General features: G+C 35.7%; 1 protein-coding gene across 1 annotated transcript; it reads right to left on the bottom strand.

Moving 5' to 3' along the window:
* Positions 1-42508: 42508 nt before the first annotated feature.
* GLRA3 (glycine receptor alpha 3) lies at positions 42509-124961 on the bottom strand. The gene is made up of 10 exons (XM_014883982.2): positions 124831-124961; positions 105314-105441; positions 100052-100119; positions 82889-83112; positions 79950-80032; positions 69794-69931; positions 57462-57676; positions 55967-56113; positions 51484-51603; positions 42509-47805 (listed from the first exon to the last, which is right to left on the bottom strand). Exons 1-10 carry the CDS (start codon positions 124947-124949, stop codon positions 47536-47538), a joined length of 1512 nt encoding a protein of 503 aa, XP_014739468.2. The 5' UTR covers positions 124950-124961; the 3' UTR covers positions 42509-47535.
* Between the last annotated feature and the right edge of the window lie 13668 nt (positions 124962-138629).

Raw genomic sequence — 138629 nt, 5'->3', positions numbered from 1 at the left:
TAGAATTTTTCTACTTAAAATTCTTTATAGTTCTACCAGATTAAAAGCAAGATATCTTCATATCAGATGTTTTCTTCAAACTGGAAAACTGCAGGTAAAGTCAAGTTAAGTAAGAATTGAGGCTCTCTCAGCTGCATGCCTCATGTATTTGTGTTGCCATGCAGAGCTACATCTGTAAAAGGTTTTCAGCAGTTTTAAAAAAAGTGCTCAGCCACAGCATTCCCAGGATGTTTTTGTTTTTGCAGGAAAACTGTCTCAGTGACTGTTAATGTGTAAAGTGTAAACATTGCGTTAATCTTTGTCTAGTAAAACTTCTCATCCTGATCCTATATGTGTGATATGAGCAGTGGGCACAGATCCTGATTTGAGTTTTGTTTAGTACCATGGCAAGGTCTGTCTCACTAGATTATACTCTGAGGCAACTCTTCCTTTTCAAAATTATTCCATGGAAGAATAATTGCCGAGATTTTGGCTATTTTCTTTTTCCTATCGCGGAGAAGGGAAAGTTCAAATCCAGATTTCTATCTTTCAAGAGATGTCATTTACCTACATAAATTAAAGCTGCTTTAGGGTTTAAGTGCTTCTAGTATTCTTCTGATATAGGGTAACAATGAAATTTCATTTGGCTAGGTACAAAGTGAAATATAAAGGCAAAGACACAATAAATACCTTCCTCTTGTTATTTCCTACTTACTGCCTTTGAAATGATTTAGAAATATGTATAGTGCATTAATTAACAATTTTGTGTTAAGATAGGCCCACTGTTTATAGGGATACTTAATTTCTCTCCTAAATTTTATAATGCACTACCGTTGATGGAGTTAACAAGTCCATAGAATGGAAATAAATACGTAACTATAGGTATACAGGCATTTTTTAAATGGATCTAGTCCTTCCTCAACTTGTGACTGAATTTCATTTATTAGAATGAAGATTGCCAAAACCTTTGCACTATACTATTAAATAATATTTTCAATTTTCTGAAATGACTTGTCAAGTAGGAGAGAAATATTGCCCTATTTGAATTATTTCATGTATGTATTTAATAATAGCATAATGTTTGAGATGCTTAGAATTACTTAGTCTTTTCAAAAGAAAAAAAATCCTGACAAATGAGAAGTTAAAAATCCAAATTAAGGATATGAGATTAATATAAAGACAAACATGAAAATTAACATAGCCTACCAAAAATCTGTGAATGGTCTAAAACCAAAATGAACCCTAATAACAACCTAAGTATTGTTGCTAATGTGAAGTGAATCAGGTTGGATCATTCCAGCTTTCTAGTTCCCTATATCACACCCTATTTCAAGTCACTGTTCTCTGTAATTAGGGATGAAAGTTCAGTGTTTCAATATTAAGAAAGCAGAATCTCTCACAGAACATTTATCTTGACAAATGTCAAATAAAAAATTGTTAGAGCGAGACTGTGCTTATTTCATTAGTAATGTTAATATTTGTTTTGACAAAATTAATTTTATTCTTAATTTTTTCTTATTGTTGATTTTGACTTTTATATTCTATCAGTTGTGTTGTACCATAATACAGTTTTTGTTATATATAATACTTTTAGACGTGTTTCAGTTTTTTAGCAGTTTTTTTTCTGCCAAAACTTCTAATTTCATATTCCATTAATAATTTTCTGATTATGAATTCCTTTGTAGTGAAAATAGTACTTGTGAAATGTGACAATTTACCATACCATACCATACCATACCATACCATACCATACCATACCATACCATACCATACCTTCTAAATCTCAGCCATTCTAGTCAGGGGCTTGTAAGGCTTATTAATTTTAAAGCTTATAAGACAAACACATTTAGACAGACTAGGATAAGGAAATACAAATAAGAAAAATACTACTAGACTGCATTCCCACGAGTGAAACCAGCTATTCAATACCCCCAAAATTCTTATTTCTCCCAATTATTGCCTTTTTTTTTCTTTAAATGATGAAGCTCCCACAAGATACTCAAGTGTATGCTGAACAAAATTTAATTAGATATACCAGGATATGAGAAAACCTTCTCAATTTTAGAGGAAAGATTTGTGTTGGTTTGTGAATTGTAGCCTTAGTTTAAAGAATTATGTAATCCATTTCTAAGCAGCTGAGACAACAAAATTTGTAAGGCAGAAGTATTGCAGCAGAAATCTACTACTCATTTTAATTAAAGTGCTCAGGTGATGTGAAGATATTCACAGTCTAGCACTGAAATTAAAAATGTCCACATCAACAGAACCTTTTCTCAAGCTTACAGCACCAGTTGGCCTTGTTACATATGTCTGTCTATCTATCTATCTATCTATCTATCTATCTATCTATCTATCTATCTATCTATCTATCTATCTATCATCTATAGCTCGTGTATTAATCTACAGTTAATTATCATTGTTCCACCATCTCCAAGTAAGCGAAGCAATGCCAAACTATGAGGCACCTGGTTCCAGCTGGTTGACTCAGATAACTCAGCTGAGGCATTCTATGCAATCTACAATTCTGTACATTCTATGTAAGCTTTTGATACAGTTCATTAAGGGAATGACATGTGTGATCTAAATGGGAAACTTTGCTGAGCTGCTTAGAGCTTGTGCGTACAAATGTTGAACACCACATAGGGCTTATGAATAAGCCTTGTACTTTGGGTATCTGTTCATTTGGCTTCTCAACATCAGTGTAAAACTAAAAAGTAATACTTGACTATTTAAAAGATGATAGTATCAATGGAAGACATACATTATCAATGGAATTTACAGAATCATAGAATAAGCTGAGTTCGTAGGGACCCACTAGGATCATCAAATCCAACTCACAGTCTTGCACAGCATTATTCCTACCAAGAGTCCCTGAGTGCACACACCATGTGCCCGAGTATTGTCCAAACGCTTATTGATCTCTGTCAGGCTTGGTGGTCTGTCCACTTCCCTGAGGAGCCTGTTCCTGTGTCCAACCACCCTCTGGGTGAAGAATCGTTTTCTAATATCAAACTCAACCCTCCCCTGACACAGCTCAAGGCCATTCCCTTGGGTCCTGTCACTGGTCAGCACAGAGCAGAGATCAGTGCCTGCCCCTCCTCTTCCCCTCACAAGGAAGTTGCAGACAGAAATTAGGTCTCCCCTCACTCTCTTTTTCTCCTGGCTGAAACGATGACTGAATTATCTTCCAGGTGTTTTTCCATACCTCTCAGAATAATCCTCTCCATAACTTTACCAGGCACTGAAGTGAGACTGACAGGCCTGTTATTTCTGGGGTCTTTCTTCTAGACCTTCTTAAAAACTGGGAAAATGTTCTGCTCAGCTGGGTCCTCTCTGGATTCCCAAGAATGTTCAAAGTCATCGAGATACATTTTGCAAGGACATCAGCCAGCTGTTTGAATATTCTTGGCTGAATCCCATCAGACCCAATAGATTTGTAGGGATCCAGCCAGAGCAGCAGATCCTGCACAATTTCTGGGTTGACTGGGAGTTGATGTCATGGTCCTCCAGCTCAAGCCACTGAGATCCCTCTGTTCCATTGTCCATGTTGAAGGTAGAGGCACAGAATATGTTAAACACCAGTGCCAAGAAAATCATATGTATGTTCATCTCAAAGAGCATTTTGATGAACTAATCTGGTTCTATATCTTAAAAAATTGGGCTTGTTCAAGTGAGAAAAATATAAATTTCAATGTGTGATATTTTTACACTTATACAGTAAGAGTTTTTGTTCTTTCTCCTCCTGGATTTCATGAGATTAAGGTCAAGCCATAGAGTTTGTCATATGGCTTTAAACAACAGAAAACCAGTATTTTATAGGGAATGAAGGAAAAGAACAGCATTGGTTTTAACAGATGTGTTATTCTCAAAAATTATAGTGGTACAAGACATTAAAAATACATTTAAAAATATTCTGTACCTCTGTAAAGCTGATTAACTTACTCGAATTCTGTAAAAAAATGAGTATTCTTCATAATGAAGAAGAAGAATAGTACCATGACTCTTATTATCATGCCTGTCATTATCAATATATTCCTGAATATATTTATTTATTTTATTTTGGACTTTTTGCTTTTACAAGTAAATACGGTTGTTTATTTAATTAATTCATTTCTTCTATGAGGTAGAAATATGTTCTCTTCAAGTCAGTTATGCAGGGGCTTCCCAGGAATAAGACACAAGTAAACTCCATATATGTTGAATCAGAGCTCTTTAGTAAGTACAAAGTCTACTGCTAGGCTGAAACCTTCTGATTTCCTTTTTGCAATTTTTCTACGGTAACTTTTCCACAACATTAAGCATGTAGATGGAGCATTTGTTTACACAAAGTTTTCAGTGTACCTTCTGTGCACGAGAAGTGAGGGTGGATTTTGGCACCACTGTAGGTTTTTTCCCCATATCTGTTTTGGCCTTTTTTTTTTTTTTTTTTTGTAGTTTCTGGGCTCTAGCTCAAAGTTATTAACCACATCTGGCATCTAGAGTAGATAAAGTTCAAGTCAGAATGTCTCAACAACCAGCAAAGATGTCCAAAAAATTTAGAGAGTAACTATGTGCAAATTCAAAATCATACACTAGGAATCTAGGAACCAAGACAAATCAAATATTGCGTGACTAAATATAATCCAATGAAGTTAAGACACACATGAATTATTTTGTGCTGTTTCACTTAGGTCTATGACTAATCAGGCAGAATTGACACAATTAATTAATAAAGTAGCAAACCCAAAAGGGAATGAGATCTGGAGAAATCAGCAAACTTTGCAAAAATATCAGTAACTGGGAAAACACTTTGCTTAACACTTAATTTATTGCACAAATTCATTGCATAGTTTCCTTCTATTGCTCTGAGAACAAATAATCAGCCTAAACAATCAGAGATGTGTCTATACTAGCCTTTTGCCCTACATCTTTCACACATTAGTGTTAGTGAGGAGGCAGTCCTCATGGTAGCTGGTACAGCACTACTAGCACCAATAGCTCCTGGCATGCAGAAAGCTTGGGGGTCAAAGACAGTAATAGCTTTCCCATAGAAAATCACTACAGTTTCTCATAGTATTGTTCTAGTTCAAATCAAGGCTCAGAGGGTTTCAGGCCAACATCCAAAAAAGTATTATAATGCCAGAGTGGATCCATAGGTGGTTTGAGCTTCAAAATCCAAGACTGTGATTCTCAAAAGTCCTGCTGAACCATGTAAGTGGCTGTATTTTTCGTGGCAAAACTCCTCTAATGCAAAAGATTCCATTATTTTCAGTGACTGCCATCTTGGTAGGATTAAGACTGGTAGGATGAAGCTGCTTGAAACTGAAATGCAATCAGTAATCTGAAAAAAATGATTTTTTTGGCCCAAGTAATTATCTCTGCAGCTTTACATTAACTTCAATCAAAATATGTATGTTTTGATCACTTTTTTTAAACTTCAAAAAGAGGTGGTAGAGGTGGTCTGTCTTGTGTTTTGTGGAATACCTGGACAATTAAAGAATTCATATAGAATATGGGGCTAAGGGGTTCAAGGCTTTCCATAAAATGAATGAACTGAAATCGATATCTCCCTAGAAAAAGTTTTAACCATAAGGCTGTGAGGCTGTACAGTGATACTGGTTTTGGTGTGAGGGAATGCCCTTCTTTTGAAATTTAAAGGGCACTTTAATTAGTCCTTCAGTAGTTCCTGGAGTATGCCTGTGTACTTTAAACTAAGTGATCATTTTATGTAGCTGAAGAAACGTCCAGGCTTATGTGAGATATTTTTGTTATTTGTTTACATGCATACCAACATAATTAATATAATTCTGGACAATATAATTTCTTGCAAAGAATCATGTCTCACCCTGTGGGCTTAAAAAAATCCTGCAATTATTAACTTCAAATAGAAATGGAAAATTCCAACAGAAAAGTAATTCTGTTGTGTGGATTAATTTTTGCATCTAGATACTGAAAAATTAGTCTTCAAGAAAAACAAAGAATGAAATAATAGATAGAGCAGTAAGGCAGAAAGATCTGTGAGTCTGTTGAATTCTTAAATGGGATAGTTTCTGGTCATCTAACCTAGAAGTTGTATCAGCAGGAGATGTAATTTATCTTGACATTAACTAGCTGTGGCTAGCATTTAAAAAGGAATATTTCTGCAGAACATGAGGTAAATAAATACAGCTGAGTAACAACCTACTTTGACACAGAGGTTCTCTTTGTTTTTCTGGCATCAGGAAGCATTTTTTGGTTACAGAATCTGAATGAATTTTCAATTCTGTAGTTATGAAAGGCATATGCAGTCAGAATTAAAGTAAAATAAGAAAAAACAGAACTAAAGAGAGAGAGATTGAAAATGAGAAAAGTAAATAAACACAGTATATGGTAACTACAATTAGTGTACCATAAATGTGAAATACAGATGGAGTATCCTGTGGTAGGGAAGTTGCAACTAAACATCTGTTTCTTCCAAATTTCCAAAGAAATAGAGAGTCACAAATTATGTTGAAATGTTTAAGAAACTAGACTATACAAACATGTCAGAAAATGTCAAATTCATATTCAAATTTTAGCTGCTTAGTTTTTGTCTTTATAGACTGTCTTTAGTACAGTCACAGTCAAATAAACAATAGTCAATAAAAATGGAGATTTACACTACACGATTATTTTTTCCTTTAGATCCGTCCCAAGAGAAAGTATGTCACAGACTGTCTATGTGTACTAATAAAGAAGGCAAACATCCCGACTTTTGAGCAGTGGAGCCATTTGAGGTTTGAGCTGCTATGGCCATCTTTTGTTCCCTAAGAATTATTAACAGAAAGCCTCAAAATAGTTATGGCTCAAAGCTAAAGTATTGAACTAAATCTTTTGAGGTGCACTGTATTCTGCAAGACATACTTTACCTCAGTTTAGTGACAATAGTGGGAAGGTTTCTGCAGCTTAAACATTGACATCCACACAATTTATATGCTTTAAGGAGTAGTAGATAGCCACTGGTAGATTTGACATAGAGGATTCATGATACCCAGATTTTCTGGAGCAACAGTGAAAATGTAACCATACACATAACCATGAAACCCAAGTCTGTCCTATGTAACAAGTCGAGATTTCCTGGAAGTAAATTAGTTTATCTGAGACATAAAAACTGTCTCATCCTCTTGATGACCTTTAAAAACCTGAGATCCAAGAATTATGCTGAGGTGACAGAGAATATAGGTGCACATGTACGTGTATTGTACATGTACATAGCTGGAGAGAAAGAGTTAATGAGTTTGTGGTTGCATGAAATGTTTGAGATCAAATAAATGAATATTTCTTAATCCATTGTGAAATGATTTTAAATTAAATGTGGTGCTCTCTCACCTCAGAGCAACTCATTCTAGGCCATCCTAACTGTGGAACAATATAAGGTAATAAATAAAAAAGAATTTAAATATTTTTGTGTCATACCAGGATGTTTACAGCCAACAAGTATGAAATGAATTATTACTTCAGGATGACTCCAGGAAGATGGTATAATTGTATTTGGAAGATGGAAGATTAAAAAAAAAGTGTTGCCTCTAGCACATGAGAGTCTGTTTTTCATTTCGGTTTACTTAATGAATTTATTACTAGTGTTTAATTTAGCTGTAGTGACGATATGCTAATAGCTGCTATATAGATTCTTTGCAGCACAAGTACATTCATGTGATTATTCACTTATGTGTCTTTAGTAGGATTTTAGCTCCTCATCTTGTTCTTAAATGTTAACACCTTTGTATCACCACTGAATAAATAATAGATTTTGCAATCAGTGAAAGAATACTTTGAAGATCAGATCTCTGAGGTTTTATGAATCTATTCTGCACTTTGCAAATAGCTTTCACTAAAGTTGATCCAAATTTTTCATTAATAGCATTTTTTTTCCACAGAAAATACTGGTAAACCAAAGCCACATAATTTGTATTGGCTTCAGAAAAATTTCCAGTAGCATGCTCAAGCTAATTGAAAAATATGTTGCCTATTTGGTATCACTGTGGCTTTACTGTTTCATTCTGATTTGCCTTCAGGAAGTTCTACTTCTCTTGCATGTTATTGCATGTGCCTCTTGACTTTGTGAGTACATACTGATGATACACCTGGTCCCTCCTGTAGAGGAGGAAACAGAGGGATCTTATCAGTGTATATAAGTGTCTGAATAGAGGATGTCAAGAGCCAGTCTCTTCTCGATGGTGCCAGGCAATAGGAATATAGGCCACAAGAAAAACTGAAATACAGCTTTTCACATGAACATGAAGAAGAACTTCTTTGCTCTTTGGGTTACTCGGCACTGAAACAAATTATCCAGTGAAGTTGTGGAGTCTCCCTGGAGATATTCAAAAGCTGTTTGGACACAATTCTGAGTAACATGCTCTAGAGAATCATACTTGAGCAGGGAGACTCCTGGAGAACCCTCAGTGGTTCCTTACCCATTCTGTAATTCTTGAAACTGTAATAACACTTGAACTCTGCCCTTTGCTGTAGTTGTAAGACATTCCAATTGAAAATATGTCTATTTTCAGTGATGAAGGGAAGGAACTGACCAGAGGAGCAGAAGGAGCAGTCTGTGAATGATTCTCTAGAAAAACAGATTGATTGAACATATAAGGTTAGTTTTTGAATGACGAAAAGAAAGATGGGAACTTATTAATTTCCCTATTATCAAGAAAGAAAGGGAACTACCTCTGATAATGCAATATTTCTGCTTAATCTGGCAACTTCACAGTTCCCAAAACCACAAACTGTGTTTATGGTTCTAGGAACAGCAGTACAGGCTGTTCACAGCATTCCTCTGACCTTTACTTCAGACAGAGAAACAGAAAGAAGTCCTCTACTTCTGGAACATTGCTAAGTGGAACAGTTAATCTGGAAGTTTTGCAACACGAATCCCAAGAATCAGTGATTGTGAATTACCTAAGCTAAACTCTGACATAGAGGTACAGCCCTTGTCTTTGAAAATGTTAATGATGTGGAAGAAGACTATCTGCAATTAGCCTAGGATCACATGAGAAAACTTCTTCAAAGTCTCAAAAGTTGCCTGCCTTTTCCCAGAGACTGTCAATTAAATCTGTAATTGTGATAGACTTTCAATTATGGAAAGAATATTTTTGCATTTTTTTCACAGCACCAGGCTAGATGCACTCCCTATTAGGAGTGACATATCAAGTGACAGATCACTTGATAGAGATCATCTCCACTTGTGATTTTTTTAACCCAAAACTATTGAGTGGCCTTTTGATGGCCATGCAGAGATTTTGACTGATCCAAAAAGGCTAGGAACATTAGGCACGATAAAACAAATAAAAACAATCACAGAAAAAAGTATTCCACAGAAGGTTACTTCAGGTGAAAAGGAGTCAAGCACTGTGTCTGCTGGCAATCTCAATATAACATTTAACTGTTGCTTCTCACGATTTCATCAGTTCATTCCAGCAGCATGGCTCAACACACTTTAGCAAGTCTTCTCAGAGGCAGCAAAAATATCATTGCAAACACCCTGGAGCCACGAACTTCACCAGGTAATGCATGTGGATGCTGACCACAGTTATGCTTTCCTTTCGGGAGTAGCAGAGACATTATATGCTTTGTTGCTGCTCCTGACTTCACTGACAGGTTCCCTGTAGTCTTAAAAAGGGCATTTGCCAGGCTCTGTAGTGCCATCAGAAGAGCGCTTCTGTACAGAGGTGATGTTGGCAGGGAGCAACTCATCATCTACCTTGTCCACGGATGTCTGCAGGATGGCCTGGTACATCTGTAGAATGCAAATAAAAACAAATAAAACCAAATAAAAACATATGGTTTCCTTCTAACAGGTGAAGAATAAAATATTCCTAGTCATGTCTGTGGAAAAGCACAGCATCATGGATGAGTGATCTAGAAGCTTCTGCTGAGTTTTTTGAACATGAGATTAAAATTTTACAGGCAGCAAAAAAGATAAGTTTTAGCATGAAAAGTTAAAAGTTCTTAAAATGCATGGAGACCTATTTTCCATGATGTTGTTTTAAACCTCAAAATATTATTTGCTCTTCCTGAAAATTGCATTTCTGTCCATTCAGGAGTCAGAACACTGATTCATGAGTTGTAACTTCCTTTCCTCCATCGGGAAGCAACAATGCAAGCAAAAAAGAAAAACAATGCAAGATTCCAGAAAAACCTGACAGACATCACTGAAATCTATCTTCATTCAAGACAATGCCCTCGTTAGACTGAATCAGCTTTTAAATTTGTCCTCCAAACCCTTATTGAACTTTTTTGGTTGTATCTTGAGTAACATATTCCTCTTCTTAAACTTGTGGATGGAACCATTGAAATGGCCTAAATAGATTTGTTTCTCTAAATCTTTTGACTTAATAGCTCTTTTTCTGACTTTGATAAAATAACATACACTACTGTATGCACTGCATCATATAATTGTGTGCTGTCAAGTCAAAATATATTCATGCACAGCCCCTTAACTGTGAGAAAGAAAATAATATTAATGAAAATAATTCAAATGAAAATTTAGTCACTACTTTGACAGGATAGCATTAATCTGTTGGTGATTCAGAACTAACATGCAATGTATTAGAATTAAAAAAAAAATATATATATACTCCATGTTCTTACAAAAGGCTGAACTGACTTCAGCTTCAGATCCCTAGCTAAATCTACTTACCAAAGCATATTCTCTCAGCTAGAACAAAGGACAGATAACCTTCAAGACCTTGCAGAACTTTACAGAAAATAACAGGAACTAAACTGTCTCAAACTGAAAACAAAGGTCTTGTTGCTTGAGTAAATGTTCATAAAGAACATTTCAAAAAAGAAAGCAGTGACCGCCTTTGAGGAAGTTGGGAGTGTGTTTCTTTGGGGGATGTCTGGTGCCAGAAGATATCTTTTGGATTGAAGGCATCCCAGAACACAAGCAAATAGCCTGAAAGGTGGCATTTGTAAGAAGCAGACGTGTGTTGATGTGACAGTTCTGAACAAAATGGTCATTTTGCACAAAAATCCATACTGAAAACAGAAGGTGTGGTATTGTAAATGCAGATTGTTTCTTCAGTGATGTGAAGAAAATGAAGAAAAGGTCTAGGATTTGATCTATGATACTAAAGTGTAAACTTCTAATGTAAATTGTCAAAAGAACTCATCCTTATGTGATATATATTTTGCCCTTAAATTTGCATGAATGCACAAGCAAACATAGTCTTGTTTTGAAATCGACGTTGTTGCGCAAATTCTAGCTGATTGTCTGTAGTTTTAGAAAGAGCTGAAGTCAGTGCCTGAGGCACAGCTCCATAATAAGTAATTGCATAATAACAAAATTCCATAAAGAATCAGATCAAATGGCCAATATTCCCCAGTGGTAGCAATGAGCATTTTGATGTAAGAAACAGGGCAGAGCAGAATGGTTCTTTCCCTTTTATACACATAATGATCTAAAAAATAAGGGAATGCTTAGTTCAGTTCCCCTTTAAAAAGCATTATGTGTTCCCATGCCTCAGACAGTGTTTCCAAGTAAGAGAGTCATTCCTCGGCCATTAGGCAGATCTGGAAGCATCTGTCAAAGTGTCAAAATATGCAGCTGCAGGACATTGCAATGACTAAGATATGGAAAAGGGAGCAAAAAAATAAGTTCTCTGTTTTGGCTGCTTAACCAGAAAATTAAAAGAAAAACATATTTTCCATTAAATGGATATGTTTTGTTGTTTTCTGTACTGAAATAAGCTTGATCCTTGCTTTCATTCCCCACTTCTTAGCAAAACTCTGTTGAAAAGGAATGTTTTTCAGGTTTTGTCAGAAAAGCAAAAGGAGGGAGTGTATTCACAAATTTGCGAGAGGTCACCTTTTCTTTTTGCCAGGAGGTTGGGATAATCAGACATAGAACATAGAGTCTGGCATTTTCTATGAGAAATTTTTGTGATTTGAAGTCATGTCCTTTACTGCCTGAAAGAGCATTCTAACTTCCTTGGTGTGGATTGGCTCTCAACTATTCGTGTTACAGTCCATCTTATGGAAACTACAGAAAGGAGTGTGACACTAAAAACTGGAAGGAGAAGTGACTCTGTTTGGTCATTGGAACATTCACTATAGAAAAAGGCACCTAGATTCCCATTTCACCAAAATACTATTGCTTGCAAGGGTAGGTAGAGAAAAACTTCCACTACCAAAGGAAGTTCATTTCCAGGAGATGCAAATAGTCAGCAAATTATGAAATGGTTTTTTACAACTTCAGTCTCAAACGGACTTGCACAAGCTGGTGTTTTCTATGTATATGTTCAAATTTTGGGAAGTAAAAATTGTGTTTCTTTTTGCTCTTTCCTTATTTCTGGAGGATGAAAGCATACAGAATTTTTAGTAAGTTCTTTGTGTTCAGTACTTTGTTGTTTAGCAAAAACTTTTCCAAACTTAAAAAAATTTTTACCAGGAAAAAAGAATCTATCCACTGTGTATTGATTTACAATATTTATTTATATTTCTCTGTACTTGGATGATGCCAAGTTTGGCTTTTTTCTCCCTCTAAATGCTTATTATTGTATGAGGAAGCATTAAGCCTAATCCTGTTGCGGTTAAATAAGATGGTTTAGCAATTTCATTCCATGACTTCAGCTGTTCTTAGCCATGCGTGCATGTCTCTTGCTACTGTTTGATCTGCTTAGAAGAGATTTGGTTCAGAATGTCATCTATATTGAGATTAACATAGTTATGAACACATGATTTGGGGGCTGATAACAAAGACATTTGCTGTAAGATTGCATCTTCTTGGTTGTAAGTAGTTAAGAGAACAATACAGCGTTTTTGATGGTCATGTCATGGGTGTAAGTTGCTCAAGGGATGAAGCCATGAAAAAAGGTAAATGACACAGAAATATTCCACACCAGGAGAATTCCAGGGGAGCTGATGAGCAGGATAATGGTGCGGCAGTCATCTGAAATAGTTAAAACTCCAGTCACAGATATGCAAAAAATTAAACTGAAACTAGTTCATTTGCAGAGAAGACTACAAGGGTGACAACAGGAACCTTTCCTAAGCAATGAAAGATAGTGGAAAGGTTTGATTTATTTGATTGCAAAAGAAAGGCCAAGATGGGCTAGGATTGCTCTCCTCAAGGATAAACACCATGAGGGAACAGATCTGTTTAAATTAAAGAACAATGCTGGCGCAAGAACAAATACATATAGACTGACCCTGAAAATATCTTGGATTAGATGTTAGAAGAATGTCACTAACTATTAATAAAGTGTTCTTCAAGTAGTCACAGCCATCCTGAAGGATGACCAGTGCACACCTGCAGGTGAAGCAAAGAGATTTACATCTCTGAGTGAGAATAGTCCAGAGGCTGAAAGCGTAGCTCTGTAGGCATATTTCTCTAGAAGCACCAGTGTTTTTCTCTTTAAATTTGGTTTGCCAAATGAGTCTGACATTTTTATTACCATGGACCCAGGTGTAAAGGCTCTCTTCCAAGCTCTCTTTCCACCATGTATTCCCAGCTCATGCTCACATTAATTAAAATTTAGCTGATAGGAGGTCAGTTCTTCTGTACTGTGATATAATTCAATTCAAGAGCAAGTTACTGACTTAATGCAGCTTTTATTTGTTGATCTGCTCTCCTGTGTGTTTCTGGCTATAACAAATGACCATAATAGTATCTCCTAGGCTTAAAGTCCATTAATCTGTAGATGACTTGACCATGGGTTCACTGGAAATCAGAGTTTCATTGGTTTTTATACATAACAAACATATTTTTTTTTAAACAGCAAAGTATTTTTGCCAACAGGGATTTTGAGGTGTCAGCTATAAAAGCTGCCAGAAGCTTTGTTATGAGATTGCAAAGAGAAAGTAAAGGGGCTTTGAAAATTACATAATTTACAATAGATTATTTACTTTTGGTTGTCAGTAATGAAAGATTTAGAGCCTAGCCCATGATTTACTGCAGAACAATATTAGGGGTATGAACTTAAAGGCACCTGTTTTTTTATGTATTAGAATAATATGACATTTGCTGTCATATGCTGTAATATTTTCCTTGCAGGTAAAGCCTCTGTTCCATTATCAGCATTTTACTGAGGAAAAATAAATCCAGCTATTGAAGACTTTATCTAAAATATCTTCACTGTCATAGAGAACATAGGTATGGGAGCAAACACCTGTCATAAAAAAAATGATAAAGTCTATTGAGAAGAGTATAGTTAGATAAAAGAAAATAAAGTAATTTCCTATAAGAAACTAAAAGTCTTTTAGTTACCAGCTTTTTAAAATTAACATATCAGTGAGGTATTAGAATTTTTTTGTTGTTGTTGAGAGAGTTGGGTAGCATTTTAATGATGAAATGAGAACTGTGCTCCTAAAATGGGACAAGAAAGGATATTTGGGTTAGGAAGGAAATCAAATGAAACGAGTTAAACACAGTCTTAAGAGATCAACTTGTCCAGACGAATTCCTGCTCCTTTCATTGAAGAGTAGATGAAATACCTAGCACATATTTTGGCTCTTGCTATCTTTTATTCTTCAATGTGTCATTGAAAAGTGTGTGAACTGGGTTCCTGGAAATCAATTTTTGGTCTCCGGAAGAAAATTTTCAGTGTATGCAGGCTGACTCATAGATAATATTTTGTCTATCTTTTGTCTGTCTGTGTGAATCCATCCTTTAAAAAACTTAGCAGCAATACGAAAGAAGAGTATTGAATATTTGCAGTTCTGTTGCAGTGTGTGGCCAGTCCTCTGAGGAAGAACTCTGAGGGATTTCATGTGACCTGGCAGCGTTTTTTGAATACAAGACCTTAAAGAAAGTAAGAGAGACCTGCAGTCATATTAGCCTGAGTTTCCCTCCCATGTGCCACTACGCTTCCTCACATGGGAAGTGAAAAATCTTCATAGGAGAACTAAATGTTAGACTTGGTTGACTTGATAAAAAGTAGGCTTCCACTTTAAAGTCATCCCAAGTATCCTGATTCATAAGATAATTTATTCTAGAGGTCATGTTGAAAGGTGTTTACTGGCAGAGGTGAATGAAAAACAAATATAGAACAAGTGTGCTAATAAGGGAAATGTTAGAGAGACAAACTTTTAAGAGCTTCCTGTTCTCCCCTGAGATCTGGAAGAACAAGCTGTACATCCAGCACCTGCCCTATGCTCTGTGTATCATCTTGGCAAACATGCCACCTACTAAGCCTTGACGCAGAGAAAAACCTTCCAGCTAACATTTAAAGGGCTGCTTAGTAGCTCCCTATTTCAAGCAGATATTTAAAGGTCAGATTGAAGCAGAATGCCCTGTTCAGGTTATGCACAAGATATATCAAGCACTTTTTGCTTTCTCAGTAACCTTAGTAGCAGTAATTTTTCAGTTTAGCATAGGTTAGACAGATCAGTGGTGATATTTAGACCAAAAGAAAACTAACCCAGAAGCCTAGAGAGGTCACTGTCAGGTGGATTACCTGCTGATAGAACTTCTCTGAGACTGTGAAATGGCTCTCAGATTGCCAGGCCAACCACTGGATGCTGCGAGAAGGAAAAGGGATGGAACTAACACTAACAAAAAAACCCAAAAAACCAAAAAAACCCAAAGGAACTGCATTCAAGGTAGGAGACACTTTTTGTAACTTTCTTGTTGCCTCCATATGCTTTTGGAGAGTATGCATCCCTGTCAGATGCTGTTTTCCTGGTGAAGGGATGTATATTTGTGTTTGTGTATTATCTGACCAGCGGCCTTCACCCCTTCTCAGCCCCTCTGACACTGGGGCTAAATACGAGGGTGGTTCTCCAGCTCGCCATGATTCCCCTCTTTGGGAGTGTCTTGCCCTTGGCTGTGTGTGCAGAATGTTTCAATGTCTGTGGATCCCACAGGCCACGGCACACAGCCCTGTCCCCCCAAGCCATGAGGGGACAGGTGGTTTCACGTGGCCCAAGGCTGGGCCTCAGGGGCCACTTTGGGCCGGTGCAGGCCACGGCCCAGCCTGAACGATTGTGTCTGCCACTGTGAACACCTGTGGGTGTGGGATTTGGGCTTTTGGGCTGCCTCCCTGCCACCAGGCCCTTCCCCATGCCCAGCTGACAGTCCCTGTTCTGATGGATCCTGAGGGAGATCCTGAGGCTCCCACCTGACACCCAGAAATGGAGTCCGAAGGAGGGAAGGATATCTGCTCTTCACGTGCACAAGCAGAGAGTGTTACTTTCCCGAGTAAATATTTGCCTTTAGTAATCCGTGCATTTTCAAAGTTCAGATCTTTAAAGTTCAGATAGCCACACATTCAGGTAGATCGTGCAAGGTGAAAGGAGGGGATAGGTACTGACACAGAAGTGTGTCTGTGGTCACAGGGAGCACACACCGTGGAAATCAGGGAGGAGGGAGGTTCAAGTGGAAGGGGAAGACAAGATAAAAACATGGGCCAGTGGATTCCAGGAAGGAAAAGCAGCAGGCTGTTGCAGGCTGTTGCAGACCAGAGGCAACAGGAAAAATGCTCTGCTCTAACATTTTACATGTTATATTGAGATTTATGTTTAATCCACATGGCTGCTGAACTGCCCTGGATTCTAGTGGGTAATCTGGAAGTTATAGATGGACACATATGGTAACAGTGTGATCTACCTGTCCCTGCCCTCAATAGCAGGAACCTGGAAAAACTTTTGTTGTGAAAACTGTATCCCTCCCTCACATGCCTTAGGCACTTTCAAACTTAGTGTAAGGGTTTTCCTGTGACTTCAAGATTTCCTGTGATTCCTTATTAGATTATTTGTTGTCTTTGCTGTTATGTTCTGGTACCAAAAGTTCGTAGAGAGCCCTACTCAGCTGGCATACACAGCTAATTTGCTGGGAACACACCCATTTGCTGATAAAATCACCCATATTTGCCCCATCTTCACCTTCCCCCCAAAAAACAAATATTGCCAAGGTAAGGAATATTTCTTTCTTTTGTAGACACACCCAGCATACTGTAACCATGATTCAGTCTTGTGTTCATCCTATGTAGCAAAACTATGAGCTGCATTTTGCAAGGGTTGGAATAAATAATCATATTTTTCCAGCTGAAAGCAAAACAACTATAAATATTGCTTTCCAGAGGAAAACGATATAAAAATAATTTGCCGAATATCCTACTCTTAAAAATTTCTGATTGTGACTAAAATGTGAAGCCAAACTGTACTTTTACTTGCAGCCATTTAAATCTGGAACATATCCATTGACTTCAATAAAGAGATTCCAGATTTATGGTTCTTTAAGCAGAACTTGGCTTGAGTCCTTATGGATGAAAATTTTTCACAGGATTACAACTTTCAAAATTCATGTGATACCATAAATCCTGAAGCAAAACTTTTGCTTTTACGTTAAAGTCTTCTAAAAGACTCATTACATATGTCAAAAGTATTATGAGAATATCAGGGAGATATAGGGCTTCATTGCTTCTTTTATCTCCAAATCTCAAATAACTTTGAAATAATTCTCATTTATAAATTTAAAAACTATGACAGGTCTCAGCTTTTTTTGCCTCAGGGGCAAAACCAAGGGATCTTCTTAATACGCAGTTAGTATACAAAGCTATTCCTCTTCTAAAGATCAGATCTTGCAAATATTTAGACATACTTAAGCTTAAAGTGAGCAGCTTCAATTCAATGGAACCAATTCATATAATGTTTACTTGTAAATGGAAGTATTTTGGAAAAAAAAAATATATCTATATATCTCTATATATATATACACACATAAAGCCACTATTTGCATTCATTTTATCTGATCACCCTTGCCATAAGAGGATGCTGGTCTGTAACTAATTTAGCCTTATGCATAATCATGACGATAATGGAGAAAGGAGCACGATCTAAACATCTACAGAATATGCAATGAGGCATAAACTAGTATGAAGTTAAAACATGGAGATGAACTTGCAGGGAAATGTTTTGGTATACAACATGAGGATAGAAAAGATGTGAAAAAGAGATTAAAAAGGTATGAAAGGTAATAAAATTCCTAGGTTAATTGAGATAAGTAGCTTTCTTTGGAATTTGCAGTTATTCATTGTAAGATAAGATTGAATTTCCGTACTCTTGATACAGCAGAAGTACATGTTGGAATTGTCATGGTCCTCCCAGGAAAGTGACACAAGCACCACTGAAGAAGATATCTGTTGATCTCTGTTTATAATTTCTTGTTAATACAGATTATAGAATTGGCTAAAATACAACTAACCAACTAAATATAACAATCACCTAAATACAAACCAAATCAGCACACTTCACTACTTTTCCTGAATATATTTTTTGAAACCTCACTAAAGCCAATGTGGTGTTTGACAGTTTTACTTCAAAATATAGATTTTAAGTTCACTTCAGTGGTTAAAATATATTTATGTCTTGTGTTGTGATTTATTAAATTTGTGTCACTGAGGGAGAAATTTAGATGTACATATAGTATGCCCTTATTCCTTAGGAATAATACGTGGAAATGGAAAGGAAATAAAACCGTATGTAGGACAATAAAATAATGAGATTATTTATTATTTTAAATAGTTTAAATAAATATATAGCCAAACTATTATTCTAACTTGTTTTTTATTTAGATAATATGTATATTTGTCTTTCAGTATGTTTATTTAATACTGGTATTTCCCATTAGTCTCTTAAAAACAAATAGTCTTGAAGCTCTGTTAATTCTTTAAAGTAACCATACAGTCTCTTGCTTTAAAATAGAACTGTTTTGTTTAGTCTAAGACAGATGTGACAGCATGAAAAAATGAAAACACAGTATAAATATTAGCATTCTACTTTGTCTCTTAGCTTACTGACAGAAAACCATACAAATTTTTATGTTAGGGAGACCATCACATCTCATTTAAGACCCATATTATTTCTGTATAGAATATATTTTAATGAAAATTCTAGCTAATGTTACCATTTTATTTGAGATGGAAAAATTATACTACTGCATTAGGCACATAAATCACAAACATTCTTTCAATGTTAGATAAAAAGTTGATCTCTCAGCATGCAAAATTTCCAGATCTCAATAAGACTAAGAGGAAAACAGCTTGTTTCCTGAGATGTGAAGCAGTGCTTATACCTCTTCTCTTCTTCTCTTTTCTTAAAAAAAGAAAAACGTTAAGGGAATAAAGTACAACTATCTTTTTTTCTCCCCTTTATGAGATCAGTTACAAAGCAGCTATGTCAAATTTGTGTTTCCACAAAATAAACCCCAAATAATCGCAAATTACATATACACAGCAAAGAGATCATATAGGACAATTATCCTTATGTTATTTGTACCACTGTTCTTTCACTGTCAGAAGTAATTGTGAAGGAGGATGCAACAAATATATCACTTTTCTGATCCTAAGTGGCAGTCATACATAGGAACAGCTCTTCATTGTAATGTCACTTTACATATTAGCCTTGGATGAGTATTGCTGTGGATTGCTTTTGATTTACACCTCCTGCTGTTCCAGCTGTCATGACTTGCTCCTTAGTCTGTACTCTGGATTATGTAATTCACCTTCATGGGATTCATCATCACATTAGGATGTGATCCATTGGTTTCTATATTTGCTGGTTTCTCTTCCTAACTGTTGCACCACCAGACATACAGTGAGACCAAGAGCATAGCATTTCAGACAGAACTCTGTGAGCTAATGAGATTTTGGTTGACAATGACTTATGTTGATATACCAGTCTCACAGATTCTGAGCTTCACATAAGAGACCTCTTGCTAGTGGAAGTTTTCTGATAATTATTTGTGACTAATTTGGAAAGATAGTATCACAATACACTCCTTCTGCCACTTCCCATTAAAAATACCTCAGACAAATAACGTCCTCATCATTAGGCCTGAGGCATATTTGTGATAATCTGCTGATAATACCAGTGTAGGTTAAAGATTGCCAACAACTCATCTGAGCTCAGTCTTTATCACCAGCTCAGTCTGGGTGTGGATACTTGCCTGAGACTGTCATGCAGGTCTTTTTATTGTGTGGCCTAAACTATTTGACTGCTTCTTTTGACATAGTATCCTCTTTGTACCTTTGAATATTCTACTGCAAATTTACTGAGACTTTGCAAATCACAGCAGCGTTTCTATGTTACATGGAAAAAGTCATTCTTTGTGTCCTACTTGCAAACAGATTTTCAGAAAAGCAATACATACTTGCGAATTATTCAGTCCTCTCCAAAAACATCTATATTGTGTATCCATCCCAAGAAGCATTGGCTTTTCTCATCTGTGGAATTATTATGATTTTAACATGTTGTACAGTACTCCATTAGATGTGACTCATGGTAATGTAACAACAAAATACCTCTCTGCCTCATCTATTCTATTTCCTGCTGTTGAAGCTTTGTGTGCTGTAGTTCCTGGGAAATATGGCAGTCAGGTTTCCCTTCTCAGTTTCTATAAAATTTCATTCTGCTTCAGAGTTCACCTTATTTGTACTGTAGAAATTTCCCAGCTGTTCTTGCATGCTGAAATGATATTTGCGCTGGAGAGAAAAGTATAGAGTGCCTGAAAAGCCATGAAATGTTTGGAAAGTTGGACAATAAGAGAGTTTATTCAAACTCTCATTAATTCAAAGCTCTTATTAATTCAAACACATGAATTTATGTCCATTTGTTGGACAGCAAGGACTCATATAATAGAATATAATAGTTGCTGTAGAACTCCACCACGTTTCTCCAGCCACTGCCAATTTATCCTGTTGTTTCAGCAAAGCTGTCTTCCCTTGGGTACCCTCTGTGGTTACTCTAATTATCTGCAGAGTCTTTTGTACAGCTTCCTGTACTATAAAATTTTCATTTTCGTTTCTGCTAAAGTCTTCATCTTTGCTGTCATCTGTCTAAATTCCTTTTTCATTTACCATCTTTTAGTCTTCACTTGAATTAAATTAGTATTTTCTAGTTGGATCTTCGCCTTCCCTTTCATCTGTTTCTGATCATGTTCCACCTTGATTGACGTTGTAATTATCATGTCCCAGTTATTACGTGGATGTCTGTAATAACTCCGTATGTTTCACTGTTGCTTTGTTGAAACAATTTCCTCATTGCCCTTGTTCTAAAAGCTAGATGTTATCTATCTTGTAGCTGCCTCAGGAGTTCCATAGTCTAGAGGATTTCTCGTTTAAACAGACTTGCCAATATTGGTCCTTTTTGTGTGTCAAGTAGAGTAAATATGTTTTCACCAAGTAGTCTATGCTGAATATCTGTTCGTGAACAAATGGAATAACGCTTAGCAAAGACATGTTAAAGTGTCTGAGATTAAGATAAATTATGACTTTTTTAGCTGTGACTAAATTATAAACCTTTTTTATAATCTTCATTTTGGCCTTGACTGTGGTTAATGAGATACTTGGCAACAATTTTGAATCTGTTCTCATGCAAAGAGGTATGACAATAGTGACTGACTCATCCATGTACTCTGCTGGCATATTTACACACCTGCAAGGGCTTGAAAAGTACAATCAAGATGTGTGTGTGTGTGTGTGTGTGTGTGTTCTGGTGGATGCCTTGAAATTCAACACTTGTATTAAGATAATATGGTTTCTCTGTCATGAAAGACAAAGAGCTGAAGACTTGACCTTAAATGATGTTCAAGTGACTCACATTAGAATTTCCATGTCTTACAGGTGTAACACCAAAGTAGGTGGTATTTATTACCACCTGGCATCTAACTCAGATATTGAACTGAAGAAAACTTAACTTCAGGCCAAGTATCATTCTTGATTATCAAAATGTGGAAAACACATCTGCTGCATATACTCAACTACTTTTCCTGCTTAGCATTAATCTGTTTTGGGTTTAAGCATAGTAAATTCCATGCATATATTTGAAGTATTACCATAAACTAAACCTAATTCTAGTCTGCACATAGGATCATAACAATTCAATTTTATAAATTTTGCAACATGTTACTCTGAAGGCTGAGCAAAACAGTACTTGGGTGCTGTAGCACACATGCACTGTTGCACTGCATGAGCTATTGATGTCCCTTTTACTCTGGCTATATCTGCCTTAGCTGGTGGCAAGTTGTTGAGGACATCCATGCAACACATTTGCAGTGGGAGAGATTACTTCAGATAAGTTCTTGGCTTGCGTGAAGTGAATGTCTGCTATCAGCTGAAGTGTTATTATGTGGAAATGAAGTCCTGCACTGTAAATCAGTCTGACCCAAAAGTTTACCATTCATGCACTCTGAGACTGCCCTGCAATCCAAATCAGCATGTAGTAATTGGAAGGAACTGAGATACTTCCTTCATGAGGCCGCTTTTGGTCTGAATCAAAAAGCTACTTTAGAGGTAACTGCTGACTCTAAAACGTGAAATTCTCTAGGATCCCTTGAATTGACAGAATTGTACAGATGGGACAAGATTTCTATTTCTGTACCTATGTCTTGGAAGATATTGTCTTTTCTAAAGTCTCCTTTTCCTTTATCCTGCTCCACCCTGACTACTTATCTTTCGATATTTCCAAAGACATAATTCTTGCCTCTCATCTCAGCTATATTACAAAATTCTTTGTGTTTTTTCCTGTATATGTAAAAACTAATAGTCTGTAACTACTTTGAAGACTTTATTAGAATCAAAGCATATTCATAACTGCTAAACACAATGAAGGGCTATTATGAGCTTTGAGAATCCTTGCTTCTGTGAATATTAAAGCAAAGCTTTTATATCACTTAGTACCATATTGCTTCCTGGAGCCTTGAGCTGTATAAAGAGTGGTCCAAAAAACTCTGCTTCTCTGCAAAATTGCCAAGAAGAAATTAGACTGAGAATCACTGACAGTTGTCTAGCGTGTTTTATTAATATTGCTTTTAAGTTTCTTCATGTTTTGTTTTGTCTTGTTTCTTTAATTTTATTTTGTCATCTATCTATCTATCTATCTGTCTATCTATCTATCTATCTATCTAGTTTAAGATAAAATAACCTCTTCTTGCTTTAACCCAAATGGTGTCACTTCTTATACAAGGTTTCTTAGCTGTTGGCTACTCAGGAATTCAAAATGATCCCAAAGGATGATGAAAAATTCTCTTGCCAAACACCATACTTCACCTCTAGTTCTCCAGACTAAGTATCTATTTGTATGGGAGCTGCTTCCAACTTCTAACAGAAACTTAGCTATTAGAAATGAGTCACTGTAATGCATCATCATTACAGTATAACATTTTGTGATAGCTTAAGAGTTTGGGAGTGTACTTATACCTCTATATTTCGTGTAGCTGTGAAAGAATCAGATTGCCTGTTCATACTAGAGCACAGGACATCCTTGAAAAAGATGTAGCACTTCATACATTTAGATAGCTTCACGCTGTTTAGAAGGTGACTGAAATAAGCAAAATACTTAAACACTAAATTATCTAAAGGATCACAATCTTAATGTGGATTAAATTAATTGAGAGTAGAAACATGGGTAACTGCAATCTTTTGGGAAGATTCAGTATAGCTTTACTAAAGGAAAGTCTTGCATTGCAAACCTCTTGAAGATTTTCAAAGGGCTCAACAGACATGTAGCTAAAGGTAATCTGGCTGCCAGTTTATCTCTCCAAAGACTTGTTGGGTATTTGTCCAAAGACTTTTAAGGGGACTACATTATCATGGAATTAGAGAGAAGGTCCCATTGATAAAATGCTGGTTAAAAGATAACCAAAATAGAATTTATATGTTTTCATTGCAAGAGAGAGAGGTTACCACTGTAGATTTCCACAGCATCTTGGATAAGCATCTTGGCTTAGCATCTTGGCTTATCAGCATATTTCTAAATTATTTCGAAAATTATATTCTCAGTGGATGAAACGGTTTTCAGATAATATTGTTTATTAGAGCATTTAAAGACAGCTAAAGGACCTTAGAAATCCATGTGACTATGTAATGAAGAGGCAGCTAACATTCTTTTTAGACATATATGACAAGATGCACAGGAGGAAAGAAAATCCCAGCTTTACATGAGACCTGGCAATCTGCAACTTTGCTCCTGATAAGTGAACCGGTGCTATGATAAATAGCTCTGTCAAAACACTGACCTCACATTCAGCAGTGGACAAAAAGGAATGCTAAGAATTATTACAAAAGGAAGCAAGAGCAAATGGCAGATAAATGTTTATGCCACTTTGTAAATATATATTTCATCTTCTCCTAGAATACTGTGATTTTTTTCTTATCTCACTTCAGCAGAATATAGGCCTACAGCAGAAATCAAAAAAGTTCAAAGAACAACAAGGATGATGAAAGACAAAACAGCTTCAGAATGAATAATGATTAAACTGAATGATGTTCAACTGAGAGATGACTGGATAGGCAAATGGTAAAGCTCTTCAGCTGGAGATAGTTGTGTAAAAGCTAGAGAACTCTTCACTGTCTTTTACAAGACAGGAACTGGGAGCTAGTGAATAAAGCTATAGTTTAAAACATAAAGAGGTGGTTGATCATGCATTGGTGTTTTATATATTTTGAAATTTTTGCTAAATGATATTTTATATTAAAAATAGACATGTGCTCAAGCAAACAACTGGAAAGACTCTTAGAAATGTGATGCAAGTACTTGGGAGGGGTAATTAAATAGATAAATTACATGAGGTTCAAGAATTTTGATAAACTGAAAATGACTGAGACCTGGAAAGTATTAGAGAAAATATAATCTGTGTTTTCTTGCCCTGCACTAGCTTTTTCCTAGTTACCTCCTTTGTCTTTTAGAATCAGGATACTGGGATACTAATTTTACTCACGGTCTCAGTTTTCTGTACTTCAGTTCTGGTTCATTATTTGTTTACATTTTCTATTTATTACTTATTTATATTTATTTTTGTAAATTAAATCAGTCTCTGCATTAGTGAATTTCAGTAGTCACTTCATTGAAGCTGATTCATGTAAACTGGTATTCTTAACAAATTTGTCCAAATTTGGTTCTCTGTTACACACAAGCAGTCTGCCAGCCTCTCCAATAAACACATTCAAAGAATAAAACTGTCAAAGAAAGTTATTCATGTGATTAATGAGGAGTATGAATAAAAACATGTATGTATTTACTGGAAATTACTGGATGAGCTTTGCCCTTTATCTAAGTTAATTAAATTTATATTAATTCAATTTAATAATTATTATATATGAGTTTTTATGTGTAGTTATTTCTTCTAGATTTATACTGACTTTGCTTGCTCTGCTCACAAGCCATGGATACAGGATAAAGTGCAGAGTTGCTTTAAACTTTTATTCAGAGTGTAGCTAGAGAAATTATTTCAGAAAAATTTTATCTGAAAGCTAGACAGGAATAAGCTTGGTTCCATGTTCCATTGTCTTGGAAGAAGGGAGAAGTGAATTTCTTAATATTTAATAAACAGTAATAATTTCAGAGTACTACCAAGGCAGGCATCAGGCTTCACACTCTTACCAACTGCATGCAACCACCTCTCCAAACCCCACAATTATAAAAACCTCACTCTGTCTTTGATTATTAAGTAAGCCTTTACCTCAGGGTAATTACTACAAGCAAAATGCATGCAGTGACAAGAAACCTCAGTTTTTCTACCAGGTAAATAAATATGAAACAAAAAGAGATACCCAAAGGCATACTGCTAACCTAATCTATTTTACCTAAAAGCAAAACTGAAGAATCTTGCATCTGCTAAACTTTTAATTCAGCATAGGTCTGCAACCAGATGTAAAAATGAAGCAAAGCAAACAAGAATAAAAAACAACTCCTCTCAAATTACCATTTTCTAAAGCAATAAAGCAGGTAATTATCTCCACTAAAAAACCCCAAAGCATAACAAACAGAATTCTAGGAACATTACATGTGTATGTTTCATTTGGAAAATCAAGCAAATCACCAGAACCCTGGCTTGGATTTTTAAAAGAATGTTAACCTTATGATTGCTTGCCAAGAAAAAATTATTTTGTTTAAAACCTTTTACATGATTCAGTCTAATTAGCAAATTTTGCCAAGAAGGTCCTTAACAAGAGACCAATATCTGTCCCAACACATAGTCAATTCCCCTCCTCCTTGTGGTCCTTATGAGTTATTTGCATCCTAACAGTTCAAGAAACTTTCTTCTTTTGTAACACTAAGATGAGAAATATCAGCAGACTATTCTCAGCATAATCATTAGACTTCTTTGTTTTCAGATGAGCTGTAGTTTTAGATCTCAAGTAAACAGATGAATTCTCACACATCTTGTTTTCTCAAAAAAAAATTCATTACTCAGTTTAGCTAATACATGATAAATAAGATTACTAGTATGAGGTAAAGTCCTTATGTAGATAAATCGGTTCAGAATTTCAACAGGAATTTAGAGATGAAGCCGGACCTCTGCTGCAGCACAATCTGCTGTGGTGAATCGCTAACGTATTAAAGCCACAAATTGCCTGTCTTCATTAGGAATTTATTAGGCATTTGTTACCTTAGGTGACAACACACCTAGTTTCCTACTGAAGATACATCTCCATGAGAATGGCTTCCATGCTTGGAAAAGATTTTGCTTGCTGCAGGCAGGTAAGTAAGTAAACAGGCAGACACAGGCACACAGAGCTTACAGTCATTTGGACTACTTGTCTGCTTCAAATTAAGTAGCAGTTAAATGTCTTGCGGCTCATAGCCTAAATTTTGGAATTTGAGGCCCTTCCCATTCCCCCATCGGTTTGAGAGAGCCTGTGGTCAAGACCTTTGAAGACAGTCTTATGCTGATCTTTAAAATTTATGCTTAGAGAACTCTATAGAATAGGGTTTTGTTAAATGTTTTTCTTTTCAGCAAGAAGTTCCTTTTTTTTTTTTTTTTTCAGTGTTTTCTTCCTTTTCTGTGTGCTTTTGCTTACTTGTGCTGCGGTAGGAATTTTTTGTATCCTAAAGAGCAAATACTGATGATGCTATAAGGATAAACAGCAGCTAAGATTGATAAGAAAACTGATAATAACAAGTATCTAAGCAAATCCAATGGACTTTTACTTGTTTTCAAGAAAGTTAATGGAAAATAAATTTGGCAAATGGCAAGATTCCAAATGCTGTAACTAGAACACGCTATAATTAATTTCATATTTTTTCTGATGTATGTCAGATAATGATTCATTTTGAAATAACTGTTTAATACCACACATGACTTCTCTCTCTTTGTTTTTGTTATGGAAGACTGAAAACAAAACAATGTAGGAAAACATTGTCTCTCTATGCCAGTTATGGCTACAGAAGAAGGCAGGAGGTACCAGAATGGACTGAAGACGTAGAAAAGTTCTTTTACAGTTAGGGCAGAGAGTCTTTCAGAAATTCTTTCAAGTGAACCTTTTGTATGTCAGTCATATAGTGGTAAATTGCTCTTAGCATCACATATTTTTCCAGTCCCCTAATAATACAGGGTAAAGTTCTTGACTTCTTGCTAAATAATTGCTGTCTTCTGCAGGCTTGTAGGAATAAAAAATATTTCAATTAGCTAATAAACAAGGTACTGTTTACACACATTATATAAGCACACATATATAACCATACATGTCCATAGGTGTATGAATACAATACAATTCAAAATAATCAGGTGATATTCAGCCATAACACATGCTCTTACCTATTTTCACCTAAGTGATCTACCTACTGGGCCTAGTGGAAAACAAATGACACACTCGTGAATGAAAGCTCCAACAGTAATTGTCAGAGACAGAGTTTTGCTGTGATAACTGTACAACTGGTGACACTGGACTTTTGCAGGAAAGTGATGAGTACATTCAAGATCAATTGATCTGATATTGTATCTCACTCAAAGATTTTATTGCCCTACATACCTTTCTTTACGCAAGACACAGTTAGTTGTGCATATCAGTAATTCATCAATTTCATGTGTGTTTTAACTAGAACAAGCTGTGAATTGAAACACATGGTCGCTATCATTATGTGACTGTTCAGGGAAGGCTGTTCTCCTCAATGTTTTTTCCAGGGGAAACAGAATTATCAACAAGCATTTTAATATCCTCTTTTCCAAGGGAATAGCTTGACATTTTTCTAAGTCAACTGGAAATACTCTTGGCAGGTTTACTAAGCATAACTTTAACATGTAACAGTGAACTTCTTGCTTTCATAATGTCCACAAAAATATGTACACAACTGACAGTTCTAAATTTAGGAGATTGCTTTAGGCTTAAAAGATATTTTATTTTAACTGAGCAGAAGACCAAGTCTATTTTGTAGAAAAGATTGTACAACATTTTCCTCCTCCATTGTCTCATCAGGTGAATTTTCAGTGTGAAGAATTCTCCATCCTCTTTTTCCTAGACTATGTGAAATGAGCTATTCATGACAGGTGTGAAGACACTTCAGTGGCACCAAAACCTGCCTTTTATGAGTTAACAGGATTAAGTGAGAGACAGTAGTACATCAACCTTCTCATAACAAGCTGACATTCAAATGAATGCATGAGACTGGTGAGATAATGATAAAACAGAAGGAAACCATTCAGGATAAGGGATCTCACTCTGGTTTGTATTTTATTATTCTTAAACACACCACACCATTCTTTCCCTGCCCCCCCCCCCCCCCCCCGAAGACATGAAGTAAAATCCTTTTACACTAACTTCCGAGACTATGTATTGTCTTAAAAATGCTCTTAAAGGCAACTCATTCAGATTTTTTCAGGGAAAAATGAGAAGTAAACAAAATTTAAAAAAGGAAACAACAAATAATGAAATCTTTTCTATTTTCATGGGAAAATTCTGAATTACTCAACAAGAATCTCTTATTTCTGGCTTCAAAAACCTTCACATTCAGAAGGCATTTAGCCATAAGTTTGATGTCCAATTTTTCTCACTTTTCACTTTCATTTCAGCAATCTCCTTTCCAATACTATTTTTTCTGAAGATCAATTGCCATGATTGTGCAAAAGCAAGGTTTAAAGTTTTGTGCCATGCAAAGGTATGGCTTTCTAAAACTGTTCAGGTACTTTCATTCAGCCCTTTGGTGGAAAGTGAATTTCATCCGTTTCTTTCATCATAAAACACTCAAAAACATCTCCTATCATGTGGATATGAAAAGCGACGGTATTCATGGGATGAAATCACATTTGAGTGTTGCAGCTTGAGGAAGCTACACCAAGTGAAGAGTGTAACTAAAAATATCAGAACAGAAATAAGAACACTTGTCAGTGGCTTTAACAACAGTGACAGAGAAACTTGTGTCTGTAACTTGATTTTTGGACTTTGCATAGTGTGAGATAAAGCTTTCAAAAGTTGCATGACGACATGAAACTTACCACTGACACCGTGGGAAAGAGGAACCAAAAGAAGGTTCTGACTAGACATCATCATTTTTACACAGAAATTTGTTCCCAGATTTTTTCTATAAAATTTCTAAGTGTTAAAATATCATATATTTCTAGTTTAGAGTAGATCCAACAAAGAAAAGAAAACAGAATATTTATAATTTTCAATTGGATGATGGAAGAATTTCAGTCCAGATGTTATGTACTCTTTAAAAGCAGATGTATATCTGTGATTTTGATTATTTTTCGGCCAGTGTTTCTTAAGACCAAGAAATATGTTTTGACGCCATCCAGTCTGACTCATAACAGAGCACAACAATATTTCCTCAGTACAACTGCAGCACTTGTGCTTTTCATGCAATTCCCTTCACAATGGGGAACCTTTTAACAAAAATAACTAAGGAATTGAGAGAGTTTAAGGGAAATGGAAAGGTATGATACTCATAAAAATTTGATTTCAATCTGTTTTCTGCTGAGGCACAAACCCATAGCTTAATCTGTAGTTCATGGGTCTGATAACTAGTTATTTTAGCATTTCAGAAAAAGAACGTATTTCTTTATTTGGCAAAGAGCTCTTACAAATGCAAGAAATACAAAGGTACTAAAAAGGAAAACAGAAGAAGGAAACCATTGAAATTGCTTTTGCATAAAGTCAGAGCTATATAGGCATAATATGTTGTAGGATTTGTTCTATCAGTTAAAGAAAAATCAAATAAATCAGCACAACTTTACCACAATTTATTGAAAAACAATGTTACTCAAATGCACGATAAGTGGATGCTGATTCTTTAGGAAGAGAAGGCAAGGGAAGGTTGTCCCGACTGCCTAGGTTGTTCCTGGGTTTTCCTGTTCGGGGTGGCTGAGAGCATGCTGCACTGCTTTTGCTAATACCACTATCCATCCAGAAGTAATTTAGAGCTAAAGTCTAATACTAAATGTAAATGAATGTACTTTTTGAAAATTAGGTCTCCTTTTTCAATGTTTCGGTAGAATGATTACCTAAAAGAAATTTGTGGAAATAGTGTTATTGCTCTTGGGAAAAAAAGGTTTTTTTCATCCCTTTTGAAGACTGTGAATGGAGTTTCACATGACTCAAATCAATTGAAGAATATTTTATACTAAAAAGAAGAGCCTTGTCTACCTTGGTCCTTACTTTGAGCACCTAGAATTGACTCTTCCTTCTTTGTTTTTATTGATAAAAGAGAAACAGTGAGCATAGTGAGCTGAATTAGATATCTGAAGGGCAGCCACAGAGCTGATATGAGGGAGAGGGCAGGGCTGTGTATCTGGGTATCAGGGAGGAGGCTGGAAGAGATGACATCACCTCTTTCACTGTCAGTGCGTTGCTGGACTGCATTATCACACCTTCTTGAAGACTGTGCTGCACTCAATACAGTGAGTTAGTACTGATTTCAGTAATTCCATCAACACTGTGGTTGAACTAACAATAGTAAAAATAGGTCCCACTTGGCTTTCTTCTGACTAATTGTAAGTCCATGATAGAGCAGGAATTGAACAATCCTCCAAAGCTGGGGCCCAAATGAGTCACTCCAAAATTATACACTGTTTTTCAGGGTATACTAAGGTACACTCGATCCTAACTAGTTCCTGGAAAAATGTATTTGTTCTTGCTTTGTCGTCGTGTTTATCTAAAATAAAGATATTGTATAACAATTTAATGTCAATAAAAACACTGACTCAGGGCTATACACCCAAAGTACATATTTTGCTTTGCAGTGGCAAAAGGTTATGACATTTAATTCCTAGCCAACCTTTCACATATCTTTATTTGGTCTTCACATGCATACAGTCAGATCAAATACTGCCACGGGTAAAAAACACACTACCATGGGTAAAATACATGATACAATAACATGCAGTTTCTACATACTGAAAATTTTATCTACATACACATATATGTGCATGTATGTGCACAAGTACATATTCACACAGTAATGGTAACAATGGACAAGAAGGAAATAAGTCACTGAAAGAAAACCCATTCTGTTGTAGGCAAACACATTATCTTCCTTCAAAGTTCTCTATTTGAAGGCCTTTACTCCTACTGATTTCACTAGAAGTCTATTCCAAATACTGAAAGCTCTACAGGTTAGGTCTCTTTCATCTATAAGAAGAAAGTCTAAAATACTAATGACCTCTTTTTTTTTTTCCTCTGACATTCTTTCTTAGCTTAAGAAGTGTTCTTTTTTTTTTGTTCTTGGTGTTTATCTCTCATCAGGATTACAAGGATATGTTCACTTTTTGCAAATCAGTCATATATGTTTGCTGTTTCTATTACCAAATTTAAAAAATTTAAGCTCTTTAAGCCATCTCATGTGAAAGACGAATTTCATATTCTTTTTATAATCTAAGCAGTCCTCCTCTGGATCTGACGTAGGTGTTTGACTATGTTAATTCAGAACAGTTCCAGGACTGTTAAAGGGATCTTTTCCTAATAAAAGCGTATCTAATTATCCTTGCTGTGATTCTTTTTGCCTTTTTCTCTCCTGCAATGCATGACAGTTTAGTGCTATTCTGTAGTTATCTCTAAACCCTTTTTTCTGGGCATTTCAAGCAGAACAGATTCTAGTTTATGGAATAATTTGAAGACTTTTTGTTTTACACTATTGAATGAAAGTTGGCTCCTTTCTTTAGCATACAGGGCCATTGAGAAGTTTATGGAAACTGTTTTACACATTTTCAAACAGCTGTGTTTGGAAGTTGTGAAACTGAATCTTAAGTCACACACAGTTGGAGAGCTACAGAACTTGCTGTGATGGATCACATGCACTGCAAATGTTGATCTGGCATTGTACCATATGCTTCTAAACAGTCAAATGATTGACCAAGCAGCAGCTATTAAATGTAACTTAATCCACTGTATCTACTTGGAAGGAGTTTTTGAGACCAGGAATATATATGCTAATGATTTCATAATGGTCCTGGTGTGACAGGAGTCCAGAACCACCAGGGAATTTCCATGTTCAACATAATGTGTTTTATTGATGTTTCATACTTATGTGGAAATTCCATCCAGTTCTCCCTTTTTCTCTTTTCATTGTCTCTTTTTATTTATGACTTTAAAGAAAAAAAAAGAGAAAAGAAAAAAGAAAAAGAAAGGAAAGGATATCACTGTAAAGTTACGATTAGTTTTCAGATAGTTATGTTGTTTCCTTAACTGTAGTCACAACCAGCCCTTCTTCTCTATTACCTTGTATTTTTGTAGTAATTTACCCCATTGCAAGCACGGAAAAAAGTCAAGATAATAGAACCTCTTGGATGAGCTATAAGTAAAAAAGAACAATGTCAGGATCCAAGGGAAAACAAACAAACAAATAAAGAAACCAAGCAGAAAAAAGGGATGGGAATTCTTCCTACCATGCTATGTAATGAATTCTGACTTAATTCCTGTTTCAATAGAACCCATTTCTCTGCATCACAGATATAGTACCACTGAAATAACATTCTGTAAAATATGACAACCGTTAAGTATGAACCACAAGATGAGAACCTTATTAGAAAAATAAATTAAGATGAAGAAAAAAAAGACTCTTGGAGTATTGCAATTCTCAGTGTCTTATTACTCCTTGCTACTTACTCTGCTTTTCAGGGGCACATAACTTCATGTTCCCTTTCTCACGTAGAAATCAGGGATGCAGCTGATATGGAAGAGGGAAACAAAAGGACAGTTCACCATCACCAATTAATGGTTAATGTCTTTTCTTTAGAAAGTGCTTAAGAGGACCAGTATTCCACAGTGGATCTGAGACACCTAATATAAAATCAACCTCCAGTTTACATCAAAGAGCTTACTTTTGATAGAGGAAATACTTCACTGCCTTCCCTCTCAATTTTAAAATTAGTGTCTTCTTCTGCACGTTTTGCACAGATAATAACTATATGAGGCAAAATATACTAAGAATCAGGTTTCTTTAATGATTTAAGACAAAATCCTTAGCACTGGGTTACTAATGTTTTTTCAGATGTTTGAAATTACATCAAGGGAAGCATTTGGATTTGCTGACATTTCTAGATTTTGGAAGGGTATCTAGGTCTTTTTTCCCCTATGTACTCTCTGAAATAACTGCCAGTCCCATTTAATAATTCTTGACATGCAGAACAGTTTGGCAGGTACAGAGAAAAATTAAAAATAAGTATTGGTTCTGAACACATTGTCCTTAGCAACGGGAAGGAGGAAATAGAAGTCTGGTGTATTCTTGTAAATACTGGAAACCCAAATGGAAGAATATTACATTGTTTTTCTGCATTTTATTGCAATTTAGACCATGGCAATTATATAAAAACTCAAAAAAATGGAATTACATATTCTCTAGGAGCGAAAGACAACTTTAAAAACAGTTTTCCATACATATACTACAGATTTCTGAATTCATTTTCTTCAAATGCTTTTCTTCTCACTGGAACCAGATGTCTTTCTGTAAATAACACTGCTACAACCTAAATGTGTCTGCGCTTTAATCAGCAAAAAACCCATTTTTCTTTTCTCTCTCTAAAAAAGTATTATCATGCAACCGACACACTTTGAGGAATCACACCTAAGATATTCTTCTAACATTTATCACAAAAATGTTTCATTCAATAACAGAAACTCCTCTTCTTTAGGTGCCATCTGTATGCTGAGAACATTCTAATCGCTCTCTGACTGATAAAATCCTCTGTAAGAAATTAGTTTGTGCTTGTGAGCATATATGTATGAAAAGGGAAGGATGGAAAATCTGTTTTTTTATTTTCTGAAAGCAAGAAATGGTGTGAGATGAGTATTTACTCAAAATTTCATGCTTTTTTCCTTAAAAACACTCTTATTAAATCATGTGAATAGTATGTATCTTGGCTATGACAGAGAAACTTTGTTATTATTGAGTGGTAAGGGACAGTTCTACTGATACAGCCTTAAAACCTTTGAAGAATTTTGAAGATGGGGAAGGAATTTTAAAAAGAAGGTTCACAAGAATTGAGCAAAATATTTTGTTAGAATAAACAAAGTAGGAGGCTTACTAGTATTTGTGAGCAAAAGAAAGTCTATGGGTTAGTATGGCTGAGCATGAATCAGCAGAAGCATGCAGCTGTGAAAAAGAAAATGTATAAATAGAACTCCGTAACCAAAACACGCAAGTAATCCCTCTCCTCTACACCTCACTAGCAAGGCTTTCATTAGAATACTTTGTACAGTTCTGTTTATTCCTCTCCAAAACAGGTGGGAAATTGGCTGAAATGTACTTAGAGCAGAGAAGCAGCAGTGATTTCAGCTCTGGAAACCATGAGCTACAAGGAAAGAATAAGTGTTTTTTGTTTTTTTTTTTCCCTTGAAAAACAAAAGAGAAAAATAAAGGAATATGGTGGAGAAGGAATGTAATAAACAAGCTATTAGCTAAGAGGAAGGGAGTAATGCTTTCCCTGTTTGCTGTAGATAAAATGAGAAATAATAACCTAAATTGCAAAAAGAAGGAGTTATATAAGATATTTAGAGAAAAAAAACTTCTAATAGTAAGAATAATGAGCTGGTGAGAAGCTGTGAAGTTCTTTTAAAAAGGGTTTAACATGTGTCTGTCCACACATGTATCTGATTCTATGTTAACTCAGAAACCTCTTTTACTGTGATTTTATGTTCACTTACAATGCACATTTTAGGTACTCTGAACGTATACACTTGCATCACATAACCTGTATTAGACCTTTTTTTCTTAAACAAAACATTTATTTATGGAATATTTCAAGTGTATCCCTCAGCCTGTGGGATGGACTCATGTTGGAGAAGATGGAGAATTGTCTCCCATGGGAGGGACCCCCCCATAGGAGAAGATGAAGTGTTTGAGGAGTCTTCTTCCTGAGGAGGAAGGAGTGGCAGAGACAATGTGTGATGAACTGATTGCAACTCCCATTCCCCATCCTCCTGTGCCACTGAGGGGGAGGAGGTAGAGAAAATCAGAGTGAAGTTGAGCCTGGGAAGAAGAGTAGTGGGGAAGTGTTTTCAAGATGTAGGTTTGTTTCTCACTATCCTACTTTGATTTGACTGATAATAAGTTCAGTTTATTTCTCCAAGTTAACTCTGAGATTTGCCTGTTATAATAACTGCTGAGTGATCTCTCCCTGTCCTTATATTGAACCATGAACCTTTCCTTATATTTTCTCTCCCCAGTCCAGCTGAGGAGAAGGATGCCAGAGTAGCATTGGTGGGCATCTGGGCCAGACTGGGTCAGCTCACTACAAAATATCTGAAAATAATAATACTATAATCCTGAATTCTACTCAATATATTTTATTTATTTTATTTATCACCTACTTATGTTTCCAATAAAATTGTTGATTTCACATAAAGATGAATTTTATTTTGATTAAAAATAAACAAACATAACAAACATTGAACTGATTTTTTTTCCAAATTTTTATTTTCATAATTATAGGAAAACCATTTATTTAGACAAATCTATTTCATAAGCAATTCTTACTCTCTACAATGCCCAAGGATGATTCATCTGCAGGTAAAATATGGGTAAAATCTGTTTCCTCACGTGTGCAAATTTCTTCCCTGATCAAAGGGAGGTTCTTATCAGCACAGAAACTCCAAGGAGGCAGTTTATATGTTTGGACTTTGAGCAGTGTCAAAAATTCTCTGTTCAATGGTATATCTGTTTGGAGGGTACATGCAGATTCTGAAGTTCACTTCCTTCCACAAAGGATTTGCTTTGTTTTAATAAGATTATTTTCTGGGGAAATACAAGAGTTGTTATCATTTAATGGATTTAAAATGTTGATATAGAAAATTTCAATTAAGATTTTTAAGTGGGAAAGGAACAAAAACATCACCCATTTGGGATAGTTATGAATATATTTTAAAACCTGAAATAATAAGAAAAAAGCAATCTTTTTCTAAATCTCAACTCAAATATGTTGTCTAGAGCTGAGAGATTTAAGTATTTTTTTCCTTGTTCTTACCTCTGCTGACTATTTACTTTCTAGATATAAACAGCACAAACAAAAATATTTAGCATGTTTCCATAGGTTTTATTCCTAGAAATTAAAAAATAAACAACAAACAAAATAAACAACAAAAAATAGATTGGAGGATAAAAGAAATGTCAAAAAGTTGCATGATGAAAACAATATTTTTTTGTATTGTTTCTGGATGTTGCATGATTATTATGTTACCATCTCTAACAATATTTTCCATGTTTATTTTACTATTTAAAATATTATAGTATAATTGAAACCAGCCACTCTTGAGGTCTGTAGAAATATTTTTGCTTAAGGCAGAGCTAGATTTGATGGCAGTAGAATTAAGAGAGGCCCGATGGCAAGCATACTTTACAGATGTTCAAGTTTGGTTCAGATGTTCGAGTTCAATTTAGATTCTGCTGCACTTTATTTTTATGAAGAGAATAAATAGCTCATTAACTTGCAGGCACACAACAATTAAACACTGGAAAGGACTCATTGTTTGCCTAACCCCTCGAGTTCAGAACATCTGCTTATGATCTGAAGTAAACCGAAGTTTTCCAGAAAGATTATGTCAAAGATGATGATTCAATTTCCTTTGAAAAAACAATAATTACAGTTCTAGCTACAATGAGATATATAACCACTGCCTTTTGTAAGCAGGTAGACCATTCTAATCCAATTTCTCAGACATTTTTCCATTGACTTCAGACCCACAAAACAGGGCTATTGGTAGCTACCCAAACAGGCTTGACGGCAAATTCCAATTGAAAATAGATTCCCAGAAACTCCATCCACTAAAATTCTGTCAAAGATGTTAAGCACAGAAAATAGCAACCACAGAATTAACTCAGTCACTCACTGATTGAAACTATTGACTACGCAATTTGAATTACCTTTTTCAATGGAGATGTACATCAGGCAAGAGGGATGGGCATGTGTAATTTGTAACATTCCCAAAGAGGTGACATTACAAGGCTTTTCTCCCAGGTAGACAGCTCAGAGTGGTCTCAGAGCCTGGTTAGATACTGCGGAAAAAAATTGTTTTGGATGGTTTTGCACATGCCCCAAGGGGCGTTCAGGGTATGTTGCTCTGATGGTTGCAAGTAAAATATTCTGCTTTAAGTTAAAAAAGGTTAAGTAACCTTACAAATTTACAGATAAGCTAATGCTGGCTGTACCCCGAAATTACTCTGTAGACTTCTCATAAGAATGGGATATGGTTGGATGAGAGCTAGTACAGGCTCAGGAAAGATTATTAGGGCAGACAGGAAAAGAGGGTGTACAGGATTTTCTGCATGTTTACAGTAATTGTCTTGCTGTCCCTTTGGACATCCCAAAAGAACTGTTCCTCCCAGGTGAAAACAAGGAAGGAATAAAAAAAATTATAAATTTTGATATTATTTAGACATAGATTCGATACTTTGAAAATGTGTAGAGAAAAATATACTTATAGAAGACATAAGACAACTTTCACTTGCTCATACTGAAAACCTTTTTCCAGGATTAGGTAGTAAATGAAGAAAAGAGTTGGGGAAAGGATTGAAGTACCTAAATTTTCTAGTATCTCTTATGACAAGAGAATGCTTGGGGTTTTCATGCTAATCTGAGCCTATACTTTCCCTTGCAAGGAGTGCCAGAGTAGGAACACAAGCATGAGTACTGTAAGTAAGAATAAAGTATTAGTGCTTTAATAATCTGAAAGACAATGTAACTTCTACAACTGGAGCAGCTGTGTGAAATGTTGATGCCAGTCACAGAGGAGAAATAATTTGAAGGTGAGCAGGGATAACAAACCAGTGCCCTGTGTCATAGGGCGGTGTTGGAATGTACAGCCTTTCAAATGAAAGCAACATTCTGGAAGTATCATTAAGAGCTAAAAGAATTAACTCAGGCGTGAAATCAGTATGTAAGGAGCTCTCAGAGAGGCGCCTTCTTATATCAGGACTTTGCCTGAATAGTTCTGCCACAACCAGTAGCACCTTTTCCCTGTTCCTTCATCTAGCAGCTGCTTTGATCCTGCTTCAGAACTCTTCAGAAATTTACTTTGTCTCATATATTTGCAACAACAAAATTCAAGAGGTTTATTTTTGTGCTTATAAACCTTAATTAAATCTGAACTTACTGGAACAGGGACGGATTATTTTTAAAAGTGCTTTTAAATTTATTTTCTCAAAACTTGTGTAATATCAAATTGTTCCTGTATTATGTCCACAGTCAAATACAATTCAAAAATTTCCTATTGAAGTGAGATATGCCCTTCTTGACTTATTTTTACTGACCTTTTATTGTCAATGAAGTTAATACAAAGTGTAAAGTAATTCAGTTGAATTATCATTGAGGAGAGCCTGCAAAGTCTATGGAGAAAAGAAACAAGCAAAATACTCATTGATTTTTAAATTGTAAATACTTCTGTGAACCTTAAACATACACTGCATTAACCTTGGAGAGATATTTTATTGAGTAGTACTAAATTAAAGATTAATAATGTTCATAGTGTACTGTCTTGTATATTATGCTCTCCTGAGAAAGGAAGGACAAACAATAAAAGGTTGTTAGTGATACAATGTAGTATCTATTCTAGTCTGCAACTATTCTGTGGTATCTATCTATAATAATATTCTCAGTATCATTTCAGATCAAAGTTCAGGGTGTTCTAACTGCTGTTTCCATATTTGTTCAGTGAATGTGTAAAGGGGTGAAGTCTGCTAGGAAAGCGAGAGGGTGGTGACAAAACAAGACAAACTGAGTTACAGATTTACATTGCTAATATTGCTGAAGTGTAAGGGCTCACCTCATCTTAGATATGAGAATATGAAGTTATCTATTCCTCAATTAAACATATATATCATAAAATCATAGCATAGTTTAGATTGGAAGGGATTTTAAAGAGCATCTCATTCCAACCCGTCTTCCATGGGCAGAGACAATTTCCAGTAGATCAGATTGCCCAGAGCTCCATCCAACCTGCTCCTGAACATTTCCACGGGTGGGGCATCCACAGCTTCTTTGTGAAACCTGTTCCAGTGCCTCACCACCCTCTCAGGGAAGCATTTCTTCCTAATATCTCATCTAGACCTGTTGTCTTTCAGTTTCTAGCCACTCATCCTTGACCTATGTAAAAAGTTTTCATGACCTTACAAAAAGTCTCTGCCTTTCATGAAGGTTCCCTTCAGCAACGGGAAAGCCTCAGTTAAGTCACCCTGAAACTTTCTTATACTTCCTCCTTTCTGTTTATGACAGCATGACAACACACGTTGTTAGTAAGTGGAATGGCTGTTTTGCATATCTATATAAGTGATGCATTTGTACTTCCAGCTGTACCTGTACTCTGAAGGCATTCTTACCGAGAGGAATCTACTCCAAACACTTTCCATGTTTAATTTTGTTTCTAAGACAGCATCACCTCAAAACGTTGCCACCACTTTCAAAATGAATTATGATCTGTAACATGAATAGTAACCAACTTTCTTTCTTAGTAATGACTGTCAGTGGGTGGAATGTCTCCAGAAAGAATGCATTTTGCTGTTTTCCGTCCTTGAAGAGAACGCGCGCTCCCAGAAGCACGGCTGGCTCCGTATGGGGAGCGCCATCTCGCGGTGCCATGTCGAGTGTCCCGTGCAGAGAAACGGCGGCGCCTTTGCCGCCGTGAAACTGGGGAGGGACAGCTGGTACAGCGCAATGGAGTATAGCTCAGCCATGCAAAAATGTCCAACCTCCTACTTTAAATATGTTAAGCCTAACTCAAGCAAATTGTGCACTTACTCTGACCTCTACATGAGGTTTACTCTTACTTCATAGAGTCACAGAATGGGTCAGGTTGGAAGGGACTACAGCGGCTCCTCTGATCTAATCTCTCTGCTTAAACAGGGTCATCCTAGAGCACCTAGCACAGGATTGTGTCCGGACAGTTCTTGAATATCTCCATAAGGGAGACTCCACAACCTCTCTGCAAAATCTGTTACAGGGCACCCACACAGTGAAGTTCTTCCTCATATTCAGGTGGAAAAGAGCTGTATCATGTGCTGTTAAAAACATCTGTTTAATGTCTTCTGTACCTACTGAACATGCCTAATGAGAATAACTAAACACATCCAAAGTAACACTGAGAAATTTGCAAGGCAGGTCAGCGTGTTATTTGGCTTGTTAAGAGAGGAAATGAAACATAAGTGAGTTTGAGGCTGAACTCAATACCGTAGTAGAGGTTTTAACTGCAGATTACTTAAATGGGGACTAATATGACAAGAAAAGTACTTTCAGCCTTGTGGGGGGAAGTGCAAAGCCCCGCACCCGGGGAGTGACAAGCCCCAGGCACCAGTGTGTGCTGGGGATGAGCCGCTGGACAGGGGCTGGACAGGGGTGTGCAGAGCAGGACCTGGGGTCCTGTGAGCTGAACATGAGCCACAAACGTGCCCTTGTGACAGGGACCTCAAATGCTAGGCTTGCCTGCCTTAACCATCTTGCCCAGCAGGTTGAGGGAGGTGATGGCTCCCTTCCTCTCAGCACTGGTAGAGCCACACCTGGACTGTGGTGTCCAGTTTCGGGGAATTTCATCAACTCGTGTAAAAAAATTGTGTGAAGTATGTAAAGAAGATGGAATCAGGCTCTTTTAAACAGAGGTCGCTGGCAAGATTTGAGGCAATGGGCACAAACCAAAATACAGGATGTTCCCTTTGGATATCAGGAAACACTTTTTACTCTGAGGGGGACTGAGCACTGGCACAGGTTGCCTGCAGAGACTGTGGAGTCGTCAACTTAGAGATACTCAAAAGCTATCTGAACATGGCCCTGGGCAACTGGCTGTAAGTGGCCCTTCTTGAGCAGGGGATTTGCCCCTTACAACCTCAGCCAATCTGTAACTTTGTGGCTCTGTGAAATAAATGTTTATATACTTCATTTTTGTTAATGAGAAAATATAATATATAAAATATATAGTTGTTTATTAATTTTTGAGAAAGTATGATTCATTTCCAAAAGGAAAACTGCTCTGTAATTCTAGGTCTGTGACTTTTGAGGATTGTTGTTCTTCCTTTTAAATTCACAAGCTTGTGTCAAAATTTCTCTGTAATTCTAGGTCTGTGACTTTTGAGGATTGTTGACCTTGCTTTTAAATTCACAAGCTTTTGTCTTATTCAGAAAAAAAGTATGTTCTCAGATCCTGATAGTGTATAGATAATACAAAATAAAATCCACTGTATGGATTATGACAAATTAAATATTTTAAAAAATATTTTAAAATAGCTAGGTATTTTTAAAATTAATAGGTCACTATATATGCAATCATGAAAAGAGGATATTTAGTATTTGTTTTTCCAGAACATTGTGTTGAAAGGGCCATGTAGTTTAATTCACATATTGATCTCTTTAAGATCTGTTACTTCTCTTTCCTATGATTCTAGGGTCACATTACCGGCAGTTACTTTCTTTTTAAATTGCTTGTTGCACACCCGGTAACGTGCATTTGCAGTTTTCATGCTCTAGAAACTGTGTACCTCATCATGTGAACATTTGCTACTGTAGTAGTTTCATGATATTGTGCCTGTGAATATATCTGAACAAGGGCAGAGGTACCAGCTGTGCTTTGCTTTAGTGAAGACAAGATAGTATCGATCTGCTGGAGCAACAGCTGTCACAAATAGCAAAGAGAGCTCTGCAGGCTCTGTGAAGGCTCACTCAGGATTTCTGTCAAGGCTTCTCTGGTGTTCTTGTTTCATTTGACTGTTCCTTTGAGAAATTTCCATTTTATAAAGCTCCAAGTTACAGGTTTGCTGAACTGAATTACTTGCAGTTGATAATGAAAACGCTTCATTTGTGAGTATGTCAAAGTTGCTGTTTTGTGTCCCATCGACATGAGCAAATTGAGAGGTGTGAACTGATGTTGCCTTTTGTGACTGGTGGGCAGGGAGTGACAAACAGCTGTGCTGTCGCCTAAAGACGTGGCTGTTACTGACCATGCTCTTTACAAGGCCATTGACACTGCCGTAATCAGATTAGAAGAACTCAGTCTGTTCTCAAATGACTTTTTATCTGCTAACTTCAAGTTTTCTATCCAGAGATACATAGGAAGGGCTCAGAGATCTATAGAATTTTCACAAGGCTATTTTGCTGCTAGTGAAACTTTTTGCCTTTCTGATGATAAGTTCAGCATGACTATTTTGGAGTGGCTGCGCTTATTTCAATTGGTATTTATCAACTTTCCCTGAGTTTCCAGAACAAGGTTTTTTTTTTCACAGGTAGAGCCCATATCACAATCAAAGGCAGTCTACTCCCCTCTCTCTTGCTTTCACTCCTGAAATACTTAATGGTAGTGCACCATAACTGCTGCTGAGGTTTTTTTCTTTTTTTTCCAATGGTGTTGTCTGTCCCTCTTTTGAATTGAAATTCATTACCTAAAATATCATAAAAAATATTTCACAGTTTCTGAAAAAAGATAGGTTTATTTTTTTTGAACAAAATATCTACAATGACATGGGTGACACCATAAATTTCACATTTTTAACACTTCTGACTGCAGAGAATGTCAGTTAAGTGCAATATGATACTGTAATACAATAAAAAGGAATCTAATCAAATCCATGCACAATACATTTATAGATTTCTACCAAAAAAGGAAGTACTTTGAGATGAAATTGCTGTCAGAGAGAACTCACAGGAGAATATTTTGAAAACTCACAGACAATTTATTAATACACTATCATATAAATTTTATTTTTTTTTTCTCGCTGTAGCCTTTAAAAAGCCAGGATCACTAATACACAAAATACCATATATTATGTTAAACCTTTATGTCAAAAGCTTATGGCACAATTTCTTTTTATACAGCTCACAATTCCACATTCATGGAACATCAGTAGCTACTTTAGTCCATTTCATCTGTTAATATCACTCTGATGTACATTAAAATACAAACATAAGAAATGTTTCTTGCATATTTCACAAAGATGAAAGTGAAGAAGTGCAGTAATATTCGAGAATATCAAGAAGACAGGATGAGCCAACACTTCTTCTGGCATTAATCCACTGCTTCTAGCAATCTAACCTGCTTCCACAAGCCTTCCAAACTGATATTCTTCAGTAATTACCGTAGGTTATTGTTGCCTGAAGACACCTTTTCTGTAACCACTCCAAAACAGAGCACCCGTTTTATTACTAACAAGTAGTCTGGTTTGAGATTTATATTTTTCCTCGTAGTTGTCTCATAAAGGAAAAAAGCTGTGAAATCTGATATTGTACTCATCTATAACCATAAATAACCATACGATTGTGCAGTTAGGTGTGGATAAAGTTATTTTACTACCTCACAGGGGTACTGTATGTATTACTAGCTCATTTAACACTTTAACATTTTAAGGCCAAATTCTATTCTGTTGTATTAGATTAATTTCTATGATAGCTCAAACAAGAGCAGAAATTGCACAAAAAGTGTATCTGCTGCAGCCAATCATGTCAGTTTGGGCTGGGAATGGTAGAAATAAGTTCATTTCCTTCTACTATATAATTATTGCTGAAAATAATACTTTTTCTTTTTTCTAAGGTAAAGGAAGACATTTTATCTTTCCATACTGTTAAAAAATATAAGGTTTTGTACAGTTTATTATATTCTATCTTTATCTACATTTTCAGTCTACAGTTCTGTAAGGGACTATACACAAACTGGAAGCAATACCTCACTCCTTAAATGTAAAGTGCACATTTAATCACCTAAATATTTCTGTCGAGTGTGTAAACAGAATAATCTCTCACGCATCACAAATGATTCTTTATAAAGCAGATTTTGGAATGAACTATCAGAAAAAGAATCCAAAGAAAACTTATGTATGATTGAGCTGAAAAAAAATAATTAAATCTTCTGCAAATGCTCTGTTCTTCCTGAATTATACTAACCTGTTTAAATAATAGTGCTTGCTGTCAGAAGTCCTTGAAAGTAAAATGTACTTTATTTTAGTGTTAAAGTAGCTGAATTCTAAGTAGCAAAATACTAGTATTCCTTCTCATCTTCACATAGTTTATCAGCATCATAGAGAAAAAAGGCATTCATCTAGCCATGTAAGCCTATTGTGTTGATATTTGAATTTTGTTCTAAAAATAAAATGCATTTTGCTGTTTGGAATTTAAGTAGGACTTTGGTAGAATGCTAGTTGAGTATTTCTACTGCACCTCTAAGGGGTTTTACTTCTCCTGTCTCAATGTACTGAAGTTTTTTGCTTTTTGAGGGGTGACGCAGATTTGGTCACATCTCTCTTTAGTGCAGAATGAAAAGACAGTAATGTGAGAGGTTCCAGGCTCTGCTTTGGGCTTTCTTTCACCCTGTGGCCCCTGTTCTGCTATGCACAGACTTGATTTTCATCCTGTACCTTCCTGTTCTGCTTCTCTTTCCATCAAGAAAAAGGATGGTGTGGAAGTCAATCTGCACAGGTAGGAACTACTGTCACAAAACAATATAAACTTTGCAGCAGATGATATAAATTGTTTCCTCCTGTAGTTACTGCTTCCCCCTGAGCAAGTGTACCTATAGAGACATGGCAGGATGGGGAAAAATACTCAGGGTGCTTAATCCTTTTTTGTCCCCTTTATGGTGACTGTGTCAGTTCCTCAGTAGCTCTGTTACTGGGGTATTCCTCCAGATCCTACAGTATCTCCCTCTGTTTTCATTGTGTTACAATGTCCTAGTGCCAGTACTTAATTTTTGAAGTATAGGGCTGGTTCACAGAAATCACAAAAACATGACCCAAGAAGTATGGGGTCTGCATCTATGTTGAATGATGACTTGGGACAAAGCTGCATTATCCTGTCACGCAGAGATTGTGCTTATGAGAAGCCTTCTAGTGTGGCTTTGCCAAGGACTTGTCCTCTGCAGAGCCCAGGTGTCCAGTGACAGTGAAGTGAGGTAGCTATTACTTCTGCCTAAAGAATGGGGTCTTTTTTATATGTGGGAGGAACCCTGCCAGATACCATTTGCCTCAAGCATTATCTCCTTGATGATTATTTTTCTGCATTTCCACTGCCTCTTTGATGGGAGTGCAACATAAATAGTGCAGTCTGGTAAATACTGCAGAGTACCTTTCAATTCTTGCATCTTAACACCATTTCCTGCTGCTTCATCATACAGCTGCAAAAAAAAATCTCTTACAGTAATCTTAGCTGATGTAATCAAAGCTGTTGATTCCAGCTTTGCACAGAGGGCTGCCATGCCTGTTGGCAGTTTTGGACTCTTCCCCTTGTCAGTGGTGAATAGCAGGCATTTGTGCCTTGAAGTTTATTATCTTAAATGACATTTCTTTCTTTCTCTACCATGTGACTTTATACTAAGTAATTTAGGAATAATATAAATGAAACTTAAATTTAAAGTTATTATTTCTTTTGAAAAACACATTATTAGTGGACTAAGAGGCTTCTGTTGCCTTGGTAAATATTATGGTTCCATTAAAAAAGTCCACAAAACCATCAGCTCCAGAGAGATCTTGGTTCCATTGTATCAAAATAGAATCACATGCCAAATCTTATGCTCATCTGAAAACAGCCCTTAAACAAAATACAGTTGATTTTGCTGATAACAGAAACATGTTAACATCCCTTTCCATACAATATAATAACCCTAACTTTGAGAGAGGTGAATAGCAGCCATAAATTCATTATACCCTCTCACACCCTCATAAGTGAATGAGATTTTTTTGAACATGTGCATAATCAATAAAAAAGCAGACACAGTATCACAAAAAGAAAGCAAAAAAGTAAACTGAATTAATTTTAGATTATAAATGAATCAAAACTATAAAATAAAAATAGTTTTAAAATAAAGGTGGATTATACATATTCTTCCTGACACAATTTAACAAAAGGTGAGAGCTACTATTATAAAATCTCTCTAACTTATCATGGGAGGAAAATACTAACAAACCAAACCAAACCCAAGGTTGCTATGTTACAGTCCCAGTGCAGTTACATTGCTTCTGTTCCTTCATATGCACCATGCCTTTGGCAGGGCACCAGATGTTTGCCTGCAGCTGATTCTGCTTTTGTATACACATTCTGATTATCAGCAAAGCACAAATTTTAAACATGTTCAAAATTAAAATATTTTGCAGTGAAAATCAGCCTCACTTACTGGACTTAGAGTATCTAATAATTCTAAATGCTATATTTCCACACCATAGCATGGTATTGTTTTGCCAATAGATTGACAAAAGTAAATACCCTTGCCTAGACACTGTGCCATAAATGTGACCTATGGTGTTAGAATTCAAAGAAGTAGCTAATATGGCTTATTTAAACCTAAACAGGAAGGACCTTTCTTACAGTTTTAATAGGTGTTCTCTTAATTTATTAATGTGAAATCCAGTAAATGTAAAAGACCATCCAGGTCTTTTTTTTGTTTGAGAAGAGCTGCTTGCTTTTCCAAAGTTGTGAAGTGCTTCTTAACCAGTATCTAAGTCAAATTAACAAACTTCAAAGAATGAGTCAGAAAATTTGACGCATTTGTAAGTTAAACTTCCTGTAATTATGTAATATATAGGAGATGAATGTGCATAAACAGAACTGTATTCATCCTCCAAATGCTTCAGTGAAACAGTTGACGCTTTGCTTTCAGTTTTGGTCCAAGATCTCTTTGCATTGAATCAAAATGAAGCATTGAAAAATTGTAATGCAATTTTTCTATTCTGCAAGCTGTATGAGTTTTATGAATTGAGAAAAAAAACCCTTTAAAAATATAAAAAAGATTAAAGATATGCTTCAATTATCAAAGTATAAGCAATTAAAAGAAAAAAATCCTTTGCAGGAACTAATACTTTACAAATTTTAGTATATTTCTCATATGAAATGTAGACTGTTAGGTTGTATTACCCTGTGCTGTCTGAGATTATTTCAACAGTAATATGAAGTACATTGAATAAATTATATGACTTAAATATGTTAAATCTATTCATTGTAAAACCACCAGTACTGTCCTTAAGACTAGATCAAGTCCTATAGACTGTTTTCTCCAATCAGTAATTTATCATTATATAGTAAAATTAAAATTAAACTTACAAACACTAATCTATTCTGTAATACTGTGGGATTCACCTAGGGTATTCTGGAAACATTTTTCAAATTAAAAATACACCATAATTTAAAAAATTTAAGGGTCATCAAAGAGTATTGTACAATTATACCACTATGTAACAGTGTGTATAAATACTTGGCAATAAAGCTTCAGTAGAGAGTGATGTTCAATGAAAAAGTTGTTAATAATTAGTTTGACAAGGAAAGTTTGGAATAGTAGATGTATCTTTTCTTCATTCTTCCATCCCACTGTAGCTGATCATTGCAGGCCATGCAGGATTCTTTTTCTCCCCCTCGTTGTTTTTAACTCTTCCAATCACTCCTCTGATGTGCACTTCTAACAAAAGGCCTCCTGTTGAGTGTGACAGCCAGACCTTTATGTACTGCAAGCCTGAATCTTGTTATTGGTGAATGTCCTCATGCCTGATGATTTTGTAGATTACCCAATAAAAAATGTTGAAAATCAGAAAGGCTAATGGGAAACAAGCTCTGGATATTGTGTCTATCTTCTTGGCCCGGTCAATGAACACCTTTCTCATCTCATCAGGGCTTTTTGGTGCAGCTTGAACAGGATTATTTGGCCCCTTTTGTGTTATTCCATCTTTTGCTTGCACACATGGGCCCACTCCATATGCTGTAATGCTGAACTGACTGTCACGTGTATCATCATCCTGTTGGAAAAAAAAAAAGAAAGAAAAAGAGAAGAAGGTTTTTATTTCTATTATTGTTTACAGAAATCTTACCTGCTGCTAAATAGCGGTTGCACCATTACCTCTTTGACCTCTTGAATCCACACCTTATCTTAGGTTGTTGAAATTTCATCCCTATCAGAATCTGCCAAAAATATTACTGGATTGTTAATAAGCACAGAAATTTTCTGTTTGTTTATAGATTCTGTAATCTTTTAGAGAAATGAGAAAGCCTAGTAAACTAGTGGTAATTGCACACACAACTTCTGATTTGGTTTAAGTTTCCCCATTTACAGTAAATATGTGCAGTCTTCAAATGAACAAGTTTCACACTGGTCTTTTAGAAAGCAACTATTAAGTCTGTACACTGCCTTACAACCCAGGATCCTGGCCTCTAGAGATACTCATCATAAAATCACTAATGATATGCACATTCATTATATTAGTGAGAATTCTGCCTATTTGGCAACTGTATATTTAATGAATCTTATCTGTATGCCTAATTTCTGCTGTCCCCTGTGAATGCATCAGATAAAGAGAATAGTGTGCAATGTCTTAGTTTAAAATAAAAGAAAGCTAAAGGCCAAATTTTTCTTCTGACTCATTCTTCTGTCAATTCAGGGGAAAACTGGCAAAGACATTCAGGATTAGGGAACTATAAAATAAAATGATTCTTAATCAAATGGCACAGAAACAGTAGATGTTCTGAAGGTACACATATTTTCATGGCATACAATTTAAAAATGTATCTTGTGTCTGGAGGCATCTTTTTTACTTCACTTTATCTAGGTATCCTCAAGTAATAGGAAAGGGACACATGCAGACAAATAAATGATACATAATCTGTGAAGTCAAGGCTAAATTTGGTTCTGAAATATGTTCCAGTGTACTCCTTCTTTACATAGACTACTGAGGAATGACTGCGATTTTGATGGCATTCACCATTTTTTCAATACTAATGTTAAATTCAGGAATGTCAATATTTTGTGTCTAATTTAGCCTAGTTACTTTAGGATTTCACATGTTCATGAAATATAGAAATTATTACATTAATTCTTAAATAAGCATTTTGAAAAATTATTTTCGTAAGTATTACAAAGAATTGAGTTTCTGTCAACTTTTCTTTTGTAGGAGAATTTTTGATACTTTAAAGTTCTTCCTAGATTAAATTAAAAGTCTGAAATATATTTATTTGCCAAAGCAAATCAAGTAATTACTTTTCAATTAATAGTTAGAAGCATTTTTTGTTTTACTTTATCCTCTTACTTTATACAAATGCAATTTCTCAATAAGCACAAGTTAAATGCAAAGTTTCAATTTTTTTATTTTGAAAATGTCTGTGACACTTTGAAAATCTTAAAACACTTTTCAATGAAGAATTAATTTTAAACATATTTAAAGCTTCAATCAAATACTTGCTACTTTGTTTAAAAAAAATCCAAGTTTTATTATCAATATTAGTTGAATATATTACCTACAAAAGAATGCAGATAAATTACTAAGTTTGAAGTGAATATTTGGTCATGCTTATGCATGACCTTCTGGCAGAGCTGTAGGTATCACCCAACAGAAATACTTCTTCGTGTATGTAAATTCAGTAAATGTAGAGACTGATAGAGTTCACCGAAACTACTATATCTAAAATACGTATTAGAATTAGCCTTTAAAAAATAAAGAAAAATTAACATGAAAGAAAAGGAGGAGAAAAATTCACTGACTGACTTTACTATGGAAATGAGAAACAGAAATACAAAATGATAGGATCATTATTTGATGACGTGATAAAACAGAGATTTAATTACTGCAATAGTGTTCCTCTTCTGTCAGATAACAATGGGAAATAACACCTTTAATGTAGTTGTATTCTAGAATAGTGGTAGTCTTGTGTTCCAGTTAAGAGAAATATTAAGTTAGAAATGCATGTACTGTGAGAATTTACTATAAACTTGCCATTTAAACATCTTCATATATACATTTCAGGATTTTGTCTTTTTATGCTTCTCCAGAAAATAATGCTTATGACTGCACAGGCTGAGAAAGATAATAAAATTATTCTTTTGAGTAGCAGATTTCAGCTGTGCATGTTTTCAGGATCAGGCACTATATACTAAGACTTTATTGTCTCTGTTTTAGGTTTACCTAAATGGAATGATCCCCTAGAAGGTTTCAAAGGCCAGGTCTCTTCTTATTTTTGTGCTTGCAGACCTGCATTTCATCTGCAAGCAGACTGCTTGGAGATCTCTATTGTTGAACTGATGTGAAGCTCCTCGTAGGAGCCCAGCATTTCTGCACAGTGTCTGTTGGATGGTCTCTGCGAGGGCAGGCAGGATGGTTGGAGCCAGCCAAGTCACACCCAAGGTGCTAGGGCTCGTGGAGCTGCAGGAAAGGACACCTGCAGCACACCAAGAGCTGCCAGAGTTCTTTTCAGGGGCAGCAGCTTGAATATTCAAAATGTGGCTCTGCAAGTTTTCCAGCAGATTCATAATGTGGAGAAATCACTAGGCTGGCCTCAGATTCATATCTGAAGGTGCTTGTGCACAGAAGGAAAAATGCAGTTACTCTTATTACCAATACTAGCTTTGAGTGCTTTAGTAAAGACATTTGTGTCAGTAACACTTTTCTTTTTTTTTCTGTTGATTGACATGGCTAAAATTCCTCTTTTTTGACTAGAAATATGTCTCAGAATGCATGTGTCTGAGTCTACAGATGTAGAAATCATCTGATGGACAATACTCTGTATGTCCTAGTTGAGAGTCTTTGCAGTCAATCTTCCTGAAAAAATACTGTGTATTGGCTGAATTAATAGAATTATTTTTCTTAAGTGATAAGGAAGCTTTTGTTTCTTTTGTGTCCTTTTTTGTGTATCATCACTGAAGGAAACTATTATTATAGACTTTTGATAAAACTTTAAAAATCTTATTATGAATGAACTTTGGTAAGAGTTTGATTTGAATGCATTTTTCACCCACTCAGCTTTAGAACTAACAACTTGAAAGTTTTTCTGCATGCAGTTACATTTAAATATTTTGTAATTTCTATTAAAATTATTGCAATTTAGGAATGGAAAAAATTAGGTAAGAAGTTTTATTTGGAAAGTTAGAATTCTTTAATGATCTGAAGGAAAGAATTTCAATTCATTTACTTCTGTACCAGTATTGTTTTACAAAATACTTAGCTGTAAATGAATAGAAAACAATGAGTTTTGTGGTCTTGTGACTATGGTGTTTTCTATCCGTGTGCTTAGTAATACATTTATCCTGAAAAATAACATGTATATAAGGGCTGAAAATAATTCCATAACCATTTGATTGTAAGGTGTTTTAACAACTTGTAAAGTTTTTTTAAGCCTTGACTTTGGTAATTTGATCACTGTCTTTTTTATTGCTCAGTTTTGAGAAGAAAAGTGGTATTGAGTTGTTTTGCACTACAAAAAGTGCCAAATTTTAGTATTATGTTTTAATCCAGATTTAAACAGATCAAAATGGATTATGAAATTATCAAGACAGTACCTTTACTAACATTTCACGTCATCACATACAGGTAGCAATGAAGGTATATGAAGTTCACATGGGAAAATGTTATTGTAGACAAAAGGACAGGGCCTCTGTTAATGGTTGGATATCACATTATGACAAATGGGACATCTTCTTCATAGTTTACCCTTAAATTTGTACTGTAGATTTGAGGCAAAGTCCCGTCTATACGTCCTGCACATCTCAAGCCATTGCTATGCTGTAATGATTCACTGATTTCATTTCCATCAAGAACTCCCTCAAAATACTTTCATCAAAACGGATGGTTGACCAAAAAGAAAACAAAAGAAAAAAGGTGTGATTACCATTAAAGACAACCTAGTTTGCATGTCTATTTTCCTCTCTAAAGATATGGTGATCTTTAGATTTTGAAAATAGAACTTATAGACTGAATATTCCCAAAACCTAAATATGTTAACAGCTAATCTAAAATAAATTTTTTATTATTCAGTATATGTACACAGTTAATATTTTTTCCCATAGAAAGTAAATGCAACTAAGAAACAACAATGATCATAGGTGTGTTTCAGTATCCTTGGGTGACTTCTAGTTCTGCCTTTTTTCTTTTTTTTTTGTCTTTTAGGAAGGAAATTAATAATTAACATTCATTCTGAAGAAATGGTAACATAGTTTTGAATAGTTCTTTTCACTGTCCAGATTTTCTATTTTGACTGTCCAGATTTTCTATTTTGTCAAAGAACTGTGGCTCATACACTAAATATCAAATAAAGTCTCAAACTGGGAACTATAATTCCCCTGTTCTCAGAATTCATTATGCCATTTGTGTATCATAAAGACTTTAGACCCTTTAAAAAAATCTATATCTACTGTGATTCTTATTGGAAAACAGTATTGAGGAGGTTGCACATTGTGTTGCAACAACATCTTTCATTTATAAATGAATTTATAACACAATCCCAGACACTTCAAAAATTTTGCTAGTTCTGTAAAAACCGGATTGGGCCTCTGAAAAGAAATTTGCACAAGATATGGAAGATCATGATTGTGATACGAGTCAATGTGGTTTAAAAGGAAAACTGGTTTGAATAAACAACTGTATTACTTGCATCACTTGATCCTTTAACTGCTTTCAACTGTTACTGTATAGGTTTAATGTTCATGTTGCAAACATAGTTTTGAGGAATTATGTGGACTTAACAGGAGAATTTCCAGGGAGGGTAAATGAGAAAAAAACAAAATGAAACAAAAACCCCAAAACCCAAAGCAAACCAAAACCAAAAACTGTATCCACTGGGAATATTTATAGAAAAGACTGAATAGAAATGTGCAAATGGTGACATGAAGGAATGAAGTAGTCTGGTTTCTGTGTTCTTTCTAGACAAGCCACGACAGGCCAAAAAACACATCAGTAAAAAAACCCAAACTTTTTAAACAATTGAAATAGATTTCAGAGGAGCTTGTGGAACTTTTTGTCTGCGATGAATTAGGTATGAGAGATCTTAAGTCAGGAAAATGGCTCTACTTACCTCACAAAATTCACTGAAATTCAATCATAGGACTATTGCTTTGTTTGCTTGGTAAAAGTAAATATTTCTTGCAACAAGCATTATCTTTCTAATTACAAAGAAAATAGACTTTGGAAATTCTTCAGCTGCCCTACACATACCTGAAATGAAACATTTCCAAACTGATCTATTTTTGCACTTTTACAACACATCAAATCACTAGAAGATTTGATGCACCCTTGTAGATAAAATGCCAGTGGAAAAAATTCTCTGTATTCAATAATTAGAATTCACCTGGTAGTAAAACCTGATTATATTGAAATGTTCCAAGATGGTAAACATACAGAATGAACTAGTCTAATAAGTTATCCTATCTGCTTCATTTTGCTAATAATGTAGGACGTAAATACTGAATAGAATATTGTTTTTTTCTCTTTGTCAAGAAAAAGATTTATTGTTCAAGGAAGCCCCTGAAGTTTATTTTAAATGCAGCCTTTTTACATAACTTCTTTTCACCTCTTGACTTTATGGTCAAATAAACATTTCTTAGTATATGGTAGTTCTCAAAGTTAATGCAATCTAATCCCTGAGAGCCAGTGGCTGTTTGACCTAGTCCAAAGGAATAACAAACATACAAAACTTTATAATCATGAGCTATAGTAACTGACTTTGAAAAAGACAAAAGAAGAACTAAAACCAAGTTACTTTGAGTTATGCTCCTAGGGCCTGGATTTCATGTTATAAATTGTGGTGAATATACAATAACACTTGTGGTAAGGAAGGCAAATTATTAACTGCAGCTTTTAATCTGTAAAACATTATTTATTATTTGCATACCAGAGGTTTAAGATGTGATCCAAATTTCTTTCTGAGAGATAAAATCTCCATGCTGTTTCAAGTCCCATATACTTGTTGGGCAAGGAAAAGTTTCACAAAACATTGAGAAACAGAGAAGCAATTAGCTGAGCCGTCTTTAGAGCTTGAGAAGGTGCAGTCTCAGAGGTTAACTCTGTACAGGAGCTCTAGCTCTACACGGAATGTGAGTGAAGAAACATTTAATTAAATTAATATTTCTTGAAAAATTACTATTTTTCTGAAATCATAACCTTGCATAAGAACAAAGCATTTTGTGGTAAATTTAGACTGAGAAGCTTGTCTCATGATGAAACATATAGGTATACAGGGAGAAGGGAAAGCCCTACACCCCTGAATATTTAATACCCTCACCTGAAGTAAAGCACTGAAACGCATGTCTCTATCCTTCAGAATCAAAGCGAAGTACTCTAAAGTCTCTAATTTTAATCCTGTAATTTTATGAGAATTTAGCAGGTAATCTACCTGAAGCTAAAGACTGTCTGACGAAGTGTAAAATTAGAATAAGGACTTTTAAATGTGAATTCAAAAATACCATGATCCAGAAAAACACTTAAGTCAGTGTGGTTATTTATGCACAAATTTTTTTCTTTAAAAGGTCTTCTCTTAGAAGTCCTTTCTATATTGTGGTTCCTTTCTCACCTCTAAGCTGAAATTTAATTGATTGAGACTGCTGAAAAAGTGTCTTTGGTGAAGTCTTGCTAAGAGGGAGTGGAAAAGAGATTTGGTTTGATTCTGAGGAAGGAAGAGACTACCTGCCAGCTTCTAATCCTGTGGTCATAGTAATTGACCTGCATCTAAGAAAGATATCACTTAAGTTGAATGTGGTAAATTTGCTTGGATCCAGAAGAAAATATATGGTGAGAAAGATGAATGGAGTAAAAATATAGTGACATAATATATCACTTACCACAGCTCCTTGATACACCATTCACTTGTTGTGACTTACCCACCCGCTGTCCAGCGATTCATCCCCATTCTTACCATTCCAAACCTTAGGACAGCTTTCAGAGAGCTGCCATATTCCAAGAATAAACACCTTGTCACAAAACTGCTGTTCTTTCTGCTACTTTCATCAGGAAGAAAGCAGCACGTTTTTCACAGGGTCAAACATTGAACAGAGGTGCTTGCAGTCTGAATCATCCTCTAGTCTACAGTACATGAACTTTTCTGCACAGCTGAAGAAGTGTGGGACTCAACACATAGCAACAGGCAAATGTATGAAAATGTCATTTTCACCTGACTGTCTGGCCTGCCTTTTAACAGTCTTACTAACCGAGACTGCTTAGGTAGGCTTTACAGCAGTGCAGTCTTCAGTATCTTCTAAGTAGGAGAGAAACTTCTAAAATATTTTCTGGTGATGTAAGCAGTAGACTAAGTCTTTGGGAATGAAAGATGGTTGAACAGAATTGTGTTGCCATGGTGAGACTTTCATCCACTAGTAATATTCTGAATAGTGACTGATAGTGACAGGCTCTGCATGACATTGGTGGGGGGGTACTCATTTAAATAAATAGGCTGAAGAACAATTTGCACTTAGTCAAATCTGAAGTAGGAGTTACAAGTTGTAAGAAATTTTCTTTATTGCTTGATTTAACTACAGATTTCAGAATTCAAACTTGTAGCTTTAGTTGTTTGGCTTTGCACACTGGTAGTGAGTTATTTTACTAGTAGTCTGTATAGCTCCAGCTCTAATATAAATACTAATAGCTATTACTATAATTAAGTTTCTTACTAATAATATGAAAAACTAAAACAAAATTACAGGACAGAAGAAAAAAAACCCAAACTCACCAGTCTTTTAAAGTAAAATGTTTGTTCTTTTACCAATTATTTGAATAAGTACTTCGTGTATTAAAAAAAATTGCATGAAACACAGCTGTTAAGGCTTTGAATTGAGTATGAGAACGAAATTAGGAAACAACATTTGTTGAATCTCAATGTAGTAAAAACTGCCACAAATACCAGTACCATTAATTCATTGAAGTATAACATAACTCTTCTAACAGAGTGAAATTCATGCTTGTGCAGATGGCTCCCACATGGCCCATGCCTCATTTAAATCCCTCTTAATCCCTCTTTCAAGGATTCAAGTTGGATTTATGCAATTCATAGTCCTTGCAGTGACCCTCTGCCTATAGTGAATTTTATACTGTGCTGCCATTTTATTTCTATTGCCACTTCAAGCTGCAGTATGTTTACCAAACTAACTTTGTATCCTGACATAACTCAGCCAGAGCCTTTTAAAGCTGTGAACATCATCACTTTTACCTTGCTCTTCTTCCTCTTGCGTCGGAATCGCAGAAGCTCTTTGTGCTGCCTCGACACAAAGTTTACAGCTGCATACTCCAAAAGTGCAGAAAACACAAAGAGCAGACACACCGCCATCCAGATGTCAATCGCCTTGACGTATGACACCTTTGAGAGGAGACAGGAGAAGCCTGAGTATGTTAGATCCACAGATGTGAAGTTTAGTGTTTCATGGCAGGAGGAAGGGCATTAATATCTCCACATCCCAACAATACTTTTATCGAAAAAATCTTTTCATGAAACTTAGACAGTAATAAGAACAACAATTCAATCTATAAGTGTTAATTTTTTGTTAAAGAAAGGTACTTAAAAAATGTGTTTAAATCATTAGCAGCTCCTTATAGTGTACTGTGCATTACATCACAAACCAAATAATCCTCAGAAAACAGATGCTCTTCCTTCATTTGTCCCACTGAGATCTGTGAAGGACACTAAGAAAGCAAAAACCAGCTTGTAGTGGGACCAGTGGGAATTCCTGCATTAAAATGGATGCGGCTGAAAGTTCCTGGAATAAAAATTAAGTTGAAGAAAGGAGATAGGTGGAGAGGTCTGATGTGTTCATTCTTTGCTAATATAGCAACAGTGAATCAACTGTATAGTTTCAAGTTAGTTTTTAGAGCATTCCATTTTATCTATTGATGCTAACTTCGGATGCATTCAATTCTATATATTTAGCACACAAAGAATGCTCAAATCTGTTAGGGCTATCTGTTTTACCTAAAAAATAGTTAATTAGACAATCTAAAAATGTCATGTTAAAACTAATACAGAATTGAACTTTGTATATTTTTATTGTATATATCGTATTTCTATTAACTGCAATGGAACATGAAGATGGTCAAGGAATAAGCCTTAAAATGAAACGGAAAATATTTAACGCAATTACAACTCAGAAAACGGAAATAGTTAATCATAGAAATAAACTTTAAGTGATTTTCATTGTGTTTAGATTAATTTTTATGTAATTGTTTGGAGCTGTTAAGGTTCACATTTTTCTACATTTTAATGTAAATCTGTTTGTAACCAGTGAGCTAATTCATAATTTGGCAGTTTCGAGAAAGGAATATATTTGAGAATCTATGGTAAGAATCTATGGCCTTTAGAATTTCCTGTCATCAGATACTGGGATGTGAAAAAGCATGAGCCAATCAATTATTAAGCAGGGTTTATGTAATACTACTTCAACAAGTAGTGAAACAAGTAAAACTTTACAACAAGTAAAACAAGTACTTTCACTATTTGTTAAAGTTTATGGAATTAACTAGATATGTGGCTGCCTATATAGCTGAGATGGGAGAAATATTTGGAGAATCAAAAAAATCCTAAATATTTCAAAATTATTTATCTGGTTTGGAAAATGACTGGATGCTAATAAGTAAAACCTTAAGGTTGATTCAAAGTCTTTGTCACATAACATTATGATTAATATAGTACAAACAAAGGAAATTTAGCCTACCTTTGGAAGAGATGCCCGTGAACCTGAGCTTTGTGTTGTCATGGTCAGTACAGTTGTTATGCCTAAAGCCACTCTGGCTGGAGCTGCATCCATATTGATCCAAAATGACACCCAGGAGAGAATGACAATCAGGAGGCTCGGTATGTACATCTGGATGAGATAGTAACCCATCTGCCTCTCAAGGTGAAATCGGACTTCAATACACGTAAACTTTCCTTTTTACAACAAAGAAGAAATATTCAAGAGAAATAGAACGTTTTTGCTGTCAACATCTAGTGCACACTCCTAAAGATTGTATGCTAAGTCAGATATATTCGATTACTAGAAAAGGTATATGTTTTGAATTCTCTACAATGACTTGTAATAAAGACAATCTCCATTATAACAGGAGTATCTACTCGAAAGAATAGGGGCAGAATACTTGAAAAATTAAGAATCTTAAATAAGGTCTTAAATTCTTATTTTCTTATTAAAACCCCCACAATTCATTATAACAATAGGAAATTTCCTCTGTGAGGTCACACTTTTTTGCAACTTGATTTGGAAATTTGATTTTGCAACTTATGATTTGGAAATACTTCTGTGCAAAAGGAAAATGCTTTCTTCCCCATTGTATAATATCTCCTTTAAATTTTGCTCAATATTAAGGTAAATTTTATCTTTATTATACTAAAATTTGTGGAAAATATAGTGATGTCAGTATGAGTATTAGGTTATCAATAGGAGAATCTGCTAAATCTCTCCCAGTTTCCCCATTCAAACTGTTCCAGCTCATAACAGAAATGATCAAATGATCAAATACTGATTGAAGACTAGAAAGACCAGAGATTAGGAAACTTTAGGAAGGTAATTAAATTACCTAGTTTTATCCAGATACTGAAAATAAAGCAACTTCTACTGACTTGCTCAAACCAGAACAAAAAAAAAAATCTATTGGTAGCTCATAAAAATTTCATAAACCCATACTTTTATATTATCCAGATTGTTGTGGGGTTGAGTTTTTTTTCGTACCCTACAAGCTGTAGATTATTTCACAGATCTTGATCCAGCCTCATAAGATTTTCTAACTGCCTGATGGCCATATCAGTCACATAATGGTGCTGAAGGCAATGCTGTTACTGTAAGTGAAGTATGCAGAAGACAGTTTCTCACAGCAACAAATACACATAACTCGCTTTTCTTCCTTATTTTGAATGAAAACATTTCCTAATTCTAAATTTAACAAGGAAGGGTATATCAATATATGTTTCTGAAGTGGTATGAAGCTCTTTGGTTATGTTTTCCACTCTTTTTTGATAGACATTCTCCTGATCAATTTCTATTTGCCAAAATGCTGTTTTATACAAAATTTTTCCACATTAACAGAGATTTGGTATTCATCAGATTAAAAAAATTATGTAATGGACTTATAAGCTTATCCTATACTAATATGTGTTTTATGCTGTGACAATAGTGTTAGGCATACAGAAATGAACTTCAGATAAAGTCAAACAAATATTTTTATTCTAGGGATATTAAGTGCTTCTGGACTTCATTGTTTTCATAACAGTTCTTTTAACAAGCCACTAGTTTTTCTATGATGCCATAATGAATGTAATTTTATGACAATTTTATTCTGTTGAGGCACTAGAAAAAATTTAGAAAGCCATTTGTTATGATGTTTAATTTTAAAGTTATATTCTGTATCTCTGGAGTTTTATATCTGCAAGCTTAATTATTAGTTCCATTCCTAATTGACAGTGTTTTCTGAATCCTATCAACATTCCTGAAATCTGTGTCCCAGATCCTGGCTCAACCATCTGCTACCTCAGCTTCAAGACTGATTTCCACCTCAGTGACTGAATGAAATCCTGGCTTAAAAAAGTGAATGGGAATTTTGGTGCTTACTTCAATAAAGGCCAGGATATTCCCCTATGTTTTTCTTCCATGGTCTTGAAAAGGATACCTATGCAACTTAGTCTTTCACTTAGCAGTTCAGTACACCCCACGTGACCAGAAGTTCTGCACTGACTGGCCTTTGTTGGAATCATATTCTTACTTCAAATTGCTTCTTATCCTGAAGATTTCTTTTTTTTTTTCTGACATTCATTCTGTTAATTCAGCAGCCTTGGACAGCAGCAGTCTCTGTCTCATACATCACAGTAAATCGTGGTGGTAAGGAGTGACAGAAATGCATCAGCCCAATCTAGGTCTAAGCAAAGCCATTTTATTTGGCATTGTATCAGTAAGAATTGTTCAGCATGCAACATTTTCTTCTTATAGGGTCCTATATTCTCCTTTCAAAACAAATTAGGAAATAAAACTAAGGAGCACCACACTGCATAATATATGCATATGCATATATGAAGTGTCAATAAATATCACCTATTTTTATGTTGTCTTTTTTTCCATCCAGAGAAATGTGGGATAAGAGATCTGAATTTCTTTCCTGAGGACTACGGTGGACTTGAACTGTTACAACCCACTCAGCACAAAAATTCTTTGGTCCTAAACAGTGAACAGTAAATAATATAGTAGCTCTGATATGGGTTATTTTATGTGGTTGCAAATTTGACAGATCTAATTGAACTAAGGAGGAGGAGAAGAGTATTTGTAAACAACAAAATCCTAAAAAAATTAAAGAGATCCTAAATGAAAGAAGTGCAAATGGAATATATTATAACCACAAGGAAGGAGAGAAAAACACATGGATAATGAAGAGGCCAGAACTAGGACTGAATGATGTATCAGAGTAATTATACAAAAACATTTTTTGCTCGTTTAATATTTTTGTAAATATCATTGGCCAAGGAAAAAAACCTCTCAAAACCTATAATACCAAGACCAAGCAAAAAATTGAAAAAAAGAAAAAAAAAAGTTGAATGTTCCTCAAAGTAGAAAAATATCTTTGCTTAGCTCCACAACATGTGTGACTTAGAGCCCTGCCTTTTTCTTAGACCCAGAGAATTTACAGACTTGCCAGGAATACTTCCAGTGCTTCCTAGTCAAGACTACTGTGTTCCTCTCTTTCAGTAAAGCACTGAAAAATTAATAAATAGCAGCTCCTCAGGAATACTGGTGGCTATTCAGCTAGACAATCTTCTCTGTTGCTCCAATACTGAGTATTGGAGAAAGGCTGCAGATAGAAATCAGTCTCAGCACTGCAGTTGCAGCAGTTGCTGGTCTAAGTGTGAAAGAGTTGATATTAGCTTTTGCCCTTCCTGACTGAAATCAGAACCATCTGCATATAGTTGGCTATTGAAGCTGAGTGGAAAAACACCTGCACTGGCAGATGTGAGCTCCAGCCAGGAGAGGCAGTGCTGTTTTTTCCCACCTGAAGCAGCATCCAGCTCTGAGCCTCCTTTCTCTTCCTTTATTCCATTTCATTTTCAAAGCCAGGTTAGCTGTGGTTTAATCTATTTGACTGGATACTTGAATGGATAAGAAGAGACTTACCCATAAAGTCATCTCAGCTGGGGAATGAGATAGACAAGCAACTAAGAGCATTGCTCTAATAATTCATTTGCAGTACATGAAAGGTAAGATCTAGTTCATTTTGATATGCACTGTGAATGCCACAGAGAGTGCCTAGCAGGAGGACAGGAATCCCTTGTAGTATTGTGGCTTTGCTGAGGCTGAATAAAAAGGACCTGATGGTAGTTTCAGACTAAAGCTAAATAGAACTGTGCACAAAATCCATAAAATTAATTTTTGTAAAGCAAAAGAAAGAAAAATTACACAGAGCTTCCCAAAATAAATACATTTTCCTGAATTGAGGTTACATTTATTGTGTTTGTAAGTCTAGTCTAACCAGGAATTTAAGTGCATGAAAGGCTCCAAAAGTGATGAGAGTTGTACCTACTCACGTGAAGTGAATGTACTGGTGCATACGCATGCAATGGTGCTTTTTTGTCTCTTACCCATATTCTTTGGTAGCAACAATGTTAGAGCTGCTGGTCTGGCAAGATTACCATGCAATGTCTGTGCCAAAACCATTAGTGTAGTGAAAAAATAAAATTGTAGTTAGTCCGTATGATTTTTCTTTTCCCCAGAAAGCATAAATTGCTTTTCTTTGGAGTCAGTATTTAGATCATGTACTTTTTTTGTTGTTGCTTCTTCCATGGCCAACTGTGAGTAACCCAAGAAGAGCATTTTTCTACTTCAGGTCATCTTCACCCTACACAGCCTCCTCTGATTGTGGCATGTGCTGCTGAAAAAATGGGCAATGCAGGCATCAGTACGCATGTGTCATTAAAAGGTATTGTCAGTAGAGTGGGATTTGCAAGAGAAATCAAGCATAAGTTGTAAATTCAGTCCATAAAGAGCCCTGTTTTATAGTTTCATCTCTCTCAAACTGTCCCAGAGGTAAGAGTTCGTAGGACTTAAAAGTATTTGTCTCCTTTTAGCAGCCCTTAGGGTGTCTTTTGGGAAAGGCTTTGTACCCCTACAATGTCATAAACATGTTATGATTCCCAGGAAGGCTGAGTAGCTATTTCTGAAGCTATACAAAAATTTTTAATAAGGGAGAATTACTTCAGGATTCTGAGTCAAGGAAATAGTGTGACTGAGAAATAATTAAGAAAGGAGTAACAATTATTAAACTACTATGAAATTAAAAGTTAAAAGCATAATAAAATATAAAATGAACAAATGGGGAAAGAACTAAGTATGCAGAATTCAACTGTTAATCCATGTAGAATGGAGAGTTATCTGCTGAAGGTTATTGATACTACTTTATATAGTAATAAATGGTAGCCTGACTGACCTTGTAAGTCATTGATGATGCTAATAAATGATTTACTGTGAAATATCTTCTGGATATAGAGAGGACTGTGGCTGAAAAACTACACAGCTTAATGAAATTACATTAATTTATTTACTTAAAATAAGAATCTTATGCTTGCTGAATAGAGATTATTTAAAGCTTAGCAAAATTGAACTGAGTTGAGCAAATTGAAAAACTCTTTATGGTGCTCTGCAGAATATGTGTCTTGGATCTGAGAAGCAAATATTTCATATTCTGATTCCAACACATCTCTAAGTATGGATGTAGATTACACAATTCTGATTTTACCAGTGACTGATAGCCAACAAGCAGCCAGTCTAGCATTCAAAATATTGGTAGCTATGGAGATTTGCTGACAGAATCCTGGGGCAATTGGACTGTAACGATTTTCCTCCACAACAGTACTTCATTTTTCCTCTTGAAAAACAGCTAGAGACAAAGGCTTAGCATGAAATTAGAAAAAAAAAAACTGAGGAAAGGAGAAAGGGAGAGTGAGACTGCTTCAGTGCCTAGGATATGCTCAACCTGAATGGATGACTTAGATTTAGATCTCTTAATACAATAGAGAGCTTCTCCCACTTGTCTATCTTCTGGAAAGACATTTCTTAAGCACCTCAATTCCTCTACTCCCCATATCCCAACAGAGACCTTAAGTTTAAAATGAGCTTTAAAATTGCATTAGACAGAGGATTTGCCTCCTCGTGTTATTCTAAACCTCTGCTGTGTTTAACATTTTTAGACATGTAAAAAACAGAATTTGTCATCTTATGTGGAAAAGATAGCATATTGCAAAAGCCAGTTGACACTCTTCTTTATGGAGATAAAAGTAATGATAATTCTTTCTTCTCAAGACAAAAGTTAAAGACTCTTCTTCCAAAATGAAACAATAGGTGGACTCAAGAAACAAATTTTTTTATAGATTGATGTAATACGGCTATTGAATCTTATGCCTTTGACTGCTTTCTAAAGTTTAATATCTTGGATTAATAGATTCTTACTAAATGGTTGTCACTGCAATGCTCTGGATATTCCTATCTACTCTCTGTCCAAGGAAAAATATTTACTCAAAACAAATATCTGCTGTAGAAAAACCCACACTGAGGATAGTTCATGACATATAATATATATTGCAAATATGATCCTACTGCAGGCCATCACAGACCTTCCCTTTGCTGTATTTCTCCAGCCCTTCCTTAATGCTGGTTCTGGCACTTGTCTCCTGAGTTGGGGAATTTCAGTGTGCTAGGTAGTAGAAAGCTAGTCCTTTAAATACTTGTGTGTTAAAACCCCAGACAGATGAAGTTTGATCAGTATTGTCCTGAGACAAAATCATTCCTCATGTAATTAATCAAAGCTTTTATTAAAGGCCCTGCATATATAAACCCTAATGTTTTATCTAGTACACAGAATGGAATCACCCTGGCAAAGGTCATTGTCTTTAGTGTGACTATTGGATCTAACTGTCTTCAGACAAAATGGATTGGTGAAGAAAAGAAAAAAAAGTCCCCCCCCCAAAAAACAAACAAAACAAACAAACAAAAAAAACATGCCTTTTATGTTGGAAGTTATTAATGTTGAAAGGAAATTTTCTGAGGACAATTTTATCTTCTAATTGAAAAAATGTCTTAGCTGAAAATGGACAATCTCAGGAGGAAATAAAACTGTAATGCCTTAAGAGGGATCACATAGACCACCAGCACTTTCCCTTTGCCTTTTTGTTGTGTGCTTTCTTTTTTCTCTGCATCTGCTAAAATAAGATTGTAATTAACATCTCTTGGCAACAGCATGTTATGTATAACACTGCAGTCAGAATAGCAGATGATTTTCATAGAGAGGATGAAGGAGAATGAAATATATAAACTGACTTTTCCATGAGGCAATACTGTCCCCTTTACTTTCTCTCCTGTTTGAGTCATTATTAGAATCACCACAAGAAAAGCAGACCACTTGATTTCACCTTGTTCAGTAAAGACATTTCCTTATCTCCCAAAAATGTGACACTTTTGTTTGAGAAGAACTCTGCTTTACTTATTACCGAAATACAGCTAAATTCTTTCTGTTCCTTTGCCTTCCAGTCATACTTTTTTTAAACAATTCATAAATTGTTTAAAATTGCTTAAATAATTCATAAATTATGTGTATACAAAGCTCATTATTTCAAGAGATTGTATCTATAAAACTGATTGCATATAAGTAAATGTAGCTGAAATAAATTTCATGCCTTTCTAAGAAGTCCGTAACTGCAGTCTCTAGAAACTTTCCAATTTGCATTTTACTATATATTGCAATTTAAGTGTATTTTGCTGATAAAAGCTGCTTATAAAAGTACTAGTTTTTTCCACATCTTAAAATAGATAAAACATTGTATCTATCTTCATACAGCCTGAAGAGAAACTGTGATTTTCCAGTGTCTAACTTATAGAACTAGACAAATTATCATTTACATGGCACTTGTGTATGTATCTAAAGCCAAGATTCGCTAAATGACTCTAGGAATGTGCTACCATTCAGTTTTTCTTTCAAGTCACAGTCTGTGGATATCAGCAGTATATCGGGGAAAATCAGTGCTGAGGCTGTCACCTGTCTTTGACCACATAGATTCCTGCACAGGAAGGAAGTGTCTTTACACAGCTTTTTGTTGAAAAAAAATACTGAGGCAGGTGGTAAACTTGACATTGGCGTGAGACTGATAATGACTGCAGTAAAAGACAGTTGAAAATAAATACTGAAAAGGGAAACTGTTTCTTTTTCAGCTTGATAAATTTGCATTTGCAGTTCTCATGTCCCTCAGAATGGAGACCCGAGCTGCATTGAGCAGGACCTTTGTAGGCTGGAGAACCCAGCACAACATCATGGGAAAGACAAATGCACAGGTCTGTGATGGGAATGGAGTAGCTCCCTGCTCGGGTACAGGCTGGAGATGGACTAGGTAGGTAGGAGGTCTCCTAGGCTTGGGAGCCTGAGAGATATCAAGTTGAGCAGAAGTCTTATGATGTGAAAGACTTGTCATGTGCTGCACTGTGTTAGCAGGGGCAGAGAGGGGAGAAGTATAAACTAAAGAGACATCTAGATGTAATGTTTCCACTTCCAGGACAGATGATGAATTTTTCATCAATGAATCTTTAAAGTAGAATGCTCAAATTTTGATCAGTGCAGGGTTGACAATTGTGGCCTCTCTACCCATGAGAAAAATGCCTTGTTGAAGTCAGACAGTGCCATTTTGTGCATCTAGGGATGATCACATCCTCAGCCTGCCACAGACTGTTTTCCAAAGTGTTTATAACTTCTGCTTTTTGAGTGAAGGAATGAGCAGCTTCAGATATTTCACACCCATAGACTATCTCCTGGGTAAAAAGTACAAACCTCTTTTTTGCAGAAATGGTCTATGAAAAAACTTGAGGGAGTTAAAAAGTCATGTCTTAAAAATCACTCCTATAGTCTCAAAAAGAGTGGTTTAGATGTTTGTCAACACAAGTAGGGGTTTGAGTTGTTGTCAGAATAAGACATCGAAGTTATGTCTCCTTTAATCACTGTCATCAAACTGGCAGCAAAATGGCTGAATATAAGGCACTAGGTCGGTTGAAGGTGAGACTTAGAAGGGCCACAATGTACAGGTTGTTAAGGAACTTTTTTGACTATGGGGAAACAAATGGGATCATGAGAAAAAATTGTGTTTGGAATGTGCATATTAGGAAGTCAGATGGGGGACTATGGAGCTAAGGAAACATGCTGCTCATCAAGATCACAATTATCAGAAATGGTCACAGAATCTATCAGCTCCGGTGGTGAGTGCAGCAATCATAGCTTCACTATATTCAGGACCACACCATCAAATTCTTTGATCCAAAAGGCATTATTAGACCTAAGATAATTCTGAGCAGCATCACTCAAGTGTGGGTGTAAAGCATTATCCATGATGCAGGAATAAAGCCAAGACTCATTTGTTCCTGTTAGCCAATGCTATTATGTATAAATTCATGCTACTGTATATTGGACTTTTTGCAGCTGTGATTGAAATAAAAGTTAGGTATTGCATAACAGGGAAGCAATTAATGTCACATAGGAATGTGGCAAAGCAAGACCATCCTTGTACTGTTAATGGTTCATGTGTGATTTTTCTAATAGTTATGATTCCACCTTGCTTTCCAAATTGGTCACTGCGAATATGCCTGTGGATGCAAAACATGAAAATTATCAGAAATGTTGTTGTGTCACTTCAGAACACAAGATCTGATGAGCCATTTTTCTGTACTGTTGCTGAAACTGTTACGTCTCTATATTTAGACGTAGTTTATTTTTTGAGCTCTGGTACAGTGAACCATTTTCATTTGGGAATGAAACACTGATGAGACATGCACTGATGAGTCTCCACATACTGTCCTGAAGCTTCATGTTAATTTGCTTCACAGGGAGAATTTTGGGATTTTTTTCTGTTTTACAGGATGTCTCAGAAGAGCTTTCCATCCTGTGTTGTAACCAAATTTAATTTGAAAATTCTTTGGTCACTTACTGCATACCAGATGCAGTTGCTTAGCATTATTTTAAGAATTCATTTTATCTAGTCTGTCATAGACCAGACTTCATATCATATTTTAAAAATTGCTTTTTGTAAATTTTAGTTCTTGTGGAGTATCCTAAAGGCATATCTGCCTGCAGTATCTCATTGCAGAAGACTTAAGAAAGCACATTACTGATCATGTATCCAAATGACATAGTGAAAATAGCTGTTGTCGTAAATATAATGTTTATAGGGTTTTAGCCTACAAATGGTAGTTAATAATATTAGTTGTAACAAAGAAATAAAAGGAATACTTACTCTCCTAGAAACCAAACCCTTCTAATCAAATTTGCTTCATACTGAAGATTTGAATTTTAAAAAATGCTTTGGACAAAATACTGTTACCTCAGATAGGAGACTAACACAATAAATGTAGTCCTTCATGGGTAAAACCACCTTTTCTTTCTGATTTGCCCTGACAAAGTTCTGTACCTGTAATTTCGGTCCTGTAATTCAGAGCAGGTCGCTCAGCTGCTTCCTCTGGTGAGGACATACCCTTCCACCGCTACTCAGCATCAGCATCACATTTTTCCCCCCACAGCTGTGCAATTGCTTTACCTTTTGCTGACATCTTTTTTTTTAAACATTCCCATCCTTGGAAGCATCCAGGCTTCCAAGGTTTCTGTGTTATCAAATGCCTTGATTTTTTGATGGCCAAGTTAAATGGTCCAATTACTTTTTAAGTACAGGTATGAGCTTCATCTTTCCAGGGTTATGGGTTGTAATCACATCTTAGAGCGTGTTTGGCCAGAGAAATGCACTTTGGCCAAAGCAATACAGAATACAACAAGCTGTTGATTTGCCACACTGTCTCTAAACTTATTGCAGTAAATCCCTCCTCTCACCTAAATGTGACAGAATTGCACAGAGACAAGTGCTCTTGTAGCCACGTCTTGAGAACCATGAGGTCTCACATGCAGTTAATAACATCTGTAGCTCCTGCTTCTCCTCTCAGGTCAGGGCCACAGTGAAAGAACAGTACATATAAGTTGACCCCACATAACCTAGGACAGTATGCCTAGCCATAGCATATTTTCCTATTTTTCCTTAGATAAAAATTAATACCAAGTTAAATAGGTTTGAAAAATAGGTTGTGAAAAAAAAAATGAAGTGCTTCAAAATACTGATAAAATGAAGTTTTACTCCAAATCACAAGGTTTCAACTCTGATGATTATAATGTAAGTTCTTAGAGAGATGAGTAAGAATACAACTCATCTTTGGACAGTGTTTGGAAATTACTGGAAATTCTGAAATTTTAAACCAGTTTTCCATTCAGTATCAGGCTAAGCATCACAGTAATGTCTTCATTTCTCAGAGATTTTTGATGCATCATGTTATGCAAATGAACTTTAGAAAAAAGAGAATATTCTATACCATGATTTCTCATTAGTTAATATCATATACAGGGTATAGAATACAATTACATACACTCATTAAAATGGCACAAAACCAGGAGAATCCTAAAAGGAAAGGGTAAGTTGCTTGTATATCTCAAAGGAGACAGTAGAAAATAAAGAAAATAAATTTTTCTTATTTGTCGCAAGGATTATGGTAGAAAGGAAAAAAAGGAGTAATAGGAATTACTATCTTACAATTAACAAAGAAATGACCAAGTGAAAAACTTACTTTGCTATAGGATATGTATCACAAATTTTAGAAGGTTTTAAAGGATTATCCAGATATTAGTATTTGTACAATAAAAGTGCATGTTAAGTATTTCCAATTTATTTTAGAAAAAACTTCAAAATATCTCTATCAGTATCTTCCTACTCTATATGGAAATTATGAGTGAACCTTCCTTTCTCTTAGGGCACCACTGTAGTTGTGATAAAACTCAGTGGTGGAAAGCACCCCTCTTTAATTTTGATTGTAGCAAGACATTTCTTAGGAACATCACCTATTTAATTTTCTCTCCCTGACATTTCAGCAGAATCCAAATGAATCATTCTAATCTTAAATTTTAAGACATGTTTGATCATACTGGAGAGCAAAAATTAAAAGATATCTGGGTTAGAATGGAAGAGTTTTAGCTTTTTTTTTTTTTCCTCAAAAGAATATATAAACAATGCATTTATAGCCTTTGTTTTTCAGGATTAATGTGCTTTTGATTGTTCAGTTATTAATATAGTTTTTCATAATTAAAAGTAAAAATATAATAACTATATTGTTAATGTTAATCCCCTCCTTCTTCAAGTAATCGCAGAGATGAGCTGAATATCTCAGTTCAACAAAGGCTTCAATTCAGTATCACAGAATCACAGAATTAGAGAATTATAGAATGTTTTGAGTTGAGAGACCCTTAAAGATCACCAATTCCAACCCCTTGCCATGGGCAGGGACACCTTCCACTAGACCGTGCTGCTCAAAGCCCCATCCAATCTAGCCTTGAACACTTCCAGGGATGGGGTATCCACAACTTCTCTGGGCAGCCTGTTCCAGTGCATCACCACTCTCACAAAATAGAATTTCTTCCTGATATCTATGCTTCCTCTCTTTCAGTTTGAATCCATTCACCCTTGTCCTGTCATTGCATGCTCATGTCTAGTTTGTCCACCTGGCCACACCTAAGACTCCTTTCAGCTCATTCACATTGTCCCCTTGCTGTATGAACTAGGGCAGGGATAACTTGGCAACCCTATGTCCCTTTATTCCTGCCGGAGCCAGGCTATGATTAGTGCCCAACATGCAGACCTCTGGATTTCAGTAGTGCTTCAGATCTCACATTGTAAATATGGTCACGGCACCTACTGAGTAAAACCCCTGACTGAACAGTTTCTGAATTATTTCAACTCTATATTTTCTTAAGGTAACTCAAATTGGAGTTTGTTCAGGGTTCAGGGAGTTTTGGTTTGTTTTCCAGTTATTTAAGACTACATTACCTTGTACAATGCACCTGCATGTTCTAACCCTCTTCTGAATTCAGTGAGAACTTTAAAAAATACCCCAACTGTGACATTTCTTATAACAATAAATGTTAAATGTCTTTTCAGTTGTAATCACTTTCCTACCTGTATTATAATGCTTGGTGCAGTAACATAAATCCTTTTCTTCTTTCAACAGAAACTGTGGCAGAGTGAGACCTTCTGCTACTTGAACCGCTCCCTTTTCTTGCCACTCAAAAATGAGATCATTCATTGTGTATCCAACTAAAACAAAGAAAAAACCCAAATAAACTTTAAGTCAGCTGCAAACTTTGAAAAGCAGTAACATAACAAATTACAATATTTTAAGTAAATGCTATTAAAAAGATGTAGAACAGAAGGTCTGCTTGTACCTCGTAATCACATATTTTTATCTGCCATTCTATACCATACTGAATTGGGACAAAATTATTGTCCTATTAAACTGTTTTAAATCTTAATAATTAGATGGTCATTAAAGGATTCAACAAAAGCATTTAAATTAGCTAAATATCCACATCTCTTGGGTGCTTGGGAGCATCTTTCTCTCCCCAGCCCACGAAGGATAAAATAGGCCATTCACACTCAGATCCTTTTCCTTGAGGTGAAATGTGGATTTTCTAAGCTATGTTTATGGATTTATGTCAATTTGAATGTTTAAGTGCAAATTGTTCAAAGACAGCAATGAATTAAAAATTCTGCAGTAGTATTAGTTGATTGAAAAACTGCTTTTCTCTTAAACTGAAACAACACATGGGAAAGCAATTGATTATAATCTCAAATTAACTGACTGTGACATATAATGATATTAAGAAACACTCAGTTTTAATATTAAGTCTCCTGCACTTTTCCATGCCTCATGCATGTGTACAAGATTAGATATAACAGCAAAAGACATACTAATCAAGGTCCAGACTTTGCTAGGACAAGTACTTTTTCCTTCTATTTCCCTCTCTCAGATAAAAATTTGCATGGGATATCATTGGGGAAAATACCCCATTTCTTCTGAATATGTGATCTGTTAACTTTCCCAGGCATTTCATTCTAATTTTCTTTCTAAATAAATTTTATATGCTTATTACAACTTGAAAAGAAAAAAGGCTTCATAATTTTTATTCAAGTTTGAGCCACACATCCTAGAAGAAACCAGAAGGTAAAAGAAGATTTTTTCTCATCTAATTCATATAGCTTTCAGTTTATTTGAAGTATTTCTTTTCTGCTTCAGTCCAATAGCAAAAAGCTGTTGAAAATAACATGTTGAGAAACAGAAATTCTTTTAACATTTCAGTAACAAATTACTGTTTAAAGTATATTGTTCAGAACCTTCTAGGAGTAGCTGTCTACCCAAAATTACTGACATTTTGAGTTTGAGCAAAAAAGCAACCTGTCTGCTGTGTGGGCATAAACCTTACCCATTATATTCAGTGACTGTTACTCTTTAAATACACCAATAAATGGCATTCAGTGACCTGATCTGCTAACCTGAAGACTGAGATACACTTCATATTTTCTGATCTATGTTGAATGAACCTAGGAGCTAAGAATTAGTGTTTATAAATGTAAAAATGTTTTCAGCACTTCTTCCTTCTAAATTCTTGATGTTTCTTTTGGGGAGAACCTTTATACAGGGTATTCACAGGAACTCAAGCTGACTGTTGATTTACTTAGCCCTTTTTTTGAGGCTGGATGATAAAAATGAGACTACCATATCCTTTAAAATAATTAATTAAGATCAGACATTGCTCAGGCCACTACAAGCATATATCAAATGTACAAGAAAACACTTGCTTTTCTTATTGATTGCATGATACTCCATAAACACAGTTAAAATTCATTATTAAATGCCATAAACTGTGAAAAATCAATAATATATATCTTATCAAACTTTGCATGAATTCAGACAAAAAGCAGTTGTATGTAAAGCAGATTACCACTTGAAGCATGTAGATAATAGCCAGAAGTGATATTCCCTGAGTAAAACTCATTGAACTGGCGACAAACAACTGCTGTGTCAAAATGTGTTTCAAAAAATCAGGTCCATTAATCTCTAATGCATACTTTTAATTTTGATTTTCTACTCTGCCCACTAATTCTTCTATAATTCAATATAGTATAAATAATAGCAGCATATTCAAATGTAATTAGTTTTTGTCATTTTTACATTTTAAATGCCCAAAGATAGCGTTAGCATTCAAAACTGTAACTTCAGTTTTGTAAGTCAAGGTCATAGCCGTAAATTAAAAGTGTCTTAAAATATACAGAACTTAATGGAGATGTGAGTTTATGTTATACCACGTAAATTTAAAATAGTATAATGTTTTCACTAGTATGTTAAATTAAATCAGCTTGAATGAAATCAAAAGAAAATATCTTTTTTCAATTAATTTTATGAAGAGGACCTGCTGAATAGCACAGTGCTTAACACTCAGAATGCTCATGGTACTGTGTGCATAGTGCATAAGGCGAAAAAGACATTTCTATAGAAATCACTCTTTAAAACAATCAGTGGTTACCATAGTGTAGTATTTATACTATTACAGTTTAGGTATGTAGTGTTATATATGCAATGAGCCTAAAATATACAGTTCCCTGGCACACTAATTTTCGGACTTCTGCTGATTAATTGTAATAATTGTCCCTGTCCTGTTCTAGAAATAGTACACCTGAAGTCCACCTGAGCTTTTGATTCTTGGCTACCTGTCACCTGACTAACAAATGTGCGTTATCTTTAAAGCAATTAAAAAAAAAAAAAGTCATTCAGTAACATAAATATAACTAAATGGTCTAAATGCCTGTTGCTGATACTAGTCTGCTTTTGAAGATTAGAAAAAACTGTGTGTATTTTCAACACGCTATATGAGATAAAAAATCTGAGAAGTTGCATGGTTATCACTGCACAAACGGAGCAGTAAAGTGTGGTCTTGAAATGTGAAGGCTTTATTCTCAATGAATGTGTGGTTACTCATACAAACTTGTGCTATGTGTTAGTTATATTGTTAGACATATTATGCAACTTGTAAGAACTGCACTGAAATATGTAGCAGTTATGAAGTACAAGACATTTCCCTTTAGGGCCTATAAGGGATTAACTGCAACCCAACATGATATTTAGCCTCCCATTAAACCAGAAGTTTTTCTTCTTTGACTATGAGGTGGTGTTGGTGACTATTATAAATTACTACCAGATATTTTTATTACCAGTGGCTGAGAAGTACAGTGTTATGTAGGGAATTCCTAGTGGATAAGTTTTATTGTTGAATAAAGGATAGTCAGTCACTAGCCTAGGTAGTATATGAGGGTGCAGCTCATTGGTGCAAAAAGTGAATCTTTTATTCTACATGAATAGCTGAAAGCAACGGAGGCTATAATCTACCATGGTCCTCAGGACCAGGCCAACCTAAACTGAATCAAGTGCATTAGTAAAGACTTCTGTCACTGAAATGCAGTGTGCTAGGGTTTGGGTTTGCAGGGTATGAAAGAATGAAGGTTGGGAAAGGAAGTAGCATTGTTAAATTGTTTTTTATGGGACAAACACCTGCTTCTGTGGCTGAAGAAGAGGGCAGCTAGCAATGTATTTCTTTTTGTTTGGCTACCATGCAGTACTTGCTCTTACTTAATTCTATAAAGATATTACCAATTATACAAAATCTAACTGGTATCATCCTAGAACTGTAAAGAAAGGATAGAAAAAACGACTTTGTTATGTTTGAACAGTGATGCTAAGGAGTTACAGGGCTCATTAGGTTACACTACTGCTCTCTCTATTAACCCAAAGTCTGAGGACTTGCACATCTAAAATGCAAAAGCAGGAGGTAAATTTTTGGTAATTATATAACAAAGACATCATCCCAGGAGGATAACGTTTCCAGGAGAGTGTTTCTCTGGAAAAGTCAAGAACTGTGTGAATGCATGGCGCTGTAGCCTCTGTGCAAACAGTTCTCTTAAAGTGACAAGTAATTTTCAGGAGCCTGAAGTCATTCCAGGTAATTAGTTAATGAAGCATATACTGGCAAAATTTAGAATTTGCTAGAAAGGAAGAGGGCCTGAAACAACTGGGAAACTTAGATTTGGTCTGCAGAAATATTATTTTAGAAAATGATGTGCAACAGAGTTGGTGATAAATGTGACAAAATGAAAGTAAAACTCTGTCATACTAACAGAGGGGAGAAGCTGGAAGAGATAAGGCATTGATAAAAAGCAGTTCTCAGGACTTGTGCGTGAAATACTTGATGGAGGGTTTTGAACAACTGGACATCAAATAAAATTAAATTGTAGTGGTATTTTATTTTGTTGATATAATCTATACAAAACTCTGGCAGATGGTGGACAAGAAGATATAGTAGCTTTAGCCTTTAGACAGCACTGAAAATTGTTTAGCTAGAGTGAAATTTTTCAGCATTTTCAATTAGAGGTTCCAGGAGAAAGTTCAGGAAAAAAGAGTGTGATCCTGCTGAAATATTTCTAAGTATCAAAGTCATCTACAGTGTCTTGAAAGAAAAAACAAACTTTGTCCTTGATTTGACTCATCTTTCCCAGAAAAAAATATTTTTTCAAAAATGTTGTTGACAAGTTGTTATCAACACTCATATGAGGTTCCTGGAAGAAGGAATTAGACTGCATCTTTGTCTATTTTATTTTGTTTTTTACACTACCATCAGTAGTAAATATTAACTTTTCATTCATCCAATTTTGAAAGTATAGTACTAAAGCCTGCCTTAAATAAATAGAGTCCCATTCAACCCGCATCAGTCCACATTACTCTACAAAACTTATTGGAACCAAGGTATTAATATTAATTGTATGCTAAGAGTAGAAAGATTTTATTTTAGCTAATTCAGTATCAGTGGTAGTCATTAAAAGCCCATTATCTCATAGACAGGACAGTGAACATCCAACAAGTTTGTCTTGAAGAATTGTTGAAGTATCTAACATCTCTTCTCCTGGTTCTCCAAAGACTGCACTGTTACAGAAACACAAGGCAAGCAGCTCTTCTGTACTATCAGAGACTCTACACCTTTGAACTGTCATTGTCTTGGCAATTCCAACATAATTCCTTTACCACATCTGCTGACAGTTTTATTTGCTTTGTCCCTCCACCTTTGGCATACCTTTCCAAGCCATGAGCAAACTTGTGATGCAGCTGAATATCAATGCATCCTTTAAATTTTCTACTCACTCTGTTTTATTACAGGAAGGTTGTGCTTCCCTTTTTTCATTTTAAAACACCTACAAGGTATATTAAAACCCAACTCTTTTCCTCATGGTTAATAAACAGACACATGTTCAGCATGAAATAACTGAACAGAGTATCTGTCTTTTTTGTAAAAGAGTTTACTCAGCTACAGAATTTTTTATTTTTGAATTCCAGTGATTTATCTAAATTCCATCCTCATTTCTTTAATTTTTAGTATGGTACAGCGCCAAAAGTAACATTGGATTTAGTCAGCAAACCCATCAGTTCTTTAAGTCTCTGGTTAAAGCAAGAACTACAGTCATGTTGACTAGGGTTATTCCACTACTCCTCTGTTAGGCATCCCTAGTTAGGCATCCCTAGTTAGTTTGCCTCCAGGACAGGCTGCCTGCATATTACTGTTCCTAAGAGCATGCCAGACATTTGAATTGTGCCCTAAATTCCCAGCAACATAGCAGGAGGAAGATATGACAGAACTAACGAATCTGGTTTTGACATGAGGTTAGAACAAATTCTTCTATATTACGCACTAAATATATTAACTTCAGAAATGAGCTGTGATTCATTTCAAGGTTAAACTTGTGCTGGAGCTCCAAGAAAGCAGGATTTTATTCAATGTACTTCTGAGCTGCTTTGCAAAGTGTCTGCACCTTGCACTGCCCTCTAGGTCATTCTGAAGGAAGTCCCTGGGGAGTTATAGGTTTATTCTTCTTAGCCTGAATTTTGGAAAAGAATAAATTTCAGCTCAGCACTCTAGCACATCTCCCAAACCTACTATTCCTTGCTGAAGCCTATAGGTGTCCATCTATCACTTTTATTCTAGTTTCTGTATGTCAGCAGTTGTATAGTAACTACTGCCCTTTCATCCTGCAGTGGTCAGGAGTTGAAGACTACGAGTATCCTGATCTTTGTAGCTGTGTGTCATGTCTCGTTTCAGATAGACACAATAGTTTGAGTCACCCAGCTGCAGAATAAAAACCACAGCCTGAGCAGTTGATAATTTTTGTGCTGCTGAAATGGAAATGAGAGAAGCAGTATGGTGTTTCTACACCTTCTGGTACAGACAGGCATTGACCTAGTGTGTCCATGATTTCTGTCATTCAGGTATAGACCTGAGGATTCGCTGGCAGATGAGAAATACACTCCAGTTACTTTATCTTTCTTGTGTTGTCTTTGTACTGTTGTGAAAAAAGGAAAAATGTGCACATAGTTTTCTGTAATTAGCTTGTACTGCTGCAGCCTGCCTTCCCATCTTTCCACTTGTACAGTCTCCAGATTAGAGACTGGAGGGAAAGAAATTGTGCAAATAAGAATCATGTAGTACAGAGGGAATTTTCTTTAACAATACAGAAAATAAGACCATAATTTCTTAGGTAGACTAAAAAGCCTCCATGAATCAAAAGGAGAAAAATTTAAAAAATAAACATCAAGTTAAAATTGTGAGGTAAGAAAGTGTTTTGTACTTTACCTATGTTCCTTTTCATACTATAGCTTTTCTTTTGTAACTTATTCCTTTAAATATTATTTGAAAATTCAGGAATATTAAATGTCACATAAAGTTATAATTGTAATTTATGAATAAAGGAATGCTGTGAGGTTAAAGCAAAACTTAAAAAAGAAAGATAACAAGCTCTAGCATATGAAAGAAAAACACTTCTTTCCTGGGAGACAAGCCACAGAAATAAATATGTATCTAGATGACATTTCTTTGTATCTTATTCAAGCAGAATAAAACTAAAATTATCCCACATGCCTATAGGCTGCCCTGGTGTAAGGCACAGAACTGTAGAAAGGATTATTTCATATGTGCATTTTCATTTGTTCCCTTTCTAAGATAAAAAAGCAGCTCATTCTAGCTGCTGAGAAATCATTTGGTAAAATAAATCCTTTAAAAATAGAAGACATTTCCACTTAAATATTTTTCAGACACTTCATGATATAATGAAGTACTTTTACCAGGGGCAAATCCAGCTGCTTATACTGACCTTGGAAAAAAACATTACATGAGCTGGCTAAAAATAAAGACATCATTTGGGGAAAAAAGCTATACATGATTTTTTTCTCTTAGACTTTTCCATGATGGAGCAACAGTATCTGGTACTAAAAGAAATTACTACTTAAAGGAGAGACAAAACCCATGATCTGTCTCTTATAACTGTCAGTCTTTGCATCCTAGTGGTAAGATGAGTAAAAAAAAGATGAGTGATTTACTCTCATTTCCTTAGTGACACATGCAGGAGCAAGACTTGCAAGATCACACAGTTTACAGAAACCATGAGACAAATGGGCCTTGTAAATTCATAATGTATAATGTCTACACAACCTGGCACTCAGTGGAGAAAACAGCAATGATCACCACTTCAAAAAGAAACATCTGGAAGCATAGTTCCTGCTGTTTTGCTCCTTCAAACACTTTGGTTTTTATAACATAGCCTGGTGGTCAGATCATTCACTCAGGACATGAGAGGACTGTGTTTTCTGTTTTGAACCCAAATGTCTTCCACTTCCCCCGACAAGGCATTAACCACTAGGGTTAGTGCTTTGATCCCTCTGTTTACATTGTCTCACTGAGCACCAAAAAATGCAAGGCAGACAGCCAGAGCAGAGTATGACACTGTGGCCTAGAAATTAGAGATGCTTGGATAGATTCAGGCTCTCAGGGTTATGTCAGTTCTTACCTCAGGAGATTTGATGTGAAGCCTGGGAAAATGCCAAATGCACCCATCCTCCTTATTATCTTCTATAATTTTAAATAGAACTGGATGACTTTTCTTAGCCAGAGAGTCTGGAATTTGAATGTTTCTGCTCATCCTTTCCTAAGTTTTGGAAATTGAATAGAGTTCACACTTATATAAACTGTTTTATTTTGTTTTTTTTACCTGGTTACTCTTCTTCCCAGCATGTAGATATTTTTTGTAACACTTCCAAGTTGTCTATTTCCTTTCCTGTCTTTCCTGCCCTTCCAGAACATCTGGCTATGGACAGGTGAATTCCTGTTCTCAAAGGTCTAGGATCCTGGAACTTAGGTCACTGTACATATCTGCTTTGGATCTGTCCCAAAATAATCTCAGGGAACTGCTGCTTTGTTCTTGCAAACCTAACTGGTTATTCTGCTATTAGACATATAACCAGAATTCCCACATGCTGCAAAATTTTCTGCCTCAGGCCATCATCTTTTCCTATAGTCTGTTTTTTGATGTCTGAAGTTACAGGTAAAATAGAATTAGACAAGGCAATATGGGAAAAGATTTATTACTTGCAACTTCCTTATGAAATCCAATTTGATCTCTGTGAATAAAGAATTTGAAGCACTCATCTGTATTTTCTTCAGCTCTTCTTTTGTGAGAACTGCCTCTCTTTACCATGTGAATGTGCAGCTGGGAATTTACTCCCACTGAACTCAATGATTAAAAACAAGACTTCAGTGAAAAATGTTCTGCTGGAAAATACAGTAGAACATCTACAGTGCTATTCAACTAATAAAAATTGGTTCCCTGTGGTGTAGTTTGTGGGAATTGTGGGCTCCTGCAAGGTTTCTCTAAAGCAAACCAGATGCCTGTTTGTTCAAGAATGCTCAGTTGTTGTCTGACCTGTCCTCACAACAGCTGAAAGAGAGGAAAAACGCAGCTGAGTTTTACGAAGCTGTTAAAGCAAAAATTTCATAACTTTTAAAAACATTTTTAATGATACATTTTGGTTGTTCAGTCAAACCTTATGATACTTCCTCTTTGAAGCATAATTGTATTTAGTGAGTATACCTGCCATCTGCATATACTCTGATGCAACTGCCTCCTGCTAACCTTTTGTTTAGTCACATTAATTATACAGTGACATAGGTTATCAGTAGGATCGTCTGCTCTGGCTGACTGTGGAGCTTTGCTCAAATCCTGGATACATAATACTGTCCTACATTCCTTGACATTTGCAGCAAATAACGATCTCTCCATTTTAGTCAAGAAAATTTCTGCTGTCAGATTCAGCTGTTGTCCTTATATTGAAAGACTGCTTCATAATGCTACCATCTGTCCATTGTAATAAAAGATAGATCTGGCTTTTATACTCACCCTGCAATATTCTATAAAAGCATACCATATAAGAAACAGCTCTGACATACTGACTGATAGATAATTACCTTCCCTTCCCTTGGGTGCTGCTTTGTTCCAGTAAAAGAAGAAAAAACCTCAAAAAAATGCGTTAATAAAATTATGTGTGTTGTGTTTCTGATCTATGATATATTTCAAATAATCCAGTAAATTCTTCTATAGGCACAATTATTTTATTTTTGAAATATTTTACTCATTGGCCCAAAAAACTGTAAATCTAGATCTTGTAGATGAATACTTCCTAATCTGTCTTGCCCTGTCATTTATTTTCACAAACCTCGGATTGCTGGAAGCTTTCAAAGAATGCTTTATTTTATTTTGGTTCTTTGCATCATTAGGAGGATTTTTCCACTATAACTCTCTTTTGAAGTCCTCTCTTTTTAAGAAAAAAAACAATTCCCAAATACTTCACAGCACAAGGGAAATGAGAATATAATGCATCAGACAGAATAGTTGATTTCTCCTTTTGTGAATGCGTTTGTGCCTTGAAATGGCATAGCTGTTGTGCACTTTCCATCCTCTTTTAAGTAACAAGATATCAAGGTTGATGATAAGTAAAATATATGACATGTTAAAATATAATGATTTTATTTCACATAAAATCCCATAAATGACTTCTTTAACTTATGTTTCCTTTATGCTCTCCTGTATTATTCACCTCCTGTATGTGTAAACACAGAAAGACTTATGGTGAAACCCTATATGCAGAAATTTTGTATAAACGGTCACTGGGTAATCAAGTTTAATGGCAATTTCAGATTTACATAAATCTCTTGATTTTCAGTTCAAATAGGTACGAAAGAACCTTCTCCTCTTAAAATCATGTACATTTCACAGATTGTAGTGATAAAATAGAAGATTAATTTTGAGAATTTGTTCTTGTACCACTACAAGGGGTTTTCCTACCTCCTGTATAGCCGTTGTAATCCCTGCAAAAGTATGTATAGGATAATACATTACGCAAACTTACAGCTTTCCAGCTGCATTATACATGTTTGCACGTCCATTGGAAAATTTTTGAGATCCATCGGACAGGAAAGTATTAAAGTCAATCTGAAAGAACACAAAAAACTCATTAAAAATATACTCCAAAAAAAGAGCCATAGAATTGTGCAGGAAGAATGCATGAATACAATGGAAGCAATGAAGCAATTAGAAATAGAATACATAAATCAATAGGAAGCTCTCAAAATAGATCTCTGTTAGCTGAACCCATCTAACTCAGTCTAGTGTGACAACATGGAAAAAAAATTTTACAGACTTTCAGAAAAATAAATTTTTCAGTAGGGTTGCCTAACTTCATGAGAAGTCTAAAGGAATGCAGCAACAGTGTGCCTTTTTGTGCTACAGCAGAGTTATTGGACTGTTCCTGTATTTCAAATCCTTGGCATAAAACTTACCCAAATCTACAGGAATTTCATAACATATGTCAGTTTCAAATGATGGTGGAAAAGTAGTTTTATGTGTTACTGTCCTAAAATAAAGTGCTTAAAATGTCAACACAAAGGTTTACAGAAACCTGTTATGATATTGATGGTAGACTGTAATGGCCGTAATTTTGAACTGTAGCTGTCCATCAGTGTTAGTCCTAATACTTCCTGTGAAATTCTTTGCAAATTATAGGCAAAAGAGGTATTTTTAAATTTTAAATAAATGCAATTATTTATCTCTTGAGTAGAACTTCTCTGAGGAATCAGAAAGAAGAATTTATAAGAGATAAAGGCATATGTTTTCCCTCCCTGGCCCTGCCTAGGTATCCATTCATCATTCAGGGCCGTGACTCCACCTTCATTAATCAGTTCAGTTGATAGAATGTCCTACAAAAACCTGAGGAGCTTCAGTTCAATTGCTTACACATAAGGCTCTTCTAGCATGGCAGTGCTCTAATCCCCCTCTCTTGAACCCACTCTTCTGTTTTTGGCACTGGGGCTAAAGGGAAGTGGGATGTAGCTGGAAAGGATAGCTATATATTTCTTGTACCTTTTTTGTTTTCCCCTGACCAAACCTTGATTCATTGCTGCTGTAACTTCTGTTTAGCCAGACAGTGACAGAGCTGCCGCATGAGGAGAGTCTGAGGGAAGTCAGACCCATCCCCTATTCCCATGCTGTTAAAAATAGTTCCAAAGGCAAATTCTGGCTAGTAGGCTAGTAACACAGCAAGTAATTTCAGAGACACCTGGACATTACTTTTTACTTCAGTATATATTTTAGTATTTTATGTTAAGTATTCATTGAGCTGGGAACTGTTACCTTCCATCATTTTCTTGTCTGAATTGTTCCAATGCAATTAGGGATGAGGAGAAATTAGGGAATAAAAGAAAGAAGCAAATTTATAAACTTTTTTTTCCTTTTAATATGTGCACACTAGCAATTAGCCTATCTCCCCTTATCAGAAGGTTAACTCGCTCAAAAGCACATAGATAAACTAGATGCCAATGATATGATTATAAATCTGTTTTAGAAACTAACAGTTCTTAATTAAATCAAGGCAACATAAACTTTCTGGCTTCATAAGAAACAGAGGAACCCTCTGGTATCTGCTTTCAGCACAATTGATGTTTTCCTTTATAATTTAATATTATAATATTTCTCACATTTGGGGTATTTCACTCAATTTCATGTGGCCATGAACTTGTCCCGAAGTGTATTGAAGTTGCAATCCAAACTTGTGTCAGCTGAGTGGTGGGGTCTACACTCTGTGCTGTATTTATTTGGAAGGAGTAAGGCAAGGCAGGGAGTTATTTGATTAGAGTAAAACAACAGCCAGTGTCTCTTGGGGTGACTCAGAAAGTCTGCAGATAATTGATTTAGATCTACTTTCTACTTGAATCCAGAGAAGGAATCCTTTTAACCTACTTTGAATCTGTTTCAATCTGACAGAGTACATGTTGTGACACTGAAGATTGAGTATGTTCCCAGACTGGCAGACTAACTTCCTTTTGGATATGAAACCCTCATAAGAATTTTAACCCAACCCTTTCTCCATGTGTAAGCTTGATAAAGTGCTGCCTAATTGTACTGGAAGAAGGGAAAGAGGAAGGAGACTCTTTTGCCACTGACACATCCACGCAAGTCATGAAGTTTTCTTTTTCTCCAGTATACAACTGTTTACAGATTCCTGATGTCTCTTCAAAGAGTCTAATTATGCTTTAATTCAGTGTCATAAAAGCATGCAAAGCAAAACACTGAGTAGACAATAGTATATTTATTTTGAAAAGAGTAACAGTTTGCACAAGTGAGTCACTGCTTCAATATGAAATCTAGTGGGGCATTAGCATACTTATACCAACGTGTTTCTCATTAGATTGGGTCTTTGAAGGCAGTGGTAAAATGCCTACTGATGTCTGTATTAAAAGGAAAGTGGTGGGAAGAGAAGTAGGATAATTAAATTTTGTCAATACTTATGATTGCTGCTTTCAGCTTCTTAAAATCTTTTCAAAAATTTACTTTCCAGTTTTCTCTCCATCTCCAGCAGTAAATGACTTATCTTTAAATGTCAAACTTCCTCAAACAGGCCATGTTTTCATGTTGAAGTGCAACTGCAATATCCAGAAAGGGGGAAGAGAAGTAACATTGAATTGTCATGAAATTGGAGGAGACAACAGACTGTGAAACTCATACATAGGCCAATTCAGATTATAATACTACAGGATTGTTTGTTCTGTGCAGCATCCTGGTTCTTCTAGGCTCAGTACCTGTACTTTAAAATGGGAAAGATTATTTTTTCTATATGCATCCCTAATGAGGGATCGTTTCCTATTTTAACACTAACAATGAATGTTGACAAAATTCGGCATTCAAAACATAGATAATAGTTCTGCATGACTAGCTACTGAATATATGTTTTAGCAATTCCCAATTGTACATTTGAGCTTCTAGCTGAAAAAATTAATTAGATTAGAGACTCACCTGATGGAATAAAGTACATTTCCATTTTTGAAAATACGCAACAACTTATTATCTGTTGTAACTTCATGAAAATTGGCACCTTTTTCATTAGCAAAGAACAAATCAGGTTTCCAAATTGAATCCAGCATGGATGGATCTAAATCTAAAGAGTCATCTGGATATTCACTGTATGCGAGGCGTGGATCATTCCAATTCTGACGGAGAAAGATGTTCACTCGGTAATCCTGAATAAAAGAGAAAACAAGCAAAGCTTTATCAAGCATAGGGATTTAGCTTTTATTTCATTTCTTAGCCATGTAATCTCCTGTCACTCTGTGGATGACAAAAGAATTACTTAGCTGAATGCCAGAATGATACCTATTTATATTAGTGGGGACAAAATGGATAAGAACAAAGATGCATTTCATGGCAATCGAAAAAAAAATCCTAAGATAAGGAAATCCAACCTCCATGCATAGTTCATATAGTTCCATATAACTCTACCCCTATCACAAATTTGTCTTGAATTTGAAATGAGAAGCATAAAAAGAGTTTTATGGTGTTACCTTTTCCTGCTCAAACCTCTGCAGGGGTATTCCCACTTCTCTGACAGTGAGAATGTCCCACTGTATGGGAAGTTAAATTATTTTTCTTTCTCTCTGTCCAGTCCTTACTTGTTTTAGACCCACCACACAAGTTTTCTGTGCCACAGTTCCCTATTGAACATTGTATGAGCAGTAACTTGCCATACAGCAGTGTAGGGAGGGCACATGTTCCTCCTCTCTTCAAGCAGGGTAGAGACCATATAAGTATTTATGATAAATTAGATTAGCTACAAGTGTGGTCACCTCAATTTTTACAGACAGCCCTGTCTTTATCAAGAGTGCTTTTATAGAAAAGATGAGGCAGTGCTTCAAACTTCTGGAAGTCATTTTGGAGCTGCACATACATTCTGTCAGAAATGTATTTATGGCTCCACACTTTCTTACAATTTTACCGCTCTGAAAAAACTTGGTTTTAAATAAAGGTGAATAATAGCTTCTCATTACATTGCAGTTAGAACTAAGACTGAACATAAGGGCGCAGGAACTATACTTTTATTGGTCATAATAAGATTTTCCTCATTATTTGAACTGCATTAATGAAAAAGATAAAAATAAAATAGAGAAACAATAGGTTAGCTGCAGGTGGAAATGGCAACTCGTTGTCAGACCTTACATGACACTTCTAAATACAACAAAAGTAAAAAATAAAATCACTTTTTTATGGTAAAAAATGATGATGAAAATTAATTTTAACAAGAAAACTTTTTGAGTCAGAATGGGAAATTAAGTGTTGAGAGCTGAGAAATACAATTTAGCCAAAAAATATGGATACTAGTTATTATAGGTTAGACTAACTAGTTAAAACTCCATTGGTGTAGAAATTGTTCGTTAAAAACCCAGTATTTTATGAATCTTTCTCTTAGGGAACCTGCAGCATGCAGCCATGTAATGAGAAGAATCATGCCAACAGACATAATAAAGGACAACAGGAACCTCAATATGCAACATTTACTCATAAGAAACTTGAGAAACAGTTTTTCATATATTCAGCATCCTGCTGTTTTGGTCAATTTAATCACTCAGCTTGATTAAGGGTAGCCAATATACTAAAAACATGCTTACGAAATATTGCCAATCAAAAATACTGCAAATTGTGTAGAGAAAGTCCCAGTAAAGAACTTTATGTTCACATAACCATAAAAGTTTTAGGACAAAGAAAGTAAGTAGAAAACTAAACCCGAAGAATGAAATTGATTCAGATTACTGTTTCCAGCAGAGAGGAAAAAGGCTCTCTGACCAAATGAAAGCATTAAATGCATAGGAATTGTTAAACAACTATTTTATTTAAAGAAATAAACTGTCAATTAATTTGTTAAACACACATGCACAAACACACCCCAAGTCCTTTCAGGAAAGGACTGAAAGAGATTTTCTTTTTCATCATGGGTAGTGACAGCCTCAAAAGCCATAAAAAGTTCTTACGAGAACCTGTTGGCATTTTTTATAATTAGTACCATGATGTGCTAAAACCACAGCCAGGGATTTGTACTTTACAGATGTAGAAACAAGCTTGTATTTTCTGTGTGTTTCTAAAATAAGACAAAATTCTTAGAGAAGCTTGTGCCTCAGTGCTCACAGAACAATACTTCTGGTGCCTTCTAGTAAGAGGGAATAATAACCGCTGATATATGCTTATTTCTTTGCATGACATCCCAAATACCATGTAGTAGCAGTTTCCATTCCAGATTGCTGTATAAAATCAAAAGGACAGGAAAAAGAAGAATGTGGGAACAAGGATGGCTCCACTGCCTTTCCCAGCATGGGCAATCCTTGCACTGAAGGAAACGTTACCTCTAAATCCAGAGCACTGGGGTTGGAGCACTGCAGCTCTCAGGACTTTGCATTTCAGCCCAACCCAAGCTTTATATTTTAAATTATATAACCTGAGAGATGTCTATTTACTTTACTTTTGTCAGTATAATACGAAGAGTTTATGGACAGGTTTAGTTGTAAAGGTCTTCTCACGTGTGCAAGACAGAAGAGGTAAAAAATGCATAGCAAGAAGGCCAAACGAAAAAGGAAAATGGAGAATGACAAATGATGGAATCCTTTCAAGATTGTATTAAGTTATTCTACATGTCAGTATGAGTAAAGTTTATTGGTTTAAACTGTTTCCAGCTTTTAAGATGAAAAAAGAAGTCCTGGTTAAACTTCTCACTGAAGCAACTGGAGCTATTTTTCATTGTTATCTCCTTTGAAAACTCTGACTTAAACTGGCACTCAGTATTCACTAAAAAAAATAAATCCTAATCTATCAAAAGGAAAGAGATATGTTTGATTGCTGTTTTATGAAAAACAAGTATTCATCATCTCAGCTTATCATTACACATTATGAGCACAAGGCCTAACTGCTTTAAACAAGTAGGGTTGTTTGATGCAAACACAGACACCACAATCAAATTGCCTGAATTGATTGGTTATCCTACAAGAGGCTCTGTATTCTTATGTGCTATTTGCCTGAAAGGATGACTGCTAATTCAAATAACTGTGACAGAAAGGTTCCTTGAGGGAAGGGACAAATCATCATTTCAGTTGTTGTGACTTCCACAGCCTCATCTGTAACCTTCAAGGCCGCCATTGTCTGAACAGCTGCTGTACCCTGGTTCTACAGAATGAGAGTGAGACATGGTCTGTACTTGCTTCATCATACTTCAAAACCTTAGCCACAAGGTGGCTAAGAGGTGGCTTAGAGGGTCAGGATACTGTCCATATGCTTCATAAGGCTCAATAAAATAAAAACTGGAGATCAGGTAATTGCTCTCTGCTGTCCATGCCAAGGCTTGGGCCACTGTGGACCTCAGTACTAACATTTTGATTAGTAATTTCCAGCACAGAATATTTTGATTTCTACTTCATTATACTTGTACAGATAGAGCTATATTACCAAAACATACAGAATGTAGCTTTATGGAGATTTTTGCACAAATCCTCAAGATATTAATTTCCTAATTTTCACTATTTCTTTAATGCATTTTTCATATGCACTGCATGTAGAATCCTTCTAGACCTGAGGGATTCCAAAATATGCCCCTCATTTGAACACTGAATATCATCTGGTCCCATAATTTTTGTATGCTGTTATTTGAACCAAGTCTTCAGAATTTCATGCATAAATTACAGAACTCTCTCTGTTGCTGTTCCAAATATTATGATAATTTAGCTTACTATATACCTCTAAGTGAAATCTAGACTTGTCTTTTGTATAATGTAGTAAAATGATTCTTCCTTCACTTGTTTAACATGGAAAATTTTAATGTGGAAATCTTACAGACTTTAAAGAACACTGTTATGAGTAAATATAAGACACTATAACAAATATTGTTCTTGTGGAAAATTTTTTCTTCATGTGTTAGCTATGACACTTGTAATGAAAATCCATTTTTCACTGCTATATAAGAAAAGTTAATAAGCTGCAGAACATACTGATACCTTTAATTTTTACTGCTAAGATTTTCCAAAGTTACTGTCTTGGTGTCTGAAAAAGATGCAAGTTGACATGCTTTTTATTGATGCCTTGACTAGTATAATTAGACAGGAGGGCCTGTGGCAAAATAGCACTTTGTGGTGATAACATCTTTCCATTTAAAATTTATTTATTGTTCTTAAGCACTGTGGCTGCACTGTAGGTAATTAATTACTTTGTCCAAATGGATGGAATTTTCTAGTTTTCCTTTACATAGCTGGAAATTTCAGACTGGGCCAAAAGTTTTCCAGCTAACAATTTCAATATGCTTTCGACAAAACTTTTCTAGTACAGAAACTCATTCAAAATGAAGTTAGCCACTCAAATTGTCAAGTCATTTTCTATGCAGGTTACCAATGCCATTGCAAAATCAAAGTAGGAGAATAACCTTGAAAATCACACTCGTGTTTGAGAAATGCAAATACAGTTTTTGTATTCTGAAGGATTGCCTTGTATTTCCTCACGCTTAGTAGCTGGAATTCCATCACTGCTGGGATTACTTATGGTGCAACCTTATCTGTTCAAAAGAATATGTAAAAGAAAGTGCAGGGAAGGATGATACAGGACTGGAAAGGGTAGTCAGTTCTGTGAGAGCAGACATGAAAAGGTGGATTTCTTTAAATTGATAATGCAAAGGATTTGTTTTATGACTTATTACTCGATTGCTTTCTGTAAGTATATCAAAGGGGAGGAAGAAAACATTTTAAATCTAAAGATGAGAATATCCTTCCTTAACTTTCAATAAATTTAGACTGAACTGAAATGGTTCATCTATTTCTTACACCAACAAATATTGGTGATATTTTCATTGGTCTTATTTATTACAGCAAATAAGGGGATTATTTATTTTTATTACATCTTTGCACTATTACTGGAGTACTGTTTAAAGTTCCCATGTTCCCATTATAAGAAGGGAACTTTTTGAGCAAGTCCAGAGGAGTGCCACAAGGTTGATAAGAGTACAGGAAAACCTCTGCTACAAAGACAGGGTGAGAAAGTTGTGGCTGTTCAGTCTGGAGAAGAGAAGGCTGAGTGAAGAAATTTTTTACTGTGAGAATAATGAGGCACTGGAACAGGGAGGTTCTGGATGCTGCAACCCTGTCAGCATTCAAGGGCAGGTTGGATAAGGCTTTGAGCAATCTGGTCTACTGGGAGGTGTCCCTGTCCATAGCAAGGGGCTTGGGACTACATGATCTTCAAGTCCATTCCAATCTGTTAACATTCTATGATTCTGTGATTACAGGGCTGAACTGCAGTAAGGATAGTTGATATAGCTATGCTGTTTGGCATTTCAATTAATGAGTGAAAACCAATTGCAACAAGCTCCATACTGCACCATTAACTGTAGCTCATTAATCTGTCAAAGAGAAATTAGCTGTGATTTAAATCAATTGCTTAGTACTTAGTTTTAATTGACACATTAAATCTGTGTCGGAGTACCAATATTTGACTAATGTCAAACATCTCTGAGAACATGCTTATCTGTACAGAAGAGCTGTAGGGCATTCATTACAAGAAGCAATGCAGATACACTGTTAATTATGATAAAGAGTTTGTCTAGGGTACAGAGAATCCTTGGCAATCTGTTGCTGGATATTTCCATAGGTGGAATCTCTCTTTCCAGAACTGATTTTGGCAGTGGGTAAAACTAAGAATGTCCTTATTCTGACTCTGGAATCACAGAACCCATTAAGAGGTTGAGAGCAACTGCAGTACGGTATCATTCCCTTAGTGCAAAGCAACTTTGTGAATTTTCTAGAATCACAGGATCCCTCCCTTGGACACAATGTCTTCATGGATCTGCCTTAGTGAAAGGACTTCTTGCAATTTTCGTTTCTAATCCTCCCAGTCCCGCGATTCTATTGTATACGGAAAATAATTCAGTTCCACACACAAACACATGGAAAACTTTCTTGTCTGGTCCTGCCTGAAGTTAGCTGGCTAAACACTTTGTGGGTGATTAGAATGTCTAGATTTCAGCCCTTGAAGGCCTGTTCAGTTCCTGGATAAAAGATCTAATCCTAGCACAAATTGAAAACTGTGGGTGCTTCCGCTCCCTCCATTAAGTAGGACATCCCAGATCCGTGGGAGGTTTAGGTGAGGACTAACTTGCCTCTGATCTCAGGAAGATTTAAAATTTATTTGAGCTATTCAGAAAAGACTGTTGATGGATTTGGATGAACAGCTCCTCTGAGCAGTAGATTTTAAGGTGCGTATTCATGTTTCTAATATTTCTAGGGTTTTGGGATTAGTTTTGGTAAGGTAATTTTTTGGGTTTTAGTTTGGTTTTGTTTGTTTCTCATACATTTCAGAACTAGTAGATATCCCCATGGGTTTCCTGTGAATGGTTTGGTTGAAACTTTATTTCAATTTTGCCTAATTCCTTTCAGAGTTTGACTCCAATAACTATCCATCAATGCTCATATTGAAGTCAATACAACTAGAACTCACTTGGCAAAGAGCTGGCTAAAACTAGTACTTCACCGTTGCTACCTGTAATGTCAGACCTCTCAGACCTCCCTACAAAAGTAAGATTCAGAGTTCAGCCAATAAATTTACACAATAATTCTGCACCAAGTGCTCTCCCTACATGTGCCACCTGCTTTCATACCCTTGGATTCTGAAGTGGTATGGCTTCTGTTAGCCTTCTGGCTGGCACAGATGAATGCTTCTTGCTGTATTTTCTGCAGAGATAAGTGATACCTCATTTGCCACCACTATGAATGATGGAGGATGAGAACCTGCGGCAACCTATTACACTTCTGGTTTTGTCTTAGAGAAAGTATTGGGTCATTTACAAGATGCTTATTAGCACAGAGTTATCAGACTCTGTCATTCAACCCCTAGCTAAAAAAATAACATAGTCAGTAGTTTCTGAGACAGCTTCTTGATTCTTGCCTTTGTTACTCCCTTGTTGTTTTTTACAAAACATTCAAAATCAATTGAATTCAACAACATGCTACTATGTCTACTTACTTTCCATACCTTTTAGGGCTAAAACATTGCAAATGGATGGTTTTAGTTTATTTTAGTATTGAGTTATTTTGTTGAGTCAACAAATATTGGATTGAGTAACAATATTGGATTTTAGATTTGGTGCTCACATACAATCATCAGAAGTCAAAGACAGTTAATATCTAGGATGCTTATTCTTAAAAAGATTAATTATAGTACTGACATACTGTATAATAATGTTTGTCATAGCTCCTAGTGCATGTCCTAGGATATTTATTAATTAAAGATTGAATATACTATTCCCATATTTAATGGAAGCTGTGTGTTCCCAAGTCCTAATGCATTACACCAAAATCACCTTTTGAAACTTGTTCAGTATAATTGCTTTTTTAAGCTTTAGCTCAGGGGATTTTAAAATGTTTGCACATCAAGCAGTAGAATAAGGGATTAGATGAAAAAGGACATGACAATTACATGAACAAACAACATACACTAAGCCTCTGTCTTAATTTGGTCCTTGCCATGTTCTCAGTTGACAAAAGATTCTGTTTTTTTTCTGCAAGCAAATAATGTGTCCCTGAAGAAGTTTTTGCTCTAACAGCAGAAGTTTTGCTCTAACAGCAGAAGTTAGCAGTTTCTTGCTAAGTGAAAAGTTAAGTTTTTCTGAGATCATTCATTTGTTCACATGAATTTTTGGTTTTTGAATTTTGTCATTGTTTATGTTAGCCCTTTGAACATGACTGGTTCCAATGAGTGAATGAATGGGCTAATTTCATAAATCTTTACCAAAAATATGCATTTGAAATATCCTCTGTTTTGTCTCCTCAGAAAAATATAACCAAATTAGATCAAATACAATTTTGGGAATTCCATATTAAATTTCCCTGATGCCTTCCTTGTCTTGGTAAACAAATATGACATTGTTTAGAATAGGGTAAATAAGGTAAAAAAAAAGGTAAATCTAAACTAAGTCAAGCCCAGAAGCAGGGCCTGCTAACTCCTCTAGTCTAAACACCTGCTAAAGTGGGCTATGAGAAGGAATATGTTTCTAACTTTAAACAAACTTGATCAGATATGAGTTGGCCTTAAATGTATTGATATGCATTAAATGCACCAAGAGGCCTGCTAGGAAAATCATGTTGTTTTAGCAGTTTTACAATGATGCCTTGTCAACACATAATATTTTATGTGCATTTGAACTGCACCAGTACTGACAAGAAAGGGAACAATTTGTTTGTCTACCCAAAGACCTCATCTAGTGGCATTTGAAAAGCCCTAAGATATTTTGCCTTTTGGCTGCTGGTTCAAAAAGATGCATGTCTCCTGCAATCCTGTGATATGTCTACCTTTCCAGATAACTCAGCTAGTCTTAGGCATTATTAAGGCCACACTAAATGCACTTGGGAAACCAAATAAAACTTTACCAGACACAAACTCCATTCAGTATCAATTTGTTAACCTATTCCTTTCGTGAAGAAATTAACTTTGTGAACAAGTACACGTGAGTCTAGATGAGTAGTAAGGGAGAAAAAAGAAATGTCAATTTTATGGGCTTCCACTAGGTCCACGATGAAAGGAGAAGAAGCAAAGGTTACTTATTGAAAAGTGAATCCTTACTTTAATATCTCAAATCCTATAATTTGTAGTACTATGGTAATACCAGAACAGTAGTCACAGGCACAAATCTAAAACATTTTCCCTACATTTTGCTAAGCTGGGAAGTAGTCTTTTTACCTTGTAAGGTCTAGTATATTAAAAATTGAAGTAAAACTATCCAAAATTAATGAAATAATTAATCAATGTAAAATATAAATATATACATTGAAAACTGCTGTTATATTTGTATGTGGTATACATTTTATATACACATATGATATACATTATCAGGACATGAAAATTATGTATTTAATATAATCACTTTTCAGAAACTGCAGAGCAGCCACATTCACAAAAAAAAGGGAAAATATACTGCAAATAAGGAACCTAATAATGGCTGACTAGAAAAATCAAATTTTCAGTATGCTATCCCTTCAATCCTACCAGGAGTTAAATAGCTAAACCCTCATTCAATTTAAATCTTTTAAAAGAAGATAGAGGAACTAAAAAGAAGATTGTGAGAGATCCCACATATTGTAGCTTACAATGTTTGTAGATGGAAAGCAGACTAGAAATCTTCTTTAACTAATCATGTTATGCCAATAAATTAGCTTGCATATGTTCCTATACATTTACATTTTGAAAATCCATTAACTGAAAAAGAAACCTAGTGACTGAAAGATCAGGCAATGTAAAGACTGCTTATCTTTTAAAACAAGGGAAAAAAATTCAGATTCTCCAGGAGTGCTTTTGAAGATTATAGTTTTATCATCAAAAACACGTAAACAAGAAATAATGAATACCTACTTTTTCTCAGTTATGTGTGTTCAGTCATTTGTTCTTAATTCACCTTCAGTATCTTCATGGTTGTAATAAAATTTTAGGTGAATATCTATTCACACTGCCTCAGTTTCCAACGAGAAATGCCCTGAGGAGATGGCTACCTGTTTCTCTTTATTTTTTTTTTTTCTGGGAAAGAAAGGTATGGGGATTAGATTTGCTTCTAGGCAAAATTAAATTTTAAGCCTAGAGGCTTGCAAGTTGGGATCTTCCCGAACTCTGGAGAAGGCTGCAGCTTGTTTGAGCTGAGGTGAAGTTAATTTACTTCACAGTGGCTGGTACAAGGCTATGTTTTGATTCGTACTGAACATAAGCTTGATAATATGGAGGTGTTCTTCTTTTATTGTTGAGCAATGCTTTAACAGAGCCAAAGCATTTTTTGCTTTTCTAATTGCCATGTTGGTGAAGAGACTGGGGGTGTATAGGAAATTGGGAAGAGACAGAGCTGGCACCCACTGACCAAGGTGATACACCATACCATATGGTGTCAGGCTCAATGTATATTGGGGGGGAGAAAGGGGTAGGGAGGCAAGAAGGTGGGGGGGCATATTTGGAGTGATGGTGTTTGTCTTCCCAAGTGGTATGTGTGATGGGGCCCTGCTTTCCTGGGAATGGCTGAACACCTGCCTGCCCATGGGAAGCAGTGAATTAATTCCTTGTTTTGCTTTGCTTGTGTGCACAGCTTTTGCTTGCCCTATTAAACTGTTTTTATCTCAGCCCACGAGGTCTCTGACTTTTTACCCTTCCAATTAATTCTCTCCCTGATCCCGCTGGTGGAGGAATGAGCGAGCTGCTGTGCAGTACTGGTTTGCTGGCTGGGGTTAAATCACGGCAAGAGGGATTTTTGTTGGCTTTGCAGTGCTTTTCAACCCTGGATGAAATTGTTGAGAAATTCAAAGCCTCTGCAAGCTGGAGCACTGGAGGCAGAAAAGAAGAGAATACTGCCAGTTGGGATTACCTGCAATTTAGAGAGAGGGAGGAGAGTGTCAATCTGTAGATCTCTGTCTAGAGATACCTGTCTGATGAATCTAAATAGCAGAGTAGCACTTCCTGGGATAGATGGTTAATTAGATAGAGGGTCAAATGGAAGTGCTTAGGGGTGAGAGAAGACAGAACCCAATTTCTATGCTGAAGTCCACATAATATGTCTGAGATTCTGAAGTCATAAGGGTTATTTTGTGCTAAAAGAAATCAAACTATCTGAGAGATGCTGAGTTTTTTTATTTTGTAAATTGGTATTAGGATCTAAAAGGATTTAGGTGGGGAAAAAAAAAGAGGTCTAACACTATTGATATAATGGCAGTAATGACATAGGGAGTGGCATGTCAGTAAAAAAATTCATGTAAGACCACAACTTGCTGTAATCATACTGACTTTTAAAAGAAAATTAAAGCCTGATTCACAGACTCATAATACTTTTTGTTCTGCTAGCTTTTAATGGCCATAATTTATAGCATGCTGTGTATTGTGTATGGAAAAAGAAAAATACTATATAAAAACCAGATTCATACGAGTACTTTTGATAAATTGTATAATTTTACTGTTTAATTTTAAAGTATTATAAAATGGTTTCAAGTTTTTTTAATATATGATTTACAACACATCTTTGCACTACAGGTATGATGTATAAAAGTCTGAGCATACAGCTCTTTCATGCTGACTGATTACTCTGGCTACTGTAATTAAAAATTCACACCCAGAGTATGCACACCCAGAGTGCAGGAAGTACCAAGTATTCAGAAAAGAATGAAGGCATGATGGGAGAACGGAGTTTTTAAATGCTGCTCAAATGATGCTCTGAAACGTATTCAAATCAAGAATTTCAAGGTCATGTAGAATGTTTGTACCGGGAACTTTTCTAGGGCATATTTACTAGACTCAAGAACAGAAATTAGGAACAAAGGTAACAATCCAAAAATCCTTTATTTTCTTTATTCAGGTTCGTTCAACAACTATTCTAAAGTGCATTGTAGCTTTCGTTACTGTAAACAGAGTTAACAAATTGCAAGTTGACACAAAACTGAGGGAGATAGGCTGTAGTCTTACAGTGATAGATGGGGATTCATGGACTTAACTCCTATTAGTGTTAATGGGAGTTAAGGACAAAATCCATATATATCATGATGAGATTAATTTCCATTGCTTAAATATATATCAGGAAACAGCTACATTAAAGATTTTTTAAAGCTTACTTTTGACCTAGTCCTCTGATTTATATTTTTTAATAATGCTTTTACACCGGTATCTGTGTTATAATTTTAGGAAACATCACGAGTGTTACATAATCACAATCCCAAGGGAATTCATCTTTCGTGATTGCAACAAAATAAGAAACTTCATAAACAGCATACCACATATGATGTGAACAGAGCTATGGATTGATGCCACAATCTCATTTGCACAGATACTAAGATTTCCTACAATAGTGACTGAGTAGAACTCAGCTTGCAAATTAGATATTTTCACGGCTTTTTCTGGATAATGCTGCAATGGCTATACCAGGATGTAGATTTTTTGGAACAGGAAACTTGATAGCAGCCTTCAAACGGATTGAAAAGACTAATATAATAATGTGGAAGTAAGTAAGAAGATACTGGAAGGGGTGGGAGTGATGCCACATGATTTCATAGTGCAGTGCTGTACAAGTAATGGTTTTCCCTTAAAGTGAAAAAGAGCAATCAGAGGAAGAGGAATCAATGTAAACAAACATAAATAAGGGGAAATAAGAGGTGTGAACTGTTTCCCAGCTTTGCTACAAGATTAGATGACTTTAGGTAAACAAAGTCTATAAAAATTTAACTAAAGGCTAACTCTCCCTTGGAATGAGAAGATAAAGATTCTGGAAGAACCTTCGATAAGAACGTAAAGAAACCATTTGGGATTTAGGAAGCACTAGAACAGGTGATAACTAGTATTTAAAGCAGCACTGTATGCAGTAGCAAGGACTTGAGCTGATGATGTAGGAGGTCACTTCAGGTTTTCTGCAGCTAATTGCAGTTAGTGCTGTGGGGAAGAAGAAAGCTTTGCGTCTATAAACTAAGCTGTTCAGCTTTCTGTATTGCAAAGTGTTTTGCAAATTCTTTAAGAATGCTGGTTAAAATGCACCAGAAAGAAGGATACATTTGTATGTCTGGATGAGCTGATTATAACACCTGTCCTGGTAAATATTTATCTAATTTAGATAAACCAGAACAATTACTTCTAGCTTAGAGTAATAAGGCAACTGTTTGTTATGTGTACAAGGGAACACTTCTTCCAAGCAATCTATTGAAAGACAACCTGGAACAGGTACAACACAAAAAAATCAGAAATGTTTATGGAAGAAAGATGAAGTTAAAGAAATTAAAGAGCTGTGGCTCATGAAAGGACAGTAATTATGGTGGCTTAAAAATGGGTTGGTGTGGTTTAAAAGTACATTTTATTTGTATATGCAAGATAATCTCATTAGTAGGGGGAGTACAGAAAGATCTTTAACATGCAACAATCAATATCAGCATTCAATTCTTTTCAGACTGAATCAAGAAATATCCCTGAGCAAAAACATGGTAAGGCCAAATAAGAGACATATGACTTTCAATTGTTAACTGAGATTAATTGTGTTGAATTAAAATTAATTAATTCAGCATTAATTGTCTGCACTGTTATTTGCCATCACATCTCTCCATGAACATCCCCTCCAATGCACTTTGAGCACATGCATTATGCTAAGCGTATTAACACACACTGAGTAAAAATTGCTGTAAATCTGCATTAAGGTCAGTGTTGTACCTGACCTTTAAAACTCAGAAAAGCTTGAGCAAGTTTATCACTCACATTTCCTAGAATAAAAGTAGACATTTTGGTATGGCCTACTATGTACTCAATAGACTCATTGTTTTTTATATTCAATATTCTGACTCTGAATATTTGCAGCTGAAAATGTTGGTACTGATATTATTCTGACCCTGTATGACTGAATAATCTCTTTTCTTTTTTCTAATAATTGCCCACAATATATATGACACTGCTCTTAATGATCACAAAATCTTTTCGCCTTAGGAAATAGAATGTGAATACAACAAGCTGTGCACATCTTGAGCTACAAAAAAATCTCTAAAGAACTTTTCAGGGTCTTGTGATAAATGCTGAAATTTAAGTTCCACTTCACCAGTAAGAAAAATATATTCTTTCCTGTAGGATATGGTTCCAATAATGCCAATATATATTTAATTTACACGATCAAGCAATCCAACTGATCTGTCAGATTTTTAAGGTTATGTGTGCTTAGGTACATTACCAGTTATCTCAAATGAAAAATTTCACGTTAATTTGTATTAAATATGTTATGCTAATTTCATTATAATGAAATACTAAGTTTTATTATCGGCTTTCACAATTTTTTAATCTTTTATTCTTCCATATTTCTAAATTCTTATGTGTAAAAGCCTAGAAAGCAGCAACTTGCAAATTATGAAACACTGGCCCTAGGTTTTCCTTTATCTGTGTGAAGCGATAAGTTTTACTTGTCTAGAGGATGAGTGTGAAATTCTTTGTGAATATCATTGAGACATGCACAGGTCTAGTGCTACCATTCAGTTTGATAACACAGAAAAATTGGTGAGGCTGGATCCTAAGTGGTGCCAACGATAAAAGTTTGTTTAAGGGAGATTTCAATTATGTAGTTTACTTTTTGCCTGCCTCCTCACAGCATATATTACAAAAATGAAATTGTTCATATGATCACTTAAAATCACCTAGGTTCAACTCGAATCATAGCGTCCTAGCAAGAGGTGGCATTCTTTTGCCTGCTGTGAACCACCTGATTTGTATCTCGATAAAAAGAAAGAGAATATGAAATAACTGGGAAGGAAGGAAGGAAGGAAGGAAGGAAGGAAGGAAGGAAGGAAGGAAGGAAGGAAGGAAGGAAGGAAGGAAGGAAGGAAGGAAGGAAGGAAGGAAGGAAGGAAGGAAGGAAGGAAGGAAGGAAGGAAGGAAGGAAGGAAGGAAGGAGAAAAAGAAAAGAAAAGAAAAAAAGAAAAGAAAAGAAAAGAAAAGAAAAGAAAAGAAAAGAAAAGAAAAGAAAAGAAAAGAAAAGAAAAGAAAAGAAAAGAAAAGAAAAGAAAAAGAAAAGAGACTTTAAAGAACTTTACAGAGTTGACAAGCCGTAAGCCAAATTATGCTACTTTTTTGGTATGTCTGCCTCTCCTGAGCTGTTAGAGCAGGTGTAGATGAGCTGAAGAGAATGTGACCCGAGAGACACACGCTGCCCTTCCCACTGCACACCGCCACACTCCTCGTCCTCACTGAGAGCTGCTCAGCCCAGCAATGTGAAATTGGCACCGGGCTGCTTTGCAAGTGACGCCAGTTTTTTTAACCCTTTGTTTTTCTGCGTGTTTACTCTGTTATGCACAGCCAAGGCAGCAGAGGGAGCTCAAAGATTTTGGTCATCAGCAAGAGACCCCGGGAGACCCGCACAGGGACGGACACTGCCAGGGGCGCTTGCAGGGACAGCGAAGGACAGGGCTCGATATATTCAGACTTCTTTAAAGCTGGTAGATTAAATGCATGTCCCATTAGCAGATGGTAGTTTTAAATACAAGGTATCAGTGGCCAGGTTTTATTTTGCACTTGTGGCTTACTTAACCTGTTCTGTTTGCAGTTTAGAAAAAGAGGTATTTATCAAGGATTTAAAAGTCCTTTTGGAGTCTAAAAAATTTGTTCCAATGAGTTAAGACATTGGTACCTGAATTTTAAGGAATACAGTAAATTCAATTGATGAAATAGTGAAAATTGAAGACATAGTGAGCTGCAGTGAATCTACTTTTGTTAAACCGTGCAGAAATTCAGTCTGTGAAATAATGCAAGATTGTTTTCATTGTCATTTAAAGGTAGAAAGATATTCATGTGTTTTAGAAGTTCACTGTCAGTGTTAGGGAGAAGAAAATCTAATAAACCACACAACTGAATGTCCTATCTAGACAAAAACATTTGTTCTTCTGCAAAGAAAGATTTGAGTCTCTGAGAGGTCATCAAGCAGCTCACAATAAGTAGAAGCCTGTTTTGAGCTGTATCAGTGAATACATTATTAACAGAAAACAAGCATCATGAAGGTCAAGGCTGTGCTTTAAAGTCCAGTTTTTGAATGCATAAAAACAAGAGAATGAAAAGCCTTGTGGTTCTGGCTAGGTTTGGTATTTTCTTTAACACATGACATTACCTGGCACTATTTGTTACAGACCCGGTAATTATCTCCCTTGACTGTTTGAATTTGCTTTCGAGGTAGCACAGAGTAGAATGTAGTTTCGTTACAAAATAGAAATATCATACTAACTTAACTAACTTGCACTGAAAGGAAATGTTTATAATTCTCTGGTTCTGGAGAGAAAATACATTTGAGATGTGAACTTGGTCATCCTCTTCCTAATCTCAAGACAATTTTTGTGTGTTTACAACTCCAGTTTTGTATATGTCCTTTATATAGCAATCGAGTGGCTAGGTCTTTGCACTTTACTGACCTTGTGGTCTGTCTCCTCTCTTGGACCAGATTCACTCATCCAGACATTAGGAAGTAGCTGTGGAACACTGTTCTAATCATGTGGGTATTGCTTAATCCTCTGATTGAACCTGAATAAATCTCTCTGGATGCCCTGTCAATCTGTTTGGGATTTGCAATCTGGAAAGTCCCCCAAATACAAATTAAAGCAGTTTTCTATCTGAAAAAAATAATCTACCTCTCTCAGTAACATCTACTACTATGTTCCAAGGTAGGTAAAGAACAGGCAGTTATTAACACCACTTGGAGCTAGAGGGCATAAATATTTGACTATATGAATTTTTCTTATTGTTTTCCTAACTACAGGTCTTTGGTTACATTAAGTTTTTTTGGCAGGTTTTTGTTCGTTTTGGTTGGGTTTTTTGATATTTTTGGGGGTTTTTTGTTACTATATCAATTCAGTTCTGTCATTCCAAGTACATATTCTGACCCCTGAAATTGCTGGGATTTCAGAGTGTTTTCTATATTTGGATCTTACAAACTCCCACAGTTGTTCTGTCATGTCTCTGTATTTTAACCTTTCAGTGAGGTTATCCTGGGGGTTTTCATCAATTCACAGTTCAATATCTAGTTTACACTCTGACCTCTTCTCCTTATTTTGTTAAAATCTTATTTTTTTGTACTGTGTCACCTTTCTTTCGTCAGTAGACAAATTTTAAATGTAGGTACAAAAGCATGCAATCCACTTCTTTTTATTCCAAATTTTATATACCAGTTCAAAGTTTTAGTCATTCTGTTATTTCAGTGCAATGATTCTGTGGAAGAAGGACTTTTAAAATAAAGTATACATCTCCATATGCACTGTATATGATGAAATTTAAAAATATTATTAACAAAGTGGCTTATAATGAATTAGCACTTTTGACGTTAGAAAGGTGGAACATTATGGAAACTAATATCTATCTAATAATTATTTAATTGCAACTGTCAAATAAAACTTGGGGAGAAAAAAATAATTTAAAAAACCCAAAACTTCTACCCCTGGTTTTACTTCTACTTGTGTGTTATGGTATAATGATGAAATTTTTGTTATAAAAAATCAATTGCCAAATTAGGAATTCTCACTTTCCATTCTCAGAAGTGGATCTCCTTCTTTGCTTAGTTCCAGGTGAAGAGAAGCCCTAGCTAGCTTTAGAGCCCATGCAACATATTTAATTTGAACTTCAAACATTGACTGAGTTAAAATACCTTACCATGGTCGTCTCTGCAATGGATCCAAAGCTGTTTATAAATATGTTGCATGTGACATTAACTGGAGGACCTGCAAAAGAGAAAAAAAACCTCAGTAGTCTCTGTTCCAGAATTATTGCTTATTGATTGATTATTCAATATAAACCATTGAAGAACAATATTTACTGGCTTTGGACGAAATAATGCTACATTCACAACTAATTTAATGCACGATTAAATTGAATGGTTTCTAATAATTTTCCTTTTGATTTTTCACAAAGGAACACTACTTATCTGGCCAGGTTTAGCAACTAAAAAAACTCACAGCAACGAAGTTCAGTATAAACCTGCACACATCCTTCTATACAAAAAAAAAAAAAAAACAAACAAAAAACACCATCCCATTTGAAATATATAATAAAAATATTTTATGTGTATTTCAGTAAGAATGCATGTCACTTCTCACAATAATTGGGGGAAAGTGACTTTCTTCACTCAAGGCAGCTTCTACCTTCAAGGTTACCTGTCATCACTGTTAAAAGAAATGCATTATTGCTGCTCTTATCTCTACTGCTTACAGGAAAGTCATTTAGATTCTCTTCCCACTTCTCTTAAATTCACAAAATGTTTAAGAGTCTATTTATAACTGAATTCTTTGTTACCACGGGTCCTCAGTCAACTGTTGTTTTGTCTTATCTTTCATTTTGTAGTATCAGTAGTGGCAGAGCAGTCATTATGATAACTGAACAATGACTTGCCTTTTCATGGAAATGAGTTTAAATTATTTTCTAGAAGTCTCTTTTAAAATATCATTGTGAAAAAGCATACTAACTTCTCCATTATTCCTTATCAATTTCAGTCTGTGTCCAATAGAAACTAGGTTTTTCCATCTCAAGTTTTTTGTTACCTTCCTACCACTCAATATTCTTATATCAATAAACCAGTTCAGCACTGGAGAACCTGGATTCTTTTTGTAGTTTTAAGCAGTCTAACGATGGGAGATCTGTATCTGGAATATGGAGACTGGTCTCATAAACCTTTATGCAATAGCTCTTCTTTAGTGTCACTGGTGGTTTGGAACTAGCAAAATCTAGCATGACCAATAAATTTTACATTAAATACTTGAAGAATCAGAATGTCCATTAGAAGTTCTACCAATATGACAGAGCTTGGAACATCCAGCTTTCTTCCTTGACAGCAAAATGGTTGTGAAGTGCTGTACAGCAAATCTAACAAAACACTTCTACACGTACTTCAGTCTTTGCAATACACAAGACTATACCTATGGAGCAGGTAAGGAGGTAGCATTTGCAGTCATTTTAGTATGCAGGTATTTATTTAGAGTTGTTGAGTATATCCAGTATTTCTGAGAATTCAGTAAAAGCTTTACAAGCTCAACTCCTGAAAAGGATCAAGGGAAAAGGAAAAGCAGGGACGATGAACAAAGGCAGTCACTAAAAGCTGTCAGGGAGAAAATTGTACTTCTTGCCCATGTTAGTAATTTGTTTGAAATGCACCTTTTCTTTCAAACAATTCCATGTTGTAGTACCTGCCATCCTTTCAGATTCGATGTGATCCGATCTTGTTTAAAATACTTTAAAATATGTTTGCTTTATCAATATAGTTGCTTTATTAAGAAAAAGCTCCAAATCACTAGTGATTATGCCTAAATTCAAATTACAATAAAACAGTTAATAACTAGTTAAAAGAAGCACAAAAGTAGACGCTAAAAGTAGCATGCAAATGTCTTCGTTAACTGAAAGACACTGTGCTGAGAGTAAAAATGAACTTCCCAAAACATGGTCAAAAAGAATCACAAATGAGAAGCTGTAAAAGCTGGAAGTCATATTCGAACACAGGAATTCAGGCAAGTTGAACACAGATTAAAGAGAGGCAGAAAAGAAAAAGAGCTAAAACTCACTAGAGACAGAAAAGCTAACAATGATCGCTATCTACAAGGTGTTAAAAATAGAATCCTGCCAAGATCTGAAAACTGAAAGAAGATGATTAAGGTACAAAAGTATCCATGGAAGTGGAGAAGGTCAGAGCAGAAAAGCTAAATGAAGCCTTTGTTGCAGCATTTGTCTCCAAATGCTGGCTGTGTCAAATACCAGAGCCCTTCTGCTGGAATTTTGTATGAGGACTGTAGAAGACATTTCAGACCAAGTGAACAGGAACAAACTGACTGGCTGAGGTGATATAAATTCAGACATTACAAAAATCTTTGCGAATTGTGGAAATACAATTCACAATTCACAGCTATCACCTGTGTCAATTTTGTAATCAGTGGAAATGTGTACCATGCCTAGCAAGTATAACTTGAATTAAAAAAAACCCAAAAAACAAACCAGATTTCATGTATGATGGTGGGGGACATGAACATGAACTTTATCCCTGCAAACCTTACCTCTGTACCAAACTGTAGAAATAATGAGAACTTTTAAAATTATTAGATACAGATTAATATTATATATAAATTCAGTATCCAATAATCAATAATCAATAGATTATTGTACTTATATATTAGCGAGAAAGATGTCAAAAAGGATCAAAAATTCTATGGAAAGCTGCCACACAAAATCAGCTTAAGTAGAAGAGGACCCTTCACACTGGAAAAGGTATACAGTAGGCAGTAATCTGCAAATATACAAATTTGTAAAGATAAAAAGGAAGTAATACTTTTCCATGCCTTATGTCACATAGCAATAAAATCAGTAAAATAATCAACAAATTTAAAGCAAACAAAAAAGTTATACTTTTTAATAATTCAAAATACAAAGGTTTTATAGCCAGAAAATAATGAAAAGGCCAAAAATATACACAGATTCCAGAAGGGATCAGGAGAACTATGCGACTAATTTTTTTTTTTTTTTTTCAATTAAGTCCTGGCTTCCAAAGCTTCTAAACTGATGATTGCTGAAAAATGTTTGCCATTAGCAAGGCAAGTAACACTTTGCATTTTCTTCTGTAAATGCCAATTTTTTACTTAAATATTTAAATTTTTTACACCTAGGTTACATAATTGTGTCCAGATTTGAAAGGCAATGAAGTATGTTCCATATTTGCAGGAATGGATATTGTCTGCAATGTGGACATTGAGTAATGAAAGCACCTTGCTATAGGTTTGATGCAATATTAAAAAAGTAAAATTGCAACTGGAACAAAGCTTTTACAACGATTATCAATTTCCTATTGTATTCCATAGCTGAATAAGTACCATGTCTTCTCTATTATATTTTTTGAACAAGAACTCATATGCCTTATTCCATATCCAAAAGCACAGCACATAGACACAATATATAATTTTGTCTTCTTGATCAAGATTAATTTTGAATAAAATTGGTAACTAAAAATCTTGTCTGCATAGGAATTTTACTGGATTAATGATTTAAAATTAAATTATTTAAAACGTCTGAGTTATCTTATTGTAGTTATCCTCTTTCTTTAAAACTATCACCAATTTAAAACATCAAAAAGGCAATAAGCCCCAGCACTTGTTGTAGGAGTAATTAAACTAATCAAAAAGTGGTTAAGTCATGCTTAAGGTAGGTCTGAATCACTGTGGCCAGATCTATTCAAACTGCATAGCTGTCCACATGATTTGGAATGTACACTTTTTGAAAAGGAACAATGTCAAATTAGGTTTTGTCTCTTTAAGTTTCAACAGTTACAAAACAAGGTTCTAAATCCTTTAAATTATACTTTCAAGAATTGTTGCATTTAATTTCGTAGTCTCTAAACCATCTGCCTGTTGTTCACTGTTGCCTCATCAGAAGATTGTGATTGGATGCTATCCATGACAAACTATAAAATTCAATCCCCAAATCATATAGAGATGTGCTTGAAATTCCAGTGCACTTTTATAGCTTCCTGAGAAATATCAGCATCACTAACTTAAAAAAAAGCAAAGCATTTCCAGCTGCAGTAAATCCTGGTTAATAAGTTTATATATACACAACCAACTGTTTATGGTTTGCTGATGAGGAAGTAATCTGACAAATCTCTTACATGGTCCTTATGAATCAGACTGGGCAAATTCTGGTAAAACCAGCACATAGCAGTGGCTTTAGAGTCAAAACCACTTAAGTTTCTGGAACTTGGAGATGTCAAAAAATTATAGCATTTCTTGCTGAATAAGAATTAAGATGGAAAGGCAGTGACAGATGACTTAGAGGAGAAAGCACTGCCAGCTTGAAGGAAAATTTTTGTAGTAAACATGGAATAAAGCCTTATAGTGAAATGTTAGAGCTAAGAGCATCTCTTGGACTTAAGAAGATAGACATAAGAGAAAGCAACTAATGCAAAGTAAGAATAATATAATTTTTAATTACAATAGATTTATTTCAAAACATTATTTATATTCTGGGTAATTTAAAAACTGATACCTTGTTTAAAGATTCAGTAATAGAGTTAAATACTTCACTATAACATTGTAACTCCTTGTTTTTTAAAAAAAAAGAATAGTCAAATTTACCTAAACTTCCCTGATGACAAAAGTCAGAATGAATGGCATTTGTCTGTATGATGCTTTGCATAGCCATATAATATGGCTTGTGTAATCCTTCATTAAGACCCTAACGTGCCTGAGTCTGAATAATATACTAAGTATCTCAGGAGATGTAGTCATTCCATTTGGAGACTTTGCTGGGTGAGTCTTTGAATCTGCTTTGTTTTAATTGAATCTCCTTTGTGAAAAGTGCATAAAAGGCACAGGCCAAGACAAAATTGCATGCATTGAGAACTTGCAATTTCAATTCTGGAGAACTGGCAACAGGGAAAAGAACAAGAGGAAAGATGGTCCTTTTGGCTTTTCAAGGCACAAATGGGGCCTAGGAGTGAAGAATATAATTTGGTGGTAGAATTAGTAACTAAGATAAGCTGTCTGGAGTTTGATGGTCAATGTCTTTAGAACCAGACAAAGATTTGGCTAATCTTTCACAGAACTTGCTTTCTGTACTGTTTCATGCTATGGCAATCCAAGGTGGGAATCTGAATCCATCAGTAAGCATTTCAGGAAAGAAAAGAAACTAATGAACCAGATTAGACAACTCAAATCTAAGGATAAGGTGTATTTACGAAAGGTATGCAATGGGGCAGCTGTGAACGTGGCAGGTGTAGGGTGTATTGCTACTGAACTGCCATACGTACAAAAGAAAGGCAAAAGAAGGATTTTTTTTTCCCCAGTGAATGTACTTCTTAGTTTTTCATATTTATTTCAGAAATTGCATTTTTGTGAGCAGTAATACTGACATATTGAAAACTTCAAAGTTTAGTTTTGAAATTACCTTTGAAATTTGGTCTGATCCTCGCATCATAGCCTGACATCCTACCCATCAGCTTATCCAGGAAATCAGATGGTGACATTGGCATGCTACGAGATCTTGCACTGTCTGTTTCCTTTGTGGCTACCAAGCTAACAGCAAGGGAAAACAAACAAACAAACAGACAAAATTTGTTAGTTTTGTTAGCAAAAAACATTGATTTTATTTAGTCAATCACAGTTAATTTTTGTAGGAACAGGAAAACAGGAAAGCTAAGACAGTCTTTCTAGCTAGTTAATACTTCAAAAATAGTACCAGCAAAGAAATTGAAACAATAAGTTCTTTCTAAAGCTGTCATTTAATACATAAATTTTATTCTGCTATGCTGCACAGTTGTAGGTTACTTCTTTCTCAGAACTTCTGAAGATTAATAATACTTTCCATCAGCAGTAAACAATATCATTATCACAGAGTTAAATAATGCCATCTACAGAAGTAGCTCTGTATGTGGAATGTCATATTTTGGAGTATATTCTGAGACTGATCAATTTTAACTGGGTGTGCTGTGATAGAGGCCTGGATCAGAAAAAAAATGAAGTACTAAGGATGGATCTTGATTAGAATAGTACTACTATCACCAATTTTTGTTTTATGTTGATACATAACCATAATAAAACATCAGTCTCTTGGCAGGCGGTATTCTTAAATTGTCTTAGAGTTTCATTTTCTATTAAAAAAAGACTGCTACAGTGGATACAAAAACAAAATAAAACAAACCAAAAAACCCTAACAACTTACTGACTAAACTATTTCAGGACAAACTTTTCTTGTCAGGGCCACGTGACAAATGCCATCTCCTATAGCTTCCTCTTCATATGCATGCAAAACTCCCACTGACATTCTAAAAACTGTGTTCTGCACATGCTAAGAGAGCAGAGTAATGGCACTGTGATCAACCATGGCAGCCAAAGGAAAAGTCTTTGTTTTGTGGAACAACTCTTACTTGAGTGCTGTCTAACACACTGGAAAAATAGAACAGTCTGAAAATCCATAAATTTAGAGTACCATTGTCACACACGGTGCAAATGAAACCATTTGTGGCTTTTGGAGTCTCAAAACAGATAAAAAGCTTTGCATGTTTGTGCGGAACTGAAGTAAAAATCTGTTACAGAAAGACTTAAATCTCTTTTACTTACCCAATTCATTGTCTCCATATAAATTCACTCTTTTAGAACTACTTAAATATGCTTTTGTTTAGCTGTAAATGGAGGGAATAATGTAAAGCCTTTAGGGATTTTCTGACTCATAAAAAACCCATGCTAAACTTTGTTTCTTAACAATGGATGGAATAAAAAAATGGAAAAAATCCATACAGGTATGTATGTATGCAGAGGGCATGTGGACCTCAGACTGAGAACGTGATTTCTTTCTTTTCAAGACTATTTTACTCAGGATGTTAAAAGTCACAGTTTTATAGAAACTTCCATTTAGAAGGTCTGCTATAATTTTTGTCTTCAAGTTTGAAATTTGGATTTGTTATCTTAAATAAAAAAAAATTCATATTAGTCCTTGAAAACTACAAATTTTGGCACACATAGAATATGAACATAAAAGCCTCTAGAATGCTATGGTTTGCTCATACTTTAATTAAAAATGGAAATGAAATCTTTTAGTTGTAATATTAAATCAGAAAGTTAAATTTTGTTCTTGAGTTTATTTGCTTAGCTAGTGTTTATACTATTCTATGTGTAAGTTGATTTGTATATTCTTAAGTAGTTCATAAAGTGTTAAATTGTTGATATTTCTAAATGGCTTTGAATATTTTGTATCTTTCAGTAAAAAAAGTTTTTTTACTTTCCTTCAATAACTAACCTAGTTCTTTATTTCTTCCCATAGTTGCAGAATATATTTCCATTCCTGAGAAAGTAAGTATTCAACATATTCTTTTTATAGTTCAGTTTGAAATTATCCTATTGCCATAGTTTTCATTATCAATCATTGTGAATGGATCTGATTCATCACAACAATAACTACAAGTTATTACAACTTGTAGTGATTAATGTTTCTGTAAAACATCACTAACGTCTATAAAGCAAATAAAATACAAGAGTCAGATTACCCTTTGTTGGGTATTATCTACTTGGAAGGCAGGAGAATTGAGTTACTGTGTGTATACACTTAGTATATACACTTAAACACTTAGATTTCATTCTAGCAGTCTTCTATAAGGAATTTATATTTCTATTCTGTAGGTATATAAAATTTCTATACTACAGGATATACAATCCTATATTTTTTATTCTTAATATACATAAATTAGCCAGAACACAAATACAGAAAGGACCATTGTTACTTTGAATATCATTTTCTGGAAAAGAAGAATTTGTTTCTTAGCACTTTTTTTACTTCACTGAACCTTTTGTAAATCTTTCCTTGTACTTGTTGTTCTGGCTTTGCCATGGAATAAAGTACCTTGAAATTAAGGTAACTAATGCTGACTGGGAAAAACAGCAATTGCTGCTACTATGGATCTTCTCAAAGTGACATTTACCTTTTTATATGGCAGCATCATTAATATTTGCTTTCATTAGTCAATCTTAAGTCTCAGAATATCTTGAATAATTTAATGCCTGCTTATGAAAAGAATACATTCAGCATAATTAATACCTTTTGTATAAACAAGTTTTATCTCAAAAGGCAGCTGTAACTTGCAACTAAATATTTCTTCAAAGAATATTTTCCCTTTTACTAAGCTTGGGGTGTAATGAGTAAAAGCTGGTTGAGTTCTGCAGAATTCTGCCCTTTTGATTTAAATTTTATTGAAAATATGTATTTCAATAATACTGTTGAACAAATAAAACTGTCGTCAATCAAAGCTGACACGTGGAATACTTGTATACTTATAAAGGAGCTACATTTGATAATGTAGTAAAACCCGAGTAAAGCAGTGGATTTCAAGAAGGGATTTTCTGTTTCCAGATTAATATAAAAATTTACACTGCATGCAAAGTAAGGGCTCTTCAGTTTTATTGCATACTGCCTCTGAAAGATAGGCCTCTGGCTAAGAGGTTAGAGGAGGGTATACTCCTTCCACGAACTAAGAATTGAGCTTCTTTTAGTGTTAATAATGCACATAGCTTCGTCCTCAATACACAACTATTGCATAAGTCCAGGAATGGCTTTGCGTGCCTCCAGAGGGAATTCATTCTGGCCTGTCACAGGTCTTTAAAAAATTTGTACATGCATTTTCTAACGGGTAGAATTATAGGAATTTAATAGCAGCAAGAGTATCAGCAAGGTACCATGGACTTGTGTTTAGCATAAAGTCATGATGTGACTTTAAATTACTGAGAAAGAAAGCTGTACACTTTTTTCAGAGGTAGAAACTTCCCATTGCCGAAGTCTTTTATTGGAGAGAGATTATAACTTTCTAGTCTGTTCATATTTTATGTGGAAAAGTTACCAACATGAATGCTCTCCTTGGTAGTGATTCTGAGTTGTTCCTGTGAGCTATTGGCAAATATTACTAACAGTTTTAAGGATTTATACAATTTTCCAATTTCAGACTTAGAACAGTACTTGACTTCAATTTCCTGGATGTATCCCAAACACCTTTAAAATATAAATTAGGCCTTCAAAAACAATTGAAATTTGATAACTAAAATTGTGAACAAGAATCAAAAAAATGAAAATATTAACGATGCATTCAAAAATTATTTGTGACCAGACAAATTTACATCAAAACTTAGGGTAAGAATTTTTGTTTCAAATAAGCTGTCACACAAAACCAGGCAAGATCAGAAAATTAGAATCACAAAGACTATAATTACTCTTGTCTCTGATCTATTCTGTCCATTAATTTATTTTTTCACCTAAAATCTGAGGAGAGATGAGCTTTGCATCAATGTCTTGAAGCCTGTCAAGTTGGAATTTCAATCACTGAGATAGGAAACTATCCTAAATCACAGGTTCTTTACCTACAAAAAGTCATATTTGAATCAGAAACAGTTAGGTCAAGCTGATGATATTTCAAGCGGGATATAAATGTTGGAGAGTAAGAAGCAGCCTGACACAGACCAGATGCAACTTCTCTAAACCAGCTACCACATCCTAAATTTCAGAAAGCTACTTGTAAGAATGGTGTTCAGCAATGCCATCTATAATCTGGAAAGAAAATGCAAAGCAATTGATGGTTTAAAACTAAGAAATGCAAAAAGAATTGACAGAGACATAAATTCTGATGATGTGAAGAAAACAACCTCTTTGCTAAAGTCAGCCGATTTAAGTAAAAGAGTTTAAAACAATTAGAGTTAGGATATTAAGAGATGTATGAACTGTGAGCTTGGGCAGAGCTGGAGAAAGCAGTGAAGAAGGACTCAGAATCCCTCAAACAAGTCAGCACTGTTGTGGTAAGGTTCTCACTGCGCTGCTGTGTTATCCAGTGGTGTGGAAAGATTGAAAGAGTGAGTAGAAGCATGAAGGTCACTTATTATTTTATACGATATTAATGAGACCAGTTCTGGGATGTTGCATCAAATTCCATGTCCGAGTTTTAAAAGGACGTTAAAGCATTTGGAAAGGTACTGAACAAAGCCACTAAACCATGACCTGAGAGTTAAGGAAATTTGCTTCAAGTAAGAAACTTTAGGAGCTTAATCTGCTTAGTTTATCAAAAAAGAAGAGGGGAAAAAATAGCTTGATTGAAGTGTATACATTCTCAAGGCAGCAGAAAATACTGGACATTTATCTAAAGAAGAAAGGGAGAAGAAAACTCAGTAAGAGATAGACAAATTCAAATGGGAATTTGGATACAAAATTTAATAATAACAGAAGATCAAACTGTACCAACCAAGGCAATACAGCTTTTTGGAAGAAACGATTTAACTAAATATAAGGTATTGTCCTTCATATATGGCTAGCTTGGTGAAAAGGAATGAATTCTGATATACAGAAAAGCAAGCTAAATTCAGACTAAACATTACAAATCTCATGCAGAAATCTTCAGACAGTCAAAAGGCACTTGATTTTTTGAGGAGCTTAAGGAAGGGAAGCAATGGGCATAGTTCCCAGTACGAAATGATGTCTTCTCAGAGTCCTTCTACACAGGGGTTGGGTTGCAGGCTTGGAGTTGCTGTAATGAGGTTTGCAAGTTACAGCTGTAATGTTGGCTCATCTTGCTAAATTCCTTTCACAGCTGGATATTTGACTTACTAAGCAGTTGTATGAGCATCAGCTCCTTGCACAGTAGAAACTTAAGCTCCAGAATGGAAAGTGTACTTGAGCTGCCCATAAACCAGACGCAGCTTAAAAAAATCAGAGGTTGACCACAACTAGGAAAAAGAAAGGTAAATATTCTGTCTATGACATGCACCTGCAAAGAATAAAGAATTGTAAGCTAAACTATAACATTGTTATGAAAGCAAATGGATGTGAAATAGCCAGGAATAAATTTAGATCAAAATTAAAAGACTTTAAACCACTGAAACATTTTAGTTATGGAATAGTTTACCACTTTGAGCTGACACAGATAGCCCTGTGTGTTTCAAGATGGAGCTAGGCCTTAGGATGCTGTGACATGTATGACTGTGATTGCAGGTGATGGGATTCAGTTCTTTCTTAATCCCCTGCTGAGAATATGTTTATATTATTATTGATTCTTTTATGTTTTAAAAATAATTTCTGCTACAGAAGTCTGAAAAAAAATATAGTTAACACAGCTATACAGCCAGAGGACCAAAACCTACAGAATTTAAATGGGAGATCTCATCTATCACCTGGCAATATAGTAGCCAAGATAAAGCATGGGTCATGAATCTGTGATCCTGAAATGTCTATTTAAAGCAGGCATGTTTGTGAGAGAACATCTTTCTCTTTCCCTCCTCCAAAAGAAAATTATTGGGAAAAACTCTTGAAAGGGCACTTACAATCCCCACAAATGTTTCCTTCTCTAAAATATTTAAGGCTCCAAAAATCAGATTGCTTTCCCATGTCTTCTTTTTTTATTTCCTGAGGAACTACTGTTTTCTACCTGTAAGTTGTCTCTATCTATCCCAACCTTCTGCACATTTCTACCAAAGTACAAACGGAGGAAACAAACTTTACATATGAAAGTGCTTTATATAAGCTTTATATTAAAAGGTGTATTTTCAAAGGTAATTTCAAGCCCACAACCTTTGAGACTTATGTTTGTACTGCAGAAAGTGCTGGTTTTTACTGATTTCCCTCATTTAAACATTCATCTTCAAGGTGTGTTATTAAAAAATTCCTTTCCATGTGTGGTTTCAGCTTTAAAAGGTATATTATTTGTTTGAAAATATTGAAGGAAAAAAGTAATGGACTATATCAGCATTTCTAAAAAAAGACTGTTTCACTCCAGAAGGGCTTAATAAGAACAGTATAGACAAAAGGGAAGGAAGAAATTACGTCTTTCACCATTTGCTGAGTCTTCTCATTTTGTTGCTGCTACAGGGAGGTGACAGAGATAAAGCAAGAATACGGTATGCTGTAATTCTGCCTTCCACTGGAAACTTCCTACAGAGATGTTTCCAAGTCCAATTTAGGACGATTCACTCATTTATCCAAATTAGTCTGAGAGTAGTCTCCGGAGTCTCACAGACTGACTTTTGAACACAATTGATACAAATTATCTTTGAATTATTGTGTAGGCTCATTTTCTCCCTTCCATAGATAAACTACTGACACATTTTTTCTTGAAAATCTTACATTAACACCAAGTTGCTGTCACATTTATCTTGGGGATTCTATTCATCTGATCATAAATTACTAATTTTGTCTCAAACACAATCCATTTTTGTCATTCACACAGGTAGAAGGTTTGCATTTCATCTTACAATGCATACTACAGTGCTGCTACACGCATTGTGATGGTCCAGTAGGTCTTTCATTTTATTATTTAACTTATTCTCTCAGACAGCAAGTGTGGCCAAACCCCTGGAGCAATTGGATGTTGTGTTTGTGGTCCATTCTCTCCAGCTGATGTTTCAATGTTTTTAATGCACTTCATATTAAAATACTTCCCAGAGAAGCTCAAATAAATTAATTACACCCTTAGAAGGAAAGCAGCCAATATGAATTTAATTGCATACATTACTAAACAAAAGCATTTCAGTAAATTAGTCTGGTGGTACTTATTCACTGATTCACCAGCAATCGTTAGGTGAATCAGTCTCATGACTAGTCTCCCTGATTCCATAGCTGTAAGCAATGGTGATAGAATTCATCAGCTTTTAAAATAAAAATTATTCATGTAATTAAAGAGGACTGCTTGAAAGGAAATGATCTTCTATCTGGTGGTGTTGGATTATCTGATGGCATCTTGCATTTTAAAAATTTTAGCAATAATATTGTGGAATATGAAGAAAGCATTCAAAGCCTCTTCTGAGTGATACAGACCATTAAATATATTTGGTTGAATTAATGGGGAAAGCAAGCTTTTAATTTTATGAGGTCAGAAGCATAGGATGGCTTTTTTTGTAATGGTAATGTCTCTAACTTACTGATCTACTAATTAAGTAGGTAAAGGACTAAAAAGATCAGAGTTTGTAGCAAGAAGAATTTGCATGATGTACATAAACCTGATCAAAAATACCTTTTTGAGAGTAGAATGTTCCATCATGTGACAGCTTAAAATAAAAACCAAGAAATACAAGAATGGTTACTGAAGGCCTCAAGCCCACCCAAATTAGTGTTTTCCTTGTTCTTATAAAAATACTGCTCTTTTTAGAAAGACAAAAACTGCCTTCAATTTTACACCAAAAATATAATACATTAATGTAAAGCATAAACAATACTAATTTATTTGATTTTTGGAGATAAGGCTAAGGTTTTTCCAAATTTTTGCAGTTTATCACTGAAATGCATTTGTTCAGTTAAGTGGCATGACACAGATATTCTTTGAGGTGTGATATGTTTAAACTGACTGAGATAGCTGTGATAAAAGAGAAATACAAGTCTCTGTGTTTTACTGTGATAAAGAATTTCAAATTTGGAAACCTTGAAGATTAGCAAATATTGTGGAGTGGGAGTTCAGAAGACAGGATAAATTCTTTTTAAGCAAGTATTTTTAAAAATTTCCATAAAATTTAAAACCAATCTCTTTACTGAAAATTAAAATGCTTCATAGAAAACAAAAGACAGGCTTTTCTGATTGGAGGCCATTCATCAGCAATATTCATTTATGAAAATCCAGGGCCATTCTGGAAAGCCAGGAGCTATGTCAGGGGTCACAACTGCATGGATCCAGTACTGAAAGTGACATACAAAATCATCTGTCACTGCTGTTCCATTCTAGCTCACACAGAGATACTTTCTTCTGAGAAACAAAACAAAACACAAAATTCATCTCCTTCTCTGAATTATCCTTGGACGACAATCTCTTTACATTATCTATTTATTGTGAACTCAGGTCAAGTGAACTCCTTGTTTAGATGCCTGAATTAGACAACATTCCCTTCTACCGTTCAAGGTTAGTACAAGGAGATAATTTTCTTCCAACTCCTCTGCATTCCATTATGAAAATAACTCTATTTGCATAATGATTTATTGGTGAATAAATTAATTTCATTCTGAGGGACAAAAAGAAAGTTTCCAATGGTGAAAGAATAGTGGAGGAGGGTGGCATGTAATAAAGCCAAAGATAGTAAATGACAGAGAAAGAATTAAGTTTGCAATGTGTTAACAAGATTGCAAGTGCTTTTCATTTTATTTCTGCTAAAATTGACAATAATGTGTTTCTTGCTAATTAAAGATGCAATCTCTTTTACTTGTTGCAGGTCATAAAATTGACAGTTCCTACTGCAAAGAAAATGCAGATTTTCATATACTGCAATGTTTTAGATAATAATAATTTTATCAGAACAAACACAGAATTATTAACTCATGTTTGCCATAGGGTCCTATCAACTAAGAGAAGCAGAAGCATTGTATCACCAAGACTTTAAAAAGGTATTTTCTAAGAAAAATACTCAATAAAATGTTAAATATTTTGTGTAAAATCTAGATTTTCTACTGATTTTTCACAGTTTTAGGTTTTTCTAGTTGCACTCCTATCCTCTTATTTTGACTAAGTGCAAATGGTCAGAATAATTTTTCAAGATAATGCTGCAGAGATAAGTAGAGTTGCATGAGGACACATTTTCAGAAAAAGTACCAATACTTATGTGCAACAAAGAAAACCTCTTTCCATTTTAAGTTCACTAACTCTCTATTCTTTATTATTTTAGTGGTTATAAATGAAAGCTACATTAAATATATATAGGAGATTGCATTTCTATGCAAGTATTAGAAAAATATTTTCCGATTTGAATAATTTTTCTGTTTCAGCTACAGAATTAACATTAAATTTAGTGCTCCTGTAGCTTAGGCAATGGTTACAAGCATTTTTTTAACGTTCCTGATACCTTTATGGTATCATATTTTTTTCACATTTATTAATGTAGTTGAGAATTCCTCCAGCTCTACAGTCTTTCTCCAGTCATGTTTGTCACGGAAGTAAAATAGTTGTTAAAGCAAACACACGTTTAACAAAAGTTAGCATAAAGTACACAGATTATGGACTACTGTTTTGAAAAACTTTGAATTGCTGTGGAATGTTTCAACCCTTCTTAACTGAGAGGAGAAAACAGAATAATGCGATTTGAAGTCTTCTGATTAAGTCACTCTGTCATGATCACCGTTCTAGTATATTATAGTCTGGATAATGTTAAATTTATATATTTTTTTTTGTTTGTGACCTGATACATATATATAAGCACAATGCTTCACACAACAGCACATGGGATGGCTGTTTAGAAAATTTGACTTTTTCTCAAAAATAAGTTTAATAAAAGTTCTGTTAGAGAAGAGCTTAATATGTCCTGCAAAGTGACTATATGAAGTATTTTTTCCCAAAATACTACTCATTAAATTGTTTATTTTGATTAACCAGCTAATTATAGTGTAGATCTGTGTTATTACTAATAATTTAGAGTTTTCAATTAAGAAAAAATATTTCTAGCTGAAAAAATACTTTTCTTGAAGTGGAGTTTTAAGGAAACATGTATATTTCAATGTAGTTTTATTAAATGCTGGCAGGCTTGGTGTAATATTGTTCAGTTTCCTTTCTATTTTGTCAGTAACAACCAGTTTTCCAATCTCAATGGAAACTGAAGTTGCAGTCTCATGTTCTAATTTTCAAAGACTCTGAACATCTTCCCCACAGAATTAGCAGAGATTTTTCTAGCTTTCTGCAACTTAAATTGCTTTTTATGCATTGAAAAGTGAGAAAATCTTTTCAGAGCTTTGGAATTTTTTGTGAGACAGGAATGGTGATGTTCAACCAGCCGTGTTAATTTACATGAGATACGTGGATTAAGTAATTTTTTCCTTTTTATTAATTCTATCCAGGATTAATACTGTAATAAATCAGTATAAGATTTTCTTTAACAAGAACAGAGTTAAGCTTCAGGGTGACGATGAGAGTGACAGAATTCATGCCACATAATGACAGAACCCAGTATTCCTAATGCATGCACTGAAGCATATTCCTTACGGAATAAGTCAGAGAAAATAATGTGAAGGTTAAAAAAACAGCGCTGCTAGCCTTTCGTGCTTCCTCCAAAATTATCCTGGTCCACTACACACATTCCCTTTCACACACAGAAAGGGGTGTTTAAACTTCCCCTCAGATACATATTTAGTCTTTGCTTTCCTAGTCTTCATTATGGCAGCATCCCCTTAAATTATCATCCCAGTGTTGTGAACTTCGTGTAAAGAACTCCAAAAAAGCTGAGGGAAGGAAGGGTGATGAGCTGAGCTGATCCCCCACTGCCCTCACAAATCCTCCACCACATGAGCGAGGGGTGCAGGCAGAGCACCCTCTCCCCTTCCCTGGATCATCATGAAATCATTGAGGACACTGCCCCCTTCCCAAACAGTGTTAAAGGCTTTATTATGTGCAAGATCCATTTTTCTCCTGAAGGAATCCCTGCTGAAAAGAAGGGAAAAGAGCATTCTGTTAACCATTATTTAGGGATCCGAATAAGTGTTTTGTGCTTAGATTTTAATTAAAGGTGAAAATTTGAGCACTCTTGGATCCAAAAATGTGTAGAGAAGCAACAGAAATAGATAAAGAGATAGAGATATTCTGAGAGCTCATTTGCAGAGTGTTAGAATTGGGGATAAGTTTTGAAGATAAAAGGGAAAATTTTAACACATATATGGAGAAACTCCCAAATAATATTTTTAAATCCAGTTCCCTGCTGTATTGTACTTTTTGTAATCATAGATTACTGTCTCAAGTGGGGATATTTCATATTCATTTTGTGTAGTAAAAACTCACAATATTATGTTCAAAACAATTGACTGCCATTTTTAGTGCACAAGAACTGAGGGAAACTATAAGATATTTTATTCTACTTTAAGTCTTGCAAATTAAGAGCTTAAGCAAACTCTGATAAATCTGCTCCTTAAAAAGAAAAAAAAAAAAAAAAAAGGAAACTATCCAGAAAGAATTCTTTCTAACAGAATAAAGCAATGAAAAAACCCACTATGGATTTAAAAAATAAGTATTTTAGGGGATGTATTCCAGATATGATGGTAAAATCTGCCCACTTTGAGTTTAGTTCTAATACTGCTGAGTCAGGGGTAATGGATCTGACCCAATAGCATCAGGGAGAACATCCCACAGATCCCTTCACATAAGTTCTACATATGTGCTTAGGCACAGAATTTACATTTATTATAGAACACAGGAGTTAGGCACAACTTTGCTGTGTGAAGTCAGTGCTTTAGTCATGATTGATATCAAGGTGTTTATTTTTGCCAGCAATTTACCACTTTGTGACGTTTATTTTATCTAGTAGGGCACTATTCATCAGCACACACATTGCTCACCAACCTGGCAGTTTAGTTGGTCTCTGAAGATGGAGATGTCTTAGCCTACATAGCCCAGAGCATGGACTCTCCTGTGCATTACTGAATGTAACAAAGGACAGTGCAGGTTTGAACCCTTTATGAAAATACAAGGCTTAGCAGGACAAAAACTCAGGATCCTTTTAGAAATTGAGTCCCATTGTATGCCAGAACATTATAAACCAACTTTTCACAAAATAATCCCTAAGCTCTGCAGTCTCCCACTAAGATGTAAAGTCATAACAGCTTTTAAAAGAAACAAAAGAAAAGAAAGGAAACCTTTGAGAACGATGCTGGCATAACTGTATTAGCTATGTATTTCTGCTGAGTGGTTACTTATGAAATTAAAATCAAAGAAAAGTGTTGGTAAAATCATACAAAATTGTAAACAGTCTATTTTGTAAAAAGTCCTCTGTGAAATTGCATATACTGGTACTTGTGGATCCTCAGAAGTGCTGGGATTACATTAAGTTCATATTTTACCTTTCAAAATTCAGAAAAGGAGAATGTATTCAGAATGCATTTCATAAGGAACTGGAAATAAACTCTAGACATAATAGAGTCTTAATGTAAACTGTACATTACATATGAAGCCTTCAGCAATAGTGTGATGGATAGTGTAAGCCAATACATTTTTAGATTAAATGTGTATATCTATCTGTCTGTCTGTCTATCTATCTATCTATCTATCTATCTATCTATCTATCATATCAAAGGGGGAATGCAACAAAGAGCAAAACATTAAGACAGTAGATAATGTAGTTATAACTACGGCTTGAATTTTATTGGAGGAAAAAAATGAGTTTTGATTTTGCTTATAATACTTTTCCTAAATTAATTTTAACTGTAAGAATCTCATGCAGATTAATAGCAACTAACTCTTAATTAAATTAAATTAAACAAGTTTGAGAAAATTTAGTATTACTAAATTTTGTGTTCTACTCTATTGTTTCACTAAAAGAGCCTTGGGATAATCTGCTGCCTTGATTTTTGCTCTAACCATTGATTTATATTAGTTAGTAGCCCCATTTCTTATGCAGCTCCACTATTTCAACAGCCCCATCAGTGACCATGATCATCTCAGACCAGAGTGTTCTTGAAATTTTCCACCTTTTCTGTGGTCTCAAACCGTTTCCCTTGGAAACTGCATTTTGCAATTTGCATTTTGCATGTTTCATGTCACCAGAAGGAACCTTCAATAATAACAATGTCCAAGAGGACTGATCTTTCTTAGGGAAGTTCCTACCTAGAAATAGCCCTGAATGTCCCTGTTGTTCCCACTCATTTTGTACATCAGTGGTAAGCCCGGAGAAGTAACCTGGTGGTATGTGGTGTAGAAAAGCTGTAAAAAAATTTGGAGTGTGGAGTCACCATCCCTGCAGATGTTTAATAAAAGACTGGATGTGGAACTTTGTGCCATGGTCTAGTTGACATGTGGGTGTTCATTCATAGGTTGGCCTTGATGATCTTAGAGTTCTTTTCCAACCTAATTGATTCTGTGATTCTGTTCATTATGTGGAAAGTCCAGGTAAGTGTAGATGGAGTGTTTTTACCCTGTTTGCTGTTGGATTCAATAATGTGTACTGGACAATTCATTAGACATCTGATTGGAAATGTAATTATGAAATGCATTCTTTTATACTTGTATAAATATATACCATCTACTTTTTTTTTTTACTTTTTTCTCATTCTTTCTTTTTATTGTCACTACTTACACTTCCAATTCCACACCATCTAAAGGCATCAACCAGAAAGGATAATATTGCCTCAGAAGCCATAAAAAATAATGGACTGTGCTAGAAAAAAAGTACAATCTTTAAGATTCTCACCCTTTTCTCTTGACTTTACTGTACAAACTGTTCTGCTCTTCTCATTCTGCTGTTTTGGTCTTGCATTCTTGTTAAAGATAGTTTTTTACTGTGTATTTTCCTTCTCTCTGAGATGTTCCCTTTTTGCTGGTAGTTGATATCCTCAAAAAGGTGCCTTTTACTTGACCTATTCATGATGCCCATATATCAGTGAAAGTGGTATCTTCTATTTCCTATTTTTCTTCACTTTCACTAAGCATCGTGAAGTTTAGTAGGAAAAGCAGTAAAGAGGACAAGAAGCAACACCACACACAAGGGCTCTTCATCATTCATTACTTGAGAAAAGCTGATTTGCAGGAATAATTCCCTATAGGTATTATTACATAATACTCAGAAAGGTCATTTGAAGTCTGTCTTCTGAATCTGTTAAAATAAGAAGCTCTAATCTTGTAAAAATTTTCATTTTCTCTGATTTTCATGATTCCTAGGATGCCTGGACAAAACTAATCTGATAGAAGAGCTATTACATTTATCATCGTACAGAAGCAGAGCACTTATTGCACAATATTACTTGCTTTCAGTTGTTATGATCAATTGGCCAGGAATGAATTAAGAGAAGTTGAAAAGTAAGAAAATGTCACTGGCACTGTAAGAATTGAAAGATTCATGGTTTTAATTGAAATTTCTGTTATTTAATTTTCTTAAAGGTTACAGTACTATAAGCACAAATATATATACATAATATAAAAATACATAATTATTTCCTGAAATTATAAAGATGGTAATCATTTAGAAAAATAACCAAGTTTTTATAGAAACAAAAAAGGGATAGCTAAAGCCCTTACCAAATTTGTACTCATTAAGAAACTCCTATTTGGTACAAAAGGATTTCAGTGTCTTCAGTGGTACAGTTGAAATACAAGAGAATTTGAATTACATATTCTTGGTCACTAAACCCCCTTTTGTCACTTTCGTCTGAGTTTTGGAAAGTCCAATGCTTCTCTAAAGGCACTGATGCTCTCCTAGACTTCTAGAAGGACCCTTCCTCACAGGAGTTTGACTGACTGGGCTCAGTGTGACCTCTGGTAGCTCAGCTTTGAAACAGAGCTGTTTGTATTTGTTTTGTAGAACTCTCAGCAGGGGTTCACCTCTCTTCTCTGACGGCTTGTTTTTGTTTCTCATAATCATGTTTGTTTTTCCTTTTTTTTTTTTTTTTTTTCACTCTCAGAAGCACTGGGGAGATTCTCTGCATGAGCTAGTGTGCAAGCATACTTTCACCCAGTCTTGTACCTTCACAATTTTGATCGTGAGCCTGACCTGCTGACCTGGCCCTTTGTCTTTGACCTCGGGCATACCTCTTCACTACCACCTTTGTCCATCAATTTGAACTTTTGAACTGTCCAACTGTTCTCCTGCCCAAGTGCTGTGGGACTGCAAACTTTTATGGCAGAATCCTGTTTCTTCCTGCCTTGCTGTGAGTCTGAACTTCCAGCTCGCCTACCCTTCCTTTGCTACTCCCTGAGATGTGCTAAGTGCTTTTCATCGGACCTGGAGTCTGTCAGCTGATTTATTCCACAGAAACTATATTTCAAATTAAGTCTGGGCTGCTGAGGAAAGGTATTGTGCCCCAGTGCTGTCATCTTGCATTAGTAGATTTTCTTTTACATGCTTTTATTCATATCTTGATTTGGACAGACACTTTTTATTTCTTGAGTAGCATTATAAGTCTCATTACTAACATATTAATAAGCTACTGAAGCATCATTAGAACATCTGAAAATCTTTATTTTCAAAGATGTTTGTGATGCTATGTCAGATTTAATAGTTTTTAGCTGTTGTATTTTTTCACTTTCATTAGTTGAAGGAACTAATATTGGCTTAAAGGATAATGACTTCTGCTTCTTATAGCTATTCACCTGAAATCAATTTGTAATGAAATGCAGGAATAATTTCAAAATCAGTTAACCTTAAACTCAGATATGCCCCAGAGTTAGGTTGCATGGAGGTTTTGCCCACAAAATTCTAGTTTTTAAGAGCAATTATCTGGGTCTGTGATACCGTTTCCTTCAATATAAGTCCAATGGAGTAGTGAAAAGATCAAGGAAAGAGGCAATAACCTAATCATAGCATGATTCTTGGTCTATGCTAATATGGATAAATAAATAAATACCACATAGGGAGAATCTATTTTGCATTTCTCCAGTGCAACCTAGCCTTTCATCCTGTTCTCTCCTGATACACAGGTCTATATATAAAATAGATACACTACATCCTTCGAGGAAAAAGCAAATCCTTGTCAAGTCCCAGTCAGCATAGTTCTAATAGATCAGTGCTGGTGTCCATGAAAGTTCCTGGGCTGTTATGAAACTGGTTTTGACCCACAAATCTGATCTTCACATTTATTCTACAAATATGATCTTGCTTTCATCACAACTTCTTGGAATTCAGGCAAATCTAGAGAATTTTTTGCTAACATTATTACTTTATTGAAAACTCAAAAGAATACTCAGATATTATTATATCTTCAAACTATATCCCAGAATTTTTTTCTTTCTTTGGTAGTAAACTACAGTTGTTTTAAGGCTACATTACATTGTTTTCCCTTGATTTTTGCCTCTTTTTTGCACCTGGACCCTCTTAGTATCACACTCAAATTTGGACTGGCAGTAATATTAATAAGTAATATTTTTTTTTATTTTGGGTCTGATAGTAGATTTTTCTCTCTATCCTCAAATATATTGCATAAACCAGAGTGTTATGTGCTTGAACCGTTGCTTTTCATGTTTAAAATCTATTAATACATTATCAATATGTGTATTAATCTATGACACAACAGTACAAACACGTACAATATTATGGAAGACTACAGATAATCACAGAATAAATAAAGTTGGAAAAGATCCCAAGATCATTAAGTACAATCTTTGACTGAACACCACCTTCTCAACTTGACCACAGCCCTAAATTCCATGTCCATTTCTTGAATGCCTCCAGGCATGGTGACTCCACCACCCCCCTGGGCAGCCCATTCCAACGCTTGACCACCCTTTCCATGAAGAAATTCTTCCTGATATCCAATGTGAATCTTCCCTGGCACAGCTTGAAGTCATTTCCCCTTGTCCTGTCACTGGTTGCCTGGGAGAACAGGCTAATCCCCACCTGGCTACAGCCTTCTTTCAAGCTGTTGTAGAGACCAGTAAGGTCTCCCCTGAGCCCCCTTTTCTCCAGATTAAACAGCCCCAGCTCCCTCAGCCAGTCCTCACAAGACTTGCTCTCTAGACCCTTTCCCAGCTCCGTTGCTCTTCTAATTCTATTTTTTCTACAATATCTTTTGGAGATCAAAAGGTTGGTCTTATAATGACCAATATACATCTTGTTTCAGCCATTGTAATTTGAAGGATCTTTTGATGTGGAATGTAAAATGAATTATTTAAAAAAAAATAAATCAGGTGAAGTTTCTTCTTATTAAGCATGCATCTCCAGACTTTGCTCATTAAAGTAGCAAGTCTAAATTTACACTAAAAAACATCCTTTTTTCTATCTTCACAGGCATATAATTTAAACACTAATTTTAAATAGCCTCAGGGCTGTTGGACAAGTAATGAAGGCTTTTCTTGTTAGTTTCATTCACTTTCTCACACAGCCTTCAGTTTCTTAATGAAGAGCAGAAAAGTTTCAAAGTTGCACAATGTAAGAGAAAATAACACAATTTCTTCCAAAATGTGTGAGCAAGTAAACCATATAAGGTTTGACTATTCCTAGAAATCCATAGTGCATCCATCTTCTCATCAAGTGTTATATAGGTGCTGGGGTCTGTGTCTAACAGAGAGTGGAAGCAGCCTTCTACTATTCCCAGTTCCCTTTGTTCCAATGGAAATCATTTCACAAGGCTTAACTTGGAAAAGAAATAGAATTAATGGGTCCAGGAGAATTGAGAATTTTACAGGTTTTAATGTTTTAATTTTTTTTTTTTACTTTTTTTCCCCCATTTTTAAAGCATGGAGAAGACTCCTATGTGTTTTAAACTGATTCCGGTTTCTCATGTATCATTTTTAGACCTAAAGTCATCAGCAGTCTCTATCTTGAGATTGATATGGAAGATAAACATGGATTCTGAGAAGCTTTCTGAACTCTTTCTCCAGCCATATAGTCCTTGTGCACAGTAACCATGTTCATTGTCATAAAGTGACTATGAGCAAAAGGCTATTACAATACCACAGTTACCTGGATGTTGAAGAGAATAGGTTGAATTTATGCAAAATAATATATCTGCATACATTTAGAAACAATTCAGTAATAGTCTAGATTTATGTGTATATATGCTTTTCATAACTGACTTTCCCCTCCCCCCTTAGAATAAATGCTCTTATATAGTTAAAATAAAGGATGAACAATTCAACAGTAGAATGGCATTTGCATGGAATAATATGCAGAGGAAAAATAAGTTCCATAAATACATTGAAATAGAATAATAATAGCATAGTACTGCTTGTATTGCCTACACTACACAAGTGTTTGGTCACCTACACTGAACATTAAATACTCCCTGCAAAATTTAAAGTGTAATATACATGCATTGACTCTTTCCTTGCAACGTCAATCTCATACCATGTGACCAAGTTTCTTAAAATCTCTTACTTTTGGCACAATTACAATAAAATCACAGTATAAACTATTTATATTACATATGTTGATACAAAGCATGTCATTAAATTAACTTCAAAAAGGAAAGGTTTGCTATAAACCTGTGAGCACTTGTGAAGTGTGCCATCATTGTGGGGCACTACATGCTGCTGACTTAACTTCATGGTTTAAATCACTTACATGTACAATCCCCAACTCTCTTTTCAAATTTAAGTTTCCTTTTTTGTCTTTGTTAAATAACAATGTGATTCTTAAAATAGTCTGGCACTGTCACGTTATATGCCATAGTTTGTTTATTGTGATACAGAGCTAGAATGTTTGTTGATAACAGGCATGCCTAACTGCATTAGCAGTGAATATATGATGACGCTGAAGTCTCTTTACATGTGTGATTTTTCTTTTAAACTTTTCCCTCATGGAGAGTTCAAGTTCATTTTAGCCTGGTATCACCACACTTCAGAGCTGTGTGTTAAAATAATGCTTACATTGATACAATAACATCACTTTGCCCAGAAAGAGTGTGCTGGGCAGAGAAAGCCATATGAACCTCAGTCTTCTACTCAGGTCATAATTTATGGATATGTTGCCATCTTTCATAATACAAATCCTAGACTGTCGGTAGTACAGCAAATGCTTTCCCTCTTCTGTAGGGAACTTCTGCAGACCATATCCTCTCTTCACTTATCTACTGTTTTTCTGTTTCTGCACAGACTTCTGACCTAATGCAATCTGTGATTTTCCTTTTGCTGAAAAGAACAGACAATAATAAAGAAGTCTATACATTCCCAACTCAGATCATCTTCTGTAACTTTTACATATAGACATGTTGCACCTTAAGAATTTTCAAGATCATTGATGTTATAATTCCTGCTAAAAGCGGTGATAAAATTCACAGATCTTATAGGAAAACTCTATCTGAGAGCAAGTGACGGAAGCACACATCCTGCTTGTAAAATGCAAAATGAGATTCGGGACAGAGCAATGTTGAGAAGCCGTTCAGTAAGCGTGGAGCTCACGCACTTATTTTCTGTGCCCACAGCCTGGCTGCCCAGGGTAGCCGGGTGCTCATGGTGAGGCAAGGCGGTGACCGCGGCGCCTGCCCGCACCCGTCCCAGGTATTTCAGCTGCCCGAAAACTGGGAAGGGGGACACCTTTAGTTCCTCGCAGAAAGCAACTCACCTGAGCAGCACCGCAGCTTCCCACAGATAAAAGCCCGAGACAGCCGCGCGGAGGTACCTAATCCTGGCCATGCCGCTCGGAGACGCGGCGGAGCCCGGCAGCGGCGGTGTCGGCGGCATCGGAGCGGCTCGGCGGGCTCGGGGACGCGGCTCCGCGGGCGGGGGGCAGCGCCCCAGCACCCTGGAGAGCTCCGGCGGCTCCTCGCCCGCCGCCCGCCTCAGCGCCTGGCGGCCCCCGGCGCCCTCCCGCTGGGCCCCGCCGCGCCCGCCCCGCCGCTCCGCATGGCAGCCCAGCGGGAGCCTAATCCCAGCCGCGGCGGCGGCGCCGAGCCGCGGCGGCGGCGGGAGCCCCCCTGCCCGCCCGCCTGCCCCCGGCTCCTGGCAGCAGCCGGCACTCCGCTGCCGGACGCATGCCGGGCTCGGGGCGCGCCGCGGCCGGCGGCGGGGCGGGCGGGAGGCTGGGCCGGGGCCGCCCCCCTGAGAGCGCGGGCGCCGCGGAGGGCGCGGGGCGGGACCGGGCGCGGCGGCGGCGGCGGCGGCGGCGAGGGGGGCCCTGGAGGGGCTGCCCCGGGCGCGGGGGGGCTCCGCTGGGGCTGGCGGGGGAAGGCCGTGCCCGGAACGGAGCGCCTTCCCTCCCGCCGGGAGAGGGGCGGCGGAGACGGTGCCTGCGCTGGGCAGCGACCGTCAGAGAAGTCGGGTGAACTCACTGAACCTCGGGTCTCGGAAAAGGCTGGGCAAAGAGGGTTTGCCTGTAGGTCTGGTGGTAGGCTTTTCCTTAGGAAATGGGCGAGAGGAGGTGAGAAACACATCTCTGTGTTTCAGTCTCTTCTTTGAAAGTACAGCGCTGATTGACACAGAAAAAGTGTATCCTGTTCTATTTGACTTTTTCAGAAAAGAAAGATGATCTAGAGCCGTAGGGTGGGGAAATAGGGAAGCCCAAAGAGTCTGAAAGTTTGGCTGGGAAGGAGAGTGGAAGGGATTATGAGAAGGAAGAAGGGAAGGAACATCTTAAGAGGGAAACCAGAAAGTTATTCATTAGAACTAGAGGGGGGACAGAGAATAAGGTTACTAGTACAGGTGGCAGTAGGAAAGTGACATGATTACGTTTATTGCAGAGAAACCAAACATTTCAAGCAAACCAGGTGGTGCTTTCCTTAGCAAGGTTTTATGAGTAGATAAAGAGAAATATTGTTTGAGAAATTCTTGTGAGAATCCGTATGGTTTGTGCACAAAGAAAATGAATGATCTGGCAGGAAGAGCTACACCTGGAGAATGCCTACCACATATTAATGCCTACCACATATTTTAGAGCCAGCTGGGATTTCTTTGTTGATACCTATCAAGTGTATGGCAAAGAATGCACGAGGATATCTCTAGCAAATTTTCCTTTTGTTCCCTGAACTTTTTAAATTAGTAGCAGTTACATGAAGGAAGGGATGCTCTAAGTTTCTAGGTCCACTTTGCAAGAAGTTGATCCTTTTGTTTTTGTTGTCTCTGTAGCCCTGAATGTCAACAATGATCATGAAAGAAACTTGTTAAAACCCTCAACTGAAAACACAATAATAAACAAACTAGTGAATCCCTCTATTTGCTCAGGGACAGTCTGTCAATGCAGGTACTCTACAGAATCAGTGTAGTACTTTCTTTGTATATTTAGAAGAGTCGATTCCTATCTTTCCCATTAAAATGAGTATGAACTGAGGCTGCTTCTCCAGGAGCTATTTATCTTTGTGCACTATGTACTTCAACAGTGAATAGGTCTAATTTAATTTGCACTGAGGCAAATTCATTTTTCTTATGATGCTGTTAGTTGAAACTACCACCTCAAACTCTCCATGCCTTCAATAGGAACAATTCTATTAATTATAAATGCAGGCTATACTTTAAATATGCAGAGTTCAAGCTTCTCAAATCCTTGTGGGAAAAATACATGCTTGCTTGTGCTTTAGATAGTCAGTTTACTGTTACATTATTTTATTCTGCTAAATGAGACTGTTTTCAAACTTCTGAAAATTTTCTGCTGGTAGTGTTGAATATTAAAATATTTTCTTCTGAGTGAATTCAAACAACCCACCTTGATTTATAAAAGGTTCCAATGCAACAAAACACTCAAGCATATACTGTTGACTTCAAACTTTGACAAAATATTTCTGAATTATTATAAATGTTTTAATTCACTAGTGTTTTAAATTACCGTCTTCTTAGTCTTTCCATATCATTACTGATAGACTTACCTGCTTATTATATAAACCTAAACCAATGACTATATCCTATATTTAGAAGGTCTTCATGGTATCTTTTGATACTTCTGGCAGTTACAGTAGATTGAAAGGTGAGATTTGTTTGAATATCTATTTTAGAACTAGAATCCAGAGAGTTTCTGTCTCAAATATTAATGTTGTTTATTTATATATGCCTCACATACCTGGATAAAAAAATAAATAATATTGCTCATAATTCAAAACATGATAGCTGGTAAGTGTGTGCCATATGCATCCAAAACTGAGCTGCATCATTAATTTTCAGTAGTATTGGAGGGTAATTGAAGTACATTCTTTGCAAATGGAAAGCATCAGTATGTTCAAAAAACGTTTTCACCAAAATATTCTAATGCCAATCTCCGATTTTCTTTATAACCAGCAGTCTGGAGATCTACTATATCTCTGGTTCAACTACGATTTAGGTATATATGAAAGTAAATCACTTGTATTTTTGAGCTTGAGAAACATTTACCAGGAGTAGCCTGTGAGGCAAAAATGCTTTAAGGTTACTGGAAGAAGATCCTCCTAATGTGAATCATGATGGCTTTTTTTTTTTTTCCCCAAAAATGGGGATAATTGAAAAACTTTGTATGTTAGGACAACAAGAGATTAGATAGATCAATATTATAGACTATCTCAGTTTATTTACCCATAATTTATACAATTGAATGCAAGATAATGTAGCTACTTCAAGTTATTCACACAGAGGAACCAAACTGCATATGTGGGTGGAAGGATTAACTAATGTGCTTTTTGGTGTGATAACATTATTCTGGAATATTAAGACAAACTAATCATAATTGTAGTCATGAGAAGTTATTATTATCATTTTAGTATGCCCAATCATAAACACATTATGGTTCAGTATGTTTAATCATTCTGTGAAAAGGCAGCTGACAGATTTGAAAGGTTTCTGAAAAGAACTACAAGAATGTTCCAGCTTGGAATATTTTTTTAATGTATGATTAAACTTCATCTTAAAAAACCTGAAAGGTCTTTAGACACATGCGAGAAGTAAAAGCAATTGTGAAGTTAAGGCAAAAATTTTAAAGTTTAAAATAATTAGAGAGGTAGTGAATCAGCAAGACTGGAACCTGATAAAAGATGAATTCAAAACAGAAAAAGAATAATCTTACTTTGAAGCAATTAATGATTGAAATCCCTAAAGAGGGAGCAAAACTGCTCACCTTCAAAGTCTTTAGGTCTTGGTCACTTGTATGTTCTGGGTTTGGTCCAGAAGCCACTGAGCAAAATCTGATGATCCTTGAGATTCGGTTCAAGTCAGCCATGGCTCCAGTGTTAAAATATATTAATCTATAAACCCAAAATGTTTTATAATTATATATTCAGCTACAGAGTTATTCACTTTCTTATAAGAATGTCTTCCAGACTGACAGTTAAAAACCACATATATCATAATGGTAAGGAATAAAGACCTCATGTATGTAGTCCTTACCCCACTTGCATTGCCAGTTTGTACATTCTAGCATTTTAAGAGGGTGTTGTGATGGGATATGACATCACTGTAGTTTTAGATACTGGTTTTACTGAGACATGTTTGATTATGTTAATTAGTCTGGCTTTCTCAGTACACAGGATTCCCCAGGATGTAATTCATTCAAGTGTGAAACCCCAGAGGCTTTGACCTATTACTAAACACAAAACTACAAATAGAATAAATGTTTTTCGATAAACGCAGTTCTAAAATAGAAAGGCCATTTTTAAAACATGAGAGTAACTTCACAAAAAAGAAAAATGTAGTTGTTCAATATATCTCAACAAGCAAGAAAAGACTTAGAAATGTATTTCAGTCTCTGAAAACAAAGTGGAGTCTCTAGGAAATCATTTTCCAGACAGTTTTCTCTAAAATATATGTGTTCACCACAAGGCTGAAACATAACATTCTGAAAATGTGTTACATCAAAAATAAGACTTAGGCTAACTAAAAGAAGTAGTTATATAATGGATAGTAAATAAATAGACTTTTTAGTTTGGTTTGATGAACTGTTGGCCATTGCATTTAAATTTGGTGTGCACACAAAGAAATTGTTTCTAATTCATGGGTAATTAAATTTTCAATCTTTTAACAAACTGTGAAACACCAGATCACATGTCTTTTTCTTCAGATATTTTTTCTTCTCAAACACATTCTACCTTAAACCTTAATTCTCATAAGTCAGATGAAGTTCCCGAGTTCCAGTGGCAACAGTTTTATCCGTCATGATCTTGAGATCTTTGCTAATCTACATGAGACACCAGTATCTGGAGAGGTGAGTTATGGTAGTAACAGAAATGAAAATGAAGATAAATGGTATATATTTTACTCTTATTGTAAGATCTCAGTCAATGTTAAGACTTATTCCAATGCAATATGTAAATTTTATTTCAGAGTAATAATATATCACATGAAAACCCTCACCATCTTGTAAATAACAGGTATATTCATAAAAATACCATCAAGTTGTCTGATATTGAAATATAAAATTATTGTTAAATGTTACTCATTATGGTTATCAAAAATATCTGTTTGTATTCACTTTATAGGAAGACAACTAAGCAAGGAGGTAAATGCAGTAAAAGTTTGTACTCCAAAAATAGTCATCACTGAACAGAAGTTCTGAGATGAACCTGATCTGTACTCTGTGGTGTCTTAACTGCCTAGGAGCAAGATCTGATCTTCTCTTTTCGTGCTTATAATTTCTGTTAGAAAATAAGAATCCATGGGAACTTAGTATTTTCTCTCTGTTTTACAAAAAAAAATCAGAACAGTCTATAAAGAGGGTGGAAATGCCTATGAACAATTGTCTGCATAGTTCAGTCAAAAGCAGAAAGATTGTGAAGTTAATTTCATCCTTTGTTATTAGCTCTATTAATTAATCAAGGGTAGATCCATTTAACTCTGCTTAGCTGAAAGCACGTGAGCTGTTCTGCTGGAGTCAGCGGCCCTGTGACTGTTCCGCTGGCTCAAACCTCAAGGGAGACCATTCCTGCTACTAGTGAGTGCTCCTTTTTTTTCATTTAATTACTCTATGTCATCATATCAGAACAATTCTTAAATATCCAGAGCATCCTGCCATTTTCCCAATGTGAAACTTTCATTTCTTCTGTTTGCTTGAGTGTTTTTTTTAAATTCACTCCTGGGATAGTTTTGCATGCAAAAAAAAAGTAACAGAGAAGCATATTATACTTGTGCAAATTAACTCCCATGGATTTTGATGCTAGAAATAGGATTGCTTGCATGTGTAAAACATAGTATGGGTTGAGACAATTTTTTAATATAGTAGAAAATCTGTGGATCTTGTGGTGAGCAGACTTATTATGAGGACACCTCAATGCTTTATATTTTAGGCTGTGTTGTTTTTTGTGCTTAAAGAAGGGGTTTAGACAGATATTATTGAAATCTGCTGGAGCCGGACTATCTTTGTTTCTACTGGAGTATCATACATTAAAATGTAAAATAAACCCAACAAAACACCAAACAAAACTGCTTTCTAAAAGCACTTCTCAGTGCCATGAACAGATGCAGCAAAGTCATAGTGACAGTAGGTGTATATAAAAAGAGAGAAATTAAATCTGGACACCCAGATTTTCTTATCCTGCCTTACTTTACAGAAGTTTTCTTGTTGATCTTGAGAGTATACAGATTTTGCAGTATGTCCTGGGAGCTAAGAAACACAAGTATGAATTTAGGGAGAGAGTAAATGCTAAAGATAGAATAGTGGAAAATTCTCCCACTGCTTGTTCTCTCTCTTGCTGTGGCTTGTGCTCAGCTCTGCTTCTCCTGATTGTACACAATACATGTATCATAAGGATAAACAAAGGACATAAATTTAGTAAGGATATTATGTGCTGTATAAACATTCAATAACTCTTTGAATTCCTGTATGATTTAAATAGGTTGCAGGGGATCCTTTATAATGAGCTGGAAAGTGATTCCAAAATGTAAGACCTAGGCAAGCTTAGTTTGGTAGCTGGTTGTTTCTTTATAAACATTATTACTCAAAACTGATTCTCAGAGTTGTGAATGAAAACCAAACTATTTTTGTCCACTTTTTCATCAGTAGCTTTTCTTAAACACATTTTTGCATCTATTGACCTGTTTCACCTAATTAATTTACTGTAAAATGTATTATTATTGTGATAATCAATTACATTACTTTGGTTTTATATTCATTACTTTTTATATGGAATGAGTGCTTGATTATATTTTGACTTGTTTATGAGGGCTTGGATGACTGGATCATTTGCCTTGAGGTGTAATAATGACTAGTATTAGGAAAAAGGCAGAGATGTTTATTGGACTTCCCATGTTACTATTATGTTGCTGTTTGGTTCATTGCATTCTATTAATTCTCAAATCAATATGCCTCCTAACATAAACTTTTGCTGTCTTGTTCCTTATTTCATGTTTGCAGTATCTGTCATGCCTTTGAAAATGATCATGTTTAATTATTTGATTTTTTTCCCCCCTGAAACAAACTGAGTGTCTTTGATTTTGCTCTTAGCTAATGCTTCCTACTTATACATCTCTAGCTAGCGCTGTTCATCACTGTAACACAGGAGTGAGAGGAATCACATATGAGAAGGGCTTGTAACATGACTATTAGTTGGTGTTAGCATAGTATTTCCTAAGTCAGTATTGGGTTTGTGCCTATATTTTGGAATTGTTTCTAGGAGCTGTTTGGCATTGTCTTTCTTTTTGATTTTACTCTAAATGAAAACTTGTTAGATAGCTCTAGCTCTAAGCCAGGTTCAAAAACTTTTCCATGAGCACTCATAATGTTCTCTGAGATTCAGCTGCACAACTAAAGCTGTGGACTGTGTAAAGATGTGCTGTAATTTTTTGCCTGGCAGTAGCTTGACAGTAGGAGAAGATGGTTTCAATAATTGACCACTGGGGATTTTTTGGAAGGTGAGCTACTCTCGGCTCTGTCCACTTTTATTTGTGTGTGCCAAATTGCTTTATATGGGGTGGGGGTCTAGGAAAGCTTTGAGAGATGTAATTCTAAATAGTTACTCCTGTTTTGTTGATTCACATAATGCCATCCACTTAATGGCCATTTGGCCATCCTTTTAATGACTTTTTTCCTTAGCCTATTCCTCTGGAAAGGAGGAAGGGGTGAGTCGATCATGTATGCATAACTTGAAGTGATATAGTTTGCAACTGTTATGTAAGTCTTGAAAGCATAAACTTTCAGTAACGATAAAGTTGTGCCAGACACTGCGCCCAGAGAGTTCTTCCATATTAGAGAATGGGAACAAATGAAATTCACCGACTTTTCAAGGTGCCCTGTTTAACCTGTTTTAGGACAAGTTGGTCTGCCTTTTGAGGCTCACTTCTCTAGGAATGGCACGTGCAGCCTGCAGGTCTGTTCTTCAGCATGTGTGCTTTAAAGAGAAATGCATATAGGAGTGCATATATGCATATATACATAGTTTTGAGAATATTATACACGAAATTGCACTAGATAGCATGGCCAGCAGGACCAGGGCAGTGATTGTCCCCCTGTACATGGCACTGGGGAGGCCACAGCTCGAATCCTGCGTTCAGTTCTGGGCCCCTCACTACCAGAAAGATATGGAGGTGCTGTCCACAAAAGGGCAGCAAAGATGGTGAGGGTCTAGAGCACAGGTCTGATGAGGACTGGCTGAAAGACATGGGGGTGTTTAGTCTGGGGAAAAAGAGATTCAGGGGCACCTTCTGTCTCTCTCTAACTATACCACCAGTGGCAAGGTGAAGGTCAGTCTATTCAGCCAAGTAACAAGTGATAGGACAAGAGGAAACTACTTCAAATTGTGTTAGAGGAGTTTTGGCTTGGATATTGGGAAAAATTCCATCTCCAAAAGGGCTGTCAAGCATTGGAAGTGGTGGAGACAGCACCCCTGCAGGTATTAAAAAGTTGTGTAGATGTCACACTTGGAGATGTGGTTCAGTGGTGGTCAATACTGGCTTATAGTCAGATTCTTAAGGGTTATGATGCTATTGCTCTACATGATGCTATGAAATACTTAGCGTTTCAACTTGGTTGAGCATGTATTTTATAATAAATTATATAAAATGTGGAGTTTAAGTTATATTTGGTGCCCAAGTGATCATTTATATGTACTTATTGAATTTAACATCCTCTTATCTACTGACAAGAAACTATATAGCTGGGTATGATTCAAAGTCAACAGCTGTCTATGTAGAGCTATGAAGATTACTGTCCTGACCTGTGAATCTGATATCTGTTAAATGCTCCCTTCAAGTATCCATATGCCATAACTCATCTTTGGTTTCATCAGATATGCACTTCATTGTAATCCTTTAAGGGGAAGGCCAGAGGAAAACTATTGGACCAGTGCATTTAGCACATTGCTGTTGAGTGTTGCAGAGGACAGCATATATATTTCTGAAGGTGGATTTTTTTAAAGCAGAATATGTTAGTGTCACGGTGAAGAAGTTATTTCAGTAATAGCTCTCTATCAGATATTGACTGCAAAGTAGCACTTATCAAATACATGTTTTTTCATCCCTTAAGATGTGACTTCATGCATATTCTTTCTGGTAGGAGTTTTAGCTCATTTAGGTTAGGCTGTTAACAAACAACAATAATAAAGATACTTTTTTGCTTTTTGTTTGTCTCAAAAAATCTCAGCTTTAAATGTTAACTGCTGCTTCTGTAACTTGAACATGATGGAATATAAAGTGTTAGAGAAACAATTTTTCCTCTCCAAATGTGCTGTAATCAAAGGGTTTTGTCTCAAAGCTACTCATTGAGTTTCCAGTGTATTCTTCGTTTTTATGAAATAAATAAATATTAATTGATTAATATTAATTAATTGGTTAATCTAGATCTAGTAAATTTTGTTCTAAAATCCCTGTTCAACAGTCAGTATTTCATACATGTATGTGCTGATCATTCACATGATGCATCTCACCTTTAAAACATCTGTAACAAACTGAATCTCATTGAACTGGCTTGTAGCATTATCTAGGTGAATAATAAAAGTCCAAAACAGCAAGCTTGTTTTTATTTCAGATTATTTTTGCCAGCTTTCTGGTCCAGCATGGCAATTATTTTGTTCCTGGATGATCCAATTGCAGAAATGTTGAACTCTGCACTCCTAGACGCTTCAACAGCGGGAGGTTAGAGTGATGGCCAGACACTTAAAGGAGGCTGGAGTGACTATCCTGCTCTGGTTATTGTCAAGGGGTAGGTGGGGGACAGATATGACAGACAGCTTGTACTACTTAGCTGTAGATAGCACACAGTTTCTTTTCTGTTTTATTAACTGTTTCATGGCCTGAATCGGACTGTATTTGTGACTTGTGTGCACATGCACAAATACACTACAGCATATGCTTAAATATGACAGCATTAAGTTATGTCTTAAATATGGTTCAAAAGAAAAATTAAAGCCCCATCTTGAATTAATGATTGAAAATGTTTATACCTTATTTTCACCTTAATTTTAAATACTAATTTTTTATTATCTCTGTTATATTATCATTTAGTGGAGACAATGTTAAAATTTTTAAGTCGCTTTTTTGACATAACTGCAACATAAATTGAAAGACACTTGGGAAGTATAAAGTGATAATGAATCATAAAAACATTATATTTTAGTGATATATATGTTTCACATATTAAATTAACATCCTTGGCTGCATTTTTAGTTCAATGAATGAAATTTACAGCATGAATTTTACTTCAGGTGTAAATATAAAGTTGATAGGGAACTTAAGGCTTCATTTCATTTCTTAATAAAGAAAACATATGAACTAAGATAAAGAATTTCAGAAAAGAGCAGGCACTGCGTGCAAAATTTATAGAACGGCATTTCTTTCTTCACTTGTAGTAAATTCATTAAACAGTATAATATTGCAGCAGAATTGAGATTTTTGTTTCAAGGCTTTACTTAAACAAATAATTTCCTAATATGAGGAAAGACACAGCCCTAATGCAGATTTTGCATTAGTGGATAAAACTATTTTGAGGACTTAATATAGGCACTTGAAGAGGATAGCTGCTGGGAAATGGAGAAGGTACTATATTCATAGACTCCCATTCACTTGGATCATGCATGTGTTGTGTACTCAGAAATTATCTGCTTTTCCCTTAAGTGGATGCTTGCAAAGCACAGGCAGATGAAGGACCCTGTGGTCCTGCCCCATGGAGAAGAAAATGTGTCCTGCTCTACAAGCAAACAGATGTTTGTTCTGAGTCATAGTTAAGAAGATGTTTTTTCATGTCACAGTTACAATAGTGAGACTCCATAGGCAATATTTTACTGTAGCTTTAATGATGTAGCTAATGGATTGGAAACTAACAGTTCCTAAAAGTTTCTAATTTTTCTAAATTTCTCAATGACAATATCCTTGAGGATTCTTTGAGACATGAAGATAAGGGGGGGTCAAAGGAAATGGAAATTTATAACTTTACATGCTCATGTAAGAGTATTTGTAGTGTCAAAAAGCCTAGACTTCAGACGGAAAAGCCTTTCTACATCTACAAAACAGAACAAGTGGAGAAGAGTTCTGGTGTATGGTGGGATGCCAAGTTCCCATGGATTTCATAGTTTTGGCTTTATTGAAGACTGGCAATCACAGAATTGTAGAATATTCTGTGTCAGAAAGGACCTATCAGGGTCATTAAGTCCAACTCCTGGTCTTGCACAGGACATCCCAAGAGTCACACCATGTGCCTGAGAGCATTGTCCAAACACTCCCTGAACTCTCTCAAGTTGGTGCTGTGACCCCTTCTCTGGGGAGCTGTTCCAGTGTCAAAACACCATCCGGGTGAAGAACCTTTTTCTAATGTCCAACCTAAACCTCCCCTAACACAGCTTCAGGCTGTTCCCTTTTATCTTGTCACTGGCCATGAGAAAGAAGACACCAGTGCCTGCCCCTCTTTTTTCCCCGTTAAAGACTGCAAATGAGGTTTCCCGTCACTCTCCTCCAGACTGAGCAGACCAAGTGACCTCAACTGCTCCTCATACAGCTTCCCCTCAAGACCCTTCACCATCCTCGTTCCTCTACTCTGGATGCTCTCTGATAGCTTAATATCTTTCTTATAATTGTGGCGCCCAAAACTGCCCCCAGCACTGGAGGTGAGGCTGCCCCAGTGCAGAGCAGAGCAGGACAATCCCCTCTCTTGCCTGATGCCTCCAGGACAGGGATGTCCCTCCTGGCTGCCAGGGCACTGCTGACTCAGGTTCAACTTGCCATCGACCAGGACCCCCAGGGCCCTTCCCTGGCACTGCTCTCCAGCATCTCATTCCCCAGTCTGTCTGTACATCCAGGACTGCTCCATCCCAGGTGCAGAATCCGGCACTTTCCCTTGTTAAAATTCATATGGTTGGAGATATCCAGCCCTCTAATTTCTTGAGGTCTCTGCAGGGCCTCTCTGCCTTCAAGGGAGTTGACAACTCCTCCCTCCCAGTTTAGTATTATCAGCAAACTTGCTTAGTGTTCCTTTGAGTCCTCTATCCAAGTCATTAATAAAGAAGGGGTTTTGCTGAATTAAGAATCTTCTTTCATTGGAAAATATCTTGACTCTGCTTATATGTTAACTGCAATCTCACCTGGAGTATCAAGTTTCTTCATTCTGAATGATATTTCTTACATATTTTGCACCTTAGTTTTTTTCCTGAGGGGAAGCAGAACTTGAAGCAAGTCTATTTCAGTCACAGATGTAGACAAGAAAATTCAGATTCAACTGAGATCATAAAACTGTGGTGAAAGTGGTATGCACTATTAGTATGTATTTAATAGTGAAGTTTCAGTTTGAACCGTGAACAACTTCAGAGATACTGGAAGAATTAACGAGGTCAATTTATCATCACTGTTTCAATTGTATATAAATGGTTTGTTTCATTTTTAATTCTCAGTAAGGCAGCTTCGTGCTGAAATTGTCATCAAACTATGTTTTGGGATTTTTTTTAAAGAAATAGTCCTGTATGTCAGCCAAGGAGATGAGAGACACAAATGAAAAATATGCCAGTTGTATTGAGTGTGAGAACAGATGAGGCCCTGGTGGATCTAATTCAAATTCATTCATTTTTCCTGATAGGGAGCTGTGGTCTATATGCAGAAATGATGTTAAAGAGTGATTCATACTTTCAATCTGGAGACATAAATGTGCAGAACTCAAATAGTCTCTGGCTGATGAGTAATCCTATCGTGGATTTTTGTGACCTCTTCCTTGGAATAGAGGAAGTTGGATGAAAAACTGCAATACAAATGTAAATAGCCTTGCATTACAAATGTAGCGTGCCAGTTCAGCAATTAGGATATCTAATAATATGAGGCCTATTACCAAGGGAGCAGGAATGCAGTAATGGCAAAAAGCAAATTAAGCTGCTGTGCATTTTCTGGGCCTCAGTAGGGTTAGGATGCAGTCTTCAGGAATAAAGAGAGAGACTGATGCTGTCAACAGTTCTGTTCTTGTCTCTATGGCACTGCTTCATACCATTTTTAGGAAAAACAGAACTGTGTTTTTAATTCTCTGACAAACTGAAGAGTTTCCAAATGCTTTGGAGATTGTAATGTCTGACCTTGAGAATGTGTATAGTTATTTTCAAAATCTGTTCTGTAGTATTGCTATTTCTTTTTTCTTTCCAAACTCCAAAATGGGAGTAAAAATTCTTTCTTGTATGCTTCTTGGCATAGCTGAATGTACATGTGAGATCCATCTAGCTCATTGAATACCACCCTGATGATGGAGGCAAAGAAGAAATCCCATGTCTGAGATACTACTAATCATAGGATTTTAAAGCAGACCTGGTGTGCCGAAAATATTGCTAATTTTTTTCATTAATATCAAGATACTTCTGCTAGAGGGAGGTCCAAAATATTTTTGCTGTATAAAAACCCCTTCAAAAAAATATCTCACTCATTAAAAGCTTTTAATGAAGGTGAAAGGGTTGAAGCTTTTATGACATCCTTGTCAGCAGATAAGACAACAAATCAAAACACATTTAGGAAAAAGATGACTGCTACCTCCACTTAGTTTGAATGGGATTCAGAAGCAGTAGTGACAGAAAAAAATTGACATAATTCAGAAGCTCTGTTTGCACTAAAAAAACCAAGCTATTTCCTGAATTCTTGAAAAAGTGATAATACAAAATCTGTATGAAGCAAATCCAAGCTAATTCATATTGATTCTTTCTTGAAAGCATCTCAATTCTTTACTTCCTCCAGCAATAGTAATTGTTTACTTATTTCACAATGTTTCACTATCTCACAAAGATTAGCAGTGAATGAACTCTGATGTCAGTGAAAAATAAGATAAAACATTGTGTTTCATGTATCTGAGCAGTGTTTATCAACAATCCAGACTTCAGCTATAGTGTTTATTTTTCATTCACTATTAAAATGAGACAGACTATTTTTATTATAATGGTGTAGTCCATGCAGCATGAGGAGGAAGGGTTTAGAAATGTATTTAGACTTATCTTGGCAGTTATGTTTTACCATTATGTTTCATTTAAATGGTTGTATTTAAAACTAAGATTAAGGAGTATACTTTGAAAAAACACTTCAATTCAATATAAC

This window comes from Sturnus vulgaris, chromosome 4 (genome assembly GCF_052056855.1).
Source record: "Sturnus vulgaris isolate bStuVul1 chromosome 4, bStuVul1.hap1, whole genome shotgun sequence".
NCBI lineage: Eukaryota > Metazoa > Chordata > Aves > Passeriformes > Sturnidae > Sturnus > Sturnus vulgaris.
The sequence above is the reverse complement of the archived record's forward strand: the minus strand, read 5'-3'. Positions and strand labels throughout refer to the sequence as shown.

Excerpts from the sequence above, each read along its gene's own strand:
- GLRA3 (XM_014883982.2), bottom strand. The coding sequence starts at position 124,949 with ATGCCGCCGACACCGCCGCTGCCGGGCTCCGCCGCGTCTCCGAGCGGC. Across the intron at positions 100,120-105,313 it reads GATCAGACCAAATTTCAAAG|GTCCTCCAGTTAATGTCACA; the intron begins GTAATTTCAAAA and ends TCTCTTTTGCAG. Across the intron at positions 69,932-79,949 it reads TATAATGCAGCTGGAAAGCT|TTGGATACACAATGAATGAT; the intron begins GTAAGTTTGCGT and ends TCTTTGTTTTAG.